General features: G+C 44.5%; 3 protein-coding genes across 5 annotated transcripts; 1 reads left to right on the top strand and 2 right to left on the bottom strand.

Annotated features, from left to right (window-relative positions):
- Positions 1 to 883: 883 nt before the first annotated feature.
- Positions 884 to 46,293, bottom strand: LOC120838647 (potassium/sodium hyperpolarization-activated cyclic nucleotide-gated channel 3-like). Its single transcript, XM_042294259.1, has 10 exons — positions 46,218 to 46,293; positions 45,141 to 45,304; positions 43,177 to 43,433; positions 40,981 to 41,130; positions 39,716 to 39,937; positions 38,959 to 39,105; positions 27,961 to 28,201; positions 18,788 to 19,058; positions 2,875 to 3,044; positions 884 to 1,197 (listed from the first exon to the last, which is right to left on the bottom strand). The coding sequence occupies exons 2-10, from the start codon at positions 45,283 to 45,285 to the stop codon at positions 884 to 886; spliced, it is 1,917 nt and encodes a 638-aa protein (XP_042150193.1). The 5' UTR covers positions 45,286 to 45,304; positions 46,218 to 46,293.
- Positions 35,189 to 37,665, top strand: LOC120838645 (lysosomal cobalamin transporter ABCD4-like). The gene has a single exon (XM_042293983.1). It carries the CDS (start codon positions 35,664 to 35,666, stop codon positions 37,521 to 37,523), a length of 1,860 nt encoding a protein of 619 aa, XP_042149917.1. The 5' UTR covers positions 35,189 to 35,663; the 3' UTR covers positions 37,524 to 37,665.
- Positions 46,294 to 54,737: 8,444 nt separating the features above from the next.
- On the bottom strand, positions 54,738 to 74,992 carry LOC120838652 (AP-1 complex subunit sigma-2). Of its 3 annotated transcripts, none has more exons than XM_040208660.2 (5): positions 74,873 to 74,992; positions 71,448 to 71,626; positions 68,221 to 68,329; positions 64,447 to 64,584; positions 54,738 to 56,263 (listed from the first exon to the last, which is right to left on the bottom strand). In XM_040208660.2, the coding sequence occupies exons 1-5, from the start codon at positions 74,873 to 74,875 to the stop codon at positions 56,219 to 56,221; spliced, it is 474 nt and encodes a 157-aa protein (XP_040064594.1). In that variant the 5' UTR covers positions 74,876 to 74,992; the 3' UTR covers positions 54,738 to 56,218. The 3 variants fall into 3 exon arrangements, with proteins under 3 accessions (XP_040064594.1, XP_040064595.1, XP_040064596.1); XM_040208661.2 differs by lacking the exon at positions 54,738 to 56,263 and adding an exon at positions 57,271 to 62,790; XM_040208662.2 differs by lacking the exon at positions 54,738 to 56,263 and adding an exon at positions 57,271 to 60,246.
- Between the last annotated feature and the right edge of the window lie 45,697 nt (positions 74,993 to 120,689).

Below are 120,689 nucleotides of genomic sequence, written 5' to 3'. Positions count from 1 at the left end.
TTCATGCAATATTTGGGTGATCTCTCGGTATGGGACTTTCATAGATGCCTCCACAAATTACAATTCCTCTATTTGCTATGTTTACTAATCGGATGACTCAGAAGTTGTATTCTGATTACTTGTCCTCCTCGCCACTGTTTCCAGTATACGTAGATGTGGGGATCCTTTTGTGACGTAGAACTACGTCTTTCTCCGCATTTGGAAGAAGGTGCAAAGTTGGGAAGTCGATGTAACGAAAACTTGGTCACGGAAGTGACATCACGCATGTCAAAATAAATTTGAAGTTATTTTAAAAGCGAAAATAAGAAAACAAAAGAACCCGCGTGCTCTTATGCGAGACGACGCACTCTTAGCACCGCGGCACACCAATGACGCGGCGAACATGCTATCGCGTTCGCCACGGAGGTGCCGTTGGCTCCTTTCATCCGCGTGTGCTTCTTTCCGAAAAAAAACTTTGTATATATATATCGTGTGTTTGAAATGGCCCAATAGCGCACCCCGCTTTTTTCCGTCGACTTCGCATGCAATTCCGCATATGCGACACGAAGATGACGGCGCGAGAGGCCGCAAAATTGCTTATACGGGACTCCGAGCCACGGGCATTCACTCCTTGAGCACCCGCCATCGTCATGCAGCACGAGTCCGTGGACGTATCTCCAGCGGCCACAAACAGCACAGATGGAATGATTGGACAAGGCACGGCCTTTCTTATATCACCCCCCTCTCATTTCTTGTGCCACCCACGCGTAGATCTACGGATATTTATGCAACATAGTACACCTATCCACCCATCAATTTTAATTACAAAGGTTGAGCGAATTATGTGTCTCGTGGCTACACTTTTCACGTGCAGCCCCGATCGCCGCATCGCAGCGAAAATATCCTATTTTCGATTCACTATAATGGTACTCACATAGTTTTCCTCGAAAGAGCTGAGGTATCTGATAAGCTTGCTGAGCCTGAGAAGCTTGCAAAGCTTGAGAAATTTGCTGAGCTGAAGCAGTCTCGCAGCTTTGGCAAAACTATTCGTCTTTCCCCCACCGTCTGAGTATTCCATGAACATGGTTACCAGAGCCAGAGCGTAGTCAAACGGAAAGCCACTAATAATGTCCACAATGAACCAGTGTCCCAGATAGTCTTTGGCAATAATCCACGGGTCCATGACCACACGGTCATACTCCTCACGAACAACGATTCCTAAGATAGATAGAAGAATGTGCAAACAACTTTGTTTATTCCAACTTTAGGCAAATCTGAGAGTTTTTAAGGCTCATCGGGTACCAATTCACTCAGCGATTAGAGACATATTCTTCGTAATTGTCCAAGTACAAAGGCAGCCGAAGACTAAGATATCAAGTGCAAAATAAAATTGGGAAAATTATTTCTGAGCTCTACCGCAACGCAATGTTTGAAGCTATGTCGGAATGGCGCGCTACTTCATTGTGACGTTTCGACTGTCATGCTGAACATTAAAGACATAATACGGCGCCCGATTTTATTCTACTTTACGGTGGTGGCGCTCTTAGCAATGGCCGATGCAGACAGCACAGGATTACAAATATCTAGAAGTGGCGGTTAAGCACTGGCCTAACCCTAGAGCTTAAACCGGAAGATCTTTTACTTGCTCCAGAGCATAGGAGAGCAACACACGACGTGCCCCTATGCTCCGTGTCACTAGTTGCGTGCAGTACGGGCGCAGGCAACGCCAGGCGAGGGGAGAAGGAGAAAGCACTGGGAAGGCTGGGGACCGAGGAGAGAACCCACCTCTCCTCTCTAATGTTCCTAGTGCTAGTGCTCTAACTCTTTCTCCTCTAACTCTGTTGCCCTCCTCTCCCGTCCCGCCTTCCTAGTGCTCGCCCTTCCTCTCTTCGCCTGGCACTACCTTCGCCTGCACTGCACACAACTAGTGCCATGGAACAGGCACGTAGCAAAGATTTTGGTTCGGGGGGGGGGGGGGGGGGGGGGGGGGCGCCCATGACAAAATGCTGTATGAGGGGGAGGGGAAGAGGAGGTCTTAGTAAAATGGAAGACTCCCGGGGGGGGGAGGGCATGCCCCCCCCCCCCCCCTTAAATGGTCTGGGCCGCTTTGCTGGTGAATGCGGGTATTTCTCTCGGTTGTGAACATAACCGCAATAGGGATCTTGAACTTTAAGTCACGAGATAGAAACTAAACATATCATAACGTTACTATACAGATGGCTTTCGTAGGTTCGTCCTCGCTTTGATTTTAAACGTCATTCGATGCTCGCAGAAATAGGATGTCAAGGCTTGGAATGTAAGTGAAATTAATTGCATTCGTGTACTTGAGAATAGAGGTGTTTCCGTGGAAGGTCGTAATAAGCGAGAATTAGAGAAAACGACAGGCCAGGCTTTTTTTTGGCTGAGCGGAATCGGCCGGAACGCCAGGTACTTTTCTTCATGGAGTCAATTACATATGTCCTTAAAATCTCTCTTGCGGATATTTTATCCGCCGATAGAAATGCCCGCATTCATTGGCAAACCGCCCTGGGGCCCTAAACTCGTCAAACTCAAAGCTTGAGCCGAAAGTTCGCGAAGCGCGCCGATTGGAGGCCGGCGACAAAAGTGCAAAGTCACCGTCGTAATCGTCTCATCGGCGCGCTCCCTGAACTTCGGCCCCAACTCTGTGTTTCACGAGTTTAGAGCCTTTGGTGACACCACTCTTATACAGGCGCGTACACGTTGAGGTCAAACCGTTAAAGTGTCATTAGTATTCTCGGAGTCACCGGGGATAGGACCTTCTATTATTTTTTCATGGACGACAAGGATTCCGATGTGGTTTACTCTAATTCACATCACTGGAAGGAAACACACATTCGTTCCTGCGCACAAAGGAAGAGAGGGCTGCTATCCTACCTGTCCTGAAGTTGAAGGCGATGTCCACCATAAAGAAAATGTCGGAGATGACGTTGAAGACGATCCATTCGACGGTTTCGGAGTCGTCCGATTCGAAATAAGCCGCTTCCATCGGAATGACAACCACGCTAATCGCCATAATCACAATTATGATCATGTCCCATCGGAGCCTGGAAGATGGCAAGTGAGCTTGGGGATTATTTAGCCACACTTTCTCATGAGCAAACATTTTACTATACATTAAAATACGTTGTTGGGTTAGTTGACTATTCATCGTTATCGTTCACCGACGCCCCCTCCCCCCCCAAACCCCCCCCCCCCCCAAAAAAAAAAAAAAAAAAAACGTGAATAAAAATTTTACTTTTGTCTTCTTGTTCATTTCTTTTTAACGTAAGCATATAATGAGTTTTGAACTTCTTAATTTCTGCGGACGATATAAGATTCACTAGAACAAAAGCTTCCACAATAGAATTTGCATTTTATTCCTCGGAACTTGTCATTAGGATTCCGACCTTCGTTGTTAATCTTCCTTTGATTCTATTTGCCAAATACATCTGATTGTGGCTGTAAATAAGGTATTACTGATTCCTCAAAATGATATTACGACCAGACATTTGCCAAATGTGGTATTGACGCACAGAAAACTGTTGGGTTTATATTATATGTTACTCGCAAATATAAGAGCAAAGTCCGCAATTAAAAATCAATATACATTCGAAAATTAAAATCACTAAAGTATAGACCATTTTCATTTACTAAAGAGTACCCGACTAAAAAAATATAATAATCGCGACTTAGCCGTTTCAACTCGATACCAGTTGAAGAGTCTGAAACTGAATGAGCAGAAAAGTTGTACAATGAACAAGTTCCGAGATTAGACTTTCATCTTACAGGTTGTGTGCAGCATTGGTAAAGGCATGGGCACAATCGAAAGTGTCCTCTGCTTTGTTTGCACGAACGTGTACACTTGTGCAAACAAAGCATTGCTATCGCGGTTATGACACCCTTAAGCTAAGACTGCAGTCAAAGCTTCAAGCGCGAGATAACCCGTCCAACTATAACTTTTAGACGTGCATTTCTAGCGCGAGTGCTTTCTTCGTGGAAGAACTTTTGGCAGTGTGATACTTGAGACCCATGTAATGGATTAAAAAATCAGGGCGCGGGATGGCCATAAAAACACACTTTTTGTGTAAGGTTCGGCAAATTATGAGGCGCTGGAGAAAACCAGCCTTCTGCGCTAAGTCCCAGTTTCGAACTCTTTTTGTTCGCGTTCCGCCCATTGAAAAGCATGTGGGACGCGCCTCAGCACGCCCCTCGTGTCGCTGTGACGCAGTGTTCTTCCACAGCAAAATGGCCGTCTGCTTTCATCGCCGTCCCCATGGCAACGAATGCCGAATGACCTTTTCGGACGGCGCGTGTATCACTGGGAAGCGTGTTACGTTAGCCCACCCTGCCGCCTGCGTTCACCCTGCGAAGCGGCGTGAACGCAGCTTTGCTTCGTTGCTTATTACAAAACTATTAAACTTTGGCTAGAAGACGGTGTTCGGAAAATCGGCGTTTGTTGCCATAGTGACGGCGATAAAAGCATACGGCCTTTATGCAGCGGAAGAACACTGCGGCGCAGCGATACGAGGTGCGTGCTGGGGCCTTCACCAAGTGCTTTTCGATGGGCGGAACGCGAACAAAAAGAGGTCGAAACACGGACATAATGCAGAAGGCTGGTTCTCTCCAGCGCCTCATAATTTGACGAGCCTTACATGAAAAGCATGTTTTTAGGCCGCAGTTTTTGAATAGTTTTTCTTGTTTTTAATGCGAAATTGTTAACTGTTTTATGGAGCGAACCGGTGTTATCAGCTTTATAAGCCGCACTAAACGGCACCTAAATACCCCTGTCCCATGAAGCGAAGGCTGTAGTCTGTAGCAGCCACCCCATTGGCTGCCGCGCGACGTAGTTCCAAGGAACGCCACCCCACAGAAAAGCCCCCTCCATGGCGGCGCAACGGCCAGGCCTCCGGTAAGAGGGAGCGGCCGGCCGCAGAGTCCGCCTGGGCAGACTCCGGAGAGGTTGCACGGTCGAGCTCGGCGCGGCGCGCAGTTTGTAGGAATACGCTACGTATACGAATGCATTCCGACACGTTAGCAATCTTAAGTGTCTTTGTATTTTTTTACAACATGGGTCTAAAGTATTAATGCGCGGAACCATTCAAAGCAGTTACCTCGTGCTGCTGTGCTTGCGGAATTGGCTGCGGTCTCAGCTTATGGGTGAACGGAATGTAGCACTGAACAAAATCTCTAAGAGCACCGCCACCTTTACTTCCTGCCCCACCAGCTCTCAGCACAACTATCGCACCGACTATTTTGTTTTCTTTAATTAAAGCATATCAGTAATGACTTGGCGAAGAATCGCCATATTTATTAGTAAACAAAATGGCCTATGTAGATAACATTGCAGTACCTGAAAGCTCCATACGGGTGAATGAACCACTTTTTCCGATGGTGCACCTTGTCCCAATGGTCCTTCTCTTGTTGGGGCGGCATTATAGAAGAAAATGCTGATTCTTCTGGTAGCAAGAAGAACTCCAGTTGCCTTTTTAGGCTCTCCATTCCAGTCTGGTCTTCTTCCTGTGCATAAAGGCGTAAGCGTGCAATGTATGCCATCAGATTAGTTCACCCGTCTTCCCATAAGAGTCTCGCTCTTGGTCAATGCAATCTGGAGCGGCCTAGAAATATCTGTTATACTGTTCATATTGAGGTTCATCGAGTATTAATCTAGCGAATCGGATGTTCTAATTTTTGTCGTCACTAAATGGATATTCATATTGGAGTGCACTGTTCGCAGCGCATGCTTGCTCAGAACGAGCACGTACTCATTGGTGGCTAAAATCAACTCTTTTAATGGTGTGGAATGCATGTTTTACAAGCCCCGTGGAACCTCGCCGTCAGGTTGTGTACAGCAGTAACGAACTGAGCCATGCCAACAAGTGAACACCTCTGCGACCTTATTAAGGGACGCCAATGCTTTCGTACGCGTATATTTAAAAAAAAACTGTGTTTTTGTTCGGTTTCTTGGTTTCAAATACCCCAGAACTTGCCGAACTGATGCCTCTAAAGCCACTTTAGCTCGTCAATGGTCTAGCTTGGTGCCTTAGGGAAGCTTGGAATTCGTGTGAACTTCTTTATCTGGTAAGGATGATAGTCGAGTAATTAAATCCTCCACTTGAATAAGCTGAGTGAACATTTCTAATGCAGACCTGCTCGTGTGGCGTGTCGTTCGAACTCGTTGTTCCCACGGCGCTGTCGACCCCTTGCTCGAGGTACTTGATGACGGAATTCCGCGTCATACTGGAATCCCTGCGTGCCTTGTCAACCACAGTGTCAAGGTTGAACGACAGATCGGATGACTTTACGCGCTTCATCTTGGCGCCTTAAAGTAACGTCCTCGGCTCTCTTCTATATAGAACGAACTTCCTTTTCTTATGTCGTTCTGATGATGATCGTGGTCATGTAAGCTCGGGCTTCCAGTGAACGTATTTGTTTTATCTCCATCGTTCCAACAGCTGCACTGGCCAAATCGTCTATATCCAAGGGGAGACATCGAAAGCCCATTAAGACAGACTAAAACTTTCCGCTGGTTAAATTCGTGCGAAAGATTTGACCTGATGAAATAAATGAGGCTGAAGCCCCAAAACGCGAGTGTGCGCAAAGCACGGGCTCGCGTGCATGGCAGGCACACCCGAAGCGCAAAACGCTGACTGGCGAATTAGGCACGGGCTCAAGCACGTAGTTTTCAGAGCGCATTTTATGCGCGAGAACTCGCGCATAGAATGCTCGTGCATACACAGCTCAGCGTGCAATCTCCACAGCCATAGCCTCCTCTATACTCACAAAGCCTGGCAGATCGCCCTTTCTTTATGGATCTCCACGAGACGTAACCTCCGAAAGTGAAGAGGTAAAGCGGCAGACAAGAGTCCAGAGCTGCAAGAGTCATGTAACGGGCGCCCCACTGCGGCGAGACGCCGAAACACACTCGTCTTGAGCGATGGAATGTCCGCTCGTGCTTCTCGCGTTCCTCGGGTTGCCGCTTTTTTTCTCGTCGGGTTTGAAAACCATGTTTCGAGTCCTCTCCTCTGTAAAAGCGGTGCGCTGAATACCAGACTCCCTGAGAAATGCTCTGTGCTACCAGATCCTTGCGCTCACAATCTGCGACCGGGCACTCCATGGCTCCTTCATCAAACTGCCAGGCTTTATGAGTACAGAGGAGGCTATGCCACAGCCCATCACGCTCGTGTTCGTCACGTCCATAAACGAGCAAAACACCAGCCGCGTGCACGACCCCTAAAAATAGTACCACTTATTACGTCAATGCAATCAATGCCGTGGGCACCCGTGCGAGTGGTCATCTTGCGGAGCAGACGGTATAACGCATCAAAATAATTGGGGTTGTGTGGATATTTATACAGCGTGTAGTCGGTCAGCCATTTCAAAGTTGCGACGAGTCACTCGCTGTAGATGAGCAGTTTAGTCAGTGCAGTACAACCGCTAGCCTGGGGCCTTTAACGTGCACCACGCAGTAGTGATACACGACCGCACGCCGGTACGATGCTCGTCCAGATCGAAACGGACAGGGGTGGCGATCGAGCCCAGGATCCCTGGGTTCTGCAGCGCGAGCTTTCGCCCCACGTGCTCCGAGCTGGTGTTCGCTTTAGTGTTCGCTAGCCCACTCGGGACCGATCCCCCCGAATGACGCATCCACGCGTATTATTCACTTTAATTGCCACACAAAATTAGCTCGCATAAATGCAATATATTCATAAGAACGCCAAAAGTGAGGGTGATAGTCATGTTCGAAACGAAAAAGCAATTCGCTAAATAAATAGTATCCCTTGGCAACTATATAAAGTAAACTACCTTCCTGATTTTTTTATTTGTAGAAAAAACTAATCCCACCTCTACTCGGCCACCGATCCCCATCTTTTTTATTTGTAATAATCGCGGTACTGTTTTTCAGAGAACACCTTGCGTTTTTCAACACATCTGAGCCAAAGTTTAAGATGAATGGTGCCTTTTCCATCTGTAAGCGGAAAGCGAAATTAGTTCCAGGGCACACTCATCATTGATGTCGGACGCAGTCCAAGCTGGACGCTTCGCTGTACCGCCGGTGGAAAAACGGCCAAGTCCAACACCAGGTCTCGGCGAAAAAAAATAAAAAATAGCATGTGATTCACTGCTTGCGTTTTTCATACAAAAACAGAGTGCTTAATGTGATAATGTTTTTACTATTCTTTTAGCACGTCGCTCTGGGGGGCTATGTTGCGCTTTTTGCACTCCCAGGAGACTAGGGAGAGGGAAGAGACGTCAACGACACAGCAAACGCAGATTGGATGTTGATTTTGTTTTCTTCTGTCAACATCCAATCTGCATTTGCTGTGCCGTTGACGTCACTTCCCTCTTCCAAGTCTCCTGGGAGTGCAAAAAGCGCAACATAGCACCCCTGGTTACCGCCCTCAGAAATAGAGGTCGAAAGCCTCTGCATATTTAAACGGCAGGATGGCAACAGATTCTTCTCGTGCCAGTTGGCACAATTTTGTTTGAACGACTCAAAATAAGGTAGCGTCTAGTTCACTTACGCCGTATATCTTGCAAAGGCATAGATGCGATTGGTGCGAATGTCTGTGGATTAGTAAATTCTGTGATACTAATGAATTGCAACCAATGGCGACTGGTATTTTACTTCAAAGAGCAAAGGTGGTCATTAGTGAGTGAGGAAACTTTCAATTAGAATTAATATTTAGCAGGGTTGTAAAGTACCTAGATACAAGAAACTGGAAATCGGTATCTAGGTACTTTTGTTGTACCTGATGTACAAACCTATGTACTTTTATTTCTCGGTATTTGTATCTGTATCTTAGGTACATTTTCCAGTAACTTGTAACTAAGTGAACTTACCTTTTTACAGGGACTTTTGTATTCACTTTGTCAAAATGGTAGAAACTATAAATCTTGAAGTATTAACACACTACCAGGTGCCCTGATTAACGTTGAGTTGGGTACAATCTGGGATGCACTGACTTGATCGAACGACGTTTTAGCGAACGAAGTCCCGCCCATGATGTTTCATCGGACAACACTTTAGCGAATGGCGGTTTTCATTTGAGCGAACGGTGGATTAGCGATGCCGTTCTAGCCACTCCAATTTATTGAATCGCTTCAGAACTCTGTTTAGGGAAAACAGCGACCTGCTTCCTTCATCTCAAACCGAAATCGACTTCATGGCGTGCTTGAAGCTCCTGTGACAGCTATACAAGGGAGAAGATAAGTTGAAAGATGTGCGCAGTTTCTGTTGCCTGTATCTTGTCCGTGTGGTGGCTCTCTTCTGTCATAAATGCAATATAAAATATAATTGAAAATAAATTATAATTACAATTGTAAAGCAATGTAACATCGCCGTATGTAATACAGTTTCCACTCGATAAATCGGACTCAAATTTTGCTGTTATCAAAACTGAAAAAGTTCCAACAGAAAAAAGCTTATTTTTCTTTCAAAAACAAAACAAAACAAAACAAAAAAAAACGAGGAAGCTTGAAGTTTTTTGCTTGTCGTCGCGAAGGTTAGGTGCATATGCACTCGGCTCATGCGTTTCTTTATGCGGCCGACGTCTTCTGGGCCCGGCGACGTCAGCACCGGCTCTGAGGACAAGAACGTCAACAAGCGAGTTTCGGCGGTTTCGGCGCGACATGGTAAACAGTGGAAGCTGTGGCCTCAGTGAACCAATTGGAGCGTAGGGATAAGGCACGTGAGGACTCCACGCCGATGTCGATCTCGCATTGACAACAATAAAGCACATTTATCGAACCCGTTTTTGTGTGCGTACAGTATAAAAATCTTTACTTCAATATATTGATAAATTTAAGGGAAAATAAATAAAGTATCGTTGAAGTAACTGTGCCTGTACCTTGATACATTTTTAAGCGAGTACCTAGGTACGTACCTTGGTACCTTTTCGAATGAGTAACTGTAACTGTATCAGGTCCATTTTTGAAGCACATTTTACAACCCTGATATTTAGTCATAACTATGGCCCGTTACGAGCGTTCTAAATATGCTTTATACTCTGTAATAAAATTTACAAGCAGCAGCTCCGGGCTTTCATTGCCCCTGCCAAGAGCGCGCGTTCCTGTATTAAATACATCCATCAGTGCATGCAACGTGCTCCTGTTTGTAGCTTCGTCCTCGCTCGCACATATTGTGAAAACGAGTATAGAAGGCCGATTTATAGTTGTTGAATAGTGGGTTCCGAAAATTTCCTAAGCTTACAAGCTTTTTTGTGTATTTCGGCATTGTAACCACTTAAGGTGCAACCCCACCATTGGCTAGTGTGATTCTGAACCAACAGATGGCGGTGAGATCGCCTTCCAGGCCTGTACGTCAATGTGAGAAATCGTGTGTGGTGGCGCTTCGATACAGTATAGGGTATTTTTATGTATCCTGAATTTGACATCCCTGGTCCCTTGCTTGTTTTTGTCTGCACGAGCTTTCTTTGGAACGCTCACGGCTGCGCCAGTTCTCGTGCAAGGGGGCCAGTTGCTTACACTCCGAGTAGAGCCACTAAATAAGCTGCGCTTAGAGTATCGGCACTCCGTTCCCCGACATTGTTGTGGGCGCCGCCATTTTGGCTCGTATGCAGAACAGACGCAACGGCCGATCGTCATGATTCAAAAGTGCGACTTCCTCAGCATTAGATTCGGTGTTAGGAAGGTCATGTAATATTGCTTTGCTCTGTCGCGAACGGTTTAAACATTTGTGGAGGGCGGAAAAGCATTTCCCGTGATTTCAGATAAAGCTTCAGATAACTGGCAACCATGATTTTAAGCCACAATATGGCCAAGTGTCGTTACTCTGAAGCGTAGCTTATTTAGTGGCACTAACTCCGAGCAGAAGGCCTCCGCATGGTTTCCTCTTCTTCTATGAAACGTCATCACAGTCGGATCGCGCTCGGTCGGCTATTGGACCCGAGCCCGACCTTCGACGCACTGATTGGCCACGAGCCGCAGCCGAACACTGACGCAGCACTCGTGCCCAATCTCTCGCCTCGATCGATCTGACTATGATGACGCGTGTGGAGGCCTTCTGTCTGGGTGGTGTTGTCCGAGCTCAGGTCTCCAGTACATTTGGGCAAAATAAAACGCGAAAATCGTCCTGAGCCAAATGGCGAGACACATGCACAACAAAACTACCGACGCATTGAAATATATAAAATTGCCTGTGCGCCGTTATGGGAGATTTCTGAGGCAAATTACACATATTTCAATGTGATCAGATTTATAATGACACAAATGCAGGGGACGAGCGGACGAACAGTGAACTGAAAAATAAAGGTTTAATCGGCGAACTTGTGCCAAACAAAAAAAGTAAAGAAAGAGCGTCGAGGCAGCGGAAAAGCAGGTGGCGATTCGGCAGCGTAACAGAGAGCGAGAGCGAGACTGACTCGACAAAGTCGCTGGCAGCTGCTTTTCTACAGTGCGCCACCATCTTGAAAGTTCGGCAGAAAAGGTTCGAGCGTCGCGCGCTCGGGGCAAGGATGAACTGGCACTTTCGAGAACAAGAAAGCAGGGCGTAAGTTACATCTGGTGCAAGAATGAATGCGAATCTTCTAGAAGTCCGGGACTGAGCTTTGCGTTTTCGGCTCTGCGGGCGGCATTATGACGGGCCGGCCCTTTTGTCGTGCATGTGTTTGTCTTTTGTGAATTTCCAGGAAAACGTGATGACGTAATAGACTTGAGTTTCCAAGATTCTAGCTTGAGGAATTAACTACCTAAGGAATGTTTTTTTTAAATGAACTATTTTTTGGGTGGTGAGGTGTCTCATTTAGGTAGCTGGGTGTTTATTTTGACCGAAACCACGAGACTGGAAAACACAAACAAATGACACTCAGGTTTAGATATTGAGTTTAGTAAACCCAAACTAGGAATGGTGCGAGAGTCATAATAAAAAATGCCGATGTAAAAATTAACTCGCAGCAATAAACGATAAGAATTAATATTAATAGTGATAAATGCAATGACTGGCCAGGCAAAGATTTTGTGTCTGTGGATAGCTTGTGCACATAGTTTAAGCAATTTACAGTGTGTCACAAAACAAAAATATTACGTGCTTTTGTTTTTACCACAAGAATAAACTAGGCATTCGCGAACGCTCATCCTCCGCCGAAAGGGAGCGCTATAGGTCACAACCAGATGTCAAAGTTTCAGCCCAATCCGATATCTTATTCAAAAGTTATAAGTGATTTTCTGAAAATTTCAATGGGAAAATGGCGGCCGACGGAATTTTCGAATGCATTGGGCTCTATGGCACCAGAAACCGAAAACGGGCAAAAATATGGGCTCCATTTTCCCATTGAAATTTTCAGAAAATCACTTATAACTTTTGAATAAGGTGTCCGTTCGGAATGAAACTTTGACATCTGATTGTGACCTAGCGCTACCTTTGGACGGAGAATGAGCGTTAGGCGATGCGCAGTTTATTTTTCCGGTAAAAAAAAAAAAAAAAAAACCTATTCAGTTTTTTTGTGACATGCTGCAAGTAGGGGTGTGCAAAAATGAAAAAGATGCAAACGGGTAGAGTTTGACGTTATATAAAATATAGTGTAAGCACGCACATGGTACGCTGACTAAAAATTAAACAGCCTTTAGATACGCTCAACTACCGTTGAGCGTATCTAAAGTTAGGGGTGCATCAAAAGCTAAAGCTTGTACACCTATACTGCTCAGGCCGTTATGTTTGAATGCTCATAGTACTTTATTACCTTCAAATTTGGTGTAAGCTGTCTCCTCATTGCTTACAACAAAAAGAAGGAAAAATTCTAACTCTGGGTTGATTAAAAACTTCACCTACTGACACCTACCAATCATCTCGGCGCCGATTATGAGTATTCACTGCATGCCAACGGTCGCGTGCTTAGAACGAGTTTTTCCCACGTCATTTTAGAAAATCGCAATTGTTCTTGATAAACAACAATGTTTACTCAGGCAAGCGGTCACATCTTAAGCTTAGAATATTTTGTATTGATTGTTGCACACGTGGCAAGTTGCATAGGTTTTTTTACAATCCGCGAAATAGAATGCTCCTGGGTTACCTTGGTCTCTAATGCCTGTAGCACACAAAAGAGCACAAACTGAATCGCAGTGGGAAACGAAAACAATAATGATAAACAAGCGTGTAATCACGCGAAAACTGAGGGCATTGCACATATACAGAAGAGAAGCTTTGTTTCACTAAATACATTACCAGTAAAGTATTTGGTTTTATCCTCCGAGCGAATTGGAACATACAAGTGCGAGCATACTGCCCTGAACTACGCTTCCAGTGAACAGGCGCACCATCCTAAGCACGGAGCTCGCTTTTATAGCTTATGATACGCTCAAACCTTTGAAAACTCAATTATAATCAATTCTATTATCTCAAATATTTTTATTAAGTGCGCCTATGTGTGTGTGTGTGTGTGTGTGTGCGTGTGTGCGTATGTCTTTGTGTTTTTCGTTTACGTGCCATTTTCTTAGTTATAAAATATTTTTCCAGAAGTCCGACAACCCTAGTCTGTTTCATCACAAGCAAAAACCTCATAATCAAAGATGTAGACAAAAAAAAAAAGAACGCGAACACGCGAACACACATTAAAATGCAATGTAACGGCGCATTCAAAATTAGTTGTTAGTTTCTTAGAGAGCAGCAGTTTCGTTGGGCGACATTGTTATCCGTTGAAGGTTATAAAAAGTGCAGTACAACTGTTAGCTCGGGGTCTTTAACGTTTATTACGCAGTATATGTGGTACACGATCGCACGACGGTAGGATGCAGATGGGCGACTGAACCCAGGGTCCCTGCTAAAGCCCCTTGATAAAGGCGTTTTTCACAAGTACCGCCAACAAATGTTGGGGAAACGCGCAAGACACGTGCCACGAGCGGGTGCTGCGCCGCTATTCGCTTTCGAGGGCCAGTCATTTTTAGTGCTGCGCCGCCATTTGCCTCTAAGGGCCGCTCGAGACACCGACCTCGTGCAGTGGCACATTTGACGTTATTTGAGAACCAACGCAAACACATTGAGGGGATTTAGTCCCTATGGGTTCTGCAGCGTGAGCTCCGTGCTTTGAACGGAGCTCGCGCTCGAGCATTTCTCCACGTGATCTACAGGGAGTTTTACCGCCGAATTCAGAAACCTCACTCAAACTACGCTCAAACTGAAGGGCCCCTCCGCTTCCTCGAGGAAGGCGCGAGGGCCGGCGCTGGCCAATCGCGACGGCGGATCCGTCCTCGCGATTGGCCAGCGCCGGCCCTCGCGCCTTCCTTGAGGAACTGGAGGGGCCCTTCAGTTTGAGTGTATTTTGAGTGAGGTTTCTGAATTCGGCGGTTAGTCGATCGTTTTCAAAGGCCCGCTACCGCTACGAGCGCGCGCTTCAGAGCATGCATCGAAGTGGCAGCGCGAGCTCTTGCTACGATTAGCGTGGCCTGAAAACACGATGTACTAAAACTCTCTGCTTTCGGCCAATGATCCCCCGCCGCACTTGGTTTAGCCTGTGAGCTAAACCAAATGAGCTACGCTTAGAGTACCGGCACTTTTTCACCCGATATTGTTGTGCGCGCCGCCATCTTGGGTGTTAGTAACAAATCAAACGCAACTGCCAATCGTCATGACTCATAAGTCCGACTTCCTCAGCCTTAGTTTCGGTGTCAGGAAGCTCATGCAATATTGCTTTGCTTTGTCGCGAAATGTTTAAACATTTGTGAAGGACGAAAAAGAGTTTTCTGTGATTTCAGATAAAGCTTCAGATAACTGACAACCATCATTTTAAGCACCAAGATGTGTATGAAGCGTAGCTTATTTAGTGGCTTTAGTTTAGCCCGACCACACAGGCACAGAAAAAGAACGAACATCTTAACCTCAAGCTCTTGGCGCTAATTCAGTGACTTCATCAGCCCGTAGCGTTGGATGGGCTCCGAACATAAGGTAAAGCAAAGCAAATATTCAGATCGTAGGTTTTCACAAGCCCAGACAACAAAGACTACTTAACACGCCCCAATAAAAAAAATGCGGGTTTATTTCGATTAACTCCGTCGGCCGCCATTTTCCTATTGAACTTTTCAAAAAATCACATAACTTTTGAATAAGGTATCGGATTGGGCTGAAACTTTGACATCTAGTTGTGACCTATAGCGCTCCCTTTCGGCGGAAATGAGCGTTCGTGGATGCCTAATTCATTCTTGCGGTAAAAAAAAAAAAAAAAAAAAAAAAAAACCTGTAATATTTTTGTTTTGTGACACACTGTACTTTGCTTAACTATGTGCACAAGCTATCAACAGACACAGAATCTTTGCCTGGCCAGTCATTGCATTTATCACTGAATTCGTATTAAAATCAATTCTTATTGTTTATTGCTGTGAGTCAATTTTTAACCTCTGCATTTGTTTTTCTTTTGACGTGCAACCGAAATCTCAGATTGGCCTCCGTCGGATTGCGGGCGGCCGATATTTAAACCCGACAAGTATGGATTCATGGGTTAGACACTGGGACGATTTAATATTTTGTGTTTTATTTTAATATCATTGCCACTTAAAAGCCACCGAGGTGGTTTATGAAAAAAAAAATATATTCAAACCATTCTGACAAGCATAGTTTGACTGTGAAAATGATTTTTGCAAGTCATGAAAACATTAAAATGCTTTCGCATACGTGGCGGAATCTGAAATGGCAGAATCCATTTCATGGCGCCCATCTCATTTGAATCGCGACGGGCATGTGTACCGACGCACAGTAGAACGCGCGCAAAAGCAGCTGTGATGCACCCGCAGCCTCGCGCTTGTTGTTCTGACATCTCTGGCTCGCTCACTGTGGGCATCCAGGCATCTGACACCCTGACATCTGGCGCTTTTTCTGTCTTTCGCGTGGCGTTCGAAACGGCACACGACGGAAAATGCACATCAAGCTATTCTTGAACACGTGTCGCCATCTGTACTTTATATTAAGAAACTACAATTTGCCGTAACTGAATGGGAAACGTTTGAGGTCTTATAACATTTTTAACGTGTAATATATTAATATGAAATTTAAAAAAATGTAATATCGAAGGATGCTTCATAATTTAATGTCTCGTTATTTTGGTTAGTTGACGTGATTGTTTTTATAGCGCCATCAAATAACGTCATCTTAAACTTTTTTTTATTTTAAAATATACATTATCTGTACAATATGCTGCTTACTTTTTTTAATTTATTACGTCGAGCCGAACGTTCACGTAAAATATCTTGGACGATAAGAAGTTATAACTCGAGAAATAATTGTTTCAATATTAGAAACTATGGTATAGTAAAAGCTGAATAAAAAACTAACAACTAAAAATTATCGTAATATCGAGACATTAAACTATTGTTGAAAAACAGCTCTTTAATTTGACATCAACTTTATATTTGTAAGATACGTAGAAAGAAAGTTATAAAGCGTCAAAAAAGCACCAAAACGTCATGCACGGTGGGGTTGCATCTTAAAGGGCCTCTGACACGCCAACAAAATTCAAAGTGCCCGCCAATGCCCTGTGACGTAACAATGCACCGCAAGGTGTCGGGACGGTCAGAAGGGAGGCATCGACCTACGTCACTAAAGGTGCGTTCGCCGGAAGTCACGCGAGTTTCACTCCTCGTGCTCTCCACGTCCGTGCCTAAGACTTTTTTTAATTTGTTATTCTGTTTTTTTTTTTCCACGAGCGATCGTAGAAAACGAATTTTCAGTTCCACTAGCTTTTTATCGCTGCACCGTTGGTTAGTTTGCGTGCTGTAATAGTTGAGGACGAAGTCAGTGGATCGACGTGATGGAGGCCAATGATGAAAGCGTTGCGAGTACAAGCCAGTACACGAGTGCATGCCATCAGTCCGATGGTACAGAGCCATATTTGGCACAACACAAACAATCGAGTTTTGAAAAAAAAAATTAGAACGCTCGCAGAAATTAGGATTGGCAGCAACGACACGCCCAATCGCACTGCTAAAGGTTCAAACACCGAGGTCGTCGAATCATCGGACACTGTACAGGCCGAAGATGCCTGTCGTCTAGAGAATACGAACTGGTGAGTTTAACAAGTACAAGTAAACGTCGAGCATAAAGTACGTGTTTTGTCTAGAACATGAGTACAGCTTGTTTACTAGGTTCACTGACTCCTCTCCTTCTACCTTTACAGCAACATTAGGCGATGAAAAGCAAATAAATGACACCTTGTCTGCTTGTATCGCTCACGGAGGTGCGAAGAATAACAAAAATATATTAAAAAAAAATATTACACGTGGTCCCGGTAAGCACGAGGAGTGATACAACTCACGTGACTTCCGGCGATGCCTCAATTCTGACCGCCCCGACATCTTGCGGTACACTGTTACGTCACAGGACACTGGCGGGCGCTTTAAATTGGGCTTCGTACTTCCATTTTTTATTAAAAAAAAACTACGCAACTCTAAAGTGAAAACAAAAAATTGGTGATGTCCTGATACACCATTTTAACGCCTAGCATAAGAAAACAATTTTTTTTTTTTGCGTGTTAGAGGTTTTTGAATGAGAAAATTCGACACACAAGTGCAGCAGGCAAAACTTATATGAAACACACAAACTGCGTGTTTTTTTTTTTTTGTTTTTTTTTATGACAGCGTTAATAGGAGGAAGCCGAGCAACGGTTTTGAAACGCAGAACTCAACAAGCTATAAGGAAGTGCTACGTCAAGGAAACGTCGTTCGTCTTCCTCCAGGATAGAGCTACCATGAGAAAACACACAGTTCGCCTGTTCCGCATAAGTTTGGTGAGCATTGTACAATATGCCAGCCTCCTTTGTACTTACAAAGCCTGGCAGTTCGACGACGGAGCCATAGAGTGCCCGGTCGCAGATTTGGAGCGCGAGGATCTGGTAGCAGAGAGTATTTCTGGTATTCAGCGCACAGCTTCTGCAGCGGCGAGGACCCGAAACATGGTTTTCAAACTTGACGAGAAAAGAAGCGGCAGCGCGAAGAACGCGAGCAGCAGAGCAGACATGCCATCGCTCGGGAGAAATGTGCTTCGGCGTCTCGCCGCAGCGGGACGCCAGTAACATGCCTCTCCTCTCATTCGTTGTCTACTGCACTACCTTTTCACTTTCGGCGGCTGCGTCTCGTGGCGATCTGCCAGGTTTTGTAAGTATACATAGGCTATGAATATGCAATCGAAATGGAGGCCTCTATGGCATGTTTTTCTATGAAGTTTATTGCATGGTAAATTGAGAAGTAATCCTTATTAACTGTTAAAGACCTCTTACACAATTACCTAGATTTGTTTGTTTCGCTCCGTGGGATTCTATCAATCCACCTGAAAACTTCAAAGATATATAGAGTTCAGTTTAGGTCGTTATGAGTTATACTCAGTCGTATTAAGTTGCGCACAAAGTCCAGCGTGCACACAGCGGTGGCACAGGATTGACAACCTTTCCTATGTCGCTTATACCTCTCGACATTTCAATTTCATACCCATAATGTGTAATCCGCAGGTGCACACGGTACACAAAACGCCTGATAAAACACAATATTGAAGAATATAAAAAACTATTGAATGTCTCGCGTTGCGAGGCATTGTTTCGGAACCTAGAATGTAACTTTCCGATCATCTTCTCTGACATCGGACATCCTGTCCTTGGTATTGTTTTGGGGGTCAGAAATGTTGACCTTCCGAGTGCGGTGTCGCCGGTGTCGGTGTCTATGTTGTTTTGTTTTCGCCAGCTTGGTTCGAGGCGGCCCGTTCGGAGAGGCCTCGGGCTGACAGAGCTCGGCTTGAATTGGCTGGGCTTGAGATGGTTTGACTTGAAACGACTCGACATGAAGCAGCTCGGTTTCAGCAGGCTCGGTTTGAACTGACCCGGCTTGAAGTGGGTCGGTTTCAGCAGGCTCGGCCTGAATTGGCTCGGCTTGAGATTGCCCGCCCAAATAAGGGCTCGTCTCGGAGGTGTCGTCGTCGGGCGTCGGCGACGGCCGAGGCTGCTGAAACGAGAGTGCTTTGAACGCCGCTTCAAGGACCGGATAGCGCCGAAGCACAGCGTGGAAGTCGGTTGCCAGGAGAGAGAAAACGCAGCAGTGCGTTTCGGCCACCACGTTCCTCTTGCGCACAGTGGGACCCAGAAGGCAAGCCTCTGCAGCGGAGGTTGACGATGTAAAGCGGACAACAAAAGTCGGCTGTCGGACATAACAGGACGCTCACACGTGCATTTTAGTAGGACAATCATCGTATTAAACTTTTAGACACCAATGCAATCTGTGTAAAAACCAAATCTCTTTTTTTTATAAGAACTATTTGAACATTGGCCATCCTCTAGCATAGTAAAAGAGCTAATGTCCAATATACACTCATATAACTTCTTTCGGTGTCTGAAGGTGAATATTTGTAGATTTCCGTACCGCTCCTCCTTATCGCGCGCTTTACCGCTCTCTGTTCGAACCATGAAACGATTGTTCTACTTTCGCTAAATACTACTTAGAATCACTCCCTAACGTTAATAACTGAATAAACTTGCCTCAAGTTTTCTTTCTAAACAATGGCAGTCGCAAAAAAAAATAAAAAAATATGAGCATCGTTTTTTCCCTCAACTCGAGGCGAGAACGAGCGGCCACGTGGCCTGGTGCCTATCCTATTCCGCCAACATTAATCACAGCCACGCGCTGAGGTTGGTGAGGTGGAAAGCGCGTGATGGAGCTCCAGGCATTGTTAGAGTTCGGCTATATTCTCATCACCGGAGTGGTTGGACACGAGCCAATACCCGAGTGTCTGTCGAGGCATTGATTGTTACGAGCCGCGCTCGACCGTCGTCAGGCGGGTGGTTTTGATCCCAGAATTAGGTCATCGAGCTTTGCGAAGGCGAGGCTAAAAGAAATAGTCCCCTTTTTTATCCCCGCCATTTCACCGCGACGAAGAAGCTTCTGGATCAGTGGCGGTCGGTGCGAGTATATACTTGGGCCAGAATATAGGAGCAGTATATCCCTCTGAAAATTCATGAACATTCCAACCCGATATCGTTTCATGGCCCCTTTAAGCCATGCACGTTCCGTGACGTTTTCAGCGCAGCCTATACCCGAATGCTTCCGCGTGGAAGGCTTGGGATAGGATGCCTCGATGTTGGTGTAAATTAAAACACCCCCCTGCCCCCCCGCCCCCCCCCCAAAAAAAAAAAAAAAGAAGCTCAGGATCACGCTGCATTTATTGCGCGTGATTAGCTTAGACTGACGGCAAACTCGCTCAGAGGACGAGCGCCGTGACGATATACTTTTGGGCCCTGCTTGACTCGCAGCTCTTTCCGGAATAGCACATTGAAGTTAACTTAAAACCGTCTCTCACTCTCGCTCACTCTCCGTACGTGTGCGCGCGTGCACATGTGCACATGGTTTACGTGTTTGTGCTTCTGCGAGATGTCACAGAGCGTAATACAGAAAGTGAAAACCAATAACAAATTTTTAAAAGGCGACAGTCAAGCAGAGGCATAGCGAAAGTAGTGGTATACGAGAAGAACAAAGCCTGGACGGCACTCAAAAGATAGGCCGAAGTATTTTCGCGGAGATAAAAGAGTGCAACGATGACTGCCTCTTTGTAAGACTCGAACGAGCGCTTGTCCCCACGTGTGGATCAGATGGCTGGCGACAGCCGTCAAGAGCGCCTTCTATCATTCGGTAACGTTATCTGCATGCGAGTGAAAACCTCTGTAAACAACCCTGAAAAACAGAGTTAAATATACCCTTTTACTTCAAGGCGTCTTTGCAACTGACGAATCTAGGTATGTTTCTCGTTTTCTGATACTGGGCCGTCCAGACACGAAAAACAACAAGACCTTGTTTGATAACTCTTCTAAAACCGGTTCCTTTCGGTACTCATTTTTTCCTGCTGGGACTAACTTGAATATATAATTTTTAACAGCACCGTTATTTCGTCATTTCTAACTCAGTTAGATGTTGCACAAATTCGTATTATTTAGGATGATTTGATTTCCCTGTATATTTTTTTTTCTTCTTACATTACGTAGTGATATCTGATCTGGTTGGCTCGATTTCTCTGTATTCTATTACGTGTGTGTATTACCTTTAACGTTGACTTTTTTATCTTTTTTTTTCATCCTTGTTGTTTAAGATATTACTCACTGGCATGCCGCGTGGCTGTGTAATCTGACAGCAAAGTGTGGGTTAGTATCCATGGGCTTGTGTGCTTATTCCCGTATATAGAGCTATAAGTGCATCAGTCCTTGGGGATCTATTTTCATAAGCGCAATAAACAAATAAACAACAAAATTGGCCGCGGCCTTTACCTCCAAAGTTCTATAATTGGTGTGTCTCCCGACGCATATTTCCCGCGAAATTTAGCGGGGAAACTGAATGGTTGTTTGGTCACGTGACGTCAGGTCACATGACGTGGATATCGCCCGATAAATGTAGAGGGGAAACTGGATTGGGTGTCCGGGTCACAATACGTGAAGTTTTGCGCTAAACTTAGCGGGTAACTGCATTGATATATAGATCACGTGGCGTCAGTTTCCCGCTAAATTTAGCGGGGAAACTGAGTTGACGTATAGGTCACGTGCCTTCAATTTCCCCAAGGTGCATGGGTCACGTTACGTCACGTGATGCCACTTTTCCCGCTAAATTTATCGGAAAATTCAGGGGCGGACGGACGGACACAATTTTGGGATTAGAGGGTAGTGTTAAAAGGCGTTTCAGGCTTTCGTAGAAATAAATAAATTGATTAACCTATGATGTATACGTTCTCGTAATTAACATTGCACATGACAACACAACAAAAAACAAAAGGAAATCAAGGGAGGGATGTATGAGACATGTATGTCTTGATAGGCTCTTCTAAGGAAAAAGGATCATCAGGAAATGCAATGTGTTTCTGAGCGAAATTCCACCGGAAAATGAAAGCGCATTCAAAAACGAATGACGCTGGATGTAGAGCAACCAACGAGGTCACGTTTTGAGTAGTGTGAAAAGTTCAATAAGGCAAATATCGCTGGTGGTGTTTTGATTTCGCCTTATTCAAGTTTTCTTGCATGCCACATATACGATGCCAGCACAGTGTTGAGTGGTGGGCTTCCCCTTTAACTTATCAATCCTTCGTAAGTAAACACACGAAATCACAACGCTGATTTCACACTCGGGAGGAGTACAGGCGGCGAACCACGTCTGCTTCCGAGATAATGCGTGGACGTTCCTGTTCTCGCGCTCTAAGACATATCTTCGTTTCGCCTTAAGTCGAGACGTAGCCGACGCTACGAGCTGGTGGGAACAATCGGGCAGCGTAAAAAAAAACACAAGTATGGTGTTCGTTATGTTCTTGTACGGGTTCTATCGTCGCTGAGCCAATCATAGACGGAAAAGACCCAGTGACTTGCGCTTTTGATAGAAACCAGGGTTTTGTTTCGAACTCTGCAGCTCGGGTACATTGATGGGGATGAATCCTCTAAAAACAGGGGGGTGACAAGTCACACTTCTTTTCTCCCATCAATGAATGTCCATGCATCCCCCCCCCCCCCCCCCACTTTTTTTTAAAGCGATTTTTATAGGGATTAGCTTTCTTAGGATCTTCAGGTCCCTTTGAAGTATTTTTCTTGTCTTTTATTTTCCTCGTTAAATGTAGCGGAAAAAATGACGTCACATGACTGCATGTCACGTGACCTTACACAAATTCGGTTCTCCCGCTGGATTTAGCGGGAAAATTGACGTCACGTGACCTCAAAACCAATTCATTTTCCCCACTAAATTTAGAGGTGAAAATTACATCACATGATTCCCTATCACGTGACTTAAACACAAATTCGGTTTTCCCGCTGGATTTAGCGGAAACATTCAAGCCACGTGACCTCACCAATTCAGTTTCCCTGATAAATTGAGCAGAAGAATAATGGCGCGACTCTATGTCACGTTACCTGTACACAAATTCAGTTTCCCCGCTGCATTTAGCGGAAAAAAAGGACGTCGCAAGACTTGATGTCACGTGACCTTATTGTCCAACGTTTGGTACGTCCCGGGATGGAGCAAGGAAGTCAGAGATTTGGCACGCACGTGCCTGCAATGCCAACGCGCAAAAGTGCATTCGCCATTCATTCACCCCCTTCTCTTGATCCGTAACACTCCCCACCCGTTTTTTAAACGAATTGTTCTTTGTAGAAATGTGAACAGACGCCCCGGCCACAGATGCCCGGCCACAATTGAGTTGATTCTTGTTGATGCATGGAGTGTTATTTCGATCCTTCTGTCTGGGGACGTCGAGCAAAATCCTGGGCCTCAGGGAATAGAAGAACTAAAATTAAAGTGATGATGAACGTCACGCTTACCTCACAGAATAACCTAAAACGCGAATTGTTAACCTGGCGGCTTCTCATGAAAGCTGGATTTAACAGTGAACGCTGGAATGGGTGAAGTAATGGCAGCTCTACAGGAGCATAAGGGAGAGATTCGAGTTCTGCAGAGGGAAGTAAAACCCTTTAAAAACGATTTCCAGCTCCACCAAAAGCGCCTGGACGACTTAGAAGATATTAGTAGACGCCTCAACCTTGTGATCTTCGGGTTCCCTGAGCCAGACCATGAAAACACCAAAATATCAAGCAGCCAGATAATCGAGGACTTGATAGGACAGAAGCTTGGAGTGGCTGTTAGCTCAGTGGAAAAATTCCACCGAATAGGGGGAGAAAAAAAAAAGACAAACCGCGGCCTGTGATTATACGTTTCTTTGACTATAAAGAAAAACTAAAGGTACTAAAACATTGTAATAAATTGAAAAGAACCAAAATCTCAGTCAACCATGACTTTTGCAAACGTACTCAGGCAAAAAGGAGCAAGTTTTGGTCAAAATCTGGCGAGTTCAAGGCCAGAGGACGTAAAGTAGTGCTAGACTATGATAAACTCCGAGTTGATGACGACCTTTATAAATGGGACGAGCAGAACGACTGTCTAAAGTGCATCCGCTCTCAAAAACGTCGGAACGATGTCGATTGACGTGAATTGAAGCAGTCACGTTTCTAAATGCCCGAAGTTTCGTCAATAAAGTTCACAAGCTCGAAAAATTACACTTACCTACAACCCGCAGATAATAGCAAACACAGGAACATGGTTATCAGCAGATATTTGTGATGACGAATTTACTCCCCCCACTCACAATATAATCAGACGTGATCGTGTCTCTCGATGAGGGGGAGTTGCTTTGATAGTAAAAAAAAAGAAGTCTCATGCGTTATCTTAAACGAAATAACTGACAATGAAAGTGTGTGCCAAATCGACTGTCACGGGTTTTCGGCTCTCGTGGGTGTTCTCGATCGGCCCTTATCTTCTCCTGAGTCATTTCTAGAGGACATTCAATTTCACGTGCAAGAAATATAAACCTCTAATGAAGGCTATACCGGCGGGTGATTTTAATCTCCCGTCAATTAACTGGTCGACTTTACAGCCTGGCACAACTGAGGTAAAAAATTACAACTTAGTACTTGAACAGATGCTCAATTTTAATCTAACTCAGTTTGTTACTGAAGGTACTCGCATTTCCCAAAATAGCAATAACACGAAGGGACCTCATTTCTGTTGGAAACTTTCCAGAGGACATGAAGTCAGCGTTCACGATGGAATTTCTGACCAGAACCTTGTTTTCCTTTCGACTAATGTTTGCCCAGTAAAAAAGAGTCACGATAGTAAACGTGTCTTTAACTTTGTTGCTGCAGATGATAAAGCTATTATCGATACTCTTGATTTGAAGGCTTCAGCGACTCTGAGATGGAGGGTGACATTTAAACATTATGGAGTAGTTTCAAACATATTACTGCAAAGTGTCTTCCCAAATATCTACCAAAAATAGTAAAAAAGAAACATCAGAACGCCTGGATAACAAGAGATATAATACATCTTAAAATAACATTATCTAGGAAACGGAGAGGAAATTCTAAAAATTCTGATATCATATTTTCTCTCACAGTGACGCTGAAACAAAAAATAAAGACAGCGCGCGATTACTATTATTTTTTTTTAAACAACGTTAGTAAACTTTATGAAAGAAGCACGCCAAACATTTTGGGGGTGCTTGTCGGGCAACAGGAAATCTATTGAACAACTCCATGTTGATAGAAATGAAATTACTGACTCCTACCAAATTGCTAATGAGTTTAACAGTACCTTTCACGATGTTTTAGTCCGCCATGCACTTCTAAAGAAACTATTGAATCAGTCCCTTTTTTCCCAATATTGAAAGATATAAACTTGAACATCAACGGCATGTGTCATCTACTTTTAAACCATAATGTAAAACACTCGTGTGGTCCTGATGGCATCCCGAATGCTTTTCTGAAACGTCACTCAGAAATAATTTTACAATATTTAAATGTCATGTTCAGGACCTCTTTAGATCAGAGATGTCTTCCACCCGACTGGATTTGTGGAAAAGCTTTACCTGTACATAAGTATGGGAGAAAACTGCTTGCTGAAAATTACAGACCAATATCAATAATTATCACTTGCTGTAAGTTGCTAGAACATGTCATCGCCAGTCACATAAGTTTTTTCTAGATACCCATAACATATTAGTCAACTTTCAACATGGATTTAGAAAAATAACTGTCTACAACTACTTAGTTACTTTCAGCAGTGCACGATTTCGGACATGCGATTAATAACAAAGAACAAATTGATGCAATAATTTTTGAACTTGTCCAAGGCCTTCGACAGAATCCCGCATCACCCTACTACTAATAAAACTGCAGCGGGTTGGAACTGCTCCTCGCTTTGTGACAAAGACTGCTGCTTATATGAAAAATAGAGTGCAATTTGTTGAAATCAACGGATGCCAATTAGTACATCTTGACGTGCTGTCTGGCGTACCACAAGGGTCGGTCTTAGACCACTATTTTCTTTAATTTATGTCAACGACATAGCCGACAATGTTGACACAAGTGTGGCTGTGAAAACGTTTGCTGATGATTGCGCTGTTTGTAGAACTGTCAGAAACAAGTTGGATAAAGTATCGCTTAACGAAACTTTTGCAGAACTGCCGAATGGACTCTAAGGCATTCGCTCTCACAGTAACACACAAAAAATCCCCTCTTAGCTTTGCCTACCACATAAGAGACAAATGCATCCAAACTGTAAATGAGGTAAAGTATCTGGGCATAAATAGTAATTCAAAATTTAATTGGGAAACTCATATAGATAATATAACTGCAAAGGCTTAAAAAAAAAGTTGTGTTACCTAAACTAAAGCTGGGGCTATGTGACTCGTCGGTAAAACTTTCGGCGTATAAAAGTTTAATTCGGCCAGTGCGCGAATATGCGTTCATTTTGTGGAACCCGTACTTAATAAAATATATTGAAAAAGTTGAGAGAATTTAGAGCCTCAGCACGATTTTATTCTTCCGACTTTAGGCGCCTGTCATCAGTGTCGGACATGATACGTAAATCCGGACTTGAGTCGCTCGAGTCTAGGCGAAAAATTGCTAGGCTGCTTTTTTTTAATAAAAGTTACAATAATGAGTCCGGACTAGACAAAACCTTATATCTTTTGCCAACTCCCCAGCGCTCTGCAAGGTTGAATCACACAAAACATGTCAGACCATATGCTCTTAAAAATAACACGTTTAAATACTCCTTTTTTGTGCGTACGATTATTGATTGTAGTTTCCTGGCCCCCAATAGTGTGCATGCCCCAAATTTTGACTGTTTTGACTGTTCTGTCTGAAACTTTACAGGGTGTTTCGCGAAGGGTGGATAAATTCAATATTGCGAAAACAACGCATCGCACAAAAAGGCTTGTGTCGTCTTGGTCCTAGGCCAGAGGCCTTTTTAGGAAAATTATTAAAGTTCAGGATAATTGAATTGTTAATTACTTTCGTGTAAACAATTTCTTTTTTTATATATATATATATATATTGAATTTAAGGGCATGGTTTCAATTACAATCGGAAGCTAAGGCTCTTGGAGCGCAGGGTGAAACCAAATAATATACACCTTTTCCACAAGGGTGCAGCCACCTTAAATGTCGTCACTTTTGGTATGCGTTGAAACATCTTTTTGATCTCTCCACGCCGCTGGAAGCTGCTCACAAAAAAATTCGTGATTGTGACGTGTTCTTGCTTTCCCTCACCTATTATTTCTCGCGTATTCCAGGTTGAAATATCTTATTCATTTTTCTTCCCCCACACAATATACGGAACCCACGTGACTGAAAACGAAATGAACGATAAACGTCTATAGACGTTTTCAGGCAGCTGCGGATGGGCGCCGCAAAAACCGACCTTCAGTTTTTGTTTCCCCTTATTCCGTTCGTTTCACTTCATCATTGCCACAGCACGACAGGTTATTGTAACTTTGGGTGCTGCTGTGCCGTTCTTCTCAGCATTTGGTATCTCGGTAAGTCAAGAGGCCGGCAATGTCGGCTCAATCTGGCGCGTGTTTGAGGCGTTTATAGGCGGCGGTTCGAGTACCCGGTCACTAGATTTTAGAAGGCAGACACGTCCACATATTATAATGAATTGTAATTACATATTTGCAAAAGCAGGAGACTGTCAGTGGTCACGCTCAGCGCACCTGATCGTTGCCGTGTTCTATGGTGCACTTGCTGCCGGTCTTCTATTCGCGTGGCACGAGAGAACGCTGCTCTCAGTGGCTCATGACATGCTTCTCATGACTCTACAATCTCAGCACCAATTCAGTTTCCCCGCTAAATTTAGCGGGAGAAAAATTACGCCACATGGCTTGGTGTTCTTTAGCGTACACACAAATTCTGTTTGCCCGCTAACTCTAGCGGGAAAATTTACACGCGACAGGCCGTGGCTCTTTCAATTAAGTGTGCCATTGCATCTGTTCCATTTGTTTTCTTACGAAACTTACAAATAATAAAGAAGCCAACTCGCTGTTTACAAACAACCAACCAGCTTAGCTTTAAGCCGTCACAAATCTGCGCGTTAGCAGAAACCAGATTACAGTAAGGTGAAGCGTCCGCACATGCGCCGTACCGACAGCAGTTCCGCCGCCGCGAAGTGACGTCAGAAACAGATCGCATGATGAGAGACGAAGTACCTCCAAAATAAGAGCCCCTGGTGCAAGTTCCTACGACCACCCGGCCCTCGACTTGTGCCACCGTCCCGGAGCGAACGAAGAACACTTTAGTACCCGTGCCCCCTTGGCGGACGATGACGTCCTTGGGCTGGTAAAACTCTGCCTTCAGCTTGGCCGCGATGTCGTTGGTAAAGTCCGGATCGGCACTGGCGAAGAACGGAACGCCCGCCAAGATGTCGCGGCAGGTGTGACTCAACACTTCCTGTCACACAGGGAAAACATGGAGCAACGCATTTGAGCGTGAAGTACACAACTGTACTTACACCACATTTATTTACATACACAGATGTTAGCGAGTATAAGGTTTCTGGGCGCCGACATCTTTTGGCCTCTGTAAATCGTCTGAGAGGGGTCGCCCTTTTCCGAGGCGCAGTGGAGAATGGGGGGTGTATCACTGGGGCGCGTGTAAACCAACTTCACTAGATTACCTCGTTGTGGAACTGCTGCAAAAGGGGGGGGGGGGGGGGAGTAACTCTCCCCCCCCCCCCCTCACTCAACTTAGTACGCCCCCCGTCTTTTGAAGCGCTATCTAGATTTTCGTTTACAAACTGTGTTTTCCATAGAGCAAAGTGGAACGCCATCTAGACGATGTGCATAGAAACGTTTGCATTCCCTAGAATGCACTGCAGTTACCATAGCAGCCGTCCGGGGCGTCAACCGACAGGAGGCGAGCCGTGGGGGCAGAGGGAGGTACTGCTCGTGCAAGCAGCATCTATGAGCAGATCCGTAGCTGAGCTAATCTAATAACGTTGATGCTAACCCCCTTCCTCCTTCCCCCCCCCCCCCCCCCTCCTTTTTACCCTCTTCGCTGTGAAAGTCTGCGGATGGCACACTAATGGCGAATTCCACTGGTCGTTTTGGAGCGCGCCGGGATCGACTTTTCCGGAGCGAGCCTATTTCACTGGGCGATCGGGATCGAGACAGACGTGTTTCACTGGTCGTATTGGATTAGCTCCCGCTCCAGATCTCGATCTTGATCCGAGAAAAGTTGCTCTCACGATTTCGGCGGATTCAACCGGAAGCCTCCTCCTTTTCCCCCGGCGAGGGAGTCACCGATTTTCGTCTGGCCAAACATAGTAGGCGTTACCCTAGCACCCGGCCCACTGGGAGACAGAAATAAGGTTGGGCTAGTTGGTTGGTCCTGTTGAAAAGGTATGCAAAAGGTATTGATACAGCGCAGACAGGGTTGAGACTATGGGCCGGAGCCACGCGGGAGGGAGTCCGAATTTTTCTCTGTCCCGCCTGTCCCCAGCTGTGTTAGTTAGTTGTACGTTATTCAATTCCCCCTAGATAATTTCTACCAGCCGTCTAATCTCCTTCGTTATCATCCCTTCTCCCATTCTCCTTTTCAAACCAACCCCAGCGCTCCGGCTAAATCCGTCGCCCCCTTGGGGAGGGCAGGAGCAAGCCCTGTGCATCTCAACACAACGTGCCCCAGTGTTCCGTCCTCCCCTTGGCACACGGCACAGCGTGTATTGATTTTCTCATACATTGTCCTCTCCTATAGTGCTCAATACTCCTGTTCTATCCTCAAATAACAACGAGCTCCCGCGTGAATTATCATACCAATGTTCCTTTCTTATTTCCTGTTCCCGTCCCCTGTGCATAGTTAAAACTGATTTTCCCAGCATTCTTTCCTCCGACATTTTTCTCTCGGCTTCTTTTACTTCCTTTTTTACTGAGGTGGTCTACCCTGCCCCAGCACTTGATCGTTAAAATTTGAATTTCAGTTTTCGGGTTCGGTTTGTCCATTTAGTGCTCAGACTTTTCATATATAGATGCTTATATACCTTCCTCGCCCATCGTGTTCCTTCCATAGTGTCCAGCCTTTGTTCGAATTATAACATGCTGATCGCCTCTCTAACCTAGAACGATGCCCAGCCCATGTCGCCCTGCACTCCTTCATTTGGTGCGGTTTACTACGATTGGTCGAATGCCATTTCATCGAAGCATGTTTTAGAGAATGGGCACGTTTTATCGCAGCACGGTTTAAAGAAAGCGGAGCCTCAGTTTAGAGAAACGCCGTTTATCAAAAAGGGGACGCTTTAAAAAAAATATACTTTCCTACTTCTCACGTGCATCACTGGTGCGCGTGTTAACCCAGGCCCCCCGCTGCGCTCCCGCATAGCGTGGCGGTGCACTGATACACCTCGAGGGGTTTTTAAGCGAGAGGAGGATGCTCATTGTCGGTGTACAAGTACGCTGGCTGGGTAACGGAGGGTGGATCTTTCAGGAAAAAGGTGCATGTGCGCCTGATGCACCTGACTACACCCTTTTTTTCTTAGTCTGCGGCGGCTTATTACAAAAATGTTAACTCACATGATTTACCCGTACACGCGGCTTCGCGGCGGCCAAATTCGCTAAAAGGAGGCTCATTGCCATTTCCTCTAAACTGGGTTCTCTATAAAGGGATTCGATAAACTGGGGTCGGTAAAACGGCGTTCGCTAAAACGAGCTTCTCTAAACATGCAGCATGCCTCCGCATTTGTTGTATCTTCGTGCGCCCTCAGTGTCAGTCTGTCCACGCCCCTCTGCCGGATCCCTAAATTCGACCTTAGATTTTATGCATAATACCGCATTTTCAAAAGACAACCTTGGCAACATCATTCCTTTCCATATTCCTCTAACCTCATATACCAAATATTTTTTATTCAAAACAGATTTTTTTTAATCGTCTTTACTGTTACGTCAGTGCCATTTTCGCTATATGTTTCTTGAGCTCGGCAGATGCTCCAGGGGCGAACTGCCGTCACAGTTTGGTGAGTAATTAACTAAGCTCGTTAATGAACTTTTTTTTTTAATTAGTGCAAATAAACGTGGGGTTTCAATTAGAGACTTTCTGAGCGTTATCGAAAATCACTAAAGAAACTTTTTTTACAACGACTCGAACCTCGTGGGAAACTCGGGGCGCGCTAAAGTTACCACTCGTGAAGCAGGCACATAGTCAGCAGTGGCGGTGCGCGCTTGATTAGATCGTTATCGCGTTCCGCCACTGCCAGTTTGCGCCTGCTTCACGAGTGGTAACTTTGGCGCACCCCCAAATTTCCCACGAGCTTCAAGTCCTAAAAAGAGTTGATTCTGTGGTTTTCGATGACGCTCAGTATCCAATTAGAATCATGTGTCCATTTTCACTAATAAAAAGTTATTTAACAAATTTTAGTTAATTACTCACAAGACAGTGACGGTTCTTCGCCCCTTGCATGTTCGCCGAGCTCGAAAAACATATAGTGAAGACGGCTTTAGCGTAGCAGTAAATACGCCTTTTTTTAAATCTGTTTCGAATAAAAATGTCACCCGGTATATGTTGTAATTCCATAGTGCCCTATGCTTCATAACAATGCCTTTCCCAACCACGGTGGCCCGGCTAGCTTTTGAGCATGACTGTTTACAAACGTGTTTTTGCTCAAATGCGTTAGCGTGTAGGACGGTGACTTGGGCCCGTTGGTAACAGTTAAACATGATTAAAAACAGCATTAGATAAACTGGGACGAAGAGCAGGTAAAGAATACGACAATACAACGGCTGACTCGCAACTGAAGTTTATTAAAAGGAAAGTGAACCAAAGAAACATGTTAGACAGATTACACACATACAGATTAAAAACACACGTCCACCAGGCGACCAGCTGTGCAGATACATCGCCTCAAAACTCCACACTCATGTTCGATTGCAGATACAGTACCTCCCTCTCAGATAGCGCCACCGATGGCTCACTGACACATCTGTCTGCCATCGAAGAGATAATGAACGCTTGGGTAATGGACCTTTTCCGAGAAGCGTTCTGCGCACGCGCGAGCGCCCGATGCCAAGCGGCGGAAGTCGGAATGAAAAATCGAGGAAATTCGGAAGGAGGCTGTATATCAGCGAGTAGAACACGTAACTGCAGCATATATATAATTGTGTTACACAAAAAAAAGAACGTCGACGGAAAGGAAAACACGACGTTTGGGTGGACGCTACGGATGCCCCTCTGTAAAGTCGCGTTGGGCAGGAGCCGCTGCTCAGAGAGCGAAGAAACTGGTAGCGTAGCTCCCATTATCGATTGGTAGCGCAGGTAGGACACTTCCTCGATTTTTAGTTCGTGCAGCCACCGCCTGGTGCCGTCGATATGTGCAAAAAGTCCATTGTCTCTCGAGTCATTTTTTCCCTGTGTCTGCCCACAACAGTTACGTCACCAAAAGAGGGGAGACAAGAGCAATCTCTGCAATATAGCGGTAGAAGTTTCCCTACCGTTAAGGGAGTACGCGTGCGCGTTGCCCTGTCGTATTCTCTACCCGTTCTTCGACCCTGTTTATCTGAAGCTGTTTTTCATCATGTTTAAGCGTTAGAGAGTAATGAAAAGAATAATTCACTGTAATGACTGAGTGGACAAATTTGAACGTACGGACGCTCAAATTAGAGCCTGCATTACACTGCCCGTCCGGTGCAACGTATCCCTTAAAAATCAGCTTCGCTGACACGACCACCATGCATGGTGTCAAAAAAAGCACTATCCTCTCGTGCGACCGCAATAATCAAAATTAAAAATTAAAATATTGTTTTTTTAATTTGTGTTTTGTTTTTGTGCACATCTAACGTACACGAACGAAGCAGCATAATATTGTAGAAAACAACTGGCGAAAATCTGCCAGGCCAGTCCGCTCAGTCGAACATCTTAGAGCTGGCAGTCTTCATTTTCCGGCGACAGAGTTTACATCAGTGAAACAAAGAGCAAATCTTGATGCTGCTGGTTCTTTTTCCGTGAGGCACCGCGAACTCCCGATGACTTCGCTGTTGTTGAGGTCGAGTTGGTTGGTGATGGGGTGTAGATAGTAGGTTTACGTAGAGGAAAAAGAAACGCACAGCAAGTTTTGCGAATAAAAAAGGGAACTTTCTGATCTCGCGGACCCTCCTCGAGGCTACTCAAGGCGAGGCGTGCCCACCTTGCACCAGGCAAGAACACTGCCGCTAGGGCAACATAATTCTTTAAGAGTCCAGCCATTCGCGCAGCTCTCTCGTCAGAAAACAGGACGCTGAGAGAACCACACTTGATGCTGACATCAATTTTCTCTAACGTTATATTCGGTAAATCTGACATTACCTCGTCTTTGCTCTTCTCATTCATGGATTCTGACCGCAGGTCTCATGTTCTGCTTTCCTGCCACACGAATGTGCAGTACCGGGCAATAGTACATGTCGCTAACACAAAGAAGACAATCCCGCTTGTATGGCGCTTTTACGGCGTGCACGCTCGGAAAGGGAACCTGATGCGCTTGAATCCAGCCGCTGGTGGCGTTCCCCATAGCTTGACACAGGCATTCCTTAACTCTGAACGAAAACAGACAAAAAGTGGTCGTGCCGAACCATAGACAAAGGTAATATAAAAAGTGTTCGACCCTCGCCCAGACGTGTTATCCATAGAGGCTCAGATAATCTAAGGAAACACTTTTCATCACAAACCCCCTCCTTTTGTGTCCCGACTAATTCTGCGGAACACACTCGAGATAAGTTAAGTACAAAACGAGCGTGTCTTCGTTGTCCGTCCCCCCTTTTTATGTATCTTCCTCATGTTTAATAACACTTGAGATAGCTCGCCTTGGTTCGCAGTAAACCGGGGTGGAGAATAAAATCAATATGACCGTGATTTAAATCACACCGGTTTTACTATAATTATTTAATTCAAACCTTCCCCACAGAAATATTTGTATTCACTCTTTGTTTATCGTTTATCTCTCAAAGTGAACAGAAAATATTAACGGATGCTTTTTCCACACTGTCTCGATTTGCTAAAGTATGACAGCAATCGAGCTATTTCTTTGTTATAGTACGGCGTGGTTTACATCAAGAATAGAAAGTTCTTAAGGAAACTGTACTTTACGATGTAATTAACTTTACAGTCAATTTCTACTTCTTTCGGTCATTGGGTGAATCGAAGAATTAATCAAGCGGCCATGCCTGAAAAATGTAATAATAAAAAAAAAACTCTTATTTGAATCCATCTGGATCAATCTGAGCGAGTTGGACACGTTTACACTTGTGGATTCGTGGGCGGATCTGCGCAGGCGGGAAGTGGATTTTGGAGCCTGGCAGCGAAATCAACTAGTCGCTGGTGGGAAATCTGGAATCCAGATTTTCCGCCTGATACAAGTCGATTTCGCCACCCGCCTCCAAAATCCACTTTCCGCCTGCGCAGATCCGCCCACGAATCGACGAGTGTAAACGCGAAAGCATATTAATCTGATTTATATAAAATAACTAATTTATTTTATTTTAGGTAAATTCCGATTTTTATCCACTCTGCTGTAAACTAACTTCCGCAATTAACCTTCTACGCCCATTTACGAGGCGAATATGCAATCACTTGACTAAATTTAAGGAACTCGACACATTGTGCAAAGGCAAAGAAACACGAGAAAGCAGCGTCTCTCTTTACAGCACCAAATAAGTTGTGCCAGTTTGTTAACGCGACACAGATTGTACTATCATTACCGGAATCGACGAAGCAAAAACATTGCAAAAATGCGCACCACCAGATATCCCCGCGACCCGATAACAGTTGGCAGCTTGCCTTGGCTGCCTTAGCTACTCCACAAACGAGCTTAAAAGTAATTCACCATTACAACTGTCGACCGCACTGTGGTAAAAGCTGCCCGATATAGCACTGCTAACTCGACCTAACAGAAATTATTTCAGGGATATAAATAAAAAAAAAAAAAACATGATCTGACCAGATGCTGAATTGTAACTTTATTGTATAAATCTTGACATTGCATCCCACTCCCCTGCTTTCCTCCTTTTATGTAAATCCCTGAAATGGCCGAGTTAATGGTAATAAAAATAATGTAAAATTAAATTGGTCTATAGAAAGCATGGGGCTTCGCCCAGGCTCCAGAACTCCCAGAGGGAAAAAACAATCTGGCGGAAGCACTTGGATGTATTGACGAGAATGGAATCACGGAGGATAAAACACTATATATAGTCTCGAAAGGGATGTCAGAATATGGGTGGAAAATGCTTAGAGAATAGTAATTTACATAAAAAATATATGGTTATCAGGCACTTGAATCGGAGACGGAGTTTAAGGCAAAATGTATTACTTGTTTCTAGACTAGGTGGCAGCAGCTGCCGCCCAATACGAAGGGTATAACCACTATCATTCATATATTCATTCCGAATATATTAAGAGCTTGTACTTCTCCGCTACGCGTTCTTTTATCTCGTCACTGGGTCCGAACGACGTCAGATTTGTTTCAAGCTTTAACTTTTACTTTCAGCTGCAAGAACACGTTTCCAGAAATAACAGAGAAGAAACAGGCAAGCTCGCGGACTTTCAACGTGGAAACCGAAGACCGGCATTCCCAGCCAACGCTGCTCCCCGCTCGCCACTCTCACCGTTCGTGCTGAGTATTGCTTGCTAGGGTTGCCCTCGCGGTTCTTGGCGTTATCCCGTTACCCTCTCTCGTTCGCTCTCAGAAGAGAAAGGGGCGCCAGAAAACCTGTTTGCAGCTTTCGGAGCGGTGAGAAACAAGTGCGCTGCTTTTTCACGTTCCGTTGTTTATCTCGCGTTACCCGCGTTTCGCCGCGTGCTGAAGTGAATTCCTTAAAATATTTCTAATCTATATCAGTGAAGCCGATAACAATGGAGGACATAGATACGCGACGCTATCGCAGGAATCGCCCGCACGATGGAGCGCAGTCCAGTACAGATTGCTGACCCGCGTCAAGTTGGCAGACCGACTGGGAGAGCCGTCAGGAATCAGCTGCCGCCCCAAATGCAGAACGTGGGTTTCGACCTCAACTTCGCGCGGCGCTTCTGGGCGCTGTGCAGAATCGTGCTAAGGAAACGAAACGCCGTCTTGCTGCTCCTCGGACTTCTGGTGTTGGCAATATGCTACGAGTTCGTCGCCTACCAAGTGGGCCTCATCTCAAGCAAGTACTACGTGGTGCTCGGAGAGAAAGACCTGCACGGTTTCTGGATGCAGACGTTGATGGCAGTGGGGCTCATCTTTGCCATATCAAAGATGAGGGCGTTGAGAACCTTCGTGGCCAACACTGCCGGCGTCCAATGGAGGCGGATTCTCACGGAAGATCTGCAAGGGTTGTACTTTTCAGCTAAGAACCATTACACCCTCAACGTTCTGGAGACGACCCTGGACAATCCGGACCAGAGAATGAGTCAGGACGTCGATCGTTTCTGTCGCAAGCTCGCCGAAGCCTTACCCCCGACGTTCGTGGCGCCGTTCACCACCTGCTACTATATCTACAAAGCGTACCAAGTGTCCGGGTGGATGGGACCGGTGTCGACATTTCTATTCTTCGTGGTTTTCACCGTTCTGAACAAGTTCCTCATGTCCCCCGTGGTGCCCCGTGTGTACGAGCAAGAGAAGCAAGAGGGCCACTTCAGGTTCGAGCATTCCAGGATTCGGGCCCATTCTGAATCCATCGCCTTCCTGGACGGCGAACCGGTCGAGCTTGACAACACCAACGGGATTCTACAGAAAGTGGTCAAGGCTCAGCAGTCCGTGGTGAACCGGCAGCTTCCAGTCACGTTCGGTGTTCACATGTTTGACTACCTCGGGAGCATTCTGAGTCTTCTAGTGATCGCTGTGCCCATCTTCAACGGAACGTACGACGGCGAACCCGCGGCGAAACTTGCCGGAATCATCAGCGCGAACGCTTTCGTGACCATCTATTTAATCAGTTGCTACAGCAGTCTGGTAGACTTGTCCGGGAGTGTCACCGTCATCGCTGGTAACACGCACAGGATAGCGGCGCTCCGAGAACGGTTACAAACCCTCATCGAGAATAACGCGAAGGTACCCGAAATAAAGGCAAGGGACGGCAGCGCGGGAGACGACGACGATGTCAGTGACGAAAAACCATCTATTGAACTCATGGACGTCACCTACAAGTCACCCCGTGACGGCAGCGTGCTCGTGGACAAGTTGACCATTATGCTGGACTGCAAGCGCAACGTTCTCGTAACTGGAGCGAGCGGTACGGGTAAGACTACTTTATTAAGGGTCATCAAGAGGCTCCGGGACATCGAGGGCGGACACATCCGGTGCAAGAACAGCGCTCTGATCGCGTTCATGCCTCAGATCCCCTGGCTGACTAGCGGAAGCTTACGGAAACAGATACGGTATCCGTCCAAAGACGCCTGCGACCATCTGACCGACGAAGACGCTGAGATGCAACATCTGCTCCAAGTAACCGGCCTGAAGCACCTTTTGGAGAGCGCGTACAGCCTTGATGAAGAACTGGATGCGGCCTGGTACTCGGCGCTCTCTCCCGGTGAGAAACAGAGGTTATCCTGGGCAAGGCTGCTATACCATCGTCCTCGACTCGCCTTCTTGGACGAGGCCACGTCTGCCCTGGATTCCGAGGCTACGGCCAGGCTGCACAAGGAGTGCGCCGAGAGGGGTATTGTGACAGTAGCTGTTGGTTACGAACGAGCAGTCGAAGGGTGGGAGCCCGGACTCGTGCTAGAACTTAAGGGAGAGAACGGCTACTGGAATGTGGTCCAGAAAGAAGGTGCAGCATGATTGGAAATAATGCTGCTCTAAGTTGTGCGACAAAGTGAAAAAGAAGCGAATAGATTTTCTGTGATTAACTATAGCAACAGATATTTTGCGACTAAATTTAGTTTATTTACGGTGCTTTGTTTTTGTTGTTTTTTTACTACAAGAATTTTTATTTTAGAGAAAACACAAAGAACACTTTACGATTTCTAAAGGCTGACAAAATACAGAAAGAGTACAAAACACTTTTTTATGTCAGGGCAAATGGCATATGATAACGCTTTTCTTAAACTAGACGTGACAAAAGAAACTTGAAATAAAGACGTGTTTTTTCTGAGATACCTTGATCGACTGTGGCGGACCTTGGGGAGCACGAGTATGACATGACGATTGGTTAAATAAACATCTTAAATTCACTAACTGATATTTTGTATACTTTGTCAAAGCCGGCACCTTCCCATTGTAGATGTGTAGCCTATCGTCAAAGGCAATTCCACAACAATCATGCTTTAAAAAGAAAATTCCGCTCTGCAATGTCTTTTTTTTAATATATATTTGCAGCACAAACATGGCCCGACATAATAAAATTCAGCACATCTTTGAGTGCGTATATAGTTATGATGCAACTTTCCACCTAAAATATTTTGTGAAAAAAAACTTGTATGACTATATATTTTATATACTATTGATATTCCTGTGTCGTCTAAAGCTGGTCATCTGCTCACATTTTGTCTTCGTAACCTCACCGTTCTACACCATAAAAACTGCTTCCTATTTTTTTCTTATTTTGCTTTGGTGGGTAGCCTTGAAGAGGTATTTATGACCCGAATAAATCATCGTTAAGTGTTTTTTTTTAATTTTGTATTTTTGGTATTTCTATTTGCTTTCAGTATCGATATCGACTGACAAAGTTAAATTTTAGTCGACTGGACAGAACGCTGTGCAGCTGAATGTAGATATTCCAGAAAAAAAAATTGTTTTTCATGTTTAGAAAAATGCAATGCACAGATGAAACACCTTAGAAACAAACGCGCTGCTCTTGCTCTGCAAACAAAACATGGTGGCCGGATGCCGTGGCGTAGCTGGCAAGTTTTCTCGGCCCGGGAGGGGGGGGGGGGGGGGGGGGGGGGAGGGAGGGGGGGAAGGGAATGGGGGGTGGAGGGGAGGGAGGGATGTTAAAGTGTATGTGTATATTAGACTTTCGAGTGCTTATTACCCGGGCGAACAATGCTGAGTCACTGAGCTGTGCACCCATGCGCAGCGTCTGATATGCCGCACAACAGAGCAACAGCGCAAGCTCAGAAGGCCTTCCACAGCCCAGCAGGCAAAGATGGCGGGGCACAGAAGGCGGTGATATAGGCCGGGGGAGGGGGGCGTTGAAGCCTTATAAGCCTCCCCCCCCCCCCCCCCCCCCCCTTGGCTACGTTACTGGCCAGGTGTTGCTTCGTGTTTCACATACCTCCTTGAGGGGACCGGACAACGACGACAAGATGGCAGCCTCTCGATAGCTTTTCTTCTGGAATTCGCAGCTGTAATAAGACCGTATGCGCTCTCTTAACTCCTTCGGAATGCCGTAGTAACTCATGTACTCTTCTACCTCAAGCACCTGCGAATCAGACAAACAGAAAGGATCGCGCTATTATAACGACTACATGTGTACAATCTCCTTCAGTATTGCAAAGTTAACTGGAGTCCCCTAATATAACTTAGTCATCCCCGAATTTCGCTAAACATTAGTTTAATCGATAGAAACTAAAATTATTCAGTTGTGATCATGATTATTCGTTAGTGCCAAATCGCGACTTTGGGTGTTCAAAAATATTAGAATTTGTTTTAGACTACACGAGAGAAAAGTTCAAGAAACGTCATTTAAATTTATTTTTTGAAACATGACATATAAATTTGCTCTAGATATGCAAATTTCTCGGTACCCTCTAGAAAGGCTCAGCTCTAGACACGGGACAGGTTCCCGCGAATCTTTTCACAGGCCATCTTCCCTGACAAGCACGCATTTTCTAGAATTATTTTTTCAACAAGAATGTGGGTTGTTCGGTGCGCCATCTTCTTACAGAAACACTTAGGAAAAAGTACCTCGACGCCAAGAGCAGCAGACGCTTCATCTCGCGCGAATCGGGTTTCTGCGCACGAGCAGCGCCCACACTTGGTGTGGGCAAACGCGGCTTTGTTTGTAAACAGTGACTATTTCTAGAACTGACCCTTTCCCTGCGTCGCCTGTTGGCAAGGTCCTTGTAGTCGAGCAGGTTGGAGCCGTAGCCCAGGAGCAGAGCCTGCCAGATGGCCCCGGCGAACATGCCGAGCACCTGGATCCATTCTTCGACGAGCAGCTTCGTGTTCTTGCCCAGGCCGTAACCGGTTGTCATCATTAGCGACACTGTGTTGAACACCGCCCACGAGTACTGCTCGGTCCACGGTTTCTTCTGCAATGGCATCATTGCGCCACAGAAAGGTTCCACGTGGCATCCTGGGAAGCTGAATTTCAGCTCGATCAAAAGTGTGGCGGAAGTTGAGGATACATGGTAGCACGCGAAGACAAAGGACAAATGGAGCAGAACTCACAGTGGTATCCAGTTCTTCTTCTGTTCTTGTCTTCAAGCACTACCATGTATTCTCAAATTCAGCACTAAGTCACCCAACAGTCTGCATTGTGACGGAAGCGTTGTCAAAGAACCAGGCTGCGCACGTATCACTTACGTTCTTACTTGCTTCTTGTTTCGCTTGCGTGTGTGCCCAATTTGACCGTCGCGCGAAGCGGTTTAAGTTAAGGGAGGTTCTCGGGAACCAATAATGAAAAGTTACTAGTTCCCAGGCGGGCTGGTAGTAGTTAATCATGTCCTTTAACACCTGAGACTGTGGTGCAGAAAAGGAAAACTTTTAGTGGAAGGATACACAGAAGGGAACGTCTCAAACTCAGCTAACTGGTTTATTTCTCAAGCACCCTCTATATACCCACAGAGCCACTCTCAAGCACCTACTACGCAGAGATCCGCTTTGTCGAAAGCATTTTCAAGCCCAAAAAACATTCACAAGGGACAAAGAGGTTAAACCCACGATACGATCATTTTCAACTACCTTCTACGCTGAGTTTGAGACATTCCCTTCTGTGCCTGTTCCTTCGACTAAAAGTTTTTCTTTTCTGCACCACACCCTCAGGTGTTAAACGACATGATCGGGGGCTAACCTGCTTGGGCGGTGATCAGCGGAGTTTCTGATTCTTCGATTAAGAGCATCTTTTTTAGTAGCCAACGTAATATCTTAGTAGCCAACTTGGAATCCCCACTTGTTTCACATATTGTATGTGAAACTCCAGGTGGGACTCTCCTGGTGATCTTGGTGTTCACGTCCGTCTTACAATCAATCTTCAAACACTTGTATTTTTATTCCTTAAAAGTAACCAGCTGAGGGTGCAATTCTGCCGTGTCATTTCCCTGTGGCCACACGTTATGCGCAACAGATATAGTACCTGGAGTGCGGCGATAGAGATCCAGGACTCCGGTGGGAACCTCATCATGAGGCCCACAAAGAATTGAAGGCAGGCGTGCCAGTGAATTGCCAGGAAAATCATTCCCAGGATGTTGGCCAGCTGGAGATACGTCCCAGACGAATGAAAGAACTGCGCCGTGAGACAACAGACGTTGTGAAAACTCTCGGAAAGATCGTGCGCTAAGCGCGCGACGAATTGTGAAAACATCTTGATACATCTACCACGTGACGCTGAAGAGATCTAAAGAGAGAGAGAGAGAGCGCTGGGAGGGTTTAGTGGTAGCGCAGCTGCTCGCCTACCCTCGCCCAATCGCGTTTCCTCCATTGCCTGCTACAGCCGGTTCTTACAGCCAGTTCCCAGCACCACTTTCGGCGGTCGCCCTCTTTGCAGCAAGTTCATTCGAGCTCATCTAATTTTCCCTGATCTAGAGCTGGTGAACTGTGACTAATGCAGATGGAAAATGAGACGAAGTATTGAAGCGCCCTCGAAGTCAAGCAGACTAAAGTTGGAAAAACAGGTTCTCAAAAGGAAATGACCAGCCTGCTACGATTTAAGAGAATATGTTTTCCACTCCTCTAATCACGATTACAATGGCACGGATCTTCCTGGTGCTTTTTTACTTGTATTTATTCAGTGGTGTCTACTTGCATACTGCTGATGGGCCCTACCGCCAATAGTCTGTTTTACATATACCATTTCTAACGCATCCCTAGATTCTAAAATAAATAAAACAGTAAATCAAATAGGACAATGGACGGTACTTCGCACGTATAAACATTTCAAATGGTGTACACTTTATTATTCAACTTCAATTTGAAAGACGCATGTCATGTACTATCGCGGACAATATGAGCTTAAACAGTTTTTTTTAGCTTTTTTGGCGTTTCTGCCAGTTCTTGAGAGAATTGTGGTACGAAGGAATGAATTGGGGAGTCGAGGTCCCATACTTAAAAATACTTGACAAATTGAGAAATACTAGGGCTTCTGGAGACCGCAGAAGCAGAAAAAGAGCGGATCGGGTGTTTGAATTCGTACCGTCCGTGATGGTTCTATATTGTCCGCTCTCCGGACTCACATCTGAAAGTATTTGTATAAATTAATATGTGGTGAGGGCATTTTTTCATGTCATCTGCGTCCTGCGCCCGATCACTATAAAAAAAAACTGTGACGTACAACATCAGTGTAATAACAGGTAGTGTTACTGAGCCAGGGGTTCCTTTCGTCGAGACGAAAATGCAGTACTCATTCTGCCTCTCCTTAGCAAAGTTTGCTAACAAATTCTTGGGGTCATATTGTTGACGTATAGTCCTGAGGGTGGCCTTAGGGAGACGATGGTTAAGTGTGGCCAATGGGTTGGACATGAGGACAGATTTCTCTCAATACTCGTGTTCAAAAGCGCCCATTTTGAAGTGCAAATAGAACGCTCCAGGGCACCGAGATTCTGCCTCGGTCTATCCAGACACTTGCTGGGAATCTGTTACGAAGCATTCCTAACGTTGTCACGATAAGATTAGCGACAACCAGAGCTTGCATGAAAACTAGAACAGCACCCAGGAGACAAAAGCAATCAAGGAAGTGGGCGAAACCTGCGCAGACAATGAACGTACGACTGATAAGCAGCCACGTGTCCGACACTTATCCCATTGTCGCATCCGAGCTCAGTCGTCAGTTTCAATAAAAAGTTGCTCACATATACGAATATTATTGGAAGTTGTTTTTTGTTTTTATTGGAGAAGGCGGAACCTCCTGTGCCAGAAACTAAACAAGGTATCTGCAGAAAACAAAAATGACAAGACATGTTTCGTTTTTTAACACATTTTGAAAATTAACTTTAGAAATATAGCTTCGTTTAACGCTTTTGTCGTCTAATAGAGTCATGATTTAGTTGTTTTAATTTTTTAAGAAACTTTTAAGAAACCGATGACGGAAAAACGAACTCCGACTTTACTATTGGATAGAACATCAATGTAGAGGTCTTCACCGGCGTCTTATTTTTTTATTTTGTTTTCGGCACTTCGTTGAGTGTATATGAAAATTAGATTGTTATTTGTTTATAAACGCATTAATCAACGAGCAAACTTTTTTTTTTAAATGCAACACAAGGTCTACATGTTCTAAGACCTGAAGTGGAAAAATTCTGTTTCAGCGCGATTGATTTTGGGGATTCCTACCCACCAATATCTGCTCAGTACGGCTTCCGTATCTCACGAGGCGACTGAGCTTGAGCAGCTTGACGAAGTTGAGCAGCCGAACGACTCGGGCCATCGCGGAGTCCGGGTCCGGTTGCGCGCCGGTGATGACGGGTATCAGCCACACCACGATGTCTAGCGGAGCGCTGCTGATGACGTCGACGAGGAACCAGCCGCGGAGGTAGCGCTTGGCTATCTCTCCGCGGTCTATGACGACGTTTCTGGTAAGGTCCTCGACCACACCTGGTAACAATGTAGCGACAATTCGAATATTTTGACATTCGAACACCTACTTAATATGTGGAATATTCAATGTTCGTATAGTTTTAAATGTTTTGAATATTCGAATATTTTTAAATGTCTCGAATATTCGAATTATTTTTTCAATATTTTGAATATTCAAAACTTTTCAAACATTTGGAATATTAAACTATTTGCTCATATAATCCACAGACTATGCACATTTAAAAGTTGAAAATTTGCGCGGTGCAGCCTAACTACGGGTGCAAAGAAAAAACTCTCAATAATTAATTATGACGAAACGTAACGAATTTTATGAATGACAGAGTCCGTGGATTATAATTTATTTATGACACCAGCTTCTCTGTAAGCTAATAAAGAAGGCACTTGATAAATATGTGCTTGGTATGAGAATTCTGACTATGCACCGTGTGCGGACTTATTTCCCTCGAATATACAATCGTACATGTGTAGGCCATGCGTAACAAGAAATCAGCTTTTCAATGTAGCCAATATTTACTTCTAAGCATACATACAAGCTAAGCGTTTCCCATCAAATGTCCTAATCGGACATGCTTTCGGAACGAGTTCCACGGAGTATCTCCCATTTTGTTTAACTTGAGCGAGTATGAAAGAAAATATTTGTTTAGGCAAAGCAAGATTTGGAAACATTCCATCCTCATTTTTAGATTATTATATAAAGCCTTTTTGCTATAATGTACAGCATCGCAAAAACGAACGACTCTTTTTTAAATACTCATTTTCGTTTTTTTTTTTTTCAATTTCTGTTATCTATAGTCGAGTTACACCACTTGAGAAATTGAGCAGCAGCGGATGAGGGGAAATTCCCGGGGGAACCTCGCATTTACTCCGCCATCAGGTTCTTTTTCGTGTTTGACAGAGAGGAACGGTGAACAGGGGAAGGGGTAAGAGGTAATGTGAAGCTGGAGAGAGAAGTGTGTGTTGCAAGGAGATTACTGAGCATAAACTGCTCCCGTTACTCGTGAGGCATTGTATTGGTTGATTGTATTGGTTCATGTCATGTCTCCAAATTAGAGGCATGTCCTTTTTTTACGTGAAACGTTTTTTTTTTATTATTTGGGCCGGATTTCGTGAAGCCATGGCTTCTAACGCGCGCAGTGTTGCATTATGGGACGTCACAGACCTGCGCACCAATTCAGTTTCTCCGCTAAATTTAGTGGGGAAGTTGAATTGGTGTATAGGTTTGTGTCGAGCGCAGTGTTGCGTTATGGAACGCCACAGACCCATACACCAATTAATTTTCTCCGCTAAATTTAGCGGGGAAGTTGAATTGATGTGTAGGCCACGCTACATCAATTTCTCCGCTAAATTTAGAAAGAAAATTAACGTCCCGTGACCTACACAGATTTATCAGTTTCCCCGCTAAATTTAGGGGAAATGGACGTCATGTGACCTGATGCACGTGATGCTAGAACGTTTCACGTATGCAACACAAGTGCCCAGCAATTTGCCATACATCTCTTTTTTTATTATTTCGGCACTCCCAGAACGCGTTATAACTTATAAGGACGCGGCACATACATGAGCGATGCCCTATATGGGCAATAAATATATCGATACTGCGATACACAGCAGACGCACCACGGAGGGGCCCACATACGAACGGGGAATGGAACGTTTCCTGAGCGCGCGCTTATGGTTCCTTTCGTGCACAGGAGTTTCACGTACCTGTTCTGAAGTTGAGGAAGATGTCTGAAATGAGAAGTACTTCGGTGATCGCCAAGAAAATTATCCATCGTGTGCTTGCCCTCCCAGGAAAAAACGCAATGTACAGAGGCACAAACACCATGTTGGCCACCAGTAGAAGCACCATTATAGCGTCCCACGTTTTCCTGCGTACCAAAAACAAACACACAAACAACTGGAGGAAACAATCTAGTTCAGATAAACTCATTCAAATGCACCACGAAAAGCGAGAGAAAGTAATGTTAGATTTCCAGTCAGTATAGGCTAAGAGTTCACGTGTATCGAGAGACCATGCACTGAAGAGCAGTCTATAATCAGGCGCGATGCCTATAGAGGTTTGTCACTCTTTAGTGCTGACAAAGTGAGAGCAGATAAAAAAAGAACAAAAACTACGCGTATAGCAATGTTCGTAAACAGACCCGTAGTGAAATTTTCTAAAGAAATCATTGACTGTCTCTATCATTTACCAAAAACGTTCTAAACGCATGACATTGATTGGGCCTCTTCGACTCCTTTCGCGGGCTCAGCACGGAGGTCGCTTAAGGGCACCTTGCGAGGATTTTGTGTATAAAGCCGTCACGGTGTCAGTAACGTCATGTGACGTTGTGTAGTATCACCTGACATCACCTGACATCATCATTATAGTATCACCTGCCATCACCTGACATAACGTGACATGACGTCAGTGTCACGTGACGCTAGTGTCATGTGCCGTCATGGTGTCACCTGACGCCAGAAAGGACCCGTAAATGATATGCATTTAGGGTGCCTTTTTGTCAAGTCCAGCGAGACTAACTCATCACATCCTCCATCCTCCATCCTCTCTACCCCGCTCATTTCACTCCATCCCCCAGTCCCCATCTTGATGGCTTCAGCTAAGAAGGGCTGATACTTCAAAAACTAAAGCCATCTCCCTCTCTCTCTCTCTCTCTCTCCCTCCAGGGCGCCTTTGGCATTATGTTGTGATATTACGTGATAATGTGACGTCACCAAGACTATATCCCAATAAAAAAAAGCATCACATAAAAAAAAACATTTCTTTGACAGGAGCATTTCTACCTGAAGGTTCCGTCAGGATGGAGTGTCCAACCCGGCGGTTTCTCCGGGCCATCCTCGGCCAGCCTGATGGAAACGTATCGACGTCTCATGGATGGCATCAGTAGCGATTTCAGCTGCGACTTGATTGCGCCCTTACTGTCTAAAAAAGAAGTGTGGCTGCAGATTGGTGAGACAACCGCCCCCCTCTCTCCAATATTTCATCGGGATTTAGATTCTCCAATTACTGGTATAATAGCGTAATAGACACTTCCTGAAATTCAGTCAGGCCACTATGATCACTACATCACCTTCTTTGTATGACATCTGTGCCGCACTATAGGGGGTATTCACTGGACGCCATATCTGAAGGCGATGTTTAGAGCGCATGCTCAGAACGAACTCACAGTAATAGGCTGATGAGACGAGCAATCTTGATGGTCCGTAATGCACGTTGCAAAATAACTGCGGAAGCTCGCCGTCAGCACGCGCTCAGCAGCTGCGCACACAGCTATGGCCGCCAGTGAATACCCCCTATAGGGACTATTCACTGGCGGCCATATGTGAGTGCGCGGCATGCTGAGCGCATGCATGCTGACGGCGAGCTTCCGCAGTTCTTTAGCAACCTGCATCCCGCGCTATCAAGACTGCCAATCTTAACAGGCTATTAATGTGAGCTCGTTCTGAGCATGCGCTCTAAACATCGCCCTCAAATATGGCGTCCAGTAAATACCCCCTAAATGGCAGGTCTTCTGATGACTGACGGATCAAGCAACGTTACCATGGCTACGTTTACATGAGTGCGATCGTAGCGCATCGGATCGAGCAGGGACCAATCGCACGCAGCCTGTCTTCCTAATTCTTCCTCTCCTGCCCGTCTTCTACTGCTACCAATCAGAATGGTCAAATCACGATTCGATGCGGTATACGGTGGCATCTGCAGCGAATGCCACGAGTACGGTGACGAGAGCTCCAGGGGGCTGCTCTGAAGCGTTCTTCCGGAGAACGAAAGCGCTAGAAATGCACATCTTAAAGCCAAGAGCGCTGGCTAGCTCGCACTTGTAGTTTTGGCTGTATGGGCCAGGTTGACAAGCTTCCTATAACGCCTGGCCCCTTTTCGTGACGCGTGCGCTCCGTGGCGCAGCCCGCCAGACGTAGCGGAACCGGTGGAACGTTCGATACACATTACTTGAGGTAGAAAGTGAGTCTGTTGTAATTTTTACGGTAAACATGAAGTTTGCACAAAAGGTGGCGCAAAAAGAACGTCGTTCAAAAGCGGGCCTCATCCGCTGCCCATGGAGCCGTTGACGCTTGCAAGTATAGCGTCAACTGCGCCAGTGCACAGGGTCCGTGTCTCGAGCGGCCCTTGGAAGCAAATGGCGGCGGAGTACCCGCTTGTGGCACGTGTTAGCGGTACTTGTGAAAAGAAAAAAAAAACGCCGTTATTAAAGAGTTTTATATCCGCCCGTGCCTGCGCACTCGCTTGCAGGCAACAAAGGAGAACCGTTTTCGAACGCCGCTCTTCCGTTACTTCCGTGGTCCGTGGAGCTTGTCAACATATATCTAAGGACGCCGGGAGCAAGTTGTTGAAGGTGCATCCAAGAGTATGATGCGAGGTTCCGACTGGTGCCCCTGCCCCGTGCGTGTAAGCACGTGCAGCATGCGCGTGAAGATAGCTTTGGCAATCTTGCACTTGCACGTGCTTGCTCACACGAGCAAGAACATGGCGGCGGCCAGATGCCTTGCATTTCAGAGTATTAATAGATCGTGTTTTCAGGCCACGCTATCTGTAGCGGGAGCTCGCGCCGGCACTTCGATGCATGCTCTGAACCGCGCGCAAGTAGCGGTAGAGGACCTTTGGAAACGATGTACTCCCTGTAAGAGTTTTAGTAGATCGTACGCTGTCACTATGGAAAGCGGGTCCAGCGGGCGCGTGCTCAATCCATGCTTCGAAGCGACGGCACGAGCTCCCGCAAGCAAAGCGAAGCTCTAGCTTACGTTCTACACACTGTGCGTTCCCCTAAAGGTCACTTTTATTATCAAGACCTGTGTATGCGTTAATTTTTAACTAGGGTCAAATCAATATGTTGCTACAATCGGCTCTAAGCCCCTTGACGCGTAAAATCTTATCGGTGTGGGTAGAGGCGCTTCGTTGTGACTCTAGTTTTGACTTATAGTATCTTCTGGCACCATCAAAACTGAAATAAATCGAGGAAAAACTGCACAGTGCAGAACACATTGTTGTATGCCATTGACTTGAGAAAGTGACGGTGTCAGATGACACACTGCTTGCTCACTACCGCCATTAGTACGACATACTGCAAGTTCAATACCGCCATTAATTTGACTGCTATTTAGACCACCAGATGGCGCTGAATCCTAAAAAACAAAAAGTATATTCTATACATGGCTTGCACTGACGTCACATCGCATACTTTTGACCACCATGTAAGAGGAGGAGGGGAAGCTGCTTTTGCAAGAGTTTTGAGTGACGGGTTAATCTTCTACTATAATCTTCAGGGAGGAGAATAGCGCCGCCTGTGTAAATTCGGGGGGCACAAAAGAGGGTCCTGATAGGAGGAGAGCTCTTTCTTGCCCTCTTCTGTGGTGGTCATCGGAGCGCTCATTGAATGACGTCACGTGCAACCCATGTTTACTTTGTTTCACCTTAAGTCCAGACACAGCCTACGTGTCGTACGGCCGTTCCCGTCCGCCAGACGCGCTTCATATACTTGCCAACATTGATACTTGCACTTTTGCGTACCGACGGAAGGCTTGCGGACACGACTGCTGGTCGAGAAGTCGCCATAAAGACTGCTCTTGATCCCTTCTGACGTCTGTGTGTTCATTGCTCTGCCGATGCGATGAACCAGAAGTCAATCCCAAACGAGCCACTTTCTTCGGCGTACATAATGTGTGGAAAGTGCAAACTGTAAACGAAAAGCGTAGGTGTCACACATCAACCGTGCACCATTAGCTCGAGACTTATCGTGCTTTATTTTATTAGATGACCCCTTGTACGTGAACAATGTTTCATCTCAAAATTTCGCATAATGTTCCATTTCTGTGTGTCTGTGTGTGTGTCCGAGGAAAAAAAAAGGTGGGGGTATTTTTGTTGCAGATGTGTTTCATTATTTCTCATCATTCGTGCATTTTTCTAGTAGCTTGAATGTGACCACTGAATGTATAGTTTTCCTTCATGCTGACAAAACACGAATGACGCCAATTATGACGCCAATTTAAGCGTTTACCACATGGGAAATAGTTTGCGCCACTTTGAGGTTTCCGTGTTCAATACATAACTTGTATGTGGCATCACCTCACACTATTCGTGGTGAACCCTTCTCGACTTATGCTAAGAAGCACGCAATTAGTTAAGTCTGGTTCAACACTTAGATGATAAAATAACCGTGACAACCCCGCCCCGTACGCCACGTGGCATCCAATCCAAGGAATAGCTGCGTGAAGCAACCACAACTCAAAAAACAGATGCGCGTCCATATTCCGCCCCATCTGTGAGTGACCCTCGAGCTAGCAATCTGACCATCCATTTATGATCCTGAGCAGATTTACACGGTACTCATCACAAGCAATTAAATTACTTGTAATCTTATTACTTTCAGGAATAATAAAATGACTTGTAATCGGTTACTATGATTTTTCTACTCCTTCCTAATGGCGCCTTTAGTTTCTACAAGTTTCCTACTAAGGATTCCTCGAACCAAGGGCCCTAAACTCATCAAGCACAGAGTTGGAGCCAGAAGTTGGCGGAGCGCGCCGATTGTAAGTCGGCGAAAAAAGCGCGAAGTCATCGTCGTGATCGGCCAATCGGTGCGCTCTGTCAACTTCGGCCCCAACTTTGTGTTTGACGAGTTTAGAGGCCCAAGTCTCCGAAAGGAAGATGGTTCACCAGAATTGGTGTACTGAGAAGATGAGTCGTTTGTAACTCGGCGATTCTTGTTCAATAATGGACAGCCTACGAAAAGGCCGTTTTTGAACCGGAAGAAAAATCTGTCGTTTTGAAAATCTGGACTTAAAGACCGAAGACCAGTTCGCGCTTTCCACTTTTCTCTCCCTTCCCCCTCTCCCCCTTCTACCCTGTCCACCTTTGCCGGTTTCCTCCTCCCCCATCGTGAAGAGGATCTTCTGCCTTGAAGAATCTCGAGTCTGGTCGCCGGCCTTTAAGCGGAGAAGTAGTGCAGTTACTTCTCAAGTAACAGTCAATTATTCGAATTGAATATTTTTAACCAAAAGTAACTGTAATTAAAATCTTTTTTTTGTAACGTGTCTAAGAACTGATCTTGAGCTTGTTGCCTTCACGCACCGAAGAACGGCTCAGTCAGGATGAGCGGGTAGGTAATACATGGTAATACCCTAGGTAATACACATTAGGGAGTTTTCGTAGATCGCGTTTCTCCCTCCGCTAAGCCCTCAGCAACGAAGAAGCCGCTACTGCGCCTGCGCGCCAATGACCTTGACTGTAGTTCTGGGTATCGTAGCGGGTTGCGGAGAGCGTTGCGGGACAGCGAAAACGATCTACGAACACTCCCTATTAGGGAATGTTAGCAAACCGTTACCGTGTTACGCGTACCGCACTGCCGGAGCCTGTGAAGAATGCTTTTAAGCGGGCGCCCCGCGGTGACGGTATTACCCGGCGCGCGTTTAAAAGCATGCTTTAGAGGCTCCGGTAGTGCGGTTCGCGGAGCAAGGTAACGGTTTGCTAAAAGTCCCCAATGTCTGTGAATGCACCCGATCTAAGCGACTCAATCAGCCTTTATTCAAAATTAACACTGCAGAAGGCAGGCGTCATTGCACATCCAGAGTCCAACGCACTATCTCCACCGCGGAAGACGCGTGTTCGTCGCTTTGGAAAGCGAGCAAATGAAATGCCATGCGCTCTAACGTTGGAAACGATACTGGCCAGAAGTCATTTACTTGAACAGAAGCGGCGTCAAAGCGAAACGCATTTATTAAAATGAAGTATCCGAGACTGTGGGCGCTTGAATGATCGACACGACGGCAACACGTACCATTATCGCTAAGTCTATAATCCACGAGAACAGGAAACGCGATTGCTACGCCCGAATATCTCCAACGAAGCAAGTAGCGAAAATAGAACAAAAGACCGTCAACAGCGCTCTGTCTCACTACACGATGTACTAAAGATAATACTACGGGCCACCAGTTGCAATCAGGAACCACTTAGAGACGACGTTGTATATCACTCCGATGTGCGCATCTGTACGCGTCGCTTTCATACGGATATCGAAGCAGCATATGGCTCCCCAAATCTTTGGCCTGGCTGCCTTGCGAGTTCAAGCAGTCTGGTAACATCAATGGCTCGTTCTTGCTTCTGGGCTTTTGGGAGTTATGGGTGCGCTAGAGCCACTAAATGAGCTGCGCTTAGAGTATCGGCACTCCGTTCCCCGACATTGTTTTGGGCGCCGCCATTTTGGCTCGTATGCAGAGCAGACACAGCTGCCGATCGTCCTGATTCATAAGGGAGGCTTCCTCAGCATTAGAGTTGGTGTTAGGAAGGTCGTCTAAGATTGCTTTGCTCTGTCGCGAACTGTTTAAACATTTGTAGAGGGCGGAGAAGCGTTTCCTGTGATTTCAGATAAAGCTTCAGATACCTGGCAACCATGATTTTAAGACACAATATGGCGAAGTGTCGTTACTCTGAAGCGTAGCTTATTTAGTGGCACTAGGGTGCACCAGGTGATGGTGATTGACCAGTTCAGAGCTTTGGCTGTCGTCCATCGTAGGATGAGACGAAGTTTTAGAGGGTAGTACTGTCGGCAGTAAGAGACGACGAAACAATCGATTGCCGGGCAGACTAAAGGGCGACACGCGGAGCTGCAGTTGCGCAAACATAGCGCTTTCGAAACACCTCATGCAATCCGCCGGCCATGCATGACTGTGGACACGGGGTCTGATTTTGCTTGCAAGGAGCGGCAGTTTCTTTCTTATTCGTTGTTTCGTCATTTGTGGAAGTTAAGATGCCTAACTGGCATATATCATAGCTGGCAACATAACTCTAATAAACAAAAACAAAAACGTTGTGCAAACGATAATTGCCTGCTTTGTTAAGCACAGGCGAGACTGATATAGGTGGGAACGGCCCGACCACTCTCGCTTTCTGTGTATTTCCAATGAAGCGCCTTGTGGGGTGATTTTACCGTTTCGGTCGTCGATCACTTGTTAATCTCTTTTAGTGCCAACTGTAATTATAAGCAGTACCTAGCGACTGCAGGAAACTCCCTTTCACGGTATTTTTGGCCAGAAAGAAGACACCCAGCTGACGAGTGAACGTGATATATAGAACAAGCGGCTGTAATATCTAAAAACACTCCCCGCGCCCCGTATTTGGTTGTCTGGTCTGGTCTCCGCAACGGTCACTGAAGCAATTATCACGGCGTCAAGAAAATATTTAGAGAAATACCGAAAACTGGTATTGTTTCCGAAGGTTTCTTGGTACTTACCTAAGGAGGGACGGATCGAACGGCTTCTTTTTCTTTTCTAGCGCTCTCACTTCATTTTTCACTTTTACTTCTGATCCCAGGAACGTTGGCACTTGAACCCAAGGAGCTTTATGTTCACAACTCCCCTCCCATCCGCTTTCTCCCTCTCAACCGTGAAATAGAACTGGGGTCCAATTTTACACACGAGGATAAACAGATATGGCAGCGCACAGAGCACGCGACATCCTTCATCGTTGGGAGATGAGGAATCAAATCATCACACTAAGCTTATCTTGTATATCATTAAGGTTATGCTGCAGTTTGTACACTAATTCATTTTTCTTACGTTCCTTTCCGTTCTGTTTTATTTCTCATTTGTGGTTTCTAGCGTACACGCAGGAACTCTGTTGCGCCACTCTTATAGATTCATTTTTACAGAACCCCCCCCCCCCTCTTCTTTTTTTTTTCACCTGTTTTGAGTTGGTAAATCAAAATTAAATTCACATACACTTTAATACTTCTGACGCTTATATGGCCCACATCGTCTCCTCCACGTTCAACAAATCCGACTAAATTAATTGGTAATTTTGTTGGTTCCGCTAGAAGCACAGTAACGTGATTGGACCGAGCTGTTTTGGAGCAGCAAAAAGTAGGTTTGGAGCATAGGCACACACTTCGTTCTCATTCCTTCCACAGCATATATTTGGCTTCTTTGCCTTCCGACATGCGGCTCTGAAGGAGTGCTTTCCGCCTACTCAGCAAATGGGTGTGATGCAGCGAAGCAAAATACGGAAAATGCGATGTCTATTTTGCGCTCTTGCCGCACTGCAGTGCACGAAAGAGCGGCGAAAAGCGCACCCATTGAAGCTATCTTACCTGCCAGAGCAGACCACGAACCTGAGAAATATTGCGAGACTTCCGAGCACTGTGTTTGATACAGATACCAAATCAAGTAGTACGCTATTTCACGCGATAATCGAAAGTTCAGAAAATCTGCACACGCTTACAGAAACGGCTTGGCCGTACAGCGGGGCCTGAGCTAGTACATTTTTAGTGATAGTAAAGTGAAATTACGTTTTGGCACAACGTTGGTGCAAACTTAGTCACAGTTTGACGAAATGTAGCAGGATGTAACAGGGCAAGCCCTTTGGCGCACGAATCGCATCACTGGAAGCGTCGCGTAATAGAAACCTCCCATTTAATGAGAAATAACTAAACAAATAAATGTTTTTTTGTTGTTTTCTTTAGAAAGCCGAAGTTAGTAATTGAAAACTGTTAACTTTTACTATGCTTTGTGAAAATGCCGAAAGTCGGAATATGTCTTGAGCACTATTTACAACTCCAGAGGAAACTACACCGTTTAGCGGAAAAGACGAAAAGGAGAGAAGTTGGGAGCTACCGCTCATCCAAAAGTGAAGCAAAAACTGCCGTGGCCTGGCGGCCGAAATGTGAAACAGAGGAAAAATGACTAAATGCACGCGGTTGGAGTGGCGAATACAGTTAGCCTAAGTGTGTAAATCGCTTCATCACTTTCACAAACAGGAAGAGAATCGAAAGCAGCCCGGTCATTAAAAAACTCAAACTAAAATGGGCGTGTGCGATCGCCAAGATGACCACTACACCCCTTCTTATGTCGTCAGTTTTGTCCCTAACTCCACTTAAACTGCAGTTTGGTTGGAAAACGGCTCTGGTTGGACTTAGAAGCTATTTGTGCAATTGCCTCTTTAAAGCTACATAGCTACATACGTAATGCGGTTAGTATAATTGTAAACGCTTGTTCGTACTTGTAGCAGCACCGATAATTCGAACGGCAATTTGGGTTGCAAAGCAAAAACTGTCAAACGCATAAGTCCCACAAAAGCAATGGTAGAGTAAAAACGCAGGCGAATCGTTTGCACAAAGCAAAATCGTGAAAATAAAATAAAAGAACCACAAGCACACCCAGCGTTGCACTTCCCAATCCAAGCAGTGTGTTCCCTTTATCTTAGGGGGAAAAAAAAAACAGCACATACGCACGTGCTGATACATGTATGGGTCTCTTCAAAGAACACCCAAGAAAGGAAAAAAATCACGAATACCCCAATTGACTGGAACGTTATTTTATTTTACTCTGATTACAGTACAATTACCTCCATACACTCTGTTTAAAATGACACATACGGTATTTTCAGCTTCTTTCTTATATAAGGAATACAGCTGCAACTTATGGCATATCACACATCCCTACCGACGTGCACTCTGGGGCGCCGCACGCACTAGGTATAGGGTCGCGTCCTTAAATATAGATTGGCCACCGTATAGATAGTTTAACTTCGTGCGAGCTAAACTCGACACAAGGAAAACAACTCACACATTCACTAAACTCAAAGAAATCATCTCTCTGCTTAACAATCATAAAATAAAGCCTAAGAAGTGCATTCAACACCCCCATTCCAATAAATACAAAATCACACTGCATCTGTAAGTACCAGAGTAAAAGTTCTAAGCCTACGAAGCATTTCTTTTCTGCGTAAAAACAGAAACCTTAACAACCTAATGCATGCCCAAAACAAAATGAGCGTTAACAAAAAAATGGCAAGATGCTCAGTGTGTATCTATTCTCCTACATTCCGACATGTATAAAAAACCACAACGAATCATTTCATTAAGTTTGTACATTTGATTTCCACCAACACTAACAGAAAAAAAAAAATCAATGTTGATGCAAAAACCATGTACAACCTAAAAACTGCTAGACGATCATCATTAAAGACAAACCACTTTCAAACTGGAACGAGTTGTTTGTGATACTAGGGGTTTATCTGAAACAACACTAGCTGCAGGCATCTGCACAGCCCTCACAAAATTGCTGAGCCACATTTTTCTCCCAAGAAGCTAGCACTGCCACGGAAATGTTTCGAAAGGGCAGGTGAGGCAACTGTCGCCATGTCAATGACGCGATCCCCTGCCCATTTATAATGTGCACATCGCTCAAAATTGTGTTTCGACTAAGCTCCCTACAAACTGTTTGCTTGTACAACTCAGTCAAAAAATGGGTACTCAAATTTCACAAACAGTGCAAAAGGCTTAAGAACTTTGGCATAACTTGAGGGGGTGCTCAAAAAGGATGCAATGACAAGAACTTCACAGTATGTCAAGCAACACAGCAGGTAACTTCACATACGTTGACATTCCTTGAGGTTGCCTTTGCACAGTGTCCTTCCAAAATCGTGTTTCAAAAACTATTTTCACAAGGCTGCTTGAACAATGAGCTTCGACATGACCTCTCACGCACCGAATTAGCGTTGTTTAATGTATTAGCAGCCACAAAAGAGAGACAAGGGTGGCTCATCAGCACAAAGAGTGAGGAGTGTCGATGCCCCAAGGACATGCATTGGCAAGTTCACATGCACATTCTACCTTTTTTTACCAGCGCATAATCACACACAAAGAGAACACACTACTGCTTGGAGTGGAATGCACAACGGTTAATTTAGGAGGGACAGATTAGAGCCATGTTTTTTTTTAGAAGTTTCCCGTTAACCCCGGCCGATCGGCGTTCGGCCGGAGTGCCACGGTAGTGCCCTAACCGAGTCCGTGATCCTCAAAAAACCCTTGTGGAGTTTCTTCCTAGAATACATAAAACAAAACAAAAAAGACAATGTTAGCACACCGTTGCAGCCAAACAAATGGGGACAACAACAATTTTTAACAAATTAGAGAGCTGGGCTAGTTGGTGGAAGTTGAACATGGTGTAGGTGAAACAGCACGTAACGAAAACTAAGAAAAGGAACACACAACACAGGACGAGCGCTGTCCACTGTTGTGTTCCTTCTCTTAGTCTTCGTTGTTATGTACTGTTACACATACACCACGTTCAACAATTTGTACATGTAACGTACAATACTCGCACAAAATCCATCAGATTTTGCAAGTTCTCCAATGAAACAAGCAGATTCTCAAGAATATGTACAATAGGAACAAAAATAAGTGCCTTAACGTACAGAAATACTTATACACTGAATCTTTTGTGCATTAGACTGCCCATTAATCAAGGATGTGTGCTTTGTTCTGTCCTTTCATCGTGTTTTCTTTTATAATTCTGCAGACTGCCACGAGTTAGTTTTATATCGACAAGCTATAAGGTGCAACTCAGTGAAAGATTTTAACTTTCAGCAACATTCAAGTCATTATGACTCTTATGCAAAAATAAATTATAATTGAGGTGCCAGTGTAGAAGGGTTAAACAAGTACAGAAGTTTCATTTATTAAATGAAAATTTGATGTGTAATGCTATCAATGTTGAGCACACCCTTAAATTTTTGAAGGCAAATAACTCTGAAAATGGAATTCATCCATTTCCCCTTTTACACACACAAAGTAGTGATAAACACTTTCAAGAAAACTCAGCTCCCCACATACACAACCCAATTTTTCAAATCTATTTTGTAAAATAAAATTTTCAGTCACAATGCATGCTGATCACATCATATGGACTAAAAATGCACCAAGGCAACAAAACCTACATTTTCCTGTCAGGTTTCACCCTCTAAGCAGTTTTATAAAATGTAACTTGTGCAAACCAGATTGGCCAGTTACTATCTGTTAAGGGAGTTAATGAAGAAAAAAAACAAGTGTAAACTTTGCACAGAACTTTATTCAACATTTAAAATGGCTACATGGTTTAGACTGTTGCCCAACAGGGTTGTCCAATAAGAAACAATGAAAATGTAATGTTTGAAAGTAGTATTCTCCCTAATTAAAAAATGAATAAAGTGCCTTATGGCTTGAGCATGTAACTGGCCCGACATCATAATCACGAGACATTGAAGAGATGTAACGTCATGTAACAGCACCCACCAAGTACACAACAGTGATAATATTTAGCACATGATATAACTGCATGTGTGACAAATGAGTAAAAAAAATTCAAACCAGTCTGAGGCACACACTTTGCACCAGACAACTTTTGGTACTTTTTTTAGCTTTTGACTTATTTTTAAACGTCAAACACCACAAGTGGATGTTGCAGAAACTCTTGCACACACAATGAAGATGCAAGCAGTTTCATTAGTACACTGTCACAAAGAAGCACATTACTACAGAAAACAACTGCCTCAAACTGTTTTTCTGAAGCAACAAATGACAACAATAAATGTCATGCAACTGTCCAAGGTGCTAGTCAATACTTTCTGCACAGGGGCATACAAAGTTTTGAGGGAAGAGAGGGAGGGGCGACCAGAGGGGAGGAGGATTTCCCTGCCCTTCCCCTTTAATTGTTTAGTAGAATATCTTAAATGTCAAAAAAGGGAAGGGTGATCGCCCCAACTTGCCCTCCCCCTGTTCTAACGCCACAGCTCTGCACCCCTGAACAAAACAAAAAGCAGTTTGATTCAGCAATCTTTGATTGTCAGAAACTGTAAGTGCACAATTCCCAAAAGCAATATGAAATTGCTTTCCGTGAATGCAAAACTCTGTCCGAAGTGCAGCAGGGCAGCAGGCTTCCACACATACACCGTTATTTCCAAAAAAAAAAAGAAAATAAAGAAAACTAAATGAAACAAGGGTTCAATTAAGTGAAAAATTACTCTGGCAGCAAAATGGATATGCCAGACATTTGGACTTAAACAAGACATGAAAGTAAGAAAATTCTACCACATCATAAGTGCCACTGCCACCCACAAGTTGATTGTATTTCTGCAAAAATATTTATCATTATCAGAATCCTTTATGTGCTACCAAAATTATAAGCCTCAGAAACACTTGAAAGCTTTCATATATGCTAATTCCCCAGCAAGAAAAATGCAACAATCCCAATCTAGAATGTCAAAGAGATAAGAACTCCCCTTTAATTTGATATATATTACAGCTGAGAATATATAGAGTAACAAAATAAAGCTAGATGTTGAGCACACCTTGCTGCATGTCTGGCATTGTGCAAGGGTGATGCCCTCCATTGCTTGACATACACAGACAGTGCAATTGGTTCCAACTTGCCTGCCCAAGTAAAAACATCTCCCATAGCCCTTACATGATTGTACAGCTTATATTATATCAAAAACCCTGCCTGGAAAGCAGGACCAAAAAGTGAGGATTACTTGCTCTTAACATGGATTCACGAATAAAGTAACCATCATACCACAATATGAACAAAGTTGAGGGGAAGTGCAAAGGAGTAACATTGAACACCCCAGCAATTACAAAGCTCAAGTGTTCAAAATAAGCTGAAGTGATTGGTCTTGATGATTGAGGCATCAAAACAATGATGTCCTAGATTATTATATCTTAGGACAACACATCCGGTCCACATAACACATCGAAACAAAGTGCAAAAAAAAGTGTGTTCATATACAATCAGTGTTCTGAGACACCACCGTCAATGCAAATGTGCAAACAGAGCAACACTGTTAACATGAGCAAGCAATCGGCAGTTTTTTTTGTTTTTTTTTTGTTTCTCCTGTAATTCAATTTCTGCCATCAAAACTACTAGTGTGGTGAAGTGTGCTTATTTGAGGATCAAACTTAAAGGAACTATGAGGATAATCTAGAAGTTCTATTTGATGAATGAAACAAGTGCCAAGCAGATCTCAAGCAAAGCTGACCAAGTTCTAAACTGGACGAATGCTTGCGTGCCGCAGAAATCACTTAATACTCACACTAGTGGTGATGCCTAGAGTCTGCAGGAGAAATGGATTTTGTGTGACATACAAGCGTGACGACAGATCGGACTCGTCAGGTGACTGATCGAAGCAAATGACTCTCGTTTCCATTTTTTGCTTCCAAGCTATTAAAAATATGGCATGCGAAAGTTAGAACCATGAGACATATAAATTGGGCCCGAAATATTTTCTGAAATGGAAATAAATGAGCGTAATCAAAACTGATCCCCGCACCCAATGCAGAATTCTAAAATAAATTAAGCGTTGTGATTCCGTCCTCAAGGCATCGAAAAACACATTTTTCTCCAATTGTATGTTTTCATTGCCCTTTCCAAAGGTAAACTTGTGATTGTCCAAATGCCAATCTCATGTTTGCACCAACTGTGTTGCACCATGCACATGCAGCAGTGGAAGAGTTTACAGCATTGCTGAACAAATTCTGGCAGCGGAGACATGATTTTCTGCCTGGAGTATGCCTGTCCACTTGGTGCCATACCTGAAGTACACTCAATGCAGCTAGTGGATAGTGTAATGCCCAACACTAACAAAAGTCAGCTTCCATTGAAAAAGCTGTCACACAGGACACCAGAAACATAGTTGAGTCACTAGAAATCTGGAGTAACTTAACTCGAAAGTGAATGATCCCCAAGAAAAAATGCTCTGTGTACACAGAAGACAGATTCCAAAACATCATTTCTGAAACAAACCGATTTCAGGCAACACAAAAAGTTTTCTTATGCCCTATGCAAGAATGAAGGGGCTGCGAAAGACTTGCAGCTTTCCCCAGCTAAACAAAACACACTGCCTATTCAAGTAAAAGAGAAACGAGGTAGAGATGCAAAACCAAGAGGAAATTGTAAACCACAAAGCCTATGTGTTATGAGCAAGCTTGAAAATGCAGTGAGATGCAGGCACACGATGTTAGTCTTGCACACCAGCTTCAAGCATTTCATCCTTTAGGTGGAAGGAAAAATACAAGCAAACAAAGTGTTAACATGGGGAGACAGATACTTAATGTAGCATGCACAGCCAAAGCAGTCTTCTCTTATGTAAAAAATCAACATTTAATCATCCCTTCAAACCTTGATTAAGTCACTTCAAATTGAAGTAGCTATATATGTTGAGACGTTATGAACAAGCCCAATGTTTCCAGAAACCTCTGGAGTCCTACATACAAGGGTGACTTGTTACGATTAGGCTTAGATGCCATGAAATATTTCCAATGTTAATTCGGCAATTATGCCATATAACATTGTGTAGCAATCTCCCTTACTGCAGTACATAAGCCTTATGGTTTGCATTACACTTAATGAAGACAAAAATGAAATGGTGGTTTTTAGCACTTTTAGTTGCTGGGATTAATATTGCTTTGTTTAGGGTCTACACTACAAATCTGACAAAAAGACATTGATAACTAATTTACTATTGCTAGGCTAACCTACAGCTCAGGCGAATCAAAGCCTTAAGCTCTTGCAGTTAGCGCAGAAACGTAAAATTAATAATGATCTTCTCAATACGACGAATTGCTTTTGAAACCAAAGGAAAAATGAACAAATCACTGAGGTTTTCCGCTGGTAGCTTCTGTTAAATCACTGAGTTTTTCCGCTGGTAGCTTCTGTTCATAATGCTATGTGGAGCAAACTTATGTGCATTTGTTTAAAAAGAATCAGCCTTGTGTTAGGGTGAACCTTTTATAGTGTAAGTCTTCCAAATATGGTATCAAAAAAAAGAATTGCACATTTTACTAGAATGTAAAATTGTGACTGTATTCCTGCAAAGGATCAAAAAGCACGGATGATAGATCTGCCACGTCATAGCACACAAATGCACATTTGAATTATCCCCAGATCACGTCCCACAACTTTGGATGGTTTGGGCCATCCTCAGTGTGTTCTAAAAACAGGTTTAAAAAAAAAATGTAAAGATAAAAAGCAGTTAGAGCCTACAGAATCATTTTCCACTAAGTAATATCAAATATACTGAAATGTTGCTATGATACGTATCAGATGAGAAGCCACCTAATGTCAAGCGAGTTTAATAACCATACTTAATTTTCATTGCTAAAATCATAGTAATCACAGCTTCCATGCAAATATCATAAGAAGTTGGTAGCAGTATTGTCATGAATAAAGTATGTAATAGAAAGCATAAAAATTATAGGACAGCAAAAAGCTGACAGTATTTAAAAAATGGTGTCTAATAACCCATACTCAAATTGGTAGGAAAAAAACTATGATGTACTGTACAAATAACAAGCCACTCATTGGGTTCATGAACAGGTGCAGTGTGATATCTCAAAAACCGAGTGATTGTTGATCTTGATTACATTGGCTGAATGACATGCAATCCTTTGTTTCAGTAATCTGGACGTACTTTGTCAGGTCACTCTACAATTTACTCTCATATCAACCAGAAAGACAATGGCACGCTCACTATGAAATGTCAGAGTATTGCTGCACACACGTATTGCTTCACAGCTGTTAATGTAATTAGCTTTACTTCCAAGAAGGTCAAAACTTCAAAAATGGCAGTGCCTTACAGCATAAGCTATTAAGGCCCTTCATGAGAGATGTGTGTTCAATGAGGCATAAGATATAAATATATATATTTTTATAAAAATGACAATTGCCTACAGCCTTCTAAATGCTCTCTCAGCACTATAGTTCAACCTATGTAAAAACTTAATTCAAAGATAAATTTTATGATCACTGCATTAATTTGATTAATAAATATGCAGTGTAGCTACGATTCACGATGCAATGTCGCTAAGTTGTGTTTACAAGCGAGATTCACTAATGTTGGTTGCACTATTTCTTTTTTGCAAAATGACCCTCCAGTGAAGGTCCTTAAATACCTGAAAACTGCCAAACATCAGTCGGCCTGCACCAGCCGCAATAATTTTTATAAATGAATAAAAACGGGAGGAAGGGCGCACAGTGATAATCATTTGTGGTATGAATTAGTAAACGTCTTAGCCAGACTTGAACAGCTTCAACCATGTCTACTACTCTTTAATGCTTCAAAACCTAACAAGGCAGTCACCACACAGAGAGCACAGTAGCACCTTGAAAAGACTCCAAAGAGCAACACAGAGCAGGCATTCAAAAAGAAAAACTAGAGCCAGGTAGCACAGCAACAAGAATCAATAAAAGGCATGCCAACAGCTCACAACATGCATTGCGACACCAAAAGCAAAAGTGGCAAAAAAAAGAAAAATCATCCAAGACTATCAGAAGCCAGGCAGGAGGAACAAAAGAATGTGACCAGGAAATGCAGGGAGCCACCATAATCAGGGAACAGCTTTACTACAGAAGAGCATGCAAGCACAACTTTGTTCCGTTGAAGGAGCTTCGGAGCAAATGCGCGAGTTGGATGACGCAGGAACAGGTGCACAGAAATGGGCCCACAGAATGTCAGTTAAGTGAACGCCACAGACGCTGCGCCCCTACGCAATCAGATCAGTCCAAACTCTTTGAGGGCGTTCTCAACTGCTTCATCCTTTGGAAAGGGAGCAGAAGGAAAAGGGGCGTTAGTGGTTGCTGCGCCCTTCTTGCTGCCACTGCACGGAACTGTGCTCGTTGCACGCTGTAGTCCTCATAGTCCAAAGCACATTCAAGTCAAGTATGTAGTATGATCTAACAGTGCCTCCACATAAAATCGCTACACTCGTTGCAAGTTACAAAAAGGCAGCAAGAAGCAGTTATTGCATGAGGTTGTTTGGCGTAGCACTGTTCTGCTGCAAAGCCAAAGAATCTAAATCCCAACAACAGCAATGTTCACACCAAGAGAACTCTGATGGCATAAGCTCAAAATATGGCAAAATATAGCCTTTCAGAGCAAGATTGCAAAGATACTGAATGATAAAGCCCTAGTATATCATAGGTAATGTTAAAATCATGGTCACTTAGAAGACCAAAGGTTTCAAGTCACAAATTAAAGCAGGACCATTTTCTACACACTCAAACCATCCAACTTTCTCCAGCCTATTTTCACGTAACGGCAACTGAATCATACTCATGTTTCGCACAGCACAGAGTATGCTTGTCGCATACGCTGCGCGGTGGCATGAAAGTCGGTGAAGCATTTGTATGCTTTACACCGCAACAGATTACCATAACACAGAGTTAATTCTAATACTTTTAGGCGCTGAACTTGGACAAAACAAAGCCCAAGGTGACAGAACATAAAAGCTGATGCAAGATATTTTCCCTATTGCTCACAGCAACGGCAACAGCATCAAAAACCAAAAAGAAGTATACTTACCTGCTGCTCTATGTTTCAGTCAGATGACGACTACAAGAACCTTTATGAGGTGCGTATGCGGGACACTCTCAGTTGGGCTACCTTGCTTCTGCTATGCGGTCGGCAGATGGACACATGTGCCGGCCACCCCTTCCGATAAAGTGCCAGTCTAAAATTTGCCCGACAGGCACAAGCACAGCTAAAAAGCACTTGCCCCCCTTTTTAAAGAGTCCAGTTTAATTGTTGAGCCACAAGTGATCATGCTTAAAAGTAACGACAGTCCATCCATACTCGTATCAGATTGCAAATGTTCAACCATCGCTTTACCGCAAGTAACCCACATTACACAAGTCGCTCAAACCTTGTTAACGGGATGCTTGTTAGCAGTGGTGAAACTTATATCAGTGAGCAAACAAAAAGCTACAATGGTGTCACAGAGAGATTGTACAAGCGTACATTGCAACTTGTATGAATTATACTAACAGGATCATGCGAGCAACTGCACACTGCTTCTGCTGTTGACGTCACGTGACACGCCTCCCAGGTCTGGAAGGTATGCACGTGTGAAAGCTACAAGGTCATAATGTTATACTAGAAAGGGCCCGAACATTCGGGGAAATCTAAGGAGCGTTTCTAGCTGTTTTTGGTATGGCTTCTAACATGTCGTGCACTGCCACGTAAGTGCTGCTTAGTCAAAGCAGTTCTTTGCAAAGCGATCCGAACTGAAAAGCACTTTCCAGCTGCGCAAGCACCTGAGCAAGCCAACTTTAGACAGAGGCACTTATCTAAAAAAAAACATTTACGTTGCAACCAGGTTCATCTGTTGGGTCATTTCCTTCCAATAGCACCTTATTGATGCATGGCCAGATATTGAGGGGACGAGGACAAGGGAGGGAAGGTGGGTCACTTTACCTCCTGAAGTAAATCTTGCGCCGCTATTGCTTTGAGAACGTTCTTCTTGCTCGTCTCCTGCATCTCCCCGCCAATAAGCAGCTCGTCCAAGATGAAGTAAGCCTTCTCAAAGTTAAAGATGATGTCCAGCTCACATACCTGGAAACAAGGTCAAGAAGTATAAAAAAAAAAGTTAGGGCAGAAACGAGCTGGTGATGGTTGAACATTGTGGATTAAAACCCCGTCTAGGGGTTTCGGTCATGGATGTTCAAAAAAAGTATATTCAGTTTTTCTAGAGCAGCAGTTGGCAATCTGCAGTTTGCAAGAAGATCTCAACCGGCTCTTCAAGGTCTTCGTGTCCCGGCGCTCATTGGTGGGGTAGACTGGAAGTCAGGACGCCGTGCCACTTAAAGCCAGGTGATGCAGAGTCTAGATATTCTTAAACTGGCAGGCCGTCGCCCCGTGAAGCAGGCCAGATATGAGCAGGGTTTCCCGTGAATAACACACAATAGATAAATCAGAACTTCATTAAAGGGTGTGCTAAACTATCTTTTTTTTTTACATAATTATCTTGTTGCAGTGGATGTCTTGCCCCCTCCTGAATCACAAGCAGAGAAGGTGTCAGGTCTTCAACCCTGTAAGAGGCTGCACTGCATGTCTGACAGAACAAAATGTTTCATACGTGTATTTATTTATTTATTCGTACTGTTGGCCTATTGGCTGTTGCAGGAGTGTTCATTAGAAAAATAACCAAATTTTTAAAGCACACTTCGACGAATGATATGACATGAATGATTCAGACACAGATGCACTTAAATGAATATAAATATCAGTGAAGGAACACAAAAAGGAAACGAAAGAAAAATAGATTGCATATAGTGCAGACTCAGTCCTTCGGTATCTGGATGTGATAAATCTAGCAGCTATCGTTTGTACCTTTTCTAATGTTTCAGTCTGTTTTTATCTGTATGGGTCCCACACGGTGCTCGCATATCCCAAGACAGGGCATACAAATGTTAAGTAGGCTGTTAAATTTGCTTCCTCTGTTGCTAATTTGAGGTTACGTTCAAGAACCATAATTTTCTTTTTGCTGTGCTCGTCAAATTGTCGATATGGAATTTCCAACTCATATCTCCAAACACAGTTACACCTACCGTAGAATACCGTGCATCCGCCCATACCACATTACGCGCCCATTCCCAAATTTGTAAAATCTGAGAAAATATGCACAGTACATTGATATGTAGAATTGATGACCGGACAAGCGCCCATCCCCCATTTTTTCATGATTATCTCAAAATCTGCCCGGTATTTTACGGTAAGTATTTAAAATTACTGGTGAATGCTAGTGGACTACTGTCAAGTTCATAATCAAAAACAAAGGTGTTCTTAATCTTATTTGTGATTCCTAAGAATAGTTTTTTGGGGGGTTAATTTGCATTTTTGACCACTTACACCACTCATTTAAAGTTTCTAACGCCATGTTTAAAGTGATCTGACCTTCAGGACACACAATTCTCAAATAAATTAAGCAGTCGTCTGCGAATAAGCGAGTGGTAACTTTAGAGCTAACGTTATCCACAATATCATTAATATAACTTAGAAATAATACCAGTTCCTGCACGGACGCCTAGTGAACGCCCCCATGACTCTTAATGTATTAGATATAGCACCGTTAACTTCTACAAATTGGGTATGTTTAATGAGGTAGGTTCTGATCCATCTCAATACTTGTAAATTTATACTGGCGTCTACTAGCCTTTTAATGAGTTGTGCACGTGGAACCCAACTAAAATCTTTGAAAGGTTCAGGCAGATTACATCCGTCTGTCCCCTCCTATTCAGCAAAGTGGCAATATCGTGATTAGTTTCTGGCAGTTGTGTGATTGTCCATAGCCTCCACTGGAATCCGTGCTGGTTTGGGTTAAAAGCGTTTGAACTATCAAGGTAATCAAAGAGGTAACCCAATAATGCATCCTCCAGTGTTTTGCAACTGACACGAGTGAGGGAAATTGGATAGTAGTTTTCAATGCTAAGTTTGCTGCCAGTTTTATGCACAGGAGTAACTTACATACCGTTAAGACAAGCATTTTCTTGTAATTCTGCTATAAAAATCAGAAGGAAAGCAAAAACTGCCGTACAAAAAGATTTTCTTTTCAGACATATTGAACTCTGACATTTCCTGAATTGAGCGACATAGCAACAATTGTGTGCTTGCTTCTTAACTCTATTGAGAAATTCCAGCGCATTGGCTGGATGGCGATATTTTAAATCTTGTAATCACACTAGGTATAAACCTAAAGCGGTTGTATGAATAAATCAAAGCTAAAGACGGCACTGGCAAAACGGCTTTTTACAAGAAGCAAATAGCACAATATCCCTTCTTTCAAATATCTCTGGGTGTTGCTACAAGACTCGGCGGCTCTACAACGTAAAACACCATTGCTGTTTTGTAGTTTTTGTCCTTATATTAACCCTCCCCCCCCCCCTCTCCCCGCCCTATATTGGCTATCGACATTTTGGAGGCGGGCTATCTGGTCCTTACACTGAAATAAGTTTGAGACCCCTGCCCTATACAGTGTTTTCTTTGAAGGGTAACTGCAAAGAAAAAAAAGTTTTTTTTTAGCCTATATTGGACAAGCATGTCGCAAAACAAATCTCCCGCGAAAAAACAAATTTTTTCTAGCAATATTTACGCCAGAGGACGTAACTTAGTCGGAGTCACATTCGAAACTCCCGCTCTTTCGACGCGCGCAGAGTGGCTGTTATACGTCACTCCGTGACGTATAGCAGCCACTATGTTATGTATACTATTAACTTTGTGGCGCGCGATTTAAAACGGAAAAAATAGCAGCAAACTAAAATCAGTCTTGTGCAATAAATATTGCTGTAAAAAATTTTGTTTTTGGCGGAAAAATTGTTTTGCGACATGCTTGTCCCAATTAGGCTGTTTAAAAATACACTTTTTTTTCTTTGCAGTTACCTTTATGCACTGTCCAGGGCATCAGTTCTTTTCTGAAATGGCAGTATATATTCGATAAAGTGAACTGGCCAGAGTAGTTATTTTCGGAATATGGCGGCCAAATTCAAAAGTCCCTCTGACTTCTGAATTTGTCGACGCTTGCACTGGCCGGGAGGAGAGAGCATGACATCAGCTCCGTAGCTTCTGCAAGCAATCCTCTCATGGAGGAGTGTCATCTCCCAAAAGGTTTTGACCTCCTCGCTTGCACTGACCGAGAGAGAAGTAGTAAGAGTTTGAAAAGCAGCGGGAAAGCCGCCCACGGTACGGCAGTACAAACGGAGCGATGAGTAGTTTGCTCATGCTCCCAGTGGGAGTAGAATATCCCTCCCAGTACTTCTTCAGAGTTGACAAAACATAATTTTGTGACACAAATTTAGCAAGACCCGATTTGGGGGATGTACTTTGAAGTCAGGAGTCGCACTTTCCTCGTAAAGTACCAGAAAAGATGCTTTAAGTAAAGTACAAGTACATATTCAGAGAATGTACTTCAAGTAAAGTACAAGTTTTCCAAGCCTACATCAAGTAATCCTTTAAGTACAACTTACTGAAAGTTACTTTCCAACACTGCTGATAATATGATGCAAGCACAAAAGCGCCGCCGGAGTATTCGACATCGTGATCGGAGTTATCTACTAAACCTCTTTTGGGGTCTTGCAATGAAGGATTAATGTGCTTGAAAATGTAAGTCAGCAAGGTTCCAATCGGGTCAATCTGCCCGAACCAGTGTCCCCAACTTAGTCATGCAATGAAGAAAAAAAAGGCAATGGCACATACGCTCCCAAAATACTTGTCAAGCAGCTCCACGTATCGATGAATTACTTCAAGAGTCAGAAGCTCATTGTCCACCTGCTCCACAGCACAACAGAAATACAAACTGGCATACCTGAAAAAAGAGACAAAGCAAAACCCAGTCTTTGCATTCACTGAAAGAAATAAACATAAAAGATGTTGCACATATAACTGGCAAGTTTAAGACGACAAGGTTAATTTCTGTCTTGATTACAGGTTAGCAAAAGTTCGAGCAAAAAAGCTCTGGCCCTCTCCCAATGATGAACATGAAATTAGAAAGTTTTCAATGCTGCTGGAAATGATTCTGAAGGCTCAATGCTATGAGCATTAGCAAAGGAAACATGTAATATAAGAGTGGAGCTGCAACAGTCATGTACCACATACCGTGCATTTGGCAAAGCATACTTCAACTTAAAAGGCCGACACACAAACTCGAGTTACTGAAGTTTATGCGCTAAACCAACTAGGAGCATCTGGCATGACTAGGGCTCCGTGTTTTCGCATAAATCCAAACAACTCCGAAAAACACCCGCCGGTAAAATTTTTGTGAAATGAAATTTATCCGATAAACTCCGAATTGTCATGTGCCCATACCTGCTGCTGCCTCCCCCCCCCCCCCCCCCCCCCCCCCCCCCAAACAGCAAAAACAAAAAAAAGTAATTTTTTTTTTTTTAACAATTTGAGCAGCGCAGGATTAATGGTTCTGGGAAAATGACACCATAATTATCTTTCAAGCCTCGGACTGTTGTCAAAAGGGGGTCTTAGTCCTTGTCTCATCAAGGTTGGTGTAGGAAAACAGGTCATTGTACCATTCGTGTCATGACAAAAGCCACTCTTTTGGTTTCCAGTTTGGGCCATGCAATTTGGGATTTAGAGAAAGGAGATGGTATGTTACTGTAACAGTGAAAGTTATGGACCATAGAGATTGTATAAAATAGGGAAGAGGGGCAGTTGAAACTTCTCTATTACATCCTTAACCACTCCACCTCGCGCCGTTGCGGGATAGATTGATGGGACGACTACGAGGTTCCTTGCGGCTACCTCCGGCAGTTTATTGATTTTAAGGTATCGACGTTTACCGAAGCTACACTTTTGTGCGACTTTTGTCGTGGGACAAATTAGTATTGCCAATGACACCAACGCCAAACTCAACTGAAGAAATCTTAATTGATACAAGTGCGTCTTATTTTTTATCTGGTACAGTATACATTTGCATCCTGTTATTACTTATTTTAATGGAAACACTGCAAAATTAATCTCCGAATTTTAGAGAATTGGGGATTTACAAAAAATATACTCCGATAAACACCGAATTTTCGCTAAAAGATAAACTCCAAAAAACACCCTCCGAATTTCATGAAAAATAAACTCTGAAAACACGGAGTCCTAGGCATGACCCAGTGAAGAATTAGAAATATTTACACCACCAGGGGATATTTTAACATACAACCAAAACCAAAACATCAATTACAGGTTGGTGCAATGGGCGAGGAGATCGAACTATAAAGGACGGTTTGTCTTGCAAGCTTTACATACATGTTGCTGCACACCCAACACAAGGCTCGGGGAATAGCCCTAAATAAATAAAATAACATCTACCTTGGTGGCACCTGGCAAACAGACTGGACATTGGAGCTCACCATAAATGTGAGCAAAGGAAATGCCACAAGAGCAAGTGCTACACATTGAGTGGGCCTGCTATGTGCACTTCCTCGTGAAGTGAAAGCATCATCTAAGGCAATGCGCTCATGCTTCTAGCATTGCCTTCGCTCATACTTCTAGGGAAGTAAAATGTTGCCCCAGAATTTGGACGAGACTTCCATTCAGTCAGCGCTGCAGCCGTACGCCGCAGCAAAAACATGCAAGTTATTTATGTTTTTGTTGTCTTCAAGGGTGGAGTGAATCACTAGGGCCGTGACTGTTCAGTCTCTGACCCAGTAGGCCTCCGTCAAAATGCGGGCACCTTGACCATCATTTCACAGCTCCTTTTAATTGGGAATCCGTAAGCCGGCTGCTTTGGCCAGAAGGCACCGAGGAAGCCGACAATAAAGAGAGAAAAGCTCGGGGGTTAACTCTCGAGAGGAAGGAGATGAAGGCTGAAGTGAGGATAACAAGAGCAAAACAAAATCCTGAAGTGCACATCAGCCCTTAACTGGAGAGCTTCTGGCAAAAATACTTCAACCCTTATATTCCGAGAGATGCCTCACCCCCGAGAGGTGACCTACCCCTATTTTTGGCAAGATGTGCTCCTCTTTCAAACACCGAAAGGTACCCCACATCTAGTAATTCCATTTCTAGTAAGGCCCTAGCCAATAGTGAGCTCGGCAGAAGTAATGTTTCTTGACCACGGCAAGAGATGAGCAAACATTGCTGACTGGGAAGGACAGTCGTATTTAATTCATCACCCCACCCTGCGATTACAAGCTTCGCAAATCACAAAATCTAAAACTAAAATTTTTCCAACTTTTTTTGATCGCACACCAAAAGTTAGTTTACTCCTTACTTCCACCCGATTTGCTTCCAATCTTAGGTGGGTTACCTATCGGGCTATTACGGTAAACAGTTTTAGCCTGCCTCAATAAACCCTTTTCAAAATTTAGTGCCATCAGGTGGCTCAAAAAGCAGTTTCACTTTTGAAAAACTGATGGCGGTCATGAAAGTTTATTTCATCTGACACCACCCCTTTCGCGCATCAATGGCAGATGATAACTGGATCTTTGACCCCCTCGGCATTCTTTCTTCATTTAATTCAGTTTCGGTACTGTGAACGTAATAAGTGGCCAGAACAAAGCGGCGACCGATAAGACCCTTAATTAAATTTACACCATCAAAAGTCTTCAGAGCCAAACTTGAGCCAAGGGATTCATTTGAGCACAGACCCAAATAATTGCTTACACAACCATTGTACCTAATTAGTTCCCTACACATGCCTCAAACGTACAGACCTTATATATCTCGCACATGGTAGTATCCTCAACTACTACCTTCATCAGCCTCAAGATGGCCACCATTAGTTTGGCACAGATGCCATACACTGGGATAATGATAGTGATCGAAGTTACCAGACTGAGTAGTGAAAAGGGCTTATTTTTTAACGAGGGATGAAAGCGACCAGAAAATATCCACCAGTGCAACAAAGCAAGCTGCACAGAGTTTGCGGAACAGAAGCCAACCCGTGCAGTAGCAATCCAAACGAGTGGGTCGAGTCATACCGCTTGTAAACGACCTTCAGGTCTTTCCACTCGAGAAAAGAGCACATCTTTGGCTTCCTGGCAAGGATGGTCGTGACCAGCTCTCGGGTGATCTTCTTCTTCAGCTTGTCCGGGTGTGCCATGTACCACTTCTGCAGCCGCAGTTTGCCTTGGCGGCTGAACAGGAGCATAAACTGCATCTGGGGCAACGGAAAGAGACAAGAATCAAGAGCAGCCTAATAATGACATCTCTCCTGGCACCATAGTAGAGCAACACGAGGGCTGGTAGAAAACCTGCAATGGCAGCCTGACTATGCTACTATAATCACTGACAACGCAAAAAACGCAGGGGAGTCGCTAGTACTGAGCGCCTCGTTTTTTTCCCAGCAAATGAGATTGCAGCATTTGCCGATAAGAATGCCGAAGAATGAATCACGAAGCAAGGAGAATTAACATAATAAGCCCCGCATTTCTTAAGCTGTCAGTGATGACGCTTTACACATGCGCCAGGTTAGAGCCGCCATTGCTGACCTCTTGTCTTACTGAGGTGCCGATGCACTAAAGCAGGTGTTGACAAGCCTCCACAAAGGCCTAGGCTGGGGAGAGGCACACACTAGAATCTAAAGTGGCAATAACTTGTAATGCTTTGGTAATGATGAAGTGATTGGAATAAGAGGAAACAAAGCCCATGCACAGCTGCTGCAAAGCGTCCATGCTAATCCGGGTGCCGTAAAACCAGAGTGTCGAACCGAAAAAAATACAGGTTCGGTTACGGTTCAGGTAAATGTATTTTGTTCCGGTTCAGTACCGGTTCGATTAATTCGATCTGCGAACCGGTTCGGGGCGCTGAACCGGTTTGCGAACCGGTTCGGAAATTATAAATGACAAATTGCAACATCAAAATAAATTACAAATAAAACATCTGAAATCAGCACATACGAAACGGGGTACATCGTAGTATAAGGCTCAGGGATTTCTACCAGGAATGGTTTCTTTATGTGCACTCAAAGGTTACCTCACCGACGTTTACGCATTCGGACTTCATCTAATTGGGTCCGACGCAGTAGCTGTAAAATCCGCGACCTCCTTACAGACCCACTTATAAGTAGAACTCGCTAACTATCCCGCCACCTCGGCGTGTAAACAATTGAAGAAACAGTGGGGAGAAAATACTGCTTTTTTTATTTGAACTAGCCTTCGGTAACTCAAATTAGACCCTTAAAGAAGTTTTCATTATACAAGATACGGAATATGAAAAACACTTCACCGGACGCAACACCAGAAGGACGTAATAGGATACATATTAAAATAGAAGAGTTCGCTGTCTCACAAATATGTTAGCTTCTAAGTGCCTATACGAAACCGGATGCATTATTATCAAACTCCACAGCCTTTTCTTTTCCCATTCCGATGGAAGCAAGCTTCAAGAACTCACGCATTCTAGAAACGTGTTATGAAATGAGCACACAGCAGCATTTAGGATTTACGTGACTGTAGGAAAATAAAATCCCGTGACGAGATTTTTTTTTTTTTTTTTTGCACAGCCTTCCAATTTTTTTTTTCGTGCAAGCCGCGTCCAGCGCAATACTGGTTCCTATGTCAAGATTCATGGATGCAGCGTTTGTCAAGATTCATGGATGCAGCGTTTATATTCCTAAGACTGAGTGGAGAAGAAAAATATGTAAGCGAGGCGTGTGTCAGTTGACGGCACTTAAAAAACAAATGGCATTGCTAGCACATTCATTGTCAACAGTGCGTGGCCGAACCGTTTTGACATGAGCCGGTAACCGTTTTTTTTTTTTCCGGTTCAGTTCCGGTTCGGGTTCATCGCGATAACATTATAACGGTTCGGGTTCGGGTTCAGTTCCGGAAAAATACCGGTTCGGTTCCGGTTTTCGGTTCGGTTCCGGTTCGACACCCTGCGTAAAACCTTAAAGTCGTACGACCACCAGCACACATTGACTAGGCAATCTTTAGTCTTATGCTTCAAGATCTGGGAGCGATAACGGGGATGGTTGCAAGGAAGATGGTGTAGAAAGGAGATGAAAAAACAAAGCAGGGAAGGATATGTAGAAGGGTCATGAATTTTTTCCTGTTATGTGGTTTATTTCGACTATGCTTGCTGCGCCAGATACATTCCTTTCACCCCAAGATGACAGGGTGGTGGGAGCTATACACTCGATCGACCAGTCATACGTCTGTCTTTTGCTAAGTGGTCGCAGTCCTACTTATACCCACGTGCAGAAAGCGGGGTCAGGGGATGAAGGAAAGGCGGTTGATTGGTTCGGCAAGAGATGAACAAAGTATAGCCTCTAAAACATAGACTGGTTAGCTCATTGTTCCCCTGGTTAGTATGCTGTCGGGTCAGATCGTAATTCGAGGAGGTGAACACGAGAGTGACTGCATGAATAATTACAGGTAGAACACAATGCCACAAATTATTTAACGGTAATTAGTACAACCAGGGCCGGCCCTATGGGAGGGCAACCTGGATGGTCGCCCAGAACACCATCAAAACGAGGGTGCTGACAAGCCCCCCTTTTGAATTTTTTTTTTCTTTTTAATTTATTTGAACATGCGCCCATTCATTTTTGGAACGCGGTTCTTCGTCTGAAAAAACGATTGTGTTGGGCCACTACTCACATGATTACTAACAATACGATCTGATACCTAGTAGATAGGGGTTTATAAAAAAAGGAGGGGAGGGAGGGGGGGGTGCCACGGTGGAGTTTGCCCAGAGCGCTTGATGGCGTAGGGCCGGCCCTGAGTACAACTAAAATGGCGAAAGAGTGAATGATAGCTTAGGCGAAACTTCGGGTGCTCTGATATTTTTTTAGGAGACTAAGCAGTACAACCAGACTTCCATCTTCGCCTATTGACAACTAATTCCCATTTTTTTCTTCTTTTTTTTTTTTTAGGTAAAGTTATGGCACGAGCATTCCAAGATGATACAAGGTTTAGAGCAAACACGACCTGTCCCCGACAGATTACACGCAACCAGTGCAAGAATTTAATCGAAAATGACACTGGTTTTTATGAAAAGGTTACACAGCTGCAGGTGTCCCTAGCTATCTCCCAGCTGGGGAATAAAAAGAAAGGAGGGGAGGGGCCCCGTCAGCACTTGCTCGTCGCAGTATGTCACGCCAGGGGCCGGTCTAGTGTCACAAACCACCCCCTCCCCCTGACGGGCAACCACTAATAATAAGTATAATGTTCGCCATATTGCTATTCAAATCTTAATCACTTTGAAACGATTACGTCACTCATTTACTTTCAAGCGTAATTACACGAAATCGTGCTCCTCCTTTTTGTGCAATAGCGGACCGGAAAACGTGAGCGTGGAACAAACCGTGCGAATGTTCGCTTCAACTCGCACACCGATAAAAGGTGTTCATAGAACGGTACATGGCTATAGACTCGGTAGGAAAGCCTCCCGTTCGTCTTACCATCTTGCGGCGTTTTCTGGAGAACGTAGTACCAAAATAAAGCAAAATAACATTTAGAAAAGCACCGGTACAGACACTCAACCGAACCTTTACGTCGCCATTTGCAATTTTCGATGATGATCTCACGATGGGGCTTACCGAACCCACTCGAGGAGCCCCTCATCGCCCTCATTGTACCATTTTCGGTTTCGGCGCGGATCCATCGCATGCAAAATAAAGAACTCCTATCGTTTGTTTTGTTTGGCGTTTCTCCTAAGTAAGCTTATAAAAAGGAACGACTGCCCATGCTTCTTTTATTTCTAAGTTTTTGATCGAGATGTTGCTGTCTTGAGAAAGTTTAGGATGAAGCTCGCCAGCTGGAATTTTTTGGATGGGACTTCTGTCCAGGGGTTTCCCCAGGAATTGAGATTAGGAGGCGTCTAAATTTTAGGGGGGAGGGGCATTGAGAATATAGGAGTCGTTGCGAATAGACTACTTCCATAAAGCCCTGCATGCAACACGGCGCGTGTTGCACTCTGGGAACTAGTTGGCTAGGGAGGAGGGTGGCATGGTTTCGGTTTCGATCGACACGTCGACAAAAGATCGTTTTCTGGTCCCGAGAGCGTCATTTGAAGTCTCTAAACTAACCTAAATTGCCAGACCTCGAAGCTTTAGTACAAGCCTGAGACGTATAGCTCGTCTTAACATATGCTTGTTGTATTTTTGTACTTGAGCCTTCCTGTTAGCGTTTCCATCGAGGTATGTGGACGAGCCAAGGCTGGGAATCTCGACGCTGCGAAGCTCGGGGATCTTGCTTGCGTACGAATCAAAAAGCTGAAGCAACCAATTAGTACGCATACATCGAGCTCGCGCCTTTACATTAGTGTTGTTGATCAGGAAGTTTGTTTGTTTTGTGCGTCCATAGACGAAATATTACCTTTTGCAATTACTGTTTTTCTTAATATGCCTGAGTATGCGAGGTAAACCTCGGAGGCGCCATTGAAAAGCTCTTCTTATCTCTTATCTGTACTGACCCGCAGCACTGCACGAAGTGAACTCCCCACCCGCTTGCTTTCCACTAATATTCAACATCCCGTATGCGCACAGAGTTATCCTGCAATCATATAGGCACGTTCGCACATACAGACCGTTTTAAGAAAGCTGAAGTCGAGCACTTGTGTGAAGAATGTCGCACCGTTCGCCGGAAGTGCGCCGGACGGCCATGAACCCCTATGCGCACCGCATAGGGGTTCACGCCCGTCCGGCGCACGGTGCGACATTCTTCACACAAGTGCTCGAACGAATTCAAAGCGCGTTTGACGGTTGCTAATGGCCATAATATTTGTTCTGTGTTTGTTTTCTTCCTGCCTGAATATGCCGAGATAATTTCAGACACACCGTTCAGGCACAGATCTTGGGCGTCAGTAAAAGCTCGTGCAAAAAGGCTTAGCGAAGAGTAGGGGACGCTTTTAGGGCCTCCGTCGTAGCTAGCCGATCTCAGCGTTTGCAAAAAGTTCATCTTCTATCAGCATAAAATTCGAGTGGGAGATATATGATGACAGGAGGAAGACATCATAGTAACTTTTGTGCAGTAGTGAGGTCGAATTTATTGCATTTCCCTAAAAGTTCATGCGTAAACGCTGGGCTTAACTTTGATACCCTGTGAGGATGCGGCTTGCTTTTCGCCCAATGAAGTAACAAGAAGCGGACGTTTGGCAAATGAAATACGTGTAAGGCTCCATATGAACAAATTTCAGTTCTAGTTCACTGGTACGAGACGGGATTATTGAAATTGAGCTCAAACATGCACTCGAGGGGTGAGGTGACTAAGCCACGACTTACTACGTTCGCATACGCACGCACAATATCCGGTGTTTCGGGAACCAAGGAAAGTGCCCCGGTCTTCGTTTCGTATCGCTCGAGAATAAGTGTATTGTACGTTCGTGAAAAGTCAGATAACCGAAAACGCAAGCAGCGCGTTCGGTCGCGGCGTGATAGCATGAGATGAAGCTGCTCAGTCGAAACCGAAACTGAGTGGCCAACTAGTTCCCAGAGTGCATTGCGTGGTATTTCGCCGCGATGGGGCGCGTCGGTTTTGGAAGTAGTCCATTAAGGGGGTGCCTTTAAAAAAACAAGGCGGGGGGGGGGGGGGGGGGGGGGGGGGCGGCGGCGTAGAGAGCTCACTGCCCCTGTCGGAGAACGAAGTGGAAACTAACCTAATCGCTACAGTCAGGGATGGGCAAAATACATGCAAATATGTATCGAAATACAAACACAAAATACTTCGTCAAAAATGAATTTAATCACAAATTTAATTACATTTCCAAGAAAGCATTTAAGTACAAGATGCAAATACAACCAAATGTATTTGGTCTCCTCCAAATACTTTTCTAAATACATTCCTCAAAATTTGCGTCAGCGACTTCAGGGCACCTGTAACGGGTTTCTGGGTATCTCATTTTAATTTTGCATCGCACACTCGGGAGTTAGTGTGCGAGGCTCTAGTAACGTAATAGAAATATAATTTAAAAAAAAATGTAATCAGCTTGGACGTAATAGGTGAAAAAAGTACAGAGCTTCAAGCAGCTTTTTTTGTCGATTACATTTTGGTATAGACCAACAAAGAACCGATACGACCAAGACGCGCAGCACTAGCTAGAGAATTTTTTTTTTTTTTTTTTTGTTGCAGCTCGCATTAGTTACGAAAATCTAGACGACCCGCGCATTTACAATGTTCCAGGCAAAGATACGGATGGAAATCAGGCTGGAAAGCATCACAAGTTGTCACAGGCACTTATTTAGCCAGTCTGCCTGCGAACGTCGATTTCCTCACTATTCTTGCTCTGGACTAGCACCGTAATCACAAAGTCACAAAACGCTTGTGCTTGATTGAGAAACACTGCATTCGGTGCGGAACGTAGTTTTCTTCCTGCTCTGGACAGTGACCATAAATTTGAGGGAAGTATTTTCGCCCACAAAATTGTATTTAATTACAATTGTATTTGAAGTACCCACGTTTTAGTATTTAAATACACACGTCAAACACAATACCCAATTTGTAATTAAATACAAACGCAAAATACACAAAGTATTTGAAATACGTATTTCAAATACTTGTATTTGGAATACTGCCCATCCCTGGTTACAGTTTATACCATGCTATAAAAATAACCAATATCCCCCCTCTGGCGTGAATAAACAGTTTAATGTAAACATAATTTTTAACTCATTAATCTGAGCTAAAAATACCAAAAAACTAAATTCAGTATCAAAATAATTCCTCGAAGTCGGAAACTTACTTCAGATATCTCAAACAGCTTACTATACTTTATACGCGTTTTCTTTTGCCAGGGCTGGGCAGTATATCGCAATACAAATGTATAGCGATAGTATCTTAGCGATATTTTCGAATATCTGCATCTCTGTGTCGAGATGCATTTGAAAAATGTATTTGTATCTCAGACTCTCAGTAGATATTTACGTTGTATCGCATGTATCGCGATACTTTGCCAGACTTAGGTATCTCGTTACATATTTATTGCCGTTTTTACGATGAATTTGAAGGATAAAAACATCTGCTTGCTGCAAGGTGCTTCAGAAGCGTCTAACAGTCTTTATCGTTCAGTTCCATGTGGTTCACCGGGGGTGACATGTTTTCTTGGCGGCATTTTTGATAAATAAAAAGTTCGAGATAAAAATATATGCAAAAAATGAAAAACAAAAGAGGAGCGCAAGCCTAAATTATTATTTGCATTCGCCACTTCCATCTCCACGAAGTACAGTTCGGGAACAAATGTATTTCTATAAGTATCTGTATCTGTACTCCGGAATACTTTTCCGCTGTTTTTGCAGATGTATCTCAGAAATATTCCGCTGCAAAAAAAAAAAAAAAAAAATGTATCTCAGTATCTGTATTTTGGCCTTAAAATACATGTATCTCAGATTTGTATTCCCGAATACTTTTTGGAGTATCCTGCCCAGCCCTGGTTTTGACACATTCTTGTCAGAGAAATAAAAAAGAAGAGTTTCATCTAGATCTATGCTCGATATATATATGTACATATTCTTCTTCTCTTTTTTTTTTTTTTTTGTAAAGTTTATATGTTGCTTATAATTTCAATCAGTGGTCTGGAGTAGCCGGCGCTGGTCCTGCAGCTGCTAAAATCTCCACTTTGAACGTTTTATTTTAATAAAGATCTATTCTTTCGACCCCTCGGAGTGCATGTCTATTTCGTGTAAAACAGGAAGCAACAGTTCTTAGGTAGCACCCAATGTTGTGCGAACATTCCCTGAATGTTCTGAATGTTGAAGGAAAACGTTAAAACACCATTCTGAACGTTCGTATGCGAACATTCTCTACAAGGCACTCTGCTCAACATTCTAAGAACGTTCATTGGCAAACATTTGTGTGCAGTGTTCTCGGAACGTTCGCTTTTGAACATTTCGCTTGCGAACATTCCTAAAATTTTCGCAGGTGAAGCCAACTTTACGGAGCTCCCACGCAACCTGTGGTTCGAAACGCCATCCACCCAAAAATATGCAAATTAAGTGGAGTTGTACCGGGACGACTTTTCGTCCTATACAGAATCTAGGAAGCAATGCAGGTAGCATCTTCGTGAATCAACCACGAGTCACGGCTTTGCCGGTACCAGTTGTTGCTGCCGTTTACCCGACGCACGTTGAAGTAAGAGGGGCCCGAGAGCGTAATTTTGGAATCCGCCTACCTTGCGCGAATGCTCATCTAAATTAATCATGTTGCAGAGCTAAACTTCCCAGACAACACCCGACATCCTCAGGACGTCCTCAAAAGGTACAAACGTCCTCACGGTTTTCAAGACATCCTCAGGACATCCTGAGAACGTCAGTCGCTGGATCATCCTAGAAACGTCCTCCCGAGAACTTATTGAGGACGAAGGATAAAAAGAGGTCATATATACGTCCTCAATTTGATTGCGTTTTTAAAAAAAAAAATAAATGAATGAAATGGGGGTAGTATACACAGTTCATATCTACTGCTTAACTAAATTTCACATACAAATTATCACATGTAATTGTGTAAGTTCAGGACATCTTTTGAATATAGTTTTGATCGAACAATTTTTTAATAAAACCAGGACGCACTAAAATTATTATTACTTTTGCATTTGGCCAGTATTTCGGAATTCAGTTCCATTGGCTACACTCAATCTAGGTGGCGCAAGCTACCGCCTACTACAAGGCGTACCGTGATTGCAATTATCCACCCATCCGAGAGACCCAAGCAAGCTAAGCCAAGACAGGATCGAAACAGAAACAGCCTCGAGGTTGATGATGGCTTGATAATGTGGATGCTTGGGCTAGTTAGTAATTCATGGTTGGGTGGAACAGCGCGGATACAGTCTCACTCACAGGCACATAAGAAGGAAACAGACTCGCAGCGCTGGCTAACAACTCAATGATATACTTCTCCTTCCTCAAATCGTCATCTTCTTCGCCGTTAATGAGAACATTTTAAATTTTTAAACACCAGAAACTAAATAGCCAATAAATATTAATAAATAAACAATAAATACATAAATAAATGACAATTAAAAATAAATAAAACAAAACAAAGTAAAAAAGTTTAAAAATAAAATTTTTAAGTTTGATTTTTTCATTATAATTTATTTAAAAAAACATTTTCTTAACTTTATTTTTTATTTTTTATTTATTTTTAGTTGTCATTTATTTATTATTTACTTATTAATCTTTATTGGTTCTTTGGTTTCTGGTGTTTAAAACTTTTAAATGTTCTCATTAACGGCGAAGGAGAAAAAGATGACGATTTGAGGAAGAAAAAATATATCACTGAGTTGTTAGTCAATACTGCGAATCTGTATATCCGCGCTGTTCCATCCAAATTGATGATGGCAGCAATGCAAGGCAGTAACGAATGTTATATTTTTTTAAAGAAGCATTGAAGAAGCCGTTCGCCGACTTGGAGGCATTTCTGGAGTTTGACTCCAGTCTATCTTCGGATGAAAAGAAAATAACGCTTGTCGTATGAACGATTCTCAATCTTGTTATATTTCCTAATCTTTAACTTAATAAGAGCATCTATGTGATCCAATATATTCTTTTTAGCTGCATCAGTTCACTGGCCTTGGTGGCAGATCCATGGGGTCTGCTACCAGGGGGGCTATGTTGCGCTTTTTGCACTCCCAGGAGACTAGGGAGAGGGAAGTGACGTCAACGACACAGCAAACGCAGATTGGGTGTTGATTTCGTTTTCTTCTGTCAACATCCAATCTGCATTTGCTGTGTCGTTGACGTCACTTCCCTCTTCCAAGTCTCCTGGGAGTGCAAAAAGCGCAACATAGCACCCCAGGAACATCTTGGACGTCCTGCTTAGCCGGAAAGTGGCTGTCAATTTCATCTGGGTAGGCCAGAAAGGCAAAGAAAAGTCTCGGGATCTCAATGTGGCAGACATCATTTACAATAAGACACTTTTGTTTGTCGTGTGCGAGTCATCTAAGTTATTAACTAAACTAGTTATGTAAAATATTGCACAAGGGCCTTGTCGGGTTCGGAGCTATCGTCAAATGCAGATTGCATTGAATATTCTTGCCCTGACGGTAAAATTAAGTAAGACTGATTTTATATGAAAACCGACAAACTAACCTGACTCGGAAGTGGAAGAATGATACTATTTTCTGAACATAGTTCTATCTAATTAGGTAAAACTTTTGCTCTGTGGGTCAGATAGCCATGTATAGTTGCGCGTTATTATTAATTGTGATTTTTTTAATATTAATTGTGATTTTAATATTAATTGTGATATTAATATTAATTGTGATTTTTTTTAGACCATCTTAGTTTTCTGCTGTGACTATCATCACAAATCAATGTTTCAGGGGTAGTGAGAGCAAGTGTTGAGTGTGCAAACAAAGACCATCATCAAAGTGTGACTGCGCCACGCTGGAGAGAAACTGAAAAAGCTGCAGTCAAAAGCCGGAGATGTTCGACATGATGGTAAGTTTCTCACATTACCTGCTATTATTATTAATGCTTATGGAATTGATTTTTTTTTCCTAGATCCCGCTGACTATTCGGACTAGCGCTGGCCAAGATGCGAAGCCAGACTGCATGTCTAGTGCAGACATTGCAAAAAGTCATATGTAACATTTTGTCTCCAATAAAGTATTTCTTGAACAGTTACCTTTGTTTGCAATAATGAATGGCATGAACATGCTCATAGTTACAGGCTAAGACCGCAGCGCAAGGAAAGATGCAGAGGAGAAAGGAGACGGGATGCTGGAGAGAAAAGGTTTTCTTCTCTCCTCTTTAGCATTCCGTCAGCTTTCTTCCCCCTTTCCCTTGCCCTGTGTTCTTAGCCTCTCACTGACTAGTAATCTAGAATTAGTGTGTGAATTTGACTTTAAAATAGTACACAACAATGAATTACTTTCTGCAGGCAGCTTTTGCAGGCATGTTCAGTTTCGAAATCCAGTTGAAGAAAACCTAGAAACAATAAAAATGAAAGCATCCTAACAGCTCAGTGAACAGCTGCACCTGCAGTGCATTGTCCTAAAAATGTACTAGTAAAATCCTTGGCTGCCCTCCTGAGGACGTTCTGAGGATGTCCTGAGGCCGGACAATAGGACGTTTTTAGGATGCTTCCAGGATCATTTGAGGACATCCTCAGGACATCATAATGTCCTCAAATGATTGTCCTGAGGACATCCTGGGGATGTCCCAGTGTTGTCTGGGTTGCGCCAATCCACGTTTGAACGTGTTTGCACAAAGCTTTCCAGATGGATAAAAGGTTGGCAACAAACGTCGTTATTGCACCACGCGATCACGTTCTTTGCGCATACTCAGAGCTAGAAAAAAGGCAGACGTTCAGTGGTCCGCCGAGTCCGTAGCCTACACAGCCCTATCAGCAGTGGCTGTGAGGACTAACGCTTTACCTCCCTCCAAAAATAAAATAAAATAAAATCCAATATTGGAGTAGTCTGGAGATAACTTTTGTTGGTTTGTAAAACGCCCTTATTTTTAGATTTCTCCAGGTTTTTATTTAGTTCTGCAACGTCAACTATTTTTGTTGAGCACTTCTGCTGTGCTCCGACACTCTCCAAGCCGTTTGCATGAGTGCGTGTGAATGAGACACAAGGAAGCCACTTGCTGTGCACGCAGCAGTGTGAGAGTGTCTTGAGAACGTAGTACCATTGCAAGAAACTTTGGAGACGGGCAATGTTTAGTTTCGGGAGTCATATCCACGCAAAGTTTGAAGGAATCTTTTGGATTTCGTGAAAAGCTATCACAGCAGTATGAGACATCACTTGGTTTGATAGTGCAATATAGTTGTTGCCTCGTACAGTAGGTAACCTTTCCTGCAATACCGTGTGCATCTCTTACACAACTACCAACGAGCAGAGGTGCTCAGTAGCCTTGCTAACAACAACAAGAAGCTCGGCGGTTTAGAAACAGTGAGTGAGTGAGAAAACGTTTCATTGATTCCATAGAATATGGAGTAAACGAGGATAATGTGCTAGGAAGCATCCCCTTACGATTTACGCTGGGGTAGGGTCGAGTGGAGGTTAGACCGATTGGATAATTGGTGTAGGGCATAGGAAAAAAAGGTCTGGGATGTGAGGAGTAAATATTAGGAGATGCTGTCCTCGCTGTCCCCTTCCTTCCGTATTTCACCGTCGAGCTGCTGGGAGGGTGTATTTTATATGCGTATGTTCAGTTCAGACTTTTCTAGAGAGGAGAGTTGGCTGAACAGAATCGCTCTTCTTCTGGTCTTTTCCCCGACGGGACGGTAGCAGGCTGCTAGTGCCGGGAGTCTGTCTTGCGGGTCAACGAGGCTCAGTGTCGCAGTTCGTTCTTCTTTGAAGTTCCTGCATTCCCACAGGAGGTGGTGGTCGTCGGGCTTGGTGGATTACTTGCAGTATACGGGCACAAGTCCGGGTCTGGCACGTAGTTGACCGGGTCTGCACTCTGGCGCTTCGTGTCTTCCGGGGGAGGAGTCTCCGCAGCCGGATCGTTTGGTGTCTGCGATAGCCTTTCGGGTTGGCCTCCTCGGGCTGTTCGCCTTCTTCGACGAGTTTCCGGCGGAGTGCTTTCTTGATGCCGGCGCGTCCGCGTTGCATCGCACCGACCGGGAAGTAGCTTAAGCTATGGTGCCATCATCGGGGCATCGTCTTGCGAGCGATGGCTGGGCCAGAGGTTGGAACGGAGGACCCTGGCGACGGCGTCCACTACTGCGTTTCCCGCGATGTCCGCGTGACCGGGTATCCATCCCATGGACAAGCTGATTCGCCTCATTTCTAGGGCCAGTTGGAATATTTGTCTGATCATTCGATTGATCTCTAGCTGCATCCTACAGTCTCTCACGGCGTCTTGCGAGTCGCTGAATATTCGAACTGTGCTTTCGTTGTCGTCCTTGTTTCCCCCTTCGCCGTACTGCTTCTATGTAGCACAGTTTCGGCTCCCGCTTCTACGGCGGAACCTCCCATCGTAGAAAGTTTCGCGCGCGTGATTCCTTCTTTCGGTGTGAGCCACGCGAGAGCCACCAATTTATGTTCAGTAAATTACTGTAAAACAGTAAATGACTCTAACTATAAACATTAAATAGCTAAAAAGACTGTAAAATGTAAAAAAAAAAAAAACGAAGTTATTGTTTCTGCCGCAAGCGTAGAAGCGGATCCAGGATCGTGAAGCCCGAGAACCACGCCGCGCGATTACGAGAAAGAAGAACCATTCGGACCATTCGGTAAGCTATTCCACCCTCACTTACGTTCTCTTTTTGAGACGCACAGTTAACAAACGTTTAGCTCTTATTAGGATGGTTTCTTGACGCAGCCGTATTTCTAACGTCATGTGCGCTTTTATAAGCTGTATGCATCAGTGTGCCGTATAAGCGTGCAATAAGTGACAATTTACACATTGAAGACGTAAGCGCACTATCTTACAGTCTTGATTTCGTACTCAGAAGGCTGCGGGGAGTCATGAAGGCTTTTACGGGATTTCAAGGCAGTAGCTCAAATAGCTACAAGTACATATTTGTTGCCCGAAACATAATCAAATATGCGACTTAAATTTCAACCCCAAGATTCTCGGACAGGCGAGCGCCGTTACCACTTACGCCATCTATCGGCCGCCGTTGCGCCGGCGCCCGTAACTCAATGGACCAAAGCGATCTTTTTTTATCCACAGAAAACTAATCACTCAATCCCTTTGCACTTTTGTGTCACGTTTTAATACATTGCCCTCAACCTTCACGAGAATTTTCGTGGTCCTGCGTTTTTATTAAGTCTGGCCAAAATGCAACCAAACTTTTACTCATTGGTTCCTATGGCGAACCGCAGAAAAATCATACGTCTTTTCAACATTCGATGCAAACCCTAAAAAAACCACGTGATCAATTTAGTTGCATTTTGCTATATATATAGCCAATGTCTCTAGCTCCATGGAAACAGTTTTTATTTTCAAATTAATTAAATTTAAAGTGGTTCCCCAGGGCTTTAAATACCAAAAAGAATCCGCAGTTGGTGAGGAGACTCGAGGAATCAGTGACGTTGTTGCGTTCCTAAATACATTTTTAGCAACATATGTAATGTATAACAAAACGGCAACTACACTGAATATTTTCTTAATTGATAAACACAAAACCTAAATGCAGGTTGTTTTTTTTTTGTTGTTTTTTTGTTTTTGTTCTTATCGCGTAATTAGCTCAAATACATTATACTTAAAGCGCTGAATAATTAAGGAGTCAAAGCGTTTTTTGATCCGAACTATCTTTTACAAAGTGTCCGAATTTCATTTCACCAGCTATTCCACTTCCAAGAATGGTATTAAAAATAAAAATGCCAAAATGAGTGGGCGTGGTCCAGACACTTTGGCAAACGGGACATGAAGAGTACCATTTATGGCGACATTTAGCACGCTGTTACTGCTAATTAATCAATCTTATGTAGGTTTGCTTCGCGTGCGCCCAAGAGCTTTTGAAACGGCCCAGTGTCTCTTAAGTCATCACAACCTCAGACGTCAAAATCAGGCAAAAAAGGGGTGTGTCCCAGAAATTTGGGCATACGCGCCGCCAACTGTACCATCAATGGCGACACTCAGTACTCTATAAGCCATAATAATGCATCTCCTCCAGTTCTGCGACGCATATGCACGAGAGCTTTTGAAGCGGCCCAGAATTTATTTAGTTATCACTCTCCAAAGCTTGCCTCAACCGTCAAAATCGGCCAAAAAGGGGGCGTTTCCCACAAATTCGGGCATACGCGCCGTCAATTGTACCATCAATGGCGACACTCAGCAGTCTGTAATTCATTATAAGGAATCTCTTCTAGGTCTATGACGCGTACGCCCGAGTGCTTTTGAAGCGGCCAAGAATTTATTTAGTTATCGCTCTCCAAAGGTTGCCTCAGACGCCAAAATCGGCCAAAAAGGGGGCGTTTCCCACAAATTCGGGCATAAGCGCCGTCAATTGTACCATCAATGGCGACACTCAGTACTCTATAAGCCATAATAATGCATCTCCTCTAGTTCTGCGACGCGTATGCCCGAGTGCTTTTGAAGCGGCCAAGAATTTATTTAGTTATCGCTCTCCAAATGTTGCCTCAGACGTCAAAATCGGCCAAAAAGGGGGCGTTTCCCACAAATTCGGGCATACGCGCCGTCAATTGTACCATCAATGGCGACACTCAGCAGTCTGTAATTCATTATAAGGAATCTCCTCTAGGTCTATGACGCGTATGCCCGAGTGCTTTTGAAGCGGCCAAGAATTTATTTAGTTATCGCTCTCCAAAGGCTGCCTCAGACGCCAAAATCGGCCAAAAAGGGGGCGTTTCCCACAAATTCGGGCATACGCGCCGTCAATTGTACCATCAATGGCGACACTCAGCAGTCTGTAATTCATTATAAGGAATCTCCTTTAGGTCTATGACGCGTATGCCCGAGTGCTTTTGAAGCGGCCAAGAATTTATTTAGTTATCGCTCTCCAAAGGTTGCCTCAGACGCCAAAATCGGCCAAAAAGGGGGCGTTTCCCACAAATTCGTGCATACGCGCCGTCAATTGTACCATCAATGGCGACACTCAGCAGTCTGTAATTCATTATAAGGAATCTCCTCTAGGTCTATGACGCGTATGCCCGAGTGCTTTCGAAGCGGCCAAGAATTTATTTAGTTATCGCTCTCCAAAGGTTGCCTCAGACGCCAAAATCGGCCAAAAAGGGGGCGTTTCCCACAAATTCGGGCATACGCGCCGTCAATTGTACCATCAATGGCGACACTCAGCAGTCTGTAATTCCTTATAAGGAATCTCCTTTAGGTCTATGACGCGTATGCCCGAGTGCTTTTGAAGCGGCCAAGAATTTATTTAGTTATCGCTCTCCAAAGGTTGCCTCAGACGCCAAAATCGGCCAAAAAGGGGGCGTTTCCCACAAATTCGTGCATACGCGCCGTCAATTGTACCATCAATGGCGACACTCAACAGTCTGTAATTCATTATAAGGAATCCCCTCTAGCTCTATGACGCGTATGCCCGAGTGCTCTTGAAGCGGCCAAGAATTTATTTAGTTATCGCTCTCCAAAGGTTGCCTCAGACGCCAAAATCGGCCAAAAAGGGGGCGTTTCCCACAAATTCGGGCATACGCGCCGTCAATTGTACCATCAATGGCGCCACTCAGCAGTCTGTAATTCATTATAGGGAATCTCCTCTAGGTCTATGACGCGTATGCCCGAGTGCTTTCGAAGCGGCCAAGAATTTATTTAGTTATCGCTCTCCAAAGGTTGCCTCAGACGCCAACATCGGCCAAAAAGGGGGCGTTTCTCACAAATTCGGGCATACGCGCCGTCAATTGTACCATCAATGGCGACACTCAGCAGTCTGTAATTCATTATAAGGAATCTCCTCTAGGTCTATGACGGGTATGCCCGAGTGCTTTTGAAGCGGCCAAGAATGTATTTAGTTATCGCTCTCCAAAGGTTGCCTCAGACGTCAAAATCAGCCAAAAAAGGGGCGTTTCCCACAAATTTGGGCATACGCGCCGTCAATTGTACCATCAATGGCGATACTCAGCAGTCTATAATTCATTATAAGGAATCTCCTCTAGGTCTATGACGCATATGCCCGAGTGCTTTTGAAGTGGCCAAGAATTTATTTAGTTATCGCTCTCCAAAGGTTGCCTCAGACGTCAAAATCGGCCAAAAAAGGGGCGTTTCCCACAAATCTGGGCATACGCGCCGTCAATTGTACCATCAATGGCGATACTCAGCAATCTATAATTCATTATAAGGAATCTCCTCTAGGTCTATGACGCGTATGTCCGAGTGCTTTTGAAGCGGCCAAGAATTTATTTAGTTATCGCTCTCCAAAGGTTGCCTCAGACGTCAAAATCGGCCAAAAAAGGGGCGTTTCCCACAAATTTGGGCATACGCGCCGTCAATTGTACCATCAATGGCGATACTTAGCAGTCTATAATTCATTATAAGGAATCTCCTCTAGGTCTATGACGCGTATGTCCGAGTGCTTTTGAAGCGGCCAAGAATTTATTTAGTTATCGCTCTCCAAATGTTGCCTCAGACGTCAAAATCGGCCAAAAAGGGGGCGTTTCCCACAAATTCGGGCATACGCGCCGTCAATTGTACCATCAATGGCGACACTCAGCAGTCTGTAATTCATTATAAGGAATCTCCTCTAGGTCTACGACGCGTATGCCCGAGTGCTTTTGAAGCGGCCAAGAATTTATTTAGTTATCGCTCTCCAAAGGTTGCCTCAGACGCCAAAATCGGCCAAAAAGGGGGCGTTTCCCACAAATTCGGGCATACGCGCCGTCAATTGTACCATCAATGGCGACACTCAGCAGTCTGTAATTCATTATAAGGAATCTCCTTTAGGTCTATGACGCGTATGCCCGAGTGCTTTTGAAGCGGCCAAGAATTTATTTAGTTATCGCTCTCGAAAGGTTGCCTCAGACGCCAAAATCGGCCAAAAAGGGGGCGTTTCCCATAAATTCGGGCATACGCGCCGTCAATTGTACCATCAATGGCGACACTGAGCAGTCTGTAATTCATTATAAGGAATCCCCTCTAGGTCTATGACGCGTATGCCCGAGTGCTTTTGAAGCGGCCAAGAATTTATTTAGTTATCGCTCTCCAAAGGTGGCCTCAGACGCCAAAATCGGCCAAAAAGGGGGCGTTTCCCACAAATTCGGGCATACGCGCCGTCAATTGTACCATCAATGGCGCCACTCAGCAGTCTGTAATTCATTATAAGGAATCTCCTCTAGGTCTATGACGCGTATGCCCGAGTGCTTTTGAAGCGGCCGAGAATTTATTTAGTTATCGCTCTCCAAAGGTTGCCTCAGACGCCAAAATCGGCCAAAAAGGGGGCGTTTCCCACAAATTCGGGCATACGCGCCGTCAATTGTACCATCAATGGCGACCCTCAGCAGTCTGTAATTCATTATAAGGAATCTCCTCTAGGTCTATGACGCGTATGCCCGAGTGCTCTTGAAGCGGCCAAGAATTTATTTAGTTATCGCTCTCCAAAGGTTGCCTCAGACGTCAAAATCGGCCAAAAAAGGGGCGTTTCCCACAAATTTGAGCATACGCGCCGTCAATTGTACCATCAATGGCGATACTCAGCAGTCTATAATTCATTATAAGGAATCTCCTCTAGGTCTATGACGCATATTCCCGAGTGCTTTTGAAGTGGCCAAGAATTTATTTAGTTCTCGCTCTCCAAAGGTTGCCTCAGACTTCAAAATCGGCCAAAAAAGGGGCGTTTCCCACGAATTTGGGCATACGCGCCGTCAATTGTACCATCAATGGCGATACTCAGCAGTCTATAATTCATTATAAAGAATCTCCTCTAGGTCTATGACGCGTATGTCCGAGTGCTTTTGAAGCGGCCAAGAATTTATTTAGTTATCGCTCTCCAAAGGTTGCCTCAGACGTCAAAATCGGCCAAAAAGGGGGCGTTTCCCACAAATTAGGGCATACGCGCCGTCAATTGTACCATCAATGGCGATACTCAGCAGTCTATAATTCATTATAAGGAATCTCCTCTAGGTCTATGACGCGTATGTCCGAGTGCTTTTGAAGCGGCCAAGAATTTATTTAGTTATCGCTCTCCAAAGGTTGCCTCAGACGTCAAAATCGGCCAAAAAAGGGGCGTTTCCCACAAATTTGGGCATACGCGCCGTCAATTGTACCATCAATGGCGATACTTAGCAGTCTATAATTCATTATGAGGAATCTCCTCTAGGTCTATGACGCGTATGCCCGAGTGCTTTCGATGCGGCCCAGAATTTATTTAGTTATCGCTCTCCAAAGGTTGCCTCAGACGTCAAAAAAGGCCAAAAAGGGGGCGTTTCCCACAAATTAGGGCATACGCGCCGTCAATTGTACCATCAATGGCGATACTCAGCAGTCTGTAATTCATTATAAGGAATCTCCTCTAGGTCTATGACGCGTATGCCCGAGTGCTTTTGAAGCGGCCGAGAATTTATTTAGTTATCGCTCTCCAAATGTTGCCTCAGACGTCAAAATCGGCCAAAAAGGGGGCGTTTCCCACAAATTCGGGCATACGCGCCGTCAATTGTACCATCAATGGCGACACTCAGCAGTCTGTAATTCATTATAAGGAATCTCCTCTAGGTCTATGACGCGTATGTCCGAGTGCTTTTGAAGCGGCCAAGAATTTATTTAGTTATTGCTCTCCAAAGGTTGCCTCAGACGTCAAAATCGGCCAAAAAAGGGGCGTTTCCCACAAATTTGGGCATACGCGCCGTCAATTGTACCATCAATGGCGATACTTAGCAGTCTATAATTCATTATAAGGAATCTCCTCTAGGTCTATGACGCATATGCCCGAGTGCTTTCGATGCGGCCCAGAATTTATTTAGTTATCGCTCTCCAAAGGTTGCCTCAGACGTCAAAAAAGGCCAAAAAGGGGGCGTTTCCCACAAATTAGGGCATACGCGCCGTCAATTGTACCATCAATGGCGACACTCAGCAGTCTGTAATTCATTATAAGGAATCTCCTCTAGGTCTATGACGCGTATGCCCGAGTGCTTTTGAAGCGGCCAAGAATTTATTTAGTTATCGCTCTCCAAATGTTGCCTCAGACGTCAAAATGGGCCAAAAAGGGGGCGTTTCCCACAAATTTGGGCATACGCGCCGTCAATTGTACCATCAATGGCGACACTCAGCAGTCTGTAATTCATTATAAGGAATCTCCTCTAGGTCTATGACGCGTATGCCCGAGTGCTTTTGAAGCGGCCCAGAATTTATTTAGTTATCGCTCTCCAAAGGTGGACTCAGACGGGAGAGGCCCTTTCGAGCGCACGACACTAGCCGGCCTCCAGGTGAGGCGCTTCGTGTAGAACCTGCCAGGTGGCGCTGGTGTTCGATTCCGGAGCACTCCTGGCAGCGAAGCTCGCGCCAAGCGTAGCTGTTTTTGATATTAGCGGTTCATTAGTGTGGCCTTTGAATGCTTCATGGGTGTTTCAACGTGTATGAATAAATTGGTTAAAGCTTACTTCCACAATTTAGTGAAAACTGGGGTAACCAGTCTTGCATGCTGGCGCGTAGCGCTGCGCATCCGTCTTCTTTCTCTTCGTTTTCATTGCATAGCGACAAAACTCGAACCTATGTAATCACAATGCCAAGCACTTGATAATCACAAAAACAAATTGCAAAAACGACCATAGACACTACAGAAACCATCCGAGAACGTACGCGACGCCATATCCCATGTTACAGTAGCCATGTCCTTCTGGCTTCTGGCCGATGGGACGCCGCCGACATTTTTTCCACTGCCCCTATATTCTAGTTCAGTGTAACTAGAGCGCCGACGTTAGAACGCGCGACTCGAGAGCGCTGCGATAGGAGCGCGCTTGCAATTAGAGTGCACGTCACAAGAGCGCATGACCAGTAGAGCGCATGTCACGAGATTGATTACCTTGTCCGAAAAAGAAGCTTTATTGTACGCAAACACTTTAAAGCACACAGAACCACTTGACGATCGATCGGCTGGGTGCAGGAGCCGAGATTGAATGTTATTTTAAATGGTGAAGTTGTGTACATTAGGAAGTGACTTCCAACCAGACTTGTACCGTACGCATTATAAGTAATCAAATTACTTGTAATCGATTACTTTTTGGATTGATTTTGTAATCAGTTGATTACTTTTATTAGGCAGTAATCACAAGAGTAATCTGATTACTTTTTGAAGTAATAAAATTACTTGTAACCGTTACAATGTGTCCACGCCCCGGCACACGCTTTTTTTTTATGAAATGACAAAAATAAAATTTGCTTTTTTTTCGAACGGAAAAAAATTAAGATTTTTGCGGAGCTGTAGGAAACGAGGTCAATCTTTTTCTATGTACAGTTTCTGTGGAATGTCCGTTTCTTTTTTTTTTTTTCGAGCTGGGACTGGGAGTAGGAGGCCCCAGGAAAGCCACAGTGTTGACAAAGGCCATTCAGGGCGATGTTTGAGGAAGCAGAATGTAGCTTTGTGAGTCCTTCGTTCAAACTAGTCCCCTCACGCACACACACACAGAAATAAAAAAAAAAAAATCCTGCTTAGGGTACCTACTCGCAGCCCGTAGGAGAACCAGAACCGAAGAATGCCTAAAGCGGATGTAAAATATAATAAAGGCAGTTGAAATATTTCCCCATTTCCCCTACGTGGTCTTTGTGACAAGCAATGTTCCGAGTTGAGAAGTGGTCGGGGCGATCTCTTCCGCTAATGGATACTACACATGATCCGTTTCAAATCCTGGAGCTGCTGCTCTTTTGTATAACATGCGAGCTCATCCACATGTGAATAATAAAATGAGCGACGCAAACCTTGAGCGACAACCCTTGCTCAAGCTTAACAAGATCTACAACCCCCTCTGCCCCCCCCCCCCTCCCCCCCCCCCCCCCCACACACACACACGCACACACTGGCGAACGTCCAAATAACTAAACGTCTTCAAACGAATTCTATGCTTGTGTCCGCGTTGTGAAGGTGCAACGACCACGAAGAGGGAGCCAGTTTTTCTTGTTCAATACTTGTGCAAATGTGGAATATAGGTTGGAAGTAGTTCATTGTTATGAGCGCTAAAGATGCAGACAATAAAGTAATCGGAAAAGTAACGATTACTTCTGTAAGTAATGTCCAATTACTTTTGCCGTCGAGTAATCAAGTAATCTAATCGAATACTTTTTAGCCAAGAGTAATAGTAATTGTAATCGATTACTTTTTTTTAGTAACGTGTACAAGACTGCTTCCAACTCAACCATAACCACATTTTCTGAGTTCCATGTTTGCGAAGCGCTGCTCAACAACACAAGGTGCACCTCACTAGGCTGTTTCTTTCTACCACACAAACTTGTGGTGTAGTGGAAAGTCATCACTTGGGCCACTAACTTTAGCGCGTCGGTGTCGTATGGGCCCTCACAGCATTCACAAACACGTTATGAAAGTGCGTCACACACCGCTAACAAATAAATGCGCCCCGCAAACTCAATAATGAGCGGCCGCATCATCGACGTCTGTCCAGAGCCGGCTCTGCATGCCATTCGTGCCTTCTTTTTATGGACAGCATCTCCGTCGCAGTGCACACCGATGTTGCGATCGCCGGAGTACGGTAGAAGCTGGCCGTGTAGTTTCCGCTTCTTTTTTGTTGCGCGAGCGCTTGCTGCAGCCCAACGCACCACCGTCTTCCATAGCTCCGCTGCAAATCGCTGTCGTCTCAACCACCAGCATGGTCGAAACCGGCGTGAGACGTCCTTCTGTGGCGTAGGTGCAGCCCATGTATAGTACAATGGTTTGTTTTAGGCTTCATCTAGCAGTCTGAAGAGTCTAGGACATTTCGGTGCTCGAAATATTTGGCGTGCGGAGTTTTTGTTGCATGGTCGTGGAACGCAAAGCGACGCAAAGAGTCGCTTTTGTCCTTATTTTACGATTATTTTTTGCCCGAACTTCATTAAAAAATGTCATCTTCTCTTTCTGCTCGACTTTTTAGCAGATACCACCGCCCCACGGGGGTTAGAGCATGTGTTTCTCGCCTCCGACCACAATGAATAAACTTGCACCCCCGTGTAGCGTCTTTTGGAAAGCCGGGATCAGGGACTGCAATGGTGCTCGACGAATCCTCAAGGGCGTTGCTAGCAACGCCGATTAGGTCACAGAGCAGTGAGCACACGCGTTTTGTAAATAAAAGGGGCCCACATTACCCTTTGTGCATGATTATATTTCTTTTGAAGGCAGCTGGCCTCAGACTTTATTACGTATACGACGACTCACTTGTGATACGTGGCCGTTATAGTATTTGAGAGGGCTAGAAACTGGCATTCTTTCCGGAATATATTATTATCAAGCCACACATGCGAATAACTTCATATGCGTATGCTTATGCACGTTACATACCTATCATCCAGACATAATTATGACAAATCTTAATAAAGATGCCCTAGACGTACATTCTAACCTTTAAAATATTAAAGCATGCTATTGCCAGAAATGACGGGCCGTTTACACCGAAATATCCGTGTACCTTACGTCTTCTATGAACATGTCCTCACAGGATCACACAGGCCAATAATTGCTTGATTACACCTATCGTATATTTTCATTAGGGTGAAAAACATAGTCAAATAAGACATCTCGATAATTACATCCCTTATATTGGGTCCGGACATTTCGTCGAACGCCGTTTCATCGAACGCCGTTTCATCGAAGCCGTTTCATCGAACACCGTTTCATCGAACGCCGTTTCATCGAACGCCGTTTCATAGAAGCCGCTTCAACGAACGCCTTTTCATCGAACGCTTTTACAGCCTGCAATATTTTTGCAATTTATTTTGATTTTTATACACAACGTCATCTAATTCTCCATTTTTTTAAATCACAGTATGCAGTGACGAGATAAGTTCCATTGTGAACATGTCCTGCTTCGAGAAGACAGCCTCCATGAAACAATGACCCCTCTTCATGTCACATGAAACAATTAAAAATTAGACAAAAAAAAAAAAAGAAACAGAAAGCACGATGTGCTTTCTGGGAAGCGGGTAGTGTTTTATTGTTTGACAGCGTGTACCTGTAACCTTGGGTTATGTGAGGATCCGAAAGGGTGACAGAGTACACCCAGGGCTTTACTATTGTCTGGTGCGGGTTGGCCTTCCTAAGAAAGCGTCCTGAAGATGATTCATAATAGGCAAAAGGGTCGGTAATCAAGTTGACAGTGAAGGGGAGGTGGTTCCAGTCCAGGTGTAGCCCGAAACCATGTTGGCTGACACTTTGTGCAGCTTTCGACTCTGTAGAGTTTGAAAACTTATAAAAAAAAAGCAGAAACGTTCAATCTGAGCATAAAGCTGATAATCAGAGTATCATTATATTTTATTTCGTGTGCTCTCCTGGCAGAGCATCGTTTTATTATAAGCGTGCTGCCCTGGCAGTTAAATGCTTTTCGTGAATAAACCTTCAACTAAGCGTAAGTGTGCAAATGAGCTGGTGTGAATGGCACATTACCGAAACCCCCGGACAGCCGGTAAAAAAAAAACGACAGACATTCAAAAGTGTTTTAAGTGTCGGTCCTTTACCTCCAGTATCATATTTTCTGACAGGTACATGAGTAAAACTTTTCAGTAAGTCGCATACCCATTTGTTTTTATACCAATGGTTTTTATTTCTAGCAATTTGGCTCCACCCTAAAGACAGTTTCTTAAGTGACTACCTTAGTCTTAACAAATGTAAGGTAAAACATCTACAAAGCACTGTTATGCCTCAAAACTCGATACAGAGAAATTCGATGAAACGGCCCTAAGCGATTCGATGAAACGGCGTTCGATGAAATGGCGTTCGATGAAATGTCCATTCATTCGATGAAACGGTGTTCGATGAAACGGTGTTCGATGAAATGTCCGCTAGCCGTCCGCAATGCCTGCTGGAAAGCTCAGCTATTTGAACTTCCAAACGTGTATTTACACAAAAATATCCATGCAGCAAAAAGTCTCTGCACCGAAAAGTCCGTGCGCCGAAATGTCGCACCGAAACGACCTACACCGAAACTTCCTACACTGCGGGTCCGGACATTTCGTCGAACGCCGTTTCATCGAACGCCGTTTCATCGAAGCCGTTTCATCGAACACCGTTTCATCGAACGCCGTTTCATCGAACGCCGTTTCATCGAAGCCGTTTCATCGAACGCCTTTTCATCGAACGCTGTTACAGCCTGCAATATTTTTGCAATTTATTTTGATTTTTATACGCAACGTCATCTATATCTCCATTTTTTTTTTTAAATCACAGTATGCAGTGACGAGATAAGTTCCATTGTGAACATGTCCTGCTTCGAGAAGAAAGCCTCCATGAAACAATGACCCCTCTTCACGTCACATAAAACAATTAAAAATGAGACTAAAAAAAAGAAAGCACGATGTGCTTTCTGGGAAGCGGGTAGTGTTTTATTGTTTGACAGCGTGTACCTGTAACCTTGGGTTATGTGAGGATCCGAAAGGGTGACAGAGTACACCCAGGGCTTTACTATTGTCTGGTGCGGGTTGGCCTTCCTAAGAAAGCGTCCTGAAGATGATTCATAGGCAAAAGGGTCGGTAATAAAATTGACAGTGAAGGGGAGGTGCTTCCAGTCCAGGTGTAGCCCGAAACCATGTTGGCTGACACTTTGCGCAGCTTTTGACTCTGTAAAGTTTGAAAACTAAAAAAAAACAAAAAAAAAAGCAGAAACGTTCAATTTGAGCATAAAGCTGATAATCAGAGTATCGTTATATTTTCTTTCGTGTGCTCTCCTGGCAGAGTATCGTTTTATTATAAGCGTGCTGCCCTGGCAGTTAAATGCTTTTCGTGAATAAACCTTCAACTAAGCGTAAGTGTGCAAATGAGCTGGTGTGAGTGGCACATTACCGAAACCCCCGGACAGCCGGTAAATAAAAACGACACAGACATTCAAAAGTGTTTTATGTGTCGGACCTTTACCTCCAGTGTCATGTTTTCTGACAGGTACATGAGTAAAACTTTTCAGTAAGTCGCATACCCATTTGTTTTTATACCAATGTTTTTTGTATCTAGTAATTTGGCTCCACCCTAAAGACAGTTTTTTAAGTGACTACCTTAGTCTTAACCAGGGTATCCGAACAAAACGAAAACCAAAAACGAAAAACGAAAAAAAACAATATTTTTTGGCGGAACGGAAACGTAATCGAAACGTTATTTATTATTTTGTTCCGGAGTGAAACCGAAAAATTTTCTTATCGGTTTTCGTTCAAGGGAAAATATCAGGTATTTCAGTAATTCGTTTCACGCAGCGAAGAGACTGCCAAAGAAAAAACTGTGAGTGCGCAGGCGAGCTGGTGGATGTTGATCATAACGTCAGTGGTCGGTGGTTAGGTCGTGGGTATATAAGACATTGTGGAAATAAACGCAGTAGCTGAGTTTGAGACGTTCTTTTCCCCTGTCTTTCTTCTCCGACACCGTTTCCCTGCTTTTACCAGTCTCGGGTTTTCTACATTATGATCGAGAGACTGCCGTTGGTTTGTACCATAATTAAAGAGAAGACAAGCAAGCCCTCGCCCCCGCGTCTAAACTCCGGGCGAACAAGCATAGCAAAAACAAAGACAAAAAATACAACGAGAAACAAAAAACATGACGCAAGGCGCCATTGCTTCCCACCAATGAGAGCGCGGCGGCGCGACGCCTCCACACGCTTGCAATGCTCTCCTTGGCTCTTGCGCCCTCTCCCTCCATGATTTCTTCGGACGACACAGACTGACAACAGATCACGGCAAGCGCGGGAAGTTCGCGACCCAGCGTTGTAGAAGTCCATCTTTTGTTTTTCTACGGATACGGCAGTCTGAGACTCTGTTGCAAAAGTGTACTTCTTCATCCCTATGGGCCTTCAGGGCCTTTTCGGCGCTGAAATTTATTTTATCGGACCAGAGGTCCTGCCTTTCACCGAGCACACTTGATGACGTGCTGCTTCTGAGATCATGCTCGGTGCCTTGATTATGATCTCATTCTCAAGGCAATGAACATGACCTCAGAAGCTATGTCGTTTCCGCAGATTCCTTTGGAGCGCCTGAATTATCTATTTGTGTGTAAAAATAAACGTTACGTTCCTTTTAATTTTTGTTGCGATTTTTTTTTTCATAGAAAGAAACCGTTACGAACCGTTATGGAGCATTATTTTTTCGTTCCGGAGCGGAAACGGAATGGAACTTTTTTTGTATGGAACGAAAATGAAAACGAAACGAAAAACATTTCGTTCCAACACCCTGGTCTTAACAAATGTAAGGTAAAACATCTATAAAGCACTGTTATGCCTCAAAACTCGATACAGAGAAATTCGATGAAACGGCCCTAAGCGATTCGATGAAACGGCGTTCGATGAAACGGCGTTCGATGAAATGTCCATTCATTCGATGAAACGGTGTTCGATGAAACGGCGTTCGATGAAATGTCCGCTACCCCCTACACTGAATTGTTCGGATCCCCAGTCTGAAGAATCCAACAACCTTGCGAATAAAGACAGAGCCATTTGACTCTCCTTGTATTTTTCTAAATTTGTAAAACGCCAAGTATCCGGGTTCATCAGAGATTTAAGCCATAACTGCAGCGACTGGTGGCTTCATAATAATATATAAAAACAAAACTTATGCAATCTTTCACAAGAGCAGTCGTTGAAACAGGGCGCTCTCGCACTACCCCATGCCTCCCGCGCTTGGAAATATTGAATTAAAAAAAGAAAGAAGCAATACCGGAACGGGGTGTGTGTGATTCATGCTGAAAGCGAGGAAGGGGGGGGGGGGGGGTGCACTTATCATTCTTCTTTGTTCAGTATACCAGGAACTCTGTGAGAACGTTATTGCCCGTTCAAGGTTTTCGAAACGCACAATGGGTCGCTTTAGAGCCTGCTTGCGGAATTCCTTCGGGTCGCAGAGGTGGGGCTTGATGGAAGTAGGACATCCGGACGCTACAAGCTGTTCCAGCAGATGCACTGCTGTGAGGGTTTCATATGACTTCTCGCTCCTTGGCGCGCATCGCTGCACCAAATCCGAATGCCACGTGTCACTTTTCCCAGCACTGAGTCACCTCCGCTGTCTCATGGTATCGAGGCGCTCGAGGGGGAAGGGGGGGAGAGGAGTCGCCACTGCGTTCTTGTGTTTGGGTTCAATGTTTCAAGCCCAAGTCTGTAAATAACGGGGAGCTTGGGAGAAAGCTTCGAAAACCAGACAGCTTCTTGTGGAAATCGTGATTGATTTGAGCCTGAGCTACGAACTACGTGCATAATGAAATGTCCGAAAATATTTGTACCCTTTTTTTATCCCTTTCATCGCCTCATCTAAAACTTTCTGGTTTTCTCGTGCGTAAATGACATCTTTAAAACAATTGTGATCTTGGGTGTTCCCTACTTTAGACAAGCTTAGTAGCACAAGTGTGACACAAATAGGCGGCGCACACCAAGTCACTGAGCCAGAAACTTTCTGGTTGTCGCGGGGTAGTCAGCACTGCATAGTGTACGCGTGTTTGTCCTCATGCGACTACCATTATATTGCCATAGAAAAGCAGTTCTTTTCTTGGTCCTGACATTTAATTGAAAATATGGCATAGAATATAGTTGTCCTTCGATGCAAAAGGAACTATTTCCGAAAACGAGAAACGATCTCCAAATACTATTTTAAAGCATTCAATTAAACGGCTTTGATCAAATGGCGTTTGATTCAATAACGTTCGATTAAATGGCTTCGATGAGACGGCGTTCGATGAAGTGTCCGGACCCAATCACCAGCATTAATTTGAAATACGAGTTAATCTTTCCTACCTTGCTCAGTCCACGGATAACACTAGGGATGTCGCGAAACACCCTAGGTTCGATTTCGAAAGGTTTCGATATTTGCGAAGCGAACTGAGGTTCGATTTCGAAAAATTTCGATATTTTCGTACCGACCGAGGTTCGATTTCGAAAAATTCGCAACTTTTGTCCACAGCGGAGTTTCGAATTCGAAAAGTTCGAAGCTTTCACGGTTTCTAAAGTTTCGAATTCGAATATTTCGAATATTTTTTTACTTCAGGTTCGATAAATTCGAAGATTTCGAAATTCTTTGTAAAAAAATTCGAAAACTTCGAACGCTTCGAATTTTTATAGACATGAAGTTCGAACAAATCGAAGATTTCGAATTTCTTTTGGCATAAAGTTCGAAAAGTTCGAAGGTTTCGATTCTCTTTTAACGCTAAATTCAAAAAAAAAAAAAAAAAAAAAAAAAAAAAAAAAACTTTGAAGATTTTGAATTTCTTTTTAATCCAAGTTTTCAAAGTTCGAAGTCCGATTTTCAAGTTTTTCCACAGTTTCAGTTTCAAATAACGTTTTCACGACTCACTGGTTTTCACAAAATCAAGTTTAGAAAAGTTAGGGTGTGATATCCAGATTTTGCGAAGTTGGTCAGGCAATTAAATGAGACGACGAGTTGTCCCGGACGTGCTAGAATATTTGCCAGCCTGCATCACGCAGTAGTGATTGCACGAACACACTGTTTTACGAGACTCTTCCAGTTCGAAACGGCCAGGAGCGAGCAGGAGGTTGAGGCTCAGAAAAACCTTGAAGCGACCTGGCAAACTAGCTCGCCACCCCTTGCACGCTGGTAGTAATCCGAGCCGGTGAAGTTTATAATTGTCCTGGAGGTTTATTTTCTGGGACGGAGGAATCGCCTCGCAAAAAGCACACAAGCCGACACAACTCGAGGTCGAGGAGCGTTCTACCATACAAGCGGCGTCGGAAGAGGAAAAAACGGGGGGAAAGAGGGTAGCGGGGAGGGTGGGTGGGGGGGGGGGGGGGGGGGGGGCGGGGGGCTTCAGCCTCTTTCTTTCCCTTGCAGGTATTTCGGACTGTTAAAGAAAACAATACGGGGAAAGAGGGCGTGGTCGAGCTTATTTTAATCTGAAATTATTTATGCATATGTATAGCTAATGTCGCTCTTCACTGCATAAAAGGTTGCGTAGATGGTCATTGTTAGAAACTCGTTGTCAGAAGGCAGTGCTCGTCACATGCCTAGTGGTTCGGAAGTTCAAAGCTGTCTTTTCGACCTAAACACCTGTGCCGATAGTAACAAAAGAAAAAAAAAAAAAAATAAATGCGGGAATAAAAAGCAGGAGAAAAAAAAATCTATCAAGAATTCGTCGGAAGTGTTCTATTCTTGCATATTCAGAGGTTCAGAATTTCGAAACAAGTTTCTTTTACCAAAATGTGTACAGGCTAAAAGAAACACGTCCCAGGAACGTGAAGCGAAAAAAAAAAGAAGTTTTCTTTTAATGACGTGCTGAACTTGAACACTACTAGAAATCTTCTCCCATGAGTTAATTTATTCCTTAACGTGAAAAAACAATAAATATATTATTTTGTATTCTGCAGATGGCAATGATATGTACTGTCTGTGGTGTTAATTTAAATGCGATACCTCAAACAACTTAGACGAAAATAAATATCAAGTTTAGGTCATAATTCCATGCAGATACATATTTGGACATTTCTTCGAAACTCACGTTGAATAACAATAATCACATCTTAAGACGGCACTTACCTAGGCTATGCATAGATCATTCTTAAAAAAGTATAACTTATCTACCATGAATAGCTCCGGCTGCAGCGTGCTTCAAATCTGGCACAAACGATAATCGTCAAAAACCCGTCGTCCTTCCTCGCCCCTTCGGGGATTTATTTCTTTAAACCTAAGCATGCCAGAACATTGAAATAAACGACATTGTCTTTCGTAAGGAACGCAGCACCGCGTGTAAAAGTTCGAGAAAAAAAATTACGAATGTACCCCACTGCTTGAAATCAAATGAAACCGTCCGCCGGTCTTTCGAAGTTCGATGAACGTCGAACTTTTACTCTAAAAGTTCGAAGTTCGTCGGACTTCTGACTTTTCAGAATTCGAAAGTTCGAAACTCTTCGAATTCTCTTGATAAATAAGTTCGAAAGTTCGAAATTCATCGAATTTTTTGGTCAGTCAAGTTCGAAAGTTCGACAAGCATCGAACCTTGCAGCGCAATAAGTTCGAAAGTTCGAAAAAGATCGAATTTTTTAGCGTAATAAGTTCGACGGTTCGAAAAGCGTCGAACTTCTTAGCTTAACAAGTTCGAAAATTCGACCTCCGTCGAATTTTACGATATAGACAATTCGAAAAATCGAAATCTTTCGAACCTTTCGAACCGCTTGATTCGATCATCGAAACTTCGATTCGAAAAAAGTTCGCGGCATCCCTAGATAAAACCACCTCATCTGGTTAGTTGCTAATATCAATGACGTAACTTTATTATAAATGCCATCAGTGACGTTTTTGCGGTGGCCCGTGACCTGCTTCTTTGTTTTTGTTTATTATTAGTAATTATTTGTTACAGATGTACAGACTATTTTGGCAGTGTATTTACCTTCCGCTCTATAACGACTTCGGGCTACGAGAGCGCGTTCGATAAACAAGTACACAAAAGTAGTAATTGTGGTCGCGTTGTCAACTCCTGGGACCGGACATTTCATCGAACGCCGTTTCGTCGAACGCCGTTTCAGCGAAGCCGTTTCATCGAATGCCATTTCATCGAACGCCGTTTCATCGAACGCCGTTTCATCGAACACCGTCTCATCGAAGCCGTTTCATCGAACGCCGTTTTATCGAACGCCGTCTTATCGAACGCCAGGGTGGCATTCCCGCTTCCTGAAGCTGGTCGGAGGTGCCCATCCCGGGTTCTGGAAGTTTTTGACTTGCATTGCCGCAGAACATCATCTGACGGAAGACAAACTGGAGGCGATGCTGAGTTCCCAAGGGCCTCCTCGCCAGAAGAAGGCCATATCGGCAAGAAATGAGAAGGTCCGCCTTTTTCATGAGAACCGACCGAGCATGGCTGAGGGGGACTTTTTGGGAGCAATTGCTCATCGTTTAAAACGGTGAATGGCTGTCGCACGAACACATGAACCCCCGAAAGTTTTCAAATAAAATTTGAAGCGACTTTCTTACTTTTTACTTCATTGAGTCTTAGAACTAAAAAAAAAAAAATGTTTCGTTGTAGTTTCATAAATAGCACCTCAGCTTTATCTACCGCAAGCTTCGGGCAGTAAAAAAGTATCAATAGAAAGACATGAGAGGCTAGGAGGCTCACATGGCTAAGGTTGTTGCGCCTGCGCAAAACCTAAGTCGCCTTCTGGCCTACATGAGTGCGCTCTTACCGGGAGTGTGACTTTTTATTTATTTGTTACAATATACCCTCAAGGCCCATCGGGTAATACAGAGGGAGGAACAGATAAGCACAATATGAAAAACAAACATAAAAAAATTGGTACAAACATCCTCATAGGTTTCTTGCATCAACATAAATTGTAACGGCTACAAGTTTGGACATGAAAAAACCTGACGGTGAAATGGGTAAATGACACGAAAATGCACTCGATCCGTGCGTAAAAGAGCACCTTTCACACTTTTTGTATAAAATACATTCGATGAAACGGCCGTCAGCGATTCGATGGAACGGCGTTCGATGAAACGGCGTTCGATGAAACGTCCATTTTTTCGATGAAACGGCGTTCGACGAAACGGCGTTCGATGAAATGTCCGGGAACCGTCAACTCCATCCCTTGCTTAATCATGTATTCGCGTCTCCAGCTCGACGCTCGCCCTCCCGCGGCGGAAACGGAAAGTGAGGGTCCCTCGATTCTTCTGCTCAGCGGCAATGGCGGAACTGCTCGCGATCATGACTCGCGAAATGTCGTTTCCGAATGCAAACAACATTCTTCGTTGTCCCAACGTAGTGCTGCAGCCGGTATGGGATTGTACCTTACTGGAGAGTTTTAATATTGAGCATAGAAGCAAACGCAAGCGGTGTGCGTTTGCGTTAGAGTTGCGTGCCCCACGTTGTGCGTGCGCCTCATCGCCATGCGCCATCCAAGACCGCAATTTCGGGCTCCGCGCACGCGCAGTGTGGAACGTGCAAAGCTAACGCAAACACACAGGGCTTGAGTTCGCTCGTATATGCAATATTAAAACTCACTACTGTTTCACCGGCTTCCAACGCCAACGAAACTTGCTGCAGTGAGCAGACGTGCAAGCAGGTAGGCGTTCCTTCGAACTGGAAAGGCTGAGATTGGCAAAACGACGGCGAGAAAATAGAAAAGTAAATAAATGTTATGAAAACTAGTAATTAAAAAAAAGAGCTTTTTTTTTAACCTTTGGGCATTTGGTTTGGAAGTATATTGGCGGCGACTTCGGACGTTTCGCCGATTGTCAAAAGTCGCGACTTTGATAGCACAATATACTTTACCCACAATTAATGTAATTTTACATGAATTTCTCACATTAGCTAGAATGTTCTCATTGATTTTAGACTATTTTTTATTTTATTTGTAATTAAAATGCAGCAATGTGAACCAGTGATGATAATTAGCACAGTTTTCATTGTCATATTTCTTCGCGCGTTTAAAATTAGATCATAAGCAACAAATTATATTAGAGCTTGAAAATTACTTATTCAAATATGTGAATTTTAATATTAATATTATTAATACAAATCGCGGCAATGTATGCCTCTAACTAACGCCAAGATCACGAGAATACTCTATTTAACCATAATAGTCTTTCCAGAAAGGTATAATTCTGTTTTATCTTTAGCATATGAAAAACTCTGACATAGTTATCAAGATAGACAAACAGTTAAACGCTGGATATAATATGAAGTCCTACGCGTCACGCCGGTGCTATAAAAACACACACACACACACACACTTCAGCTGTCTGACTCGGATTCCGTCTTAGGTTGTTGCACTGAGAGCAGCGTTTATTAGTTCATGCGTTTCGTGGGCATATTGTAAAAATTGGAATTATTCTGTTATTCTTGTGCTGGGATAATTGTCATTATTTCCCATAACAATTATCTGAGCGAGAAAAAGGCAGCGAGAACGTACAGATATCAGCACAGATTTTTTCAACAACTACGAATATCAGCCTGGATCGAACAGTATGCCACAAAATAAAGTTTCCGCGAACAACTTTTCTAAGTAAATAATTACAATGTGAGACACATATTGAGTCATGAAAGAATCCGAAATTAAGACCTCTATCGAGAAATTAAATCCAAAATAGAGGTCAGTTTCGGTTTCACTCCAGAATTAAAAAGCGCATCCTTCCGTAAGTAATACACTAAACACCGTTCTTTTTTTTCAGGTTAAAGAGGTGGACTGCGCTCATAAAACATTAGCTTCCTCGTATTACCAGAAATAATTTATGTCGCTCAGTGAAGCCAGCACACTAGACAGGCTCAACAGCGGCACGCATCTCTGACCCTCACTAAACCCGCCATCTTGGAAAATGAGTGGCGCCACCTATAGTTAGTTGGAGTCGCGAATACAATGCGTAGGAAGAAACGCGTTGATAGCAATATAAGGGGAGAAGCTTGGAAAATTGTTAAGCGGGCGTTGGTTTTTAAAAGCCGGGGATCTTGAAGATGTGTGACAAAACGCGGGGGTTTGCGGCAGGGGTATGGAAACGGGGCTTTCGGATTTGGATTATTTCTTAAACTAATCATGGAATGGGGCAGAATCGTAAATGTCGGCGAGGTGCACTTTATTCTGTCAGGAAGACCCGGCTTGCTTTTGTAAGTAAACGACCGTTGAAACAGATAACAGACATACACTGGATTCTCCAGTAGCTTCGAAAAACCACGTTACGTTCTCCGCTCAAACCGTGACATTGAACTTTAAAAATACGTGGAACGGAAAAAAACGATCAGATAGAAAAGCTACACGGACTGAGTGTATCTCCGTTTCACCATAACTTGGTAAACGGCGAAAGCTACGATCCCCGTTGGCCAATCAGAGCAAGGGAGCGACGCACGAGACAGCTCTCCGTGGGAGGATCGTGTCATAGAGTTATTATAATGTACGCTAGAGGTTCAACTGGCGCTAGTGTGCTGCTGCAAATTGAAGCAGACAGCAACCAGTCCGAAATTGACTTCCGGTAATGCATTGCTATGGGAAAAGGCGAGTGCATTTTCTCTCTGCGCTCGATTATAAGAGCAAATATCACGAATAATTCGTACGTACTAGGTAGCTTGGAACTTTTCTCAGTCACGCAGACGAAATAATTGGTCAGTTACAGCGTTTTCATTTGAAATTCGTGGCACGAAAAACGATGCTAAAACCGCTTCGTACGTGTATTTATGTGCACTGTCGGACACTGTTAGCGCGAACACGGCGTCGGCACTTTTCAACATGAGGGACATACGTGCCAAACGAACGAAGGACATGTGGAAATCCAAGAGAGACGGCAAGAACTACACAGTAACACTGGATAAGTAACTCTTTGTGCATGCAGACGATCAAATAAATTGAAAGTCACGTACTATAGTCAGATTTGTAATAAATAAGTACTGATTTCTTCTTTCTGCTCATGAATATGTGCAAAGATGCATGTTCTAGGTTCAAATCATCACCCGCAGGCTCCAGATCTTTGCGAATGGGGAGAAGCCAGAGAACAGGTGCCCGATTAAAACTGCCCGACATAGGAAATAATAAAAAGACACACCTCTCGTAGCCCACATACTTTATTTTTTTAGCAGACTGTAAAGATGCACGACGGAGTCTTCATATAGTGACAGAAAGGACATATTAGCAATATATAAGCGCCACCAAAATGCTATTGAACCTTAAACGCACTCTACATTCCTTTCGATTGTTATTTTGCTTAGAATCGTCGCTTGTTTTTACACATCGGCTGTTGAACAGAGGTTTGAGCCTGAAATAGAGCGAAGTTTAACGTCGTTCAGTGGTAAAGAAAAATGTTGTAACTCAATCAATTACACTTTCACAATATCAATAAAGGTACATACTATCCGGTACAACCGAAATAACAAAAGTTATTCGTGTTATTTTACGGCGAATAGACAAAATTCACGCGCGTTTTCCCATAGGAATGCACAAGAGCACCGCAAAAGTAGACTGGTTGCTGTCTGCTTCAATTTGCCTCCCGGAAGTCGCATAGACACTAGCGCCAGTTGAACCTCTAGCGTACATTATAATAACTCTATGGATCGTGTTTCTATGGCACATCGTCAAGTGCTTTGCTCCGATGCCCCGATTGGCTCACGAGGGTTGTAGCTTTATATCCTGTCTTCAAAGGACTGGCTTTCACAACGCTTGAGTCCTGTGCGGAAGGTACTCCGTGATAATGGTTTTGTCCGGTTCGACATTCTGACAATATACAATGACACTTTTGTGAGCTGCTTGGAGATGTCTTCGGGGTAATCCGAGAAGTCAGACATACTGCTTTGGTACAAGATTATGTTCTGTATACCCAGGGATGGACCACACCGGACGCTGCAAGTCGTTCCAGCCAATGCAGCGCTGCGAGCGCTTCATTTGGCCTCGTGCCACACTCACCGCATGTCACGTGTCACACATTCAGAACTGATTTACCTCCGATGGCTCGTAGCGTCCGCTGCGGTCCATTTTAAGGTAGAACGGATCGTAACAGAGTACGCTGCTTTGTGTTTGCGAATAAAGGCCCGTTCACACTCTTGCAACCGAGTGCGACCGAGAGAGACCAAACCGGTTTTTAAGCCTCTTGAGATCTCTTAGGACCAGCTCCGCTCAGTGCATCCGGTCCCAAGAAGTCTTTCTCGGTCGTACTCAGTTGCAAGAGTGTGAACGCGCCTTAATGGATCGCTTAGAGTGGTTCACTGGTAAATCCTGCTTGAGTTCAGCCTGAGCTCGCAAACTCTGGACAGAATAAAACTATGTGGCGTAGAAATAAAAGCTTCTGAAAATGTCGGTATCGTTTTTCTTTTTTTACTTGTAACTTTTGTTATTGCTTGGGACCGAGTTCGGCCCTGGAAGCTGTTTGCCGCACTGTAAATTTGTCCAGTTATTAGGGAGTGTAATGATTTTTATGTAGGTGATAGGCCCTCTTGGGAAGAACATATCAGAAATAGTTCAATGCTATATCTTGAAGACATTGCCAGATAACAACTCACAAATATTGGGTAAAAATGTCAAAGTTGCCTAGTTCGTGTATTTTGAAGCGCTGCATTTCGCATGGAGACAAAATAATGCAACATGTTAATGGAACGCCACGCGATATAGTGTAAAATATTTTCCTCGAGAAAAAAAAGAAAAACGAAGTTTTTTTTTAATTGCACGCTGAAGTTGGGGAACTTTTCACATTGAAGCACGTTTGAAGCGTTGTAAATATTTTCAGTTATAAAACTCGAGTAAAAGAATATTTTTAGATGATTTACCGTTCCGGAAAGAATATACAAAAAAAAAAATTCAACGCTATATCTAAAAAATATGACGAGATATGCACTCCTAAACATCAGATACAAATATCAAAGTTACACGCACGCACACACGCACGAAGGTACACAATAACCTGAAAGCCGAATGCAGTGGCTGATGTACGAGTAGTGATCAAACTGTTTCTGCGGTTGACATCATGGGACGTCGCGTTCGTGTGGGAGCAGTAAAGGTTGGGTGATCAAAAATGCACAATCATGACAATCAGAGCACATATCTCCAACATTTTTTACCCTCAACAACCTTCTCTCCCCCCCCCCCTTTTTTTTTCTCGCTCAGAAAAAAAGAAAAGAAAAAGAAGGGAGATCATTTAATGGTGCGACTTTTGCCGACGGTGCACGCGCGCAAAAGTACATGTCAATCGCAAAAGTGTTATTTACAAGATAAAGTACACAGGAAAGTGATTGTCGCTTTAGATGTCATTATAATTGGTTTTAGTAGTGCACCCATACAGTAGCCTAACCACATAGTTTTAACCCAACTACGTGAAAACGATCAGTTCTTTTGTTGACCCGTTCAAGACTGGCAGTTGTTGAAATATTTTAGCAAAGCGAAAACCGGGTATCGGCGCAAATGATAATCTATACGCAAACCCGAGCCCCTGAGACTTCAACAGTGCCTCCGGTATATGTGTGCGTGTGTTCACCTCGATTAGAGAAGTCATTCCAGATATAGTCACGGCAGTCCGGAAAGTCGAAGTGCTTCCGTCGCATTCCAATTAATGCTCGGAGCCTTTATTCTTGGCTGTAGGTATAGGTTAGGTTAGCTCGCACCTCACGCGTGAACCTAAGAACAAACGATTCCGTCAAAGCATTTTATGCTGCACAGGTTACGCCACCTCAGCTTATCGGATATCAGTCATACATTACAATAGACTTGAGTAGCTCTTGCTGTGTTGCAACTTACAAGCACAAGTAGAAAATTAAAGAAAAAACTATTATCTTCTTTTTTTATTAAAAACGAGCTTGCGAGAGCACGGTTATGGTCTCATCTCATATGTTGCGCTGTAGTACAGCATGGCGACACCACTGATTCAGATACTTTGGAGTTACTAGCGCATCGTAAAACCTCGTTGTCATCGGCGGCTTCCTGAACAAGGTTGCGGCATGACGGTAATATATTATATTGCCCCTACATTGCACTGTTTGCAACAGCAGACTGATATTTCATTATATCGACAAGCAAACTCTACCTGCAAAAATTAAATGTAATACGAAGAGAATGCCCATAGTTTTAGTAATCAGTAATTTGTAATGTGATATAATTAAATTTTAGTGATTTTTATCAAAGGAATCGGTAATGTAAAACAGTTAGTTTTGGAAAATGCTTTTGCCATCTCTCGCCTAGAAATCTCAAGAGGGCGACTGTACTAAAGTGATTAACCATTTCGAGAAGAGATAATGAGTTGAGAAAAATTAACGCAATATTGTAATTACACTCCCAAAATTTGACGGGTGAACTTGTACTTTAAACTTTTGTTTACGGAAAGGTGGAGTTCTAGTCACCGGTGTGGCCACGTGCAATATGACGTCTAAACGCGGCACTGGTCACTAGTAGGATCTCAAAACGCAATATAAAAATGCAAGGAACCGCAAAAAAAAAGAAAAAAAAAAGGCTCTGCTTTGTATTATGGATTTTTGCAGATCTCAATATTTGGAGTTTCGGTCAGATTTCAGAACAAAAACAACGGTCTGACAGCCCCCAGCACTGTTTATTTCAACGTGTGTCCCATTTAGGCAACACCAGGTGGGTTGGGGTAAAAGCACCGGACATGTAAGAGTACGCACGCTGGCATGAATTCCTGTCCCGTAAACACTTTTTGTAAGGCTCGCCACTTCCTCTTCAAGTACCCAGGGTCACAATACACTCTGTAGTACCGTATTTTCCGGACTATATTCGCGACTCCAGCAAAACGGACGCCGCCAAGCGGGAAAACCGGGAACCAGCCGGTCCAGGTCGCCCCGCACCCCTCCGCGTCTCTGGTGGCATTCGCGGACTGGTGTTGTCGCCGCGGTGGCGAACAGCGTAATTTGACAAAGATCCCAAAATTTCTTAAGTTTGCCTGAGTGTTTATTAGTGTGGTGAAGCCTCAGTGGATTGTTTTCTTCCATCGCGTGTCTGAAAGTCCGTTTACTCCTCAACAGACGGTCGCGTGCTTTCGACTTCTTGGATGGGGAGGAATCACGGAAACAGTTTTAGATTTCTTGTCTCTCTCGAATCACATTCAAAGTGACGACTACTTGGTAACTAATAAGTGGTTTCTTTGTAAGGATGTAGAAGAGTGGACTGAGGATGACAGACGAGGTGTTTCACTGGAGGGAACACCAATGTTGCAATCAAGTAAATGGGAAGGTTCGATAGCTGTGTTTTTCTTGAGTTTGGTTGTGTTCGATTAGCTTCAAGTTTCAGCCACCCACGCCGGTCGGTGAGTTGGCTATTCATCTTGACTACTTTTCGCCAAAAAAGCTCATCTGGATCACACTGAAGGAGTTGGGCTGATTTCGCCATTACTTGATTCAGGAAAACCTGCTCGCTGAATATGATTAATGAGGGAAATTATCTGCGTTCAAAGTTCAAAGCTTTCACGGCATTATGATCTATCGCGCCTCCAATATTTATATTATACCCCCGTTTGAGCCGGCAGCAATATATGTCTACATTGCTCAGTTGACGGGCCACAAAAAAATACTAATTTTCTCCGTTCAGGATACGAAGTCAAGTTCAATGCAGAAAGGTTCAGCGTGAATCTTCCATGAAAACTCTCTTCAGTTTGTCCGCATTCGTCTTCGTGCTACCGGCTAGTACCATTTGGCTAAGTTTAAGTAGTATCTCTCTGTCTGTCACATATACTTTTATTCAGCAGTTCACTTAATAGCTAGTCAACTAAGCTCATATTTCAACCCGAAGAATATACTGATATCGCTTTAATGGGACATAGTACCACGTAATATATAATACATAACCCGCTCGTCAAAATGACTTCTTGATTGCTTACTAAAACCGGAATTGAAATAGGAGTATCAACTGCTTAGTGGGGCGCCAGCAAGTTAACATGCTCCTTGGCTCAAGAAGCGCTTGCTTAATTTTCGTAATCTTCCTGCAGCCTGTATTGTTGACCAAGCAGACGACTGGAACTGTTTCTTAAACACGGATACGCACAAAAGCTCGATTTTGCGGACAGATAGGGCGCATGGTCGAGGCATGAGAGTTAGCTGAAAATTACTCTCGGTGGAACAACTCTGTAGTCATCGCCGCTTTGCTTAGTTGATCACAACTGATTAGAGCTTTTATCGTCTCTCCGGATCCATAGTTTTTTTTTTTTTTTTTTTTGAACGAGATCTCCGACACATATGTTTGACATGAAAAGAACAAAAAAACACCGAGAAAACAAAACTATGCTCTGCAAGTTTATGTGCACTGGCTACACTCAACCGTCTCAGTTCAAATACCTATAAAATTGGGCATTAAACAAAAGAAAATCTGTTAAATTGAATGCGCTACCCGTTCAGGCGGCCCGGCCGAGCCGACGCGACCTGGACCCAGCCGCTATGTTTGTTTGGTGGTGGCGCCCCCTATAGGTCGCTGGAGTCGCGAATAAGTTTAAAAGTTGAAAATTCACCCGATGCGGACTATCTACAGGTGCGGACAATACAATGATATAATTTTTCTAGATCCTTCACTATGAAAATCGTGAAGGATTTTATGAGTAACGGACTATACTAATGTTGATTTACGTACGATAAAGCTTCACCGTGAGCTAATACAGTAGGCGTTTGTCAAGGTCTGCTGAGTATGATACTTTTTACGTTCGGACTAGGTGCTAAGTGCGGGCTTTGCACTGGGTGCCGTTTGTGTACCGGGTGCGGACTATCTAAGCAAGCACTTTTATTTTTGACGCAAAATATTTCCCTGCGGACTATGCACCGGGCCCGGGCTATAGTCCGGAAAATGCGGTAGTTCCTTCGAACTCTAGGGTTCTTGGACGATGGCCCTTAGCCTATGCCCATCCTCACATGGCCTTGGGTCACTTTACATGGACGGCAGAAGCAGTCAAATGCTCGGAGTAGCCAAGCATGCTTATCGCAAAACAAAACAAAAATTCAGAGACAAAACCGAGAGGCTAGGCTCTGAAATGCTGCAGAAAGGAGAGTTCGGTTTCGGGCGCTTCTCTTGTATCGCCGGAGGAAAGGGGTCGCTGTGCCTCCCGCCGCAAATCGCCCATTATGCGCTTATCTTGGCTTATCTGGCCCCGAGATGCAGCAACAAAAGGAGTCTCCCCGCCGTCAAGTCAACTGTGGGAGAGGAGGAAATGGGAAGTGTGGCGAGGGGAACTTTTTTTCTGGTTGAAAAATATTCTGCAGGTTGGTCTTTGAGCGCCGCGTGGTGGGAAGTTTTGAAACTAGCCCGAATGTCTCGGAATCTTGGCCTTGCGCGAGTAGAACAGCATATCACGAAGAATTTTCCGCAAATAAATCGTTATACGGTGGTATAGTCTACGCATATATAAATCATCTTACGGTGGTGTAATTTATGAATAAATCGTCCTATGGTATAGTTATAATATATGCGGGTGTACATATCGTTTTGCGGTGGTGCTATCTATTTATATGCAGGGCAGTGGCGTAGCCAAAAAGAAGAGGGTATGCAACCCTTGGCTACGCATGCCTTCCTTTCATATACACATGCAGTTTGACCCCCCTCCCTTCCCTCCCCGTACCCTAAGTCGTCGAGACTTAGGGTACTGGGAGAGTATAGGGTGTCCTATCAGCGAATGGAACAATGAAAAAAAAAAAAAAATCCGACAGAAGGTGGGAAAGAGCCAGAACGGTATATGTGGGTGCAATGTCTTTCCAGCGCTAATCCCTCAAAAAAAAAAAAATCGAGTCACTGGGATGTGGTCGCATGCGCGTTGTCTGATATTCTGCGTAGATAACTTTTGCGTTTGTCTGGACGCGTTCCTTAGCCCATAGACGAGGATGGCAACGCGCAGAATAATAATTGGGGTTGTATGAATATTTATACAGCGTGTAATTGGTCAGCCATTTCAAAGTTGCGACGAGTCATTCGCTGATAGATGAGAAATTTAGCCAGTGGAGTACAACCGCTAGCCTGGGGTCTTTAATGTGCACTACGCAGCAGTGATACACGACCGCACGCCGGTACGATGCTCATCCAGATCGAGACGGACAGGGGTGCGGATTGAATTCAGAATCCCTGGGCTCTGCAGCGCAAGCTTTGCGTGCGCTAGCCCACTCGGCCGCCGATCCCCCCTTTGTCTTCTTTCTTGCGCAGAGGTTGCTGCGATGTCAGAACGCCGAGCTTTGATTGGCTCCGATAGGAAAGATAGCGGGTAGATTTCAAGGCAGCTGGCATTAAAGTCTGTCCACTACGCTTCCAATGAGAGCCAATCAGAGCTTGTGACGTCACTGCAACCCCTGCGCGAGAAAAAGCAGACAAACTTGCGCTCCGCATTGAAATGATCCGTACACCACGTTTTCTATGAATTGTTCCTGTTAGGCAGTTTTAAAGGGGTTATGACACGAAAATTAAACGGATAGATTATTCTTGAAATGGAATGCTCATAGGCTACTTAGTATATACACCAAGTTACGCAATTTTTAGAGCTCTGATAATTGCAATATTCAATTTACGAATTTTTATAATTTTCATCTGGCGACCAGGCAACACTGCTCAAGTTAGTCACACCATGGTGTCCATAAACCACGTGACCATGAACACTCTCTCATTCTAGGCGCCCCCATGATCGCCCAAGCTCTTCTCGACGCGGTACGAACAAAACCACTCAAACAGCTCGGTAAACTGAAAGCTATTCTCGCTCTCGCCCCCCGGCCAGTTGACCTTCCAGCCTGCATGCGCCTGAGGAGACATTCCCGGACGACGGTGACCACGTCGAACTCTTCGTCGCTGGAGCTCGTCGCCAGCGGGTCGCAGTCAAAATGAACAGCTTCCAACGTCCCTTGATAGCAATCACTCTCATCGCTGCTGCGATCAATGTCGAACACTTCGACAAGGCGATCGATGTTGTAGACGTAATCGTCAGAGACCGGATGCTGGAAACGTGGAAGGTAAACGAGGAAGCTGAGGCTCGATACGCCAAGAGAGCCAAGACTGTGAGTGCGTGCAAGGAGACACCGCGCTGGAGGCTGGCTACGTCATCAGCCTCCAGCTCCGCCCGGATCTGCCCCTCCGAGGGGCCCGCACATAAATCGATTTATCCACGAAATTATCGCGCCTTTTTCAAAACAATTTTAGCAGGATTATAGGAACATACAATGGGTCCTAGCAGTATAGTTATGTAATATTTTATTTTTGGCGTGTCATAACCCCTTTAAGGCCTGTCCAAACAGGATACTACAAAACTCACGACTCCGGCAAATCGTGCCGCGCTCCGCTTCCGGCCGTCGGGGGGAAATTTCCCTCCGTCAAAGCCTGCCGGGGGGAAGCTTCCCCCCGTCAAATCTCCCTCTCGCTTCCTCCACGGCGGCCTTGCTCTGCTCATCACGTGGGTCCGGAGAGCCACTCACACGCTCTGTTGGCTGTCGGTCAATCGCTCAAGGCCTCCGCTCACAATACGGAACCGCATCGGACGCCATCACGACGAAAGTGAATTTCGACAAAGAAAGCAGATCCGAGGCGGGCGAAACGCACCCTTCGACGCAGGAATGTCCCAAATCCACCCAAAGCCGGACCTCCCTGGCCTTCGAGCCGAGGCGACGGCGGTACGCGAGGGCGTTGGCGAGGTGAGAAAGACGCAGGTGGCGTGTGACGTCAATTTGAGGAGGAGAGCAGTCGTGATCGTAAAAATTTTCACGACTCCTGCAAACATTTTCACGACTCCGACAGACCGTAAAAATAGAAGCGTCCGCTTCAATTTTCACGATTTGTCGGAGTCGCGGGTTTTGTAGTGTCCTGTTTGGACACCCCTTCACCAGAGCGCTACCGCGGGTATCGTGGGCACGGCACGGCTCCTGGCGCGCTCTGTTCGGAGTATATGCTTCGAAGTCACAGCACGAGCTCACGGTAGCAATGCCGCTGCTCCGTACGGCTGTCTGCAGTATCGCTATCGGTGATAAAAGCGGCATTCGACCTTTTGTAGCGGGTGCTGTAGCGGGTAAAATATTAAGGGCGAAGCTCCTTGGGGGCTAGCCATGTCCGTATGTCCGTCCGCCGTTGGGTGCACGTGCTCCTGCTCGTGAGCTCACGCGCTCACGTGCTCACGAGCACGTGAGCACGTGCTCTCGTGCTTGTGTAGGGAAAAAAAAACCGCATCTCCACATGGTGAATGATGTTGATTGGGGCGAAGCTCTGGTGGTGCTTGTCTGCGTAGACGGTGAGCCGGTGAGACGGTGAGAATGGGTGGTATGGAACGTGGTTATATACGCATTTGAGCATTTGACCGCAGCGTGACATGGATGAAAACGAACGAAAGGCTCGGCATGCTGCGGCTCAGCGTCTACGCAGACAAGCACCACCAGAGCTTCGCCCCAATCAACATTATTCACCACGTGGAGATGCGGGTTTTTTTTGTGTTTTTTTTTTCTATTTCTCGGCGCAGCTTTTTATATCAGAGATCAACCTAGAATCAAGATCAAAGAAGGTCGACTCGTAATAACCCTGAGCATAATTTCCGTGCCTATCGCGCTAATCCATGCGCTTCCCCGTGTCAGCCGCTGCTCCTAGCACTCCGGTACAAAGCTGTGAAGCTCGCCGCGCGCGCGCTGGTGAGAGGTGGTAAAGGTTGACGCGAGCGATGGTCCGTTTGCCGCAGCACTTAGGCACGTGGCACGCGTGCCAATCGAGTGATCTCATCGGGACTACAAGTAGCTGTGCCATCCTACTATTTTGAAAAGTTTTGTCGCGATTTTCAGCTCTTGACATCGCCGACATCGTCCGGATATTTGCACGATGTCGGCGATAAACCGGCCGGAGCGTCAACCGGCCAGCGGGGTTGGCGGCGAGAAATCTCCATACTTCGTTTCATCTCAAGTCAAAACCCAGCCGACGCGACGAGCCAATGGGACAAATCAAACGGCATCAAAGCGAGACATCGTGACATACGTGATCTTCCTCTGCGCGTTCTTTCGTCGCGGCTAAGACGATCAAGTGTAGAGAACGTCCCATGACTTCCGCTTTTAGTACGTGGGTTCGTGGTTGTATATACATGTTCGGGTCTTCGACTGTGCCCTGACGTAACGTGAGACAAACTATACAGAGAGTATAGGGGCGCTGTGAAACACGTTTTTGTAACATTTTTTTTTCTCCTTTGCTCCTACTTGTCTGAATGTGAGGGTCGACCAATAATAAAATATCTTTATTTGTTTTTCTCCATCTCGGCAAAGTGTAACCATATTCATAACATATATATATATATACAGGGTGTCACAAAAGAAAATTTACACGGTCTTTTTTATCGCAAAAATAAACTAGGCATCGCCGAACGCTCATTCTCCGCCCAAAGGTAGAGCTAGAGGTCACAACCAGATGCCGAAGTTTCAGCCCGATCCGATAACTTAATCAAAAGTTATAAGTGGTTTTCTGAAAATTTCAATGGGAAAATGGCAACCGAGGGAGTTTTCAAACACATGGGGCTCTATGGCACCAGAAACCGAAAACAGGCAAAAATGGGCTCCATTTTCCCATTGAACTTTTCAGAAAACCACTTATAACTTTTGATTAAGTTATCGGATCGGGCTGAAACTTTGGCATCTGGTTGTGACCTCTAGCTCTACCTTTGGGCGGAGAATGAGCGTTCGGCGATGCCTAGTTTATTTTTGCGATAAAAAAGACCGTGTAAATTTTCTTTTGTGACACCCTGTATATATATATATTTGTTTTTTCGGCGCAAGACGTAGCGGATGTTTGTTCGTGGTGCAATTTGGCGCGAGTTGCGCAGCGCTTCCATCACTGTTTTATGCTATGCGGAGCGCGAGTTTGTCGGCTTCTATACGCAGGAGTTGCCGTGATGTCAGAACGACGCCAAGCTCTGATTGGCTTTCATCGAAAGGATAGTGGGTATAGACCTCAATGCTCGATGCCTTGAGGTCTACCCACTATTTTTGTTTCAATCAGCCAATAAGAACTCGGTGTTCTGACATCATCGCAACCCCTGTGCCGGAAGCAGACAAACTTGCGCTCCGCATACTCAGTTTCACAGTAAGTCCGACCCCAGCGAACTATCCGATTTAGCCAATCAAACAGCGTAAGAAAATGCATCGTCACGGCGCTCGTATTTATTTTCTTTTTTTCGGGGGGGGGGGGGGGGGGGGTGTTTGTTGTTACCATTTTATCCAATCACGCATTTAAAGAAAAAAAAGCGCAGGATCGCGGCGCATTAACGAAGCGCGATTGGTTTCGGCGGTGATGGAAAAGGCACAAAAGCGATGAGCGCCGTGGGCGCTGCTGAAAGATTGCTCCGTCTAAATCCTGGTGCCCGTCGTCCGCTTCTTCGCGCAGCAAACCGCAAAATGAGCGACGCACAGCCTCCGGCCTCGGAGGCCCCGGCCACGTCGTCGCTGACGACGTCCGCTACAGCGGTGGCCGTCGAGAACGAGGCCCCTGCGGCGTACTTCTCGTGCTCGGACGTGTCCTTCTGCGCCTTCTGCTTGCTCTTCGTGGTGGCCCTCAGCTTGTCCTTCGCCTTCGGTATCTCGTACGTCCAAGGTAGCGCACTTTTTTTTCAAATGGAAAACTATAAGCCGTTCGCAGGCATCTGGCGTGTCGATGCTGCCCAGATGACCGGGACAAGGTGCGAGGGCTCCCGTCCCGGATGCGCATTAGGAAAAAAACAAAACAAAAAAAAACTTGTAGATCAAGTCAACGAGCCAAATTTCGGCTCTCTGATTGGCGCGTTTCCATGAACGTCACATCGCCTGCATGCATGGTTTACGAGGGGAGGCTTTTCCAAGTGCTTTTCGACTTTTCGATGCTTTTCGACTCCTTGAGTTTGAACGGTTAGCCGTCGTATGAATGTACTTAAAAGGGCGGTACACCAATATTAAGTTGGAATATTTTAAGTGAAACGTTCCTTGGCTAGGTGTCCGGTATTTCGTGAAGCCCAGATAAAAGTATGGCCGCGAGACCCGATATTCATTGGTTTTGAGGGCAAGGGGGAGGAGGGGGGTAGAGGCCATCGCGGGTGGAAATCGAACCCACACCACATGAATCATTGAGCCAGTGCCTTTACAGCAAGCCACGACAAATGTTTTTTTTTTTTTTTTCTTGTTTTTTGTTTGTGTTTGTATGTCACGACACATCGCCGTGAGCGAAGGTGCTGATTGGTGGGAAGGCCCTATGGGGCATCTCCTCTGCGTCCGGCAGATAGCAACTTGGCACCTTGTCACACGTTTTAAAGGGGTGATGCAACGATTTTTGTACTTTGCGCAAATGCCGCTTAGAACGGATCCCTGACGTTAATGATCTGTGAGACAGCCGTTCGTTTTTCGCCACACGCAATCGAAGTCATCGAAAATATTAAAGAAAAACGAGCAGCGTTTACTCCCTCAACTCGCAGCCAGAGCAAGTGGCCACGTGATCTGGAGCCGAATATATGCCGCCAATGTTGATCATAGCCACGCGCTGGGATTGGCAAGGCGCAGGACACGTGGTGAGTTCCAGACATTGTTAGGGTTCGGCCGTCGTCGTCATTGCCACGATTAGACCCGAATTCCTGTCGAGCTATTGATTACCACGACTCAAAATCGAGTGTTCACGCGATGCTCGGGTCCAATCTATGAGCCGCATTCAAGCTCGTCACTGGGTGGTACTGCGACCGCGTAGCTACGTCATCAAGTTTTGCGAAGGAGAGATTGTATGAACACGCTCGCTTTTGTCTTTGAAATTACACCGCAACAAAGGAGTTTCTTGGCCGGTGGCGTTGCGTGCGAGCATCCTTGAGCCCCACAAGAGCCAGTAAGCTCGTGTAAAGTGAAAAACATTCCAACTGAATATCAATGCACCGTCCCTTTAACGCGAAGCATTCTTTGGTTGGGCGTCCGGCAATTCGTGAAGACTGAATGAAAGCCTGACCGCGAAGCTCGACGCTGATTGGTTGACGGGTGGGGAGGAGGCGTGAGGTGCTCGACGCTGATTCCTTAACGGGGAGGTCATGTGACCAGAGGAGTAAACGAGGAGGACCTCCACCACCTGTGCACACTGAGGGAGAGGAGCTCGAGAGTATGGGAGGCCCTGGAAAATCTCCAGGTTTATCAGCCCAATTACCGATAGCATTGGTTCATTCTAGAAACAACTATCAAGTGTATTGCGGCTAAGCGGCGACGACATTAACAATGTGGCTCGTGACAAGAGCCACGTTAGCAGCGCGCGCCGCGTGGGCACTCGGCACTCGAACCCGGCCAGCCCGAGAGGGAACATCGATACCAGCCGGCTCCTTTCTTCAACGGCAAAGCTCTCGGACCAGCTACTACTCCGTCCAGGTGTGTAAATAAACGAAGGGGCCAATTTGGCTACTTCAAGTGGTGACCCGGAGACGGACACCGAAGGTGGACTTCATTGCTGAGGCATCAGCCAACGCATCGGCTGACCGGTAGCCGTCTACTACATTCGAACGTCCACTTCCTGTCCTGGACCTGTCCTCTCCTGTTCAAAACATGGAGCGAAGCCCTTCCGAAGATGAGACGGCAGTATCTACACTGCAGGTTCGGCTTCCACCATTTTGGGCAAATAATCTTAGGGTATGGTTCGCTCAGGTCGAAGCTCAATTTCACCTAAAGAGGATAAACGCACAACTGTCCAGATACTATTACATAGTATCCGCCTTGCCACCGGAGATAGCTCACGAGTTCGACGACGTGCTAGCGGCAACACCACCGGCAGATGCCTACCATCATCTGAAGGCCACCATTCTACGGAGAAAAACCGAGTCCACAAGCAGCCGCCTGCAACGACTTCTCACTACAGAGGAGCTCGGAGATTAGCGCCCGTCACAATTGCTGCACCGAATGCGCCAACTGCTGGGCGAACAGGTCCCCCACGTGGAGAACCCCACCTTGCTCGAACTCTTCTTGCAACGCTTACCCCAGGGCATCCGGATGGTTCTTGCCTCAGCAACCGACATGCCCTTGGACCGTCTGGCGGAGATGGCTGATCGTGTAGCTGAGAACGCGGCACCGACCATCTCCACGCTGGTAGAGCCCCCTCCCTCGTCCACTGCTTTGCAGGATCTGCAGCTAAAAATTGACCAACTCACGGCGTCCGTTGCCGCCCTGCAACCACCTTCCGGTGACGCATGCCGTCCTTCGGGCCGCAATCCTCCCAACCATCGGAATTCATCTCGGGCACGAACGCCATCGCCGACACGAGGTCAAGGTACCTGCTGGTACCACCGGAAATACGGACACCGCGCAGTCAAATGCCACCGTCCCTGTACCTGGCAGGAAAACACCCCGGCCGGTCACTAGAGGCTGTAGGTGACGCCGGCCGACCAGCAAGCCGTCTTTTCTTCGTTGCTGATCGGCTCACAGGCAACCGGCTTCTTGTCCACACCG

The sequence above is a fragment of the Ixodes scapularis genome, unplaced genomic scaffold, assembly GCF_016920785.2.
Source record: "Ixodes scapularis isolate PalLabHiFi unplaced genomic scaffold, ASM1692078v2 PGA_scaffold5__190_contigs__length_132052651, whole genome shotgun sequence".
Lineage (NCBI taxonomy): Eukaryota > Metazoa > Arthropoda > Arachnida > Ixodida > Ixodidae > Ixodes > Ixodes scapularis.
Note: the sequence above shows the minus strand (reverse complement) of the source record. Positions and strands in the feature narration are given on the sequence as shown.

What these genes read in the sequence shown, in the direction of transcription:
- LOC120838645 (XM_042293983.1), top strand. Translation starts at nt 35,664, where the DNA reads ATGGAGCGCAGTCCAGTACAGATTGCTGACCCGCGTCAAGTTGGCAGA.
- LOC120838647 (XM_042294259.1), bottom strand. Translation starts at nt 45,285, where the DNA reads ATGGTGCTTCTACTGGTGGCCAACATGGTGTTTGTGCCTCTGTACATT. An exon ending in CTTCCTCAACTTCAGAACAG is followed by an intron (nt 43,434 to 45,140) that starts GTACGTGAAACT and finishes CATTGTTACCAG; the next exon opens with GTGTGGTCGAGGACCTTACC. An exon ending in CAGGGGCTCTTATTTTGGAG is followed by an intron (nt 19,059 to 27,960) that starts GTACTTCGTCTC and finishes CCTCCGCTGCAG; the next exon opens with AGGCTTGCCTTCTGGGTCCC.
- LOC120838652 (XM_040208660.2), bottom strand. An exon ending in CTGAAGGTCGTTTACAAGCG is followed by an intron (nt 68,330 to 71,447) that starts GTATGACTCGAC and finishes CTCTTTTTTCAG; the next exon opens with GTATGCCAGTTTGTATTTCT. An exon ending in CGCAAGATTTACTTCAGGAG is followed by an intron (nt 56,264 to 64,446) that starts GTAAAGTGACCC and finishes TATGTATTCTAG; the next exon opens with GAAGAAACTCCACAAGGGTT.